The sequence below is a fragment of the Perca flavescens genome, chromosome 9 (genome assembly GCF_004354835.1).
Source record: "Perca flavescens isolate YP-PL-M2 chromosome 9, PFLA_1.0, whole genome shotgun sequence".
NCBI lineage: Eukaryota > Metazoa > Chordata > Actinopteri > Perciformes > Percidae > Perca > Perca flavescens.
This window is the reverse complement of record NC_041339.1, coordinates 1,038,065-1,179,968: the sequence shown is the minus strand read 5'-3', so window position 1 is coordinate 1,179,968 and position 141,904 is coordinate 1,038,065. Positions and strand designations below refer to the sequence as shown.

Genomic DNA, 141,904 nt, shown 5'->3' with positions numbered 1-141,904 from the left:
CTTAGTTAGCATAAAGACTGGAAATAGAGACGCAGCTATCCTGGCTCTGTTTAAAGAAATATTAAAAATCATATTTACTCAGTCATGAGTCATGAAAGCGGTATCAATCTCCTCATCTAACTTTCAGCAAGAGAGTGTAACTATGCGTATTTCCCAAAACTATTCTTTTAACATTATATTATCCTTCTCTTGACTGAAAACACTACCTTTTATTGAAGAAGGTCATTTGAGGACCAACAATGTTTAGTTCTGTGCTGCTGAAGCATCTGTTTGCCAGATGTGAAGCAGGTCAGGCAGTTTGATATTAAGCAACTTAGTGACCTGATCCTGAACTCAACCCACTCTGCGCCTGTCTCTGAACCAGGAGGCATGTGCCTTGCTGCTGGAGGAGAGTTTACACTACATCCAGGCCAAATTCCTTTGCAGCTCCACAGACCAAGCTGCCAAGGCCTTCCACAGTAACTTTGCACCCTTTGAGATCTATCCGTCCTCATCTCCATCCTCATCCTCCCACACCACTCCCTTCACGGTGCTCCGGCTGGGCCTGGTCATTGATGGGCGGACCTTGGCCTATGCCCTGGATAAGAGTTTGGAGGATAAGTTTCTGGCTGTGGCACGGAGCTGCCGCTCAGTGCTTTGCTGCCGCTCCACGCCGCTGCAGAAGAGCATGGTGGTCAAACTGGTGCGGAACAAGCTGAAAGTCATGACTCTCGCCATAGGTAGGAAAAAGTTCATCCACTTTAACATATTTGTATTAATTGATCCAGATACATTAGATGTGCTTTGATTGTGAGTGGAAAATGGTGTCCAATGTTCATGGCCCACCTCAAGTTCAAGGTTAAGCTACGTTTAGACCAAAAAAAGCGATCCGGCCATTTTTCGCAGGGTAGTGCGGCGGTGGGACTGTCACTTAACAAACGGCCCATTTGTGTGACATCTTGTTGTGTTATTTAACCCCCCCAATTTAGCACAAGAAGACTTTATATTTCACAATTACTGTTTTCCGCCGGATCGTTTATAGATCTCTACGTTTCTGACCGCACTTCGTTCTCAACTTTTCGCTGCAGTCCCACTGCGTTTTCTTTTTGTGTTCCTCCTGCGGCATCCCCCCACGGAAGCTTAAACGCACTACCCCTATTCAAAATGAATAGAAAGACCTGCATTTTTGCTCGGCTTGTCTGACAGCCGACATAGGCAGTGTGAATGAGGCCTTAGACCCGTGCGACTGATATGCATGTTTGGCTCTCCATGGTTTCACAATTGTCAAACTGTCCTGGAAATGAATTGTTCCATTTTAATGGAAATGATTTCTGGTCCTGTTCTGAAGAGAAACAGCCTGTTTGTCATGCTTGCATGGATTGTTGGGTATCAGACACATAGGAACAACTAGGAGCTAAAAAGTTCTACATTTAGCGTAAAGCATTCCTCAGCATTAAATAGATCAAACTATAAGCTGTAGTTTTGAATTTTTAGGCTATCACCAGGTTGAAAGTTGCAGTAGCGTCCAGACAGATCAAAACACGCCTGGCTCACAGCTTCTGACAGGTGGAAATATCAAACCAAAAAAATGCTGTTATAATACTAGTAGAATAATTGAATTAAATATATGTTGCTACACTGGCATACCCATGTTACGTGTGACATAGATAGAATAGGCAAAATCAGTAAATATATGCCTTATTTAGGGCTGGGCAATACATCGATATTATATCGACATCGGTATATGAGGCCAGATTTATCAAAACTGTCATTGTGTTAATATTTTATGAAAGCACCAATAGTCAACCCTACAATATCGCCGCAATATTGACATTGAGGTATTTGGCCAACAATATTGTGATATTTGATTTTTTTTCCTTATTGCCTAGCTCTAGCTGTAATTAGTAGTTTTCATGTTACAATGTTGACTAAATAATTAATATAATATAAATCAACTACAAAATTGCTTCCACAGGAAGTGTCTACACGATTTTATTTAGTATTTTTTGCGTGCATTTCCTGCCCTGACAGTAAAGGTGATAGCAAGCCGACAGAGGAGCCCTGCAGGCAGATACTCTCGAGTTCTGCTCCCAGATTATTTCCCATGTGTATGAGGAGTAACACGGGACCAGCATCGGAATATAATCCAAAATTCACAAATTGGAGTTTAACAAGGGTTATAGTGAAATGTTGCTCTTTATTACCTGTTGGCAGCCACAATTTGTTTTAGTTTAGTTTAGTGGGTGGTAATGATAGAGCTGCAATCGCTGCCCTTTGACATTCCCCAGCCAGAGTTCTCCTGCCGGTCCAGGACAACCTCCTGGTCACGAGGAACATTATGTACTCGCTGTTCTGGCCGTGTGTCCAAAACACAAATCTGAGCAGCTAATACTTTTACTGTCAGAAGCTTAAATATTGTGGCCATCTTAGCTAACTAAATATTCCTGATTCAATGAACTCCCACAGTGGTTTACTGTCAAATGACCATGCAGCAGTTATTACTAGTACACTGGCAAACTTAAACAGATTCCCCTAAGTACACTCTTAAAAAGGAAATTTGTAAAATAACAAAACTTTTGGCAGCTCATCACCCAGACTTTGTCCTGTAATAAAAAAAGAAAAGAAATTATTATTTATTATTAAAAAATGTGGCAGAAAGGTCGGAAAGAAGTGACAACGTGGACTTCTTTAATCTCCCAAAATCTCAACCTCCGTGGTGGAAAAAAATTGTCGGAGCACAAATTATACAATTTTAACTGTAAAAAATAAAGCAACAAAAGCACTGGAAAACGCATTGACAAAAACCTTTCAAAAAAATTGACAAAAATGTTGGAAAAAGGCAAACAAAGCGGAGAATTAAAGTGTGAAACAGCGACAAGAAATTCGGGGAAAAAAAATGTCAAAAGAAGTAACAGCGTAGACTTCTTCAATCTCCCCAAACCTCAACCTCAGTGGCCGACAAAAGTTGTCGGAGTACAAATTCAGCAAATCGAAATGTAAAAAAATAGAAATATAACTGTGAAACACATTCTACAGACAATTTCTGTTAAAATACACAGACGCACAACTGTTAATACACTCATGTTTCTTAGTGTATAGCTTTTGCTGTTCGATGCAGTGACATGTATTCTGACATCATGTCCAACGTTATCATGAATATCAATGTGTCAAACTCACTATAGCACAGATGTACTGTAGTGATAATCCTAGATGTTCTTGCTTTGGTGTCAATATGAGTTAGAGAGAATGTTTGTAAGAAGTGCACACTCATCACACACACCTTCTGCACCCTTGCTGTGACCACTGAGTCAAAACAACAATATTTTAGGGCACCTTAGTAATTATGCCCTTTTGGCTTAATGAATCTATATTAATGGAGGTATCATGAGCATGTCAGTGTGACTTACGATTGTCTTTTCCCTGTTTCCCTTTTTGTTTGTTCCTGCTGGACTCAGGAGGATCCAGTTTTTGCCAGCCAAGCGCTTTTCTGTCATTGCTATGTTAGCAGTAATGTGGAGGAAACACACAGCTCCCCGCCCACTTTTATTTTACATCTCTGTGGGGACAGCAGGTGACTGTGAAGCTCTAATAGCTTTCACTACTCTAATCTTATTATTACAACACCACGTTTTACACCGCTTAAATAATGGAGCCTCCACCTACTGTAGTCTATATGTAAATGATATTTTACTTCACGTATCATTTCAAAAAAAAAAAATATATATATATATATTTTTTTTTTTTTTTTTTTTAAAAGAAGGCAGTGGGGGATATTGTACTGTACCTGTATAAAAATGTGAGTCATAATTGACAATTTGAAATCCATCGTTGTTCACGTGCCAGTTACCACGTACCAACACGTTCTCACCCCCGTTGCGTCAAAAAGCAACACTTGGTCAGGTGCCTTTGTCGTTTGTTATTGACGTAAAAAGTCTCCTTTAGCGTCCTATTTAGACGTGCTTGGTCAGGACTCTTTGCGTCACTTTTTGACGCTCTGGGTCGGGACGTATGTTTCAGGACAAGAACGGGACACAAACCCCGATCTCTGGGGGGGAAGTCCTGTTTGTTTGACCCATCCACCCCCCCCAACCAACCTCCTTACGTAGATTTTAGGTCTTTCATACTACTACTTGTCTCTCTTAATACTACGTCATGTTACAGTTGGGAGTGAGAACGGGTACACTGCTGCAGTACCAGTGTGTTTGGATGCATTTTGTCACACTGGAACAGTATTTTTCCAGCTGCTCATCACCAGCAGCTTCCTCTCATATTGAACCAGAGCTGCCACTCCAGTCATGCTACCCTATCGTGTCAACAAAACCCTCTCTGCCCACAAACACTTCATCTCCCACTCCACCACCTGTGCTGACAAAAAAAAAAATACTGTCCGCAGCCCTCAAAGTTGAACCAAAACCACTGCTCGGCAGCCACCACAGCAGGCTTGGCTCTACCTAACCACAGGGACGGTTGAGCTGGTCAAGGGCACCGGGCAAAAAGCAGCGAATAACAAACATGCACACACTCAGCTAATATAAGAGTTGAAGAAACTGACAGCTCTGTGAAAGCGTGACGTTCCTGCCACATATACTGTATCAATACAGCTCTGTTTTGCCATTGCCACGTTCAATAAAGTTCCTTCTGCTTCTAGGCTGCTGGCAAACTGATGCCCTGCCCATCTCCTGATTACAGATTATGTACTTGTGTATCTTGAGGCTATGAAGTAATTCTCTCCCTCACTACATTATTCTCAGGTGACGGGGCCAATGATGTCAGCATGATCCAGGTAGCAGACGTGGGCGTGGGCATCTCGGGACAGGAGGGCATGCAGGTGAGGAGAAATCTGAGCGGGGCCTTACGGGAATGGGAGGGACGGTTGAACAGGGTGACACAGAAAAGGGGGGGAGGCGATGAGGCTTTGGGGGTCATTTGAGGGCGATTGTAAATTTTAAAAAACAAAAACAAATGCAGTGTGAAAGATCCTGAGTGATCGAGCAGAGTGAGAGGAGCTATGGGATAGAACATAAGGGAAGACGCTTGCATTCTGTAGCATAGTTAATGGCTTTTCATTACTCTTAAGTGTGTGTTTAAGCCCACAGCCATACACATCCTCTAAATAGGATTGCCTGTGTGTTGCTGAGTCAGGAAGATCGTCCTGTGTCCCGCAGTCAAGCAGTACACTTTATGGGTGCTTTAGTCTCGACTCCATCCACACCAGCTTCTCTCCCTGCCTTGAGATCAGGGCCAATGCCACAGCTGAGGCAGTCGACAACAGCATGGTTAAAAAAGAAAAAGAAAGCTCCGTTGACTTTGCCCCCTGCTCATTTCCCTTCAAGCGCCCTGTTCCAGAAAGGTGATGATGCATAGCAATGATGGAGATTCCCAATTAACTTCCGAGGGAGGCTTCAGAGGCGCGCCGCTGCGTACCACATCTGTTAAAGTCTCCGTATCCTGTCCTTACCTGGGCCGCTAGATTAATCATTGTTAATCAAATGTGCTCTTAATGAGACAGCGGTCGCTCCTTGGGATTCGATAGCGTGCTGAGGCACACATTTCTGCGCTCAGGCCAGCACACACTGCATTATGATTAACACACCATTTCTTCTATCAGGAGCGCACTCCCCATGTAGTCGTTACGGGACAGTAATTAGAGCGCAGCGGAAACTAAATTGCCGCACAACGAGGCATCTGCTGTTATTTTTCTTGTGATGGCTGATGTTGACAGTTAAGACGAGTCATAAAGGGTTAGCGGTGCTGTTTTAAAATGTAAGTTATAAACCTGGCTTGACTACAGGGAGGGTTTTGGTTTGGATGTTGATGGATGAGACTGACAGCCCAGGGCAACTGTTACGATGAATCCCAAAAGGTGGACAACTTGTTTAAGGGTTATTGCTTTGGGACATTTATACCCACTAAAGATTCATTAAAAAAAGACATTTCCACTAGTTATTTCCTAATAACTACACAAGTTACATGTGTTTGTGTTTCGCAGGCAGTGATGGCGAGTGACTTTGCTCTCCCGCGTTTCCGCTATCTCCAGAAGCTCCTGCTGGTCCATGGACACTGGTGCTACTCCCGCCTGGCTAACATGATTCTCTATTTCTTCTACAAGAATGCTGTAAGCCCCTTTTACTTCTGTATAGGCCTGTAACAATTGTTACATCATTCTAATCGCAATATTGTTTAAATAATCACAGTTTCTTTGTTGAACCACAATTAATTGCTAACATTACTTCGGTCTTAAGGGGTATGGCTGTTGATGGTTTTGTTAATTTAATCGTAAATTTATGAAAAGAAATACAGTGTTTTATGATAGTAAAGAGACATTTCAATTGTTAGTTGTAGGCACTTGACCCTATTCACGTTCATAGCAACAAAAATGGGGGCATACAGTTAGAAAAAATGTTTTGATGATAAATAGGCATGGTTAACTTCATAGGCCTGTACCTGTGTTATTACATTATCTGGGTCACATGACAGTGATATAACCGAAATATGTATCATGGAATTCATTAAAAAATGTATCTGTTTGAAAAATGAATACATTAATAAATGTGTGTGTGTGTATATATATATATATATGTATGTATGTGTGTGTGTATATATATATATATATATATATATATATATATATATATATATATATATATATATATATATATATAAAAAAATAGTTTTTGCGGATTTTCCGCCCTTAATTTGACAGGACAGCTAGGTGAGAAAGGGGAGGGGGGAGACATACAAGAAATCATCGCAGGTTGGACTCTCGCAGGTTGAATTTTACTGAAAGAGACAATTATATTGTTAACTGCAATTTTTTTTTGAGACAATTACTTGTTCAGTAAAATTTTGAATTGTTACAGCACTACTTCTGTATATACTCATCTCACAGCATCTGTGTAGATACAGATGTTAAAAGGCAGTTAAATGTGTGATTTAGGTCAGTTGATAAATAAAAAAGGAAATGATTTCCACAAAGTGGTGTTTTTCTTCTCCTTTTCTCTCTCTTCATGTGAATTCATTCCTGTAGTCTTTTGTTCCCACAGATGTTTGTAGCGCTCATCTTCTGGTATCAGTTCTACTGCGGTTTCTCAGGTTCAGCCATGATTGACCAGTGGTATCTCATCTTCTTCAACCTGATGTTCTCCGCCTTCCCACAACTCATCACTGGCACTCTGGACAAAGACGTGTCAGCAGAGACTCTCCAACAACTACCTCAGCTTTATGTGAACGGCCAAAACTCCGAGGTCTGGTCTAGTTACGTATTCTTCCCTTTTTGTTTGTCTGTCTTCTCTTGGAGGGAAAAGAAAAGATGTGTGTTTAAAGAAGCTAGTGGAGAAAGGGAAGAAGTATTTTTACAGCTCATCCAGTATCTTTCCTTTTATAGAAACTACATTTTGAGATCTATATTGACTGGCGTTGCACTACGTTCATCACATTACAGAAAATCTAATGTGTGTATAGTGTGTATAATCTTTTTTAGTTTACAATTTTGGAAATATTATGATACAATGTAACATTTCAGTTTTACGTGTAGTAGGGTGTTTACACTGAGATACTCTGTCCAAACCATATACAAAACAAACCTATACTATATGATAGACAAAATCTGAATCTAATTTGGCAAAAATGTTTGGATTTTCCTTTTTTCCCTAGAAGATTTTGAGAAAGTGTTGTTTGAGTGAAACTCAACTTATTCGGTTTCCTTCAGCGCTTTCAGCCACATCTCGTGGTCCTTCTCTGCAGATGGATTTTGCTCAGTTGTCTTGTTTATTAGATTTCGGGAATGTGTGAGTTTTTAATAAATGAGGTATGCTTGGATGAAAAGCATCTAAACAACAACAAAAAACTAATTGGACATAAAATGATCTGACATTTTTACTATGCTGGCAGTTGTTCCAGACCGGTCCAGGCTGAAATATCGCAACCATAGGCGTAGATTTTGGGGGCAATGCAGGGGATGTGTCCCCCCTAATATTTAGAAGAGGTAGATTTCTCCCCCTCAAAAAATATGGTTGGTTTTGGGAGATTAAGTCCATGTTGTCCTTTTTTTTTTTTTTTGGTAGTTTTTCTGCGGGAGGATCTCCACAGCCCCCGGTTATAATGTGCCTGTGTGAATTGACTGTTCAAATAATCGTTATAAAATAATTGTTTATTGCAGCCCTAAAAGTTTTTGGTGTCTATGTTGAATGGAATAGAGAAAACCTGTAACATATTTTAATACCACCTTTAATGTCCTTCACATTAATGAGTTTCACGGCAGTAAATCTCTGCTTTTGTCTCGCAGGAATATAAGCCATACATGTTCTGGATGAACATGATTGATGCCTTCTACCAAAGTCTGGTCTGCTTCTTCATCCCTTACTTTGTGAGTCTGGTTTTATTTCCCATCCGCTCGTCTTCACTCAGTAATTCCGTGCTGCTCTTACTTACTCATCACTTCCATTCTCTTCGCCCCGTCTCTTCCTCCCAGGCCTACGCTGACTCTGACGTGGATCTGTTTACATGGGGAACGCCCATCACCACCCTCGCTTTATTGACCATTCTGGTGCACTTGGGCATTGAGACCAAAACCTGGGTAAGGATCCTAATTTTAGACTCTTTGATGGCAATACTCAAGATTTCAAAGTGCCTCTTGTCTCTGTTGGGGCTGAACAATTTCGATTTGAAAGCGATTCATCGTTCAGCCCTACTCTCAATGCTGCTTTTTCTCACTCAAATCAGCATCTTGCTTTGTGAGGGAGCACTGGTGCGAAGGCTGACAGGCACATGGATATTTAACTCCAGCTGATTAGATTGAACCAGAAAGCTCTGCAGCATCAGAGCCTATATATCAGCTTGACAGCATGTATGCCTCCGTCCAGGCCCTCTGCAAACTATCTCCACCACATTGCAGCACGCCACCAGAGAGCTCCACAATACCTGTTTATTTTTATTCCCCCCACACACACATTCCCCCAGCGGCCTTGGTTTTATTCTCAGGTATCCCCCCCCCCCCTGTGGTTCTCGTAAAACAGCCCGGCAGTCTTGGTCATGAGCCATTTAACATTTATGACCCTGCATTGAATCATAGTCTTTTCCATTATGCTGAGGCTGTAAATTTAGCCTGACAAGTTTTGTACATGAAAAATGTCCTTTTTCACTAACTAACTTCCTGGTCATCATGCTGAGAAGTATTCACAGCGAGCAGCGTCGACCGAAGGTAAACATTTCCAAATGCTCAGCTGGCAGTTACTTGATTCTCTCGCTGCTAAAGAAACCTAATGCATGCATGATCGGTAAACGGCTGTGAAAGTCAATTAAAGGTATTTGAAATGACAGCAGGCAGGGCTCTTTCTCCCCCCCCCCATACAGTAGCTGTGGGGCTGTAATTAATTATGCACTTCAGTGTGTGCTTGTGTATGTGTCAGCAGGGACAGTACACCAGTGGACCATTTTATAGAATTCACCTTGTCAGGTGTCTAACAGTCAGTCAACTCAGGAGGGCCTCAGGGTGACACCAGGGCAGTAACTGCCGAAACTCATTAAAGCGCACAAGAGCACATAACTGCATATACAATATTAAGTGTGCAGGCTTCTCATGTTAATACATTTGGATTGCATTCATTGGTTTTATTTACCTGCTTAAAGGAAAAGTCTGGTTCCATATAACCTTTTCATTTGTTAGGTTTGGCCATAAGTCCAACATGGTAATGAACCTGGGTGGTCAGACACATTTAACTGAAAAACATCTTAATGGGTGTTATTAAACGATGTGTGTTATGTAACAGTTAATACATTATTGTCTAATTGTCGAATTTTTTTTTTACATACTTGCTGTTTTCGTTGTTTAACTCCAAATAGCTGCTTACATTAGCTTAGCTAAGATCTTGAGGTCATGACTGGTAATTGTTGATTTTGTTTAGATTTGCCAAATTGTAATTTATAGCTGATTATTGGTGGACTATATTGTATATTTTTATTTCAATTGTTAGTTGTAGGCACTTGACCCTATTCACGTTCATAGCAACAAAAATGGGGGGATACAGTTAGAAAAAATGTTTTATAAAGAGGCATGGTTTACTTCATAGGCCGACGATGTATCCTGGAATTAATTCAAAACTTGAATTTGTTCAAAAAAGTAATAAATATAAATTTTTTTTTTTATTTGACTGAAAGACACAATTATATTGTTAATTGCAATTATTTCTGAGATGATTAATTTGTGAAAACTTTAAAGCTGCACCAATCAACATTTTGATATAAACAATCAATGTAATGATGTGTGTGTTGTGAACAGGTTGCTTGTAGTGGAGAGCCCAAAGAGAATTAGCACTCCTCAGCTCTGTGGAGCATTTTAAAATAATTCAGCTCATTGTTTTGGTTTTCCCAGCCCACAACTTTGTTTTCTCACCACATCCTTTTTTCGTTTTCAGACGCACCAGGCTGCTGTTTCCAGCAAAAAAATGTTTTTGATAAATCCACTGCCGCTACCTGCTCAACCCTAAACTGCAGATAAACAAAGTTAGCAACTAGCTGGTGAATGTAGCAGAGCATTTAGCAGCTAAAGAGCCAGATATTTCCCTCAGGAGTCGGTGGAGACCAAAAACGGAGCTGAAAGAGTGAACTTACAAGTCAAGTGGCCATAGATTAAATGAACTTCAAGTAGCTAGATTTGTAAATAGGCAACTGTTTGCCATATAAAATTCATAAAGTGATATGTTGATTACAGCTTGCTCTGCTGCCCACAAGTAGCCAAAAAAGAAAAAATGGCCGCAGCTTTAAAATTATGTTTTATTAGTCTGTTGTGCTGTGAACATCAATGGCATTTTAAAGACTGGTTCAGATTTGACCAACAGTAGTTTTTGTAGTTGTGTGCAAACTGGCTTTTTTTGAGCAATAGGTGATTATTACTGACATTTGGCTGCACTCACTTTGAGTTTCATTTCTCAGTAAGTTGTTTCGATAGGATGGCTACATGGGAGTTTGTTTACAACCTGTGTGATAAACTGACTGTTCCTGTTCCTGCCCTGTTGGACTGATTCTAGCAACGGTTAAGTTCATTATCGTATCGTAACCTACAGTATGGCTGACACTAGGAAAATAAGACCCAGATTACTAAAAAGAAAATTCTTTGATAGTTCACCAGTGTTGGTGTTCAATCATTCTAACATTCATAGCATGGTATCTGAACACTTTACAGCCATGTTTAACAAAGCTAATGCATTACATGGTTTTAAAATATACAACTTATCAGCAATGATGTTGGAGGAATAGTCAACAAAAATCATAAAATATCATCCCCTTATTAATAATTATGAATCCTCATGGGATACAGTACATTGGCTAGACACTGGGTGGACTTACTTGCTGTCATCAGTTGTGTTGCCTTGTTGAAGTCACCATGGTCTGTTGTAATTATTTTAGAAAGCTAAATCAGGTATTTTTCACACAACAAAGGTAAAAGAATTCCCAATACTTTCCCTTGTCTCCTTCCTATGTAGACCTGGATGAACTGGCTGTCTATCGCCTTCAGTACAGCTTTATTCTTCACCGTGGCTCTGTGCTACAATGCCTCCTGTCCCACCTGCTACACCCCCTCTAACCCCTACTGGACCATGCAGAGACTGCTGCAGGACCCCCTCTTCTACCTGCTCTGTGTCATCACGCCTGTAGCAGCGCTGCTGCCCAGGTACACCGTGTTTCATCTGGGTTTGACTGAATACACGAAACAGGGGTCTGGGGGTCCACCGGGAAAATATTTTCTACTTGAATCCCATTTCCTGCATTTTAAATTTTAGGGAGTAGTATATACAGTACTAAACTGTATGAGAAAAATATGTCTTACTTTCTTTATTGTTTAAAATAGATCACAGAGACTTTAAAATAATATCAAATGGATTTAAAAAAGAGGGGGGGGACACAAACTGGATTTTGAAAAGTGGGGGGAACATTCTCCCCCTGTCCCCAGTGGAAGTTACGCAAAAACGACCGGTATCTACTGGACCAAATAGCAGTGTGGGTTTTGGTGCCTCATTTCGGTGCCACTTAAATGCCTGCACTTCTCTCTGATGCTCAACAGAAGCAGTGCTGTGTGGGATGCTAGTTAACACTTCACTTGACAGCAGGTAACGTTAGCTACCGTTAGCTAGTTAACACTACACCTGACAGCAGGTAACGTTAGCTACCGTTAGCTAGTTAACACTACACCTGACAGCAGGTAACGTTAGCTACCGTTAGCTAGTTAACACTACACTTGACAGCAGGTAAGGTTAGCTACCGTTAGCTAGTAGCTGGATTAAACCTGGTTACAATGCTGACCGCTAAACGGTGTAAAGTGTGACTGTCTCTTACTGTAGAGGATTCCAACAGCGGGATGCTGTCGGAAAAACAACACAGACGGTGCATTTACTTAAAACTAGTTAGCATCGTGTTGCATTCAAAGTTATTGGAAAATACCCTTTTCCCATTCAGTGGTTGTTCTTGTTGTTTTAACAGCAATTTACCGGTGAAGTAAGTTATTGTTACAAGTTATTGTTTCAGTCAATCATTAAATGTTGACTTCCTTAGCAATAAACAAGCCTTAATATTTTTTTTAAGTATTGGTTCAGGCACCGGCACCGTTTTAAAAGTATTGTTTGAGCACCGGTATTGGAAGAAACCCCAACAATACCCAACCCTATTTCTCAATTATTCATGGCCCGTGCGATGGCTTATACAGTATCTGTACCAGATGTCTTTCATGTTTATCCCAAGAGCCTGGCAGTCATCTTTGGAATAGTGTTGTCTGATATCTGACTCTGTTTTCCTTTTCCAGATATTTCTACAGGGCGTGTCAAGGCACGCTGTTTCCCAGCCCAGTCCAAGTTGGAAGACAGTTGGATAAACTCCCCACTGAAACTCGCCGGAACATTCTGAGCCTCAGCAGGGTGAAGGCGGGGTCAGCGCTCAGCCCCAAGCCTCCCTTCCTGTCCCTCAGCAAGCCTTCGCCTAAAGGTTGCAATAAAAAAGACCAGAGGAGCTTCCCCAGCTCCGAGACATCACAGGGGCCCGCTTTACAAACGGATGAACAGGGCCAGAGAAGCCCGCTGGGGCCTGCAGATAGTAATAAGGGCCCTTTAGATCTCTACACAATAGTTCCTACAGAAAAAGACACTCTTCCTTACACCAAAGACACTCCTAAGCTCCCCGGGGAGCCGCGGCCTCCTTCCACCAAAGACTCCGAGTGTCTCGGTAAGACTTTAGAGGCGTCAGATGTGAGTCTGTCCGGCTGGATCACCTCCACGCCTCTGCTCTCTCAGACAGGCAGCGTCCAGCTGAACCTGCCCCCCGCCCAGTGCGTCAAATACACCAGGAACTCGGACCAAAGACTAAAGTCGGACCACAGCGTTCATCCTGCACAGAGGACAGAGCAGGGGGCGGAACAGTCGCTGCACACCACTCTGTGATGTCTTACAGTCTTAGCTATCTTACTCACACAACAATTTGCACGATAGATTTTTTTAAAAAGTCTAATTTTTATTGTATTTTTCAAGGAGATTCTTTTATAAAAGATACAAATAGGTACTTTATATTCAGGATGTTTAAAGCTTAAGATATTTTTGAGGTTTTGAAGATGGAAGAACTGGAACATCTCCCATTTGATTTAGTTTTTTTTTATCCTGGAACTTTTTTTATATCAAAGATGCATCTCAGTAGTTGATCAGGTTTTAATGTAAGGAGGAGCAGAGGAGAGACATTCCACTGCTGGCGTGTTTGAGAGTTTATTTTCTTTCTCTGTTCATTCTTTTAGCTTTGCCTGCAAATGCATTAAGACCAGGATCAGATGCCATCCATGGCCTTGAATCAGTGTTGACATTCCTGAGAAGAGACATTTCATATGTTTTAAGTTCCCACAGAAACGTGTTTCAGTGCAGATTCTCAAAGAGTTTTATTGTTACATAAGTCAGCAGACAGCGGCGTTGGCTCACTGCTCCTTTCAGTCTTGTTGCTGGATTTGCAAATATTTGTTTGCTAAATTTTAAAGGCTGAAAAGTGTGTTAATAGCTGTTCTGTCATACTGTACATTCCACTGAATAATTATGAGAGCTGTTGACTTTAAATATGATAATGCAATATAAGAATTCACCTTTATACAGCAACAGTCGTGTGTGTGTGTGTGTGTGTGTGTGTGTGTGTGTGTGTGTGTGTGTGTGTGTGTGTGTGTGTGTGTGTGTGTGTGTGTGTGTGTGTGTGTGTGTGTGTGTGTGTGTGTGTGTGTGTGTGTGTGTGTGTGTGTGTGTGTGTGTGTGTGTGTGTGTGTGTGTGTGTGTACACGGATTAAACAAACGAGATATAACATGTTAGTCAGCTTTTCTACCAGGCTAGCTGTTTCCCTCTGTTTTATGCTAAGCTAAGGCAACCGTCTCCTAGCTGTAGCTTCATATTTAGCACATACATGAGAGTATGAGGTATTAATCTTCTCATCTAACCGTATTTCCCAAAATATCAAACTATTCCTTTAAGCGCTGTGCACTAGGTCGACAACACGCTACCGTCACGTTTACTTTGTGTCCTTTCTAACGTTTATTTCATGTGCTGAGTTCGTTTGTTCTGCTGGTGCTCGACTGGAAACAAAAAGCTCAACGGTGAAAGATGTGGCTTTAAGATTTAAATTTGCGCTTTGAAAGCGTTATTTTTTAGATTACGAGTATTGTTGGTGCTGGCGGCATGTTCCGTATGACAAGGTTGGGAAGTTTTATTCCTTTCACATGTTTGAAAGGAATCGTGATGTACTTCTTGTCATTGTGCACAAACGAACCAGTTAACGTATGGGAAATTGGAAACATGCTAGACTTTGTTTCATTGTTAAGCATTTAAAGCAGCAGCACTTTTAATATGTCACGATTGTGTATCTATTGTGTCAGTGCAGTACATTTTTTATAGTGTATAAGTGTATCATTTACCAAAGATCATTTATATTTCTGTATTCTCTAAGCAATAGTATGTGCCTTAACACTGGATAAGAAATTACAAATCTAAGAGTTTGCTTCCGATGCTGCAGCTGTGTCTTTGTTCAGTGAGGGTCGTCTTGTGTTGGTGTGGATGATATTTATGAGGCCACATGCTATGTGGTTTCTTTCCTCCGGTCTGTTTTTGCACACAGCCCCTTTTTCTGGCATGTTGTTTGCATTCTGACTGCGCAGTCTGTCCACTTTGTTTTATAGGTTTCTGTCTGTTCTGTGCTTTTGGCGTTGCATTCAATGTGCCAGAATGAAGCTTGAGCGTATTCACTGCTGAATTCCAGGAAACTTCACTCTCACCATACACAGCATTGAAACATATCTGAGCTCCATTTGTTGGTTTTATCAAATGATCTGCTTTTAAAGTTCAGTGTCATTCCAAGGTAGTAATCTAGATAGATATAGATATAGACCCAAGATCACACAAAGTTCTTGGTCTAGCCTCTCTAAATTGTAGCAATGAAAAGTTGCAGCCCACACTAACACACACTTGGAAAAAAAACTTTAAGTTTCAGGATACAAATTTTTCTTAACAGTTCTTTGTCCTTTGAGTAATTGGAGAATACTTGTACCGTGGCTACTTGTGAACAAAATAAAAATGACAATAATAAAGTATTTATCCTTTACTACCTGTTTTACGGTTTGGAAAGTTGTTCTTGCTTAATAAAACGTCCCAGTCCTTAATTTGTAAAAGTCTTTGCGTTTGACATGCGTTCTGTAAGCACTATAGCTCAGACATTTGGGGTCGGGAGTGAAAATGGATGAAATTGTTAAGAGCTTACCACACTACAAAGCTCAAAGCCTGTCTTGTGTTATTACTGTAAAACTGCAGATGCTGCGGTTAGCTGGATGAATGTGCCTGTCAGGCTGAGCTCAGGGGTTTATTCTGAGCTCCCGGGGGGGTTTAAGGTGTAAACTAGTCTAACAAGTTGCTCCATTCAAACTGGGTTACAATCAGTATTTAGTGTGTCCTAATTTAGATTTTGTGTTTTTCTGTTACATTATTGCATTGTATCTGCTTGTGCTTCTGTCACTACGTTTAAGCAGGTCACAGATAAACACGAAGGTGTCTTAAAACGTGCATTGACCGATGTCTTTGGCCAGCAGAAGAAGCTGAAAATAAATACTTGTCATACTATCACTGTATAAAGTTGTCACGGGGAACTCGTTGGAAAACATTTACCTAATTACACAATCCAACAGATGTGGAGCAAAATTTTTTATTTATTTCAACTCATGTTTGTGGCCACTTGATGAATGTTTGTCTCCCAACCAACTACTGAGCGAAATATCTGTCTTGTTAATTGCTAAATGCTCCACTATGTTCACCCTCTGATGGCTAACGTTGAGTCTTGTGTGTGGCTGGCCAGGCAGTGTACAGAGGCTCTATCACTGACGCCTGTGGCTGGAAACTGATAAAAGCAGGGGAAGGGAACCAAAACACAGGTTGTGAGGCGTAAAAGCCAAAACAATGAGCTGAATGGGCTGAACTCTCTCTGACTAAAAAAACTCGCCCCGTACTGGGTGGCCTTTTTCCTTCCTCTGCCAGAGGCCTGGGAGCCTGAGGGTTCTTAGCTGTTTGGACTGTGCTCTTCTGGACAGAGATCTCAGATGTTTTTATTTGATATAAAAGTTCTGAGTAGTAGGTTTGCTAGCTAAATCGGAATCACTCAGAGCTGTGGCTAATACATTATTATTGATTTTTGATTATTATTATTATTATTTGAGTGCCTGAGATTGGCCAATATGTTTTCCTGACAGCTAAACATGTCACTATTCTTTTACAATGCAAAAAAAAAAAAAATTAGTAGTTTAAAATAGTTTTGAGGCCAAAACATGAATGACCTCTTCTGTCTCAGTGATATGAAGTATATCTGCATAAATTTTGTTATCCGCTCACACATCTGTCCAAAGCTGTGACATAAGAGGCCTTCAGAAGACTGATGATCTTTGGCCTGGTGTTGCAGCGGTGGGTCTTTGCCTGGTGTGCATAACATCTGCGTTGTTATTAATGTTATTTTTAAGGCACACTGAGGGAAAAGGGACAGACGAGGCTCTGCTGATGCTGCTGCAACACAACGGCCAAATACTGACCGCTGCTGCAGATTCCTCCTCTGAACACCGAGATAATGATGACTCCTCTCCCCTCGCAGTGCTGCTCTCTCCATCTCTTTCAAAGCCCGAGTTTAAACCTTCCCCAATTGATCAGCTGTTTTTTTTCCTGCAAACTGTAAGTGTGGAACTTTTGTGCCATTGTGCACTCTCTGCACAGCAATATTGTGTGTGATTCATCTGCTCTCAGTGGCATTAGGTAAGCAGCACATGCAATAAAAAAAAGGATTTTGTCGCACTTGTCACGTATTGTGTTATGAGTATTCATGTGAAAGATTGATAATATAATTAAACAGGCTCCTCTCTGGTAATGAGGGATTCCTCATAGTATTCTTTCATTTTCTCTAATTACTTTTTTTGATTACCTGCCGTCTACAGGACAGACAGGAGACTGATTCGGCAGAAGCTAATGGAGTTTGATTTGCATTTTACATATACACACACACACACACACACAAACTCACATACAGTACAAGCATGAGAAAAAGACGGAGCATGTGAATGCAGGTAGAAGGCAGCCACACACACACTCTCTCTATATTCTGGTCATTAAAGTCGCCTTGACCTGCTTCATGACCCATTGTTTTAACAAGCTTAAATCAGGACATTTTCAATTTCCTAAGCTGCATCATAAATAACCTGGTCCAATGAAGCCGTTAGAGAGCTGGATTATGGGAATTGTTTATGTTTTTTTTGCATTTTGCTGAGAAGACTTGAAGACTTGTTCATTTACACCAGTGGAGCTATAATGCACCGCATCACTTTTGATCCCAAATAACAAACGAAGGCTTTTTGTAAGCCCGGGCCATCTTTCCTCCAGTTGGTGGAGGCATTGTGGCTCCATTCTGCACTAAATATTACGTAGGAGTGTCTAAAAGCCAAAGAAATACTGTGCTCTTTTTCAGTCTAACTTCCCACTGACGCAGGAATCCATCCAACAGAAACAACAGGGACACCCTGGATACGTAACACAAAGATAGACAACCACCTACGGGTATATAGTCTCCAGTTCTCCAGTTCCCCTGTAGGAGGAAGCAGGAGCACTAAAAACAAGACTAGTTATAATTATTGTTATCATATTTAGATTAGATTAGATTCAACTTTATTGTCATTGCCCATGACACAAGTACAGAGCAACGAAATGTAGTTAGTGTCTAACCAGAAAAGCTTAAGCAGTGATTAAATAACATTATGCTACAGTATATACAGAGTGCAAGGTATGAATGATATGTAAATATATAGATATGTGTCTATTACTATAGGTATGTACAGGATATGAACAGGTGGTTATACAGAATAAATGACTATACAGTATGTACAGTGGTGCAAATTGTGAGTGTTGGAGGCTGCAATATGTACAGCGATTATACAGTATGTACAGTAGTGCAAGAGGAATGATTTACAGTGCATACATTTATTAAGCATATTTATGTGATCATTTAAAGAGTAACTTGACACCTGGCTGAAAAGGAGTGTTTCACTGCCGTCTCTGGTTGAAAGTTTCAGGTCCCCTTCACCCATGAAGCATCTGGCACCTGTTACCCCACCCAGCAGTGATGTCACAGTGTCCTGGACTACACAGGCACCTTCAGTGTTTTGCTACGGTTTCCAGGAGCAACGACAATATTCCTTGGAACGGTGTAGTGTGCAACGAGCTCGGAGGTATGTTTCCTGTTTCCTCTCGTTTTGGTGGGTGTGTCAGAGATGTTACCCAATCAGCAGCGATGTGTATGTAAAGTTTTGTTTTTCTCACTATGACTATGTTCAGGAGATTGTGGCGTCCGGTGACCTTACCACACAGAAACTCGAGTGGTGAAGATAATGACCTCTTCTGAAGAGTCCATCATGTTTTTTTAGTCCTCCGTGTCCTCCTTGGCTACTAGCAACTGCGTTGGGGAGGGGCGGGGGCGCGTGCGCGATCACATAAGGCTTGTATCGCGCCGACAGTGTTGTTGTCATTACTTAGAGTTCCTCATGGGGAGACAGAAACTACACACTATAGCTTTCATTTACTCTTTAAAATTCTTATAAAATACAGTATAATATTAGCCACAATATAATACATAATGTAACGTGAATGGTGTAGGTGGAGGAGAGAGCTCTGAGATAGCCCATTAGTAAAAAGAGTCCACAGACAACTAAACGGAGATTCCACATTGACACTTTATTCATTGACCATAAAATCTTCACAGCGCTATATTTACTTATCATACATGAGCAGTAGAACATATAGCATAACCTGCAACAACTCATTAGTGAAGTCTCGTGCGTGCGTGCGTGCGTGCGTGCGTGCGTGCGTGTGTCAGTCCGAGCAGAGAAGACTGCAGAACAAAGGGAGGCACCACCTTGTGGCACTACTAAGCACTGCAGTTATACTTTTGTATGTATAATAATAAGAATAAGAGTGTGCAGGTATGCTAGTGGCTCTGTGAAGCTGTATTTAGGCACAGTGGAGGTTTGAGCTTAAAGGTCCCATGGCATGTAAAATTCACTTTGAGGTTTTTTAACATGAATATGCGTTCCCCCAGCCTGCCTATGATCCCCCAGTGGCTAGAAATGGTGGTAGGTGTAAACCGAGCCCTGGGTATCCTGCTGTGCCTTTGAGAAAATGAAAGCTCAGATGGACCAATCAGGAATCTTCTCCTTATGAGGTCATACGGGGAAAGGTTACCTCCCCTTTCTCTGCTTTGCCCACCCAGAGATTTGGAATTGGAGACTTTAGATACAGTATTAGAGGACCACTAAGGCCTATATAAAAGAGACTTCAGATACAGTATTAGGGGACCACTAAGGCCTATATAAAAGAGACTTCAGATACAGTATTAGGGGACCACTAAGGTCTATATAAAAGAGACTTCAGATACAGTATTAGGGGACCACTAAGGTCTATATAAAAGAGACTTCAGATACAGTATTAGGGGACCACTAACATGCTCACAATGACAATGCTAGCATGCTCATGTTCAGCAGATAAGAGTGTTTGCCAGGTTTGGCATTGTAAACAATTACAAAAAGTCTTCCCAGTGTGCTAAAGCGAGCTCTGTCTGATCAAGGCCTTAGGGTTCATCCTGTAGGTACCATGGTTATCTGTGTAAAATGGAACGTAATAGTTGTTGAGATATTTCCCTAAATACTTAAAGTGTCAACCTCATGGTGGCCGAGAGGAAAAATCACCAAAGTGAATATGATTCATCCCCTGAGAACAATGAATGTCTGAGTTTGAGATAGATATTTCTGGACCATTGACCGACTAATGGCTCGGGAGTGGGAAGTTTGGGGTCCCCTGCTGGAGCTGCTGCCCCCGCAACCCGAGCCCCGGATAAGCAGATGACGATGGATGGATGGACCATTGACCGTCATTGCTGTCACTAAAGCCTCGTGGTGCGGATGGCTTAAAAAACAAATTCAGTCTGAACAAAGAAAGAGCAGGAACTCAAAAAAAACAGCACAGCGGGGCATAAACCAAGACATGAGAAAATACCTTGTTTTTGCCTCATAAACATTTCAGTCGACTGTTTGCCCTGCGTGCTGTGCTGATGTCAACATTCACACTCTGCTGAAGTGAGCTGCTGAGCTGAGCGTGGATTATGAGCCAGAGGTGAGAGGTTTGATCAGAGACGTGGTCTTCCAGATCACAGAAGACGTCAGCTCTGTCTTGATTGCCTTAGTGACCCCTGTCTCTGTTAGCTGTATGGCACACTTCCAGGAATCACTTAACAGCCATGATAAAATAATCCTACACATTTAGCCCTGTCCTACTCGCAACCTTCAGTGTCCTCTCCTGAACTCTGTACCACCCTGCAGTCACATTCCTAAACTGCCAACAGTACAATTGAGGTTAATTGATATGTTCCAGGAAAAAGAGACGTGCCATGATGATGTCAATTTTAGGCACTCTTAATCCATATCAAATAGCTGGGAGGGAAATGATAGAAGCATAGATGATCACACAAAAAGTAGAAAGCAATGGCCGCCAGTGTTGGCTAATGTTCAGTGTTAGAGCTTTACCTGAATCAGTGGCTGCTGAAGCCCTCATCTCCTCCATCTGAACATAACACAACCTGAGCAGAAATGATGAAACAAATCCATGTGTGCTCTTGAGTGTAAAGCTCAGACTGTAGTGTAGATGAATGGAGTTGACTTTAAGTTTCTTTTAGTTTTTTTATTTTGTGTGGTCTTTAAAGTGTCTCTGTTTGGACTGAAAAAGGTGGTACATGATCTTGGTAAGCAATTTGACAACTTTGTAGTACAAATATTTGTAACGTGCCCGTTAAAATACCAGTCAATCCAGCGCAAATTAGTGCATAAAACGTCACCAAAATGAAGTATTTGAATCTCATAATTAAATACAAAATGAGGGGAAAAAAAACGTTTTTATTTCTGTCACATGCAGCTGTGAGTGCATCGGAATGGACGTCTCTTTAGTTGTTCGTCAAATTAAGAAAAAGAATAACAATAACTTATATATTTTACTTAAGGCAATACCACTCTGTCAAAATACTTACAAGCAAAGGTCAAAAGTGTGATGAGCGGTGCACGAGTCAAAAGGTTTAGGTACCACTACACTGTTCTAGACAAACTGTGTGGAGGTAGTTATTTTAACTCAACAAGGTGTCTGTTTGTTTTAATCTAATGTGAAATAAATAATCTAAAATATAAGAAGAAAGAAAGAAATCACCTTGTGAGAAAAGTGTCACTGACATTATATTAAAGTGTCCTTGCAGTGACTCCCAGTGTCCATGAGGATTACTGCAGCCATAGTGTCAAATGGATGCGCTCAAAGAGAGACAAAAGGGGGTTCATTGGTGTTGTACATGATGTCCTTCTATTCAACATGACATATTTATTTGGAATCTCTCTAATACAATCCTAGAGCTAATCTTAGCCCACATATATTCATAATAAATGAATGAAAAGTAGCTTGGCAGCTTTAAGGAACGTGCTCTTAAATTCCTATAAATGCACTCAGTTATTGTAAGAATATGATTATATTTCCTCTTTAGCTACCTTCTTTTTGAGATTATTTTTTGGGGCTTTTCTGCCTTTATTTGATAGGACCGGTAGGTGAGAAAGGGGAGACAGAGAGGGGGAAGACATGCAGGAAATCGTCACAGGTCGGATTCGAACCCTGGACCTCTGCCATATGTGCGCCTGCTCTACCCACTGACCAACCCGGCCACCTCTTTACCTTCTGAACTAGTTTCCATCTGTATTGCCACGTATAGCCCCTGTATATTCATGACCCAAAGGGCTGATAGGTAGGCTACAGAAACTAAGTGTAAAGCTCTGTGTCAGGCTCCAACGCTGACAGAATAACAAACATCTCGTCAGCACCATGAGAGCATGCACATGGATTAGATCATGCATCATTTACAAGGCCCTATATTGAAGAATGAGATGGCAAGGTTTTGCTTAGCTTACCTGCTATATATGGCAGGTTTTATTAACGGTTTATGAATAATATGATTTACAGCTTATGGGTGGTGCTATTGGCCTTGGTCGGCACTTTGACTTCTGCTACTACAGTATGTGTGCATCTTTGCAGAGGCGTTAATGCAGGTGTGCTACTCTGATTTTGCATTTCTGAATTAATAAACAGCTCTGCTCGTGATATGTATTCAGCGTGCAGAAGTCAGAGGCAGGACTAGCCGATGTAGTAATTTAGGATTTAATATTAGCCAATAGGTCTACGACAAAATGTCGAAAAAATACAAAACAACAATAGCAAACGTTTGTTTCTGTATGGATTACTGCTACACATGCGCAATGGCAACTACTGTTAGTACTACTAACTTAAGTATAGTTTTGAGGTGTATGTAGTTTGCTTGAGTAGCTAATTGTAGGCTACTTTACCGCATTTCATAAGGAAATATTGCCTTTTTTACTCCACTACATTTATTTGACAGCTATATATATATAGCTGTCCTTGCATATATATATATATATATATATCGGAGAGAGTAAAAGTTGCCATATTATATTGTAAGGGGAATATTCATTTCTGTGAGTCTTGGAGGTGGGAGGGTGCGCTGGGGGGCATGATGTTTGACAGGCTCGCGCTGCATGTCGGGATACATCGCGCTCTTGTTTACAAGATGGTAGGAGAGAATAGCTTGCTCTGATTTCCAAACAGAAAGTATTAACTAGGACTTGCTAACGTTGTCGTTGTTAAGCCGTGTACAGACGACGGGTCGCTGCGCTATTTCAAGCGGTTAGAATCGGAGCGACGCGACGTGACGTGACGTGACGTGACCGTGGCTCAAACAGCAGCTCTCCGACTGACACTGGAGGGTTTTTGCACTGTCACTGACAGAGCTGCAGACAGGACTATAAGGTTAGCCCATATCACAGGTCAGTACCCACAGCTGGCCGAGACGTGACACTGAATTTAACATTGTTTTATGTTGTGTTCACTTCCTTAGCTTGTTTATTCATTTGATAATAAGATAGGTCGAGGCAGAAAAAGCAGGACGCACTATAAAGTTGCTCTAACCAATAAAAGCCAATGCTGTGTCACAGCTAGCCATAGTCAGCTGTCAGGCTTGTGCAATATCACATTAGTGGTGAAATGTGGCAACTAACTAATACATGTCACTCAAACAGGCTTAACGTTAATGCACTGATAAATAAGACGTTATTTGTTGGCTTAGTCAGTGTTTCGAAAGGTACGGTGGCCGGAAGGTGTCATGGAGAGAGAGAAAAAATTGGAAAAACAACAAGAGCCTACAGTTAAAAATCAAAACGCATAGTCAATAAATCAGCTCGCTGACAAGCATAGAAGAGAGAAAGCTATGCAGCATGTGTTCTTATTCTATTGACCTGTAAACAGTTTTTTGCACAAGGTGTTCATCATATTATTCATATTTCAAAATAATAGCCACAGCCAACATGTTTCATGTCACTGATTAGTGGAACAAGTTGCTTAAATATGCCCATTCTTAATTTTGAGGCATTATTATTACACTATACCATGTGTAGGTTACAGCTTTTTAATGATAAATAAAAATAATGTGATTATTCAGTAGCCTAACATGCGAACATTTCACTGACTTCAGACTACAGAAACATTGTAGAGCAGAGTGAAGATGGCTGATAATGTTCAGACGTCCTGTGTGCAGAGGCAGCAGTTAACCTTTACACCTGCTGTATATTTTTCATGAAGGAGTGGCTTTGGGCGGCGAGGGACAGAGCTTAAAAGCCAAAAACAATATAAAATCAAGAGCGCACACACTATTTAATCAAGAGCATAACATTTTTCTGGCTCCATAATAAGCAGTTTTTTATTTATTTTTTTAGCTGTGGATACATATTCAACAGCACAACATGACCTCCACATCTTGGTCACAATTCTTTACACACTTTAATGTAGGGGTTCACATGTTGGCTCATGTTGTTGTGAATAAAGAAACAAAAATGTCAGCTGTATCATTATCAGATTTTTTTAAATTCTCAAAAAGTGATATCAGTATCTGCCTCAGAAATCTGGTGTCAGTCGAGGTAAACGAGAAACATGCCCATTTTCAGTTAAGATGAATAGGAACTAGAACATTTTTTTCTAAAAATGTCTTAGTCAACTGATAAAATAATCTTGGTCAACTCATTGTCTTCTTTTATTATAGGCTGTGTATTTACAGTAGGCTGAGTAAAGGTTGACATCATTGCTGAACTTTTCTTTCAGAGGACTGTCCATTGGCTCTGCAGACGTGTACCTGAATCCAGCCGAATGTAAGTCACTCTATTTGGATGCGCTCAACAAGTAGCTAATTTAGCTAATATACATGCAATTAGTTAGTCTAATATTTCTAGTCTAGTATTTCCATTCCAAGAGTTGAACCCTCTGATGTTCTTTACCTGTGATTCCATCTCTGTCATTATGTCGTAGCCTTTTAAAACAAGCACACGTGTAAATGTGCCTGTTCATTCCGCCAAATTTAGTTTTTTTTATTATTTGCATTTCAAGAATCTTTTATGCTTTTTTTCTAACCACAGATGACTTTGAACCATCAGTCTGACTGCCTGTTTAAATATGTCACGCAGGAACAGAGCGACTGCAAAGCATCTAATTGAGCGCTACTTTCGGCAGTTAACTGACGGCTGTGGAAATGGCGACTGCGCGAATGAGTTTTGCGCATCATGCCGTGACTTCCAACCTTTGGATAACAATTCAGCGGCTGCCAAAGCGCTCGAGCTGTTTAAGATTAATGCCAAACTCTGTAACCCTCACCCCTCCAAGAAAGACTCTGACAACCCTCATGTGGACAGTACGGACGTCTGTCCCACCAGGGAGAACTTCTCAGGTACTGGAAGACTGACTCAGAATCTCATGGACACTAGCGGTTTTCGAAACCGTTCCCTCATTCACTCACTAGTCTTGCATTGCGTGACCTTCCTCCACAGCGCTGCGGAGGAGGGTCTGGCTAGTCCACACAGTATTCCTGGATGGGAGAAAAACGTGCTCTGGTTTATTGGCATTTATTTAAACCAATCACAGTCATCTTGGGCGTCGCTAAGTGCCAGATGGAGCCACGGTGCCTCTGCTAAATAGTCTCAGGAAGGAACTTGTTTTGGTGGAACGTGCTCGTTCATAGGTTGTTTTAGTTGTGCAACAAAAAATTCTGATTGGACAGATAGTCTAGCTAGCTGTCTGGATTTAACCTGCAGAGATCTGAGGAGCAGTTAACCATAGTGCTCACAAATCCACCGGAGGTTAGAACGCCAACACAGAGACAGAGGAAGGGGACGGACATCTGGCCGAAATGAGCGACATACGGCTGAATTTCCGGCGGCACCTGAAAAATCCTGGAAATGAAACGTTGTGGATAAAGACTACTCACTCACTATTCCCTATATAACAGAGGTCTTTAATGTTTTTTAGGGCAAGGACCCATAACCTGAAAGAGGGACAAGCAGGGACCCCCTACTACATATATTGTATACAATAGAGATGCATAATAAACTGGGCCTACAGTAGCGTGTAGGGTGGCCTATACACATACCTTTTTATGGTGCCCTACAACATATAACATATTCTTTACATATTCATATGTCATATTTAAAATGTCAAACATACATGTGGAAGTCACAGTGAATCCTTAAGCTGAACTGTATGTTTGGATGGCTACCCTACCTATAGGCTAGTAAGTCTATCAGCAATGTTATTGTTTTTTATGAATAGGCCAATTTATCTTTGCTAATATGTCGGATTCATGTTAATGTATATTGTTTAGACATATTTACATTTTTTTGGGGAAAAAAACATTCACAAAAGTATTAAACAATAATTTGGCGGCCCCCCTGCAGTGACTCTGAGGTTGAAGATCTCTGCTATATAGTGTGTATTAAACGGTGAACTATATAGGGAGCGACCAACAAGATTTCGGACACTACACTGAACATTTCTAAACATCGTTGCGTCGGTATAGATCTGACGGATATTTGTGTGACGGAAGCGGGTGCGCCCAGCATGATGTAAACAAACATGAAACAAAAATACTTGTAATACGTCCCTGAAACAAACCGAGCACTCAGGAGAATATTAAAAGATTGGATTGAGGTTGCATGTTAAATTTCAAATGTTAAACCGTTCCATTTCCCCTTTTCAGTTTTTGAGGGTCCTGCTTCTTCTTCTCCTCTGGGAAAACACGGCCGCATTGCATTGTGGAGTAAAATGTAGGGTACATTGTATGTATGCTCAAATTAGCTGTGCATTGTGGGTATTTTATAGTGGACTATGAATGAGTGAATGAAATTAACCGCTGAGAATTCGAACAGCACTACACAATGGCAAACGCACTATGTAGTGCACTATTTCCGCGACAGGGAACGGTTTCGAACACAGCTACTGACTTTAAATCAGTTCACTTGTGTTAATTCAATTGTCTTTTTACTGTTTTGGTCCAGATGTTCATTACCTCACAGAAAACACAGTATCTATGATCCTGAGTTTCTGCGAGGAGAAAGGGGACTACTCGGCTCTCAATCGCATCATCGGCAGGATTTTCTCCAGTGCAGATGCCTTGGTGCAGAGTTTCAGAAAGGATGAACCCAACCCTACTGGAAACCGTGACACTCTTGAACCAACAGATGTGGACAAGCATGCGAAGCAGAGTGAGCAACCTGCGGAGAAGATGGGTGCTTCGTCTGCTGCTGCTTTACCAGACGAGGGTCTCAACGAAATGTTCGACCCTTGCGAGGTGACGGTGGATATCGGCGCCGTACGGAGAGTCTACGACAAATTTCTAAGCCTGGACCAGGTAGAGGCTGCTCTTGTAAACGCACTCGTTTACCTCACTCCAAACATGGAACTTGACCTGGAATACCTTGACGTGTACGAAACAAACCCAGATTATCTGAACATCTTCATCATCGTGCTGGAGAACCGGAACCTTCACAGCCCCGAGTACCTGGAAGTGGCGTTGCCACAGTTCTGCAAAGCCATGTGCAAGCTGCCGGTGAGCGCGCTCGCCAGGCTGTCAAAGCTCTGGTCCGCGTACGGTCTCCCGCACATTCGCCGTATGATGGAGACCTTCCAGCAGCTCATCACTTTCACAGTCGTCAGCAATGAATATGACAGCGAAAATCTGGTAAACGATGACCAGACCGTGGTGGCTGCGACGCAGTGTTTGAAAGTTGCGTTCTACGCAAATATCCTGGGCGGAGAATTGAACGTGGAGCACAACGAGGACGAAGAGGAAGACCCCGAGTCCGATGAGCTCACCCTGCATGAGCTGCTGGGCGAGGAGCGGCTCTATAAGAAGGGTCCTCGGGTCGATCCTCTGGAGAAAGAACTGGGCGTCAGACCCGTGGACAGCATCAAACCCCTCATCCCTTTCGAGGAATTTGTTAACGAGTCGCTGAACGAAGTGGTGGAGATGGACAAGGATTTCACCTTCTTCAAAGTAAACGCCGAAACCAAGTTTTCTTTCCAGAGCTGCCCGTTCATCCTCGACGTCATCACCAAGAACCAAGGGCTGTACTACGACAACAGGATCCGGATGTACAGCGAGCGGCGCCTCACGGCCCTCTACAGCATGGTGCAGGGCCAGCAGCCCAACCCCTATCTCAAGCTCAAAGTACGCCGAGATCACATCATCGACGACGCCCTCGTCAGAGTGAGTCACAGCACCGTATGTTACTGATGGGTTTCTGCAGGGTCTTAAAAAGTCTAAAATTTCCTGTTATGCTTTTTTTGATTTTTCCCATCTTTTAGTGTGTTATATAGTTTTTTGTGTATGTAATAGATATATAAAGTATTAAAAAACAAAGAATGAATTTGTCAATGAATTCAACCTCCGCCTTGTGTTGCAGCTGGAGATGATCTCCATGGAGAACCCGTCCGACCTGAAGAAGCAGCTGTTTGTTGAGTTCGAGGGGGAGCAAGGTGTAGATGAGGGAGGGGTTTCAAAGGAGTTCTTTCAGTTGGTCTTGGAGGAAATTTTCAATCCTGACATAGGTGAGACATGAAATCACAATGTATCAGTTTTTACATTTGCTTCCAAGGTATCCCTGTTTTATTTCAGATAATAAAGAGCTCAATATTTAAGGAAATACTTATTTCAGATTCAGATAGTTTGTCATTCAAGCATGTTAAGACATGAAGGAACAAAATCTGTTAGCCAGGTCCAGCAGCATACACAATAAATAACATTTGCAATCAGGGGGGTGTCTTCTGGGGCTCCAGCCCCAAATTTCTTCTCAAAAGCCCCGAATCTTTTAGGTTTTAATAATAACTAAAATTTTGTGTCATTTCCCCTCAGTCTCTCAGACTGGACCGGCAAATTAATGGAGCAAAAGTTCTATTACTGGGGAAATGTCGTCATTCATTCTGTGAACTCTATTAAAAATAGGTTTCAAGATTAGTAATGCTGTTTACGTCAAATTCGTACCCTATGTTATGTAAAAAAATAGATACACAAGAATTTTTGGGGGATTTGAATACGAATTTCAGGTGTGAAAATGAGTCATCTTAAACATTTGTTGTGTTCTGGTTTCAGAATGATGGAGACAGTAGGAGAATAATTAGATACAGGATAGGATGTAGGCTCCACAGGATGATTCTTTTCCTTGGCAACTATCAGGTTTTTCCCAAATGAACGATTTTTAGGCATTCTATTATCAAATGGCTTTTAAAAATGGTGCACATAGCTGCCGTAAATGGAGCATGCCCCCGGCCCCGCCTAGATTTGGGCTGAGCCCCGAAGGTTTACAACGTCTGGCTCCGCCCCTGTTTGCAATGCCTTAGCTAAAATAGACTCTTAAAATAATAAATAAAAACCTAAAACCTATTAGGGCTGCAACTAACTGTTATTTTCATTGACGATTATATTATTAGTTTGGTCTATAAAATGTTAGAAAATGGTGAAAAATGTCGATCAGTGTTTCCCAGCGCCTAGGAGACAATGAGATATTCAGTTTACTGTCATATAGAAGTGAAGAAACTAGAAAAGCTGGAATTGGAGAATTTTAACTTTTCTTTCTTAAAATGTACTCAAACCGATTAATCGATTGCCGGGTGGGTGGGATCCTTCATGATACATGACGCTCAGCATCTGCACCTGCTAAAGCTATTTGCTTTATTGCCAAGAGTTAGATGAGAAGATTAATACCACTCTCATATCTGGCACATCCTCATCACACAAAGTAACAATGGGCATGCACGAATTATGGAGAGGGCCAGGGACAACAGATGAAAATTGGCCTGTTGACCTAAATCCGACTCATTTACAGTTACTTTGCTGTTGATTAATGAGCACTGTCCCTGTCAAATAAAGGAAATGAAATGATGTCATTGTTTCCCAAATGCTCCGTTTTCCATGTCCACATGGATACAAAGTAACCACATTTTTTGAAAAATATGCACCTGTACAGTAACAAAAACTATTCCTGTATGTATTTAATTTTTACTTTATGTGTGTTTCTCTCTCTTTCTCTGTTTGACTTTATGAACAGGAATGTTCAGCTACGACGACGACACCAAACTGTTTTGGTTTAATTCGTCCTCACTGGAGAATGAAGCGCAGTACACCCTGGTTGGACTCGTCTTGGGGCTCGCCATTTACAACAACTGCATCCTGGACGTACATTTCCCTATGGTTGTCTACAGGAAACTCATGGGCAAGAAAGGGACCTACTTGGACCTGTCAGACTCCCATCCAGTACAGTAACTTTCTCCAACATTAATATGCACTGAAAAACAATACATCAGTTCTGTATTTCTAAATATCTTTTCGAGACATCTCCTATTGCTGAAGATGTGTATGATATTGTAATTTTACTGGTAGAATTAAAAAATAAATGATGCTGCAGTTTTTAGAGTTGCTGAAAAGAAACCACAAGCATAACGCAATTTCTTTTTTTCTAACTAAACTGTAGGAAAACAGTTTAGGGAAATATACTTATTTGCTTTCTTGTCGAGAGTTAGATGAGAAGTTAATCTCTCATGTCGCTCTCATGTCTTTCAGTAAATTTGAAGCTAAAGCCCGAAAACTGCTTAGCATGAAGACTGGAAGCAGGCCAAAACGGCAAGCTTGGCTCTTGTCATCCCGTGATGTTGTCAGGCAACTGATGGAGACTCTAGGAAGACAAGCCCAACAACAATTTGTTTTTACTCTTTGGTTTTTGTGTGCATTACGGGGCATTTACACCAAAAAAATGATCCGCCGATTTGCCGCAGGCAGATTGTCAATAATACGGCCCGTTTGTGTGACGTCCTCTTGTGTTCTCAAACCCCCCAACAAAGCACAAGTAGACTTTATATTTCAGCGAGACATAACCAGCGCTTTATTGTTGCAGGAAAGATTTTTTTACCCTCATAGTGTTTTAAAACGTTCTTGTGGCAGCGATAGAGGCAGTGGTGTTTCCTGTTTCCTGTACGGGATTCTCACACCGCCTCAAACCATAGCTCGCTCAAAACACACCGCTAAGTCTGATCTCCGGTTACATGAGTGGTCACCGCAGAGTGACTTGGGGTTTCTCCATGTTGAGTCGGTCTCAACTTTTCGCCACAGGCTTACTGCGTTTTTTTTGAGTGTCCCCTCTGCGGCAACCCCCCTGCCCCAGCATAACTGCACTACCCCCATTCAAAATGAATGAAAAGACCTGCGTTTTTGCCAGACCGTCTGACGCAGGCAGTCTGAACGCGGACCTAAATAGACGAGATATAACATGTTGTTAAGCTTTAGTAGAGCTGTGCAATTAATTGAATTTCGATTTTGGCTGCCAACGATCACCAAAATAGTATAATCGAGAAAAAACGATTATTTTGCCATGTTCTGTTTTGCAAGAACACTTTTATTTTGTCTTGTGTTCTGAATAACACGCCCATGCTCACATCCGCACACGCACATCCGCCCCTCCCGAGGCCATAAACTCTCTCAGCCTATACAGTCAGGGAGGCAAGTTGTGTGCATATCCTCCGCTGGAATTTAAAAAACTCAGCGCGAATAAAGATGGCAGAAGGAGAGCCACAGCAGCGTTTTGGTGAGCAAAAAAAGCAAAACCAACTCTGTTGTCTGGGAGCAGCTAACGTTAGCTAACCCTGCGGCTGCGGTCCCTCTGCCACTGCCCCCCCGCTGTAGTAAACGTTGTGTTCCCCCGACACGCTGTATTCACTTACTGTTTAAAACGTGTTCCAGCTTAGTGGCGGCGCATAGGCATACTGCTCAAAAACAACATGAAAAAACATAGTAACGTTCCCTCAGCATTTAGTTTAGTTGTTAAACTGTATGTAAAATGAGCAGGGACGTTAAATCAGCTGTTTCACGTAACGTTACTCTAAGGTACCGCCTATGTGGAGGATGTTTCCTTGGTAAATAAGCGACATTATTTTTGTCACAATGTTTCGTAATGACAGTAGTAGTGGTCATAGTGAGTGAAAATGTGATGTAGGATGCACATTGTGTTATGTATCTGGAATTGTTCATTAGCTGTGTAAATTATGTGTGATATCTGTAAAGCTGAACCGACTCACAAAACAGAATTTATTCTGATCCAAAGACTCTTTCTGTGAGATAAAGGACACTAACAGATTATACCCTGGACACTATTCATTATATCCAAAGGTTAGTGAGTAATCGTGTTAAATAATCGTGATTTCAATATTGACCAAAATAATCGTGATTATTATTTTTTCCATAATCAAGCAGCCCTAAGCTTTAGTGCAAATAGGTGGATTTTGTTGCTTTTAGGCAGAGCCAGGCTAGCTGTTTCCTCCTGGTCCCAGTCTGTATGCTAAGCTAAGCTAAGATAACTATCATCTGGCTGTAGCTTCATATTTAACGAACAGACATGAGAGTGGCATCAGTCTTCTCAACTAACTCCCGACAGGAAAGTATGGAATCATATTTCCCAAAATCTCAAAACAATGTCTCTAACAGCAGATGTTTCTTCTTTCTTCTTCTTGCAGGCTCTCTACCAGAGTCTGAAGGAGTTGCTTCAATATAGCGGCAATGTAGAGGAAGACATGATGCTCACCTACCAGATATCACACACAGACCTTTTTGGAAACCCGATCTTATATGACTTGAAGGAGCAGGGAGACCAGATCCCTGTTACCAAGGAGAATAGACAGGTGAAATGTCTGCATATTTAAACCACAACAGTGCGCCGTCTAAACCATGCTTATGTTCATTTACATTAACTGTAACTATTATTTATTTATATAGCACCTTTCATTCAAGCATGCAGCCCAAAGTGCTTCACACAACAAAATCACAAAATGAAAACTAAAAGATTTCAAACAAAATCAAGACTAAAAATTACAACGATGGGACAATAAAATGTTTATTATAAAATAATGCAATAACATTACTCCAAATTAAAAGGCAGATTAAAAAGATACGTCTTTAGTTTCCTAATGGTAGTGGAATGACGTAGGTTTGAAGTTAATTAGTATAGGGCTGCAGCTAACGATGATTTTCATTGACTACGTTTACATGCACACAAATTATTTATTTTAAGACGTAGGATATTCTGGTGTTATTTGGGTTTTAGAGGCATTCTTTGGACATGTATACAGCGCATTCGGAATATGCATCTCAATCTGGGTTTTTACCACAGTTTGAGACAGTTTACGGCCCTTGGCTGTTTACGGCGTACGGTCAGCTCTGTGCGTTGCTATGGTTGCTGTACACAAACCAACCAGCTGACAGTTTGCAGGGCTGCAGACCCAATTAGGAGAAACACCGCTACTTTTAAACATTGTCAAAAAAAAATAACGTGGATGGTTCCCTACAACGCTCTTCACAAGTAAAGTGAATGATCAGTTCACTACTTTAATTGAATTTGGGTGTTTTATTCAATTTTTTGAATAAAAAAAAAAAATGTTACAACAGAATATTGTCAAAAAAATGTCAGATAAAGCTTAAAAAATATCGAAAAAAGCACATAAAAAAAACAGTTGATAAAAAAACGGCGGTAAAAAGTTTCAAAAATGTCGGGGAAAAAGTGACAAAACATCAGGAACAGCGATGACCAAAAGAAGTTTTAATTTAAAATTTTGACCCAGAAAAACAAAAAGTTGCACGGTGGACGGCGAGACAACACGAGGGTTAAAAGACACATAACACACTGTCAGTCACATTCATTTTTACTGCAGTTATGAAAGGAAGTAAATAATGAGCAATTGCTTTGTTGTACTTTGACATGTTTTTTTCTTTTTACATCTCTATTTGACAGGAGTTTGTGGACATGTATGCTGACTACATACTGAACAAGAGCGTGGAGAGACAGTTCAAAGCCTTCAAAAAAGGTTTCCTAATAGTTACAAATGAGTCCCCACTGAAATATTTGTTCAGACCCGAAGAAGTAGAGATGCTTATCTGTGGAAGCAGGGTGAGGAAACAATGCTTCATTTAGATTTTTGATCCTTTATTGTAGCCAGTGTTCTATGACTTACAGAGCAATCTTTTGGGATTTCACAGAAACTTGACTTTGAGGCACTTGAAAAGACAACAGAATATGATGGTGGTTATAGCAAAGACAGTCAAATCATCAAGTAAGTCCCATTTACCTTTTGTCGACATACACAGCACACCAGTTAAAGGTTCACCACTTTTTTTGTCACATTTGCTCAAACTGTCACTGTATTCTGACTAGAGGTGTGACTCTTCACTGATCTCCCGATTCGATTATGATTATCATGTCAGCGATTCGATATCTCGATGCATCACGATGCATCAAATCAATTTTTCTATTAAAGCCATGTAGGATATTTAATTCATAGCTTTTCAAGCTTCAAAAGGCATAAAGAAAACAACCAATCAGAGCAGAGTCTCTAACGCCATGTCAATGACTGCACGTGAACTGTGATCAATCTGTCAAACTAGGCAGCGCTGATCAAATATGACTCAAGATTTTTTCACTGCATTGTCTATTTCTCTACTCAGATGTTTTCAGAAACACATTTTAGTGTGTTGCTTAGCTGTAAAATAAATAAAAAAAGTTGGCTCGACTGTTTCCAACACGGTGGCCAGATTTGAGCAGCGCTGCATAGTTCGGCTGATCTGAGTTTGCAAATGCCATTAGAAGCACTAGGGGGAGGCAGAGGAACGTGCATTGTTTTCACAGATACTCTGTCTCACGTATTGCCAGGATATAGTGATAGTTTCAGCAAATATGACAAATATTTGCAAATATATCTATATATAACTTAACTATGTAACTTTATAAAAATGACCCACTCCAGCTTTAAATCATAATTTAAAGAAACATGTTTTAAGCAGCAGGTCACATAAAAGAAAAAAAATGGACATTGATTTTTATCATTACTGTTTAATGTTTTTTATTTCTTGCACACAGAGATTTCTGGGAAACAATTCACTCATTTGGAGAGGAGCAGAAGAGGTTGTTTCTTCAGTTTACCACCGGCACCGATAGAGCACCAGTTGGCGGGCTCGGCAAATTAAAAATGATCATCGCCAAGAATGGCTCGGACACAGACAGGTATCGCACAGCCAGCTTTTTTTTTTGGGAGGTTTTATTTACTATTATTTTTACAACTACAGCCCCATTTCGTTTATTTAGAGGACAGATTTACATTTTTATTTTTGTATTTTATCCTCCAACATACCTAAAAATATACTAGTAACTGACAGTTACCCTGCAATTCCACCAGGCGTGGATGCGCCGCGTTCTGGCTGCACCGTGGTTTTGTTCCGTCGTCCGCCATGCGTCATACCACACCGGGAGCGTTTCCGAAGCGTAGCATCTTGCATGCCCAACTCACAGATTTTGTTGTTTTGGTAATTTTTCCTGGATATTTGTGCTTCTACCATAAAAGTAAGTAGTCTACATAGTTAAATGTTATTTTTTTTCATTTAGTCCAGTTATGAACAACATGGGTCAAAGCTTTGTAGCCTTGTTTTAGTTAGTTAATAGTGTAGTGATTTGATATACGATCAGGAGTCTGCACAGGGTGACTGGATGCTCTAGCCCCTCCACTAATGCCCCGCCTGTTGCACGCCCTGCGGTTCAGTTACGTCTTTGTTATTTAATCTATGCCTGTCAAATGAAATCTGAACAAACCGAAAACTGTCAAAGCAACACGATAAACTCGTCTCATTTTACATTCGACCTTACTTTTCATCCTCTCTTTCAGGTTACCAACCTCTCACACCTGCTTTAATGCACTGCTGCTCCCAGAATACTCCTCCAAGGAAAAACTGAAAGAGAGACTTCTCAAGGCCATCACATATGCCAAAGGTTTTGGGATGCTGTGACAGATCCACAAAGAGTTTTCGGACTGCATTTTAACAAAAAAAGGGGAAAGAGGGAAATGACATAAAACAAAATGCTGCAATAACCCTGTGCCTAACCAACCTCTACCCGTCATACTCCACTGTTGGCCTTTCACTCTGAGGCCTAACTTCCTCCGATAGTTTGTTTCATATACTGTACAGTACAGTAGGTTTCCCAAAGAGTTTAAAACGGCACTTAAATAATGTATTTCTTTTTGAGTTTCTGGGCAAACATGAACAATATTTGATTTGTTAAACTGTGAAAGTGCACTTATACACAGGGTTTTAGTGAATGCCAGCACAAGCAGTATATTTATTTTGACTTTTCTCATGTTTTTCAGTTCTTCGTGGTTTAGCAGTATTCAGTTCTAAGGCTCTCTTCCCACAAGTGGGATTGGACTGAGCATAATGGTGCTCCTTGGTAACGATTGGCATTGTAGTATATTAAGCTGCAGCATTTTATATTACTGCTAACCCAAATAGCCTCACTGACAAGCTCATACAGTATTTAAACTATTTCCTGTCAGTGTGAGAGCAAACTCGCCACTAACCTAAAGGTCATTTTGAAGTATTTCTGTGTTGTGCCTCTTGTACTACATATAAAATGAATACTGTGTGTTGTGAAACAGTGAACCTGACCAGATAGTGTGGTTTCGATGGCTTGCAGGGTTTCAGGATGACTGGTCGGTTCAGACTTTCACATCCTGAAAAAAAGTGTTTCTCTTCCCTTGGTTTGTTTGCTATTAGGTGTTTCTGATTGCACATTTGAATGTGCAGTTGCCAAACGTGCAATGCCTATATAAGGAAAAGAGTCACATGAAATGTTTTATTTGGCCAAATATCTCAGGTACATAAAGAATGTGCAGATAATGTGAAACTCTTATGTAAAGCAACTATTATGCAAAGAAATTAAAGGTGAAAAAAAAATCTATAAACGTTGTCATTAATATGCATTGAAGGAATTTACACTGACAACATATGGTAACATAAGTATTTTCAACCTGGACCCTATTTTCTCATTAATTGGTATCTAACTGACTAATGTGAACCAAAATCTTTGAAATTGGTCCAGTATTGAGCAGGCACCTAGTAACCTGCAGCCGCAAGCCGGGCTACAATGTAATCATATAGGGCAAAATGTGCATTAAAAGTGCTATTTTTGCCACTGACTGACTGGCAACAAAGGTATTCCTTTTTGTTAAAGAGTAAGATCATTTTTGCACCAGAAATCCCTCCGAAATTTCCATTGCTAAACTTACCAGACTCCATTGAAATAATCAATACTTTTACATGTACAGTCAGCATATTTTTACATGTAAATTAGTTAATTAAGCCGAAACCAGAGTGGTGATTGTTGGAACAGTGGAAAGATGAACCAAGACAGCTTTTGATAGTTTTATTTTGTTTCTGTCGACTTTTAATGAAGTGTGTTTTACGATGATAAAAGCACTCTATATTTAAACGCAGTCTGGTGGGTTTGGTGATGGTGATTTCGGGGCTGTTTCATGTTAAACTAAAAGGATCTTACTCTTTAACAAAAAGGTCTATCTCTGTAGGGATCCTTTCTATAAACTTGTGGCACATTAAGAATAATAATCTGAGTATGTCCGTGGCAAAACAAGCACTTTTAGTGGACGTAAATGGAACTTACATTGTAGCTTGTTTCACAGCAGCCCACTGCAGCGTTCTCGCTTAAATTTCAAAGATTGTTGGTCACACCAGTCACTTGGACACAAAAACATGTTAAAATAGTGTCCAGGTTGAAGGGAAAAAAAAAAGTTTTTTAAAGCTGGATCACATATTGTGAAAGAGATCGATCATAGGGACAAACCCAAAGACAATTATCACTCGACTTCTCTCTACCTACAAAAGGACAATCTAGACACAGTATATGTTATATTAACATTGAATGTTTATTTACATATAACATCGTCATTTACAACTGATAGTGTATGCTGATAACTTTTAAACAGAAGAGCATTTGGGTTTGTTTTGTACATTCACATACAGTATCAAATGGTTGTTGCAGTTTTGTTATTGAGTAGGAATTGTAATTTGTACTTAACACATAGATCAATATGTTTTCTGGGGAAAATGTTAATACTGATCAGGAAAAAAAAATCCTTTGGCTATGAAAAGCCTTTGTTTGCATACACAAGTGCTTCTGATCAAGATACTCGAGGTGTTTCGTGACACCATGACATTGTCAATTGTAGCATGCACACAAAAATAGTTGCTGCATACACTGTACACAATTTGACACATTGTGATGATAAACAGATGTATAAATTAATATAAACATGGTCCTTTAAAAAGTGTCACTCTACTATTCTAAATGAAAAATCCCTTCATTTCCTGTAAAGTCCTCAGATATCTCTCACATTACTGGACTTTTTTATCTTTGTCGGCCGCCACTTCTGACAGGTCCTGTGGTTGTATGGATTTCACTTTGTTCTCCATCTCAGTGACCCTCTGCTTCATCCTCGTCTGGTTGGAGGTGAACTCCGCCATCAGTTGGGCGAACTTGGTCTTCATGACTTCCAGGTTTACTTGCAGTTTTTCGATCTTCTCCTCCAGGTCTTTGGGGTCGGCGCCAGCGTTGGCCACTGCCTCATCTATCATGTTGTCTTTCATCAACATGGCTTTCCCCTTCTCCTCCAGAGCTTTTTTGGCATCTGGATACTCCGTGAGAGCCTCCATCAAGTCGTCTTTGGACAAGGCAAAGAGATCAGAGTATCCTACGCTTCTGATGTTGGCTGTTCTTCTGTTGCCTGCTTTACTGCCCTTGATTCCCAAGATACTGATTTCCCCAAAGTATGCGCCATCGCTGAGCACTACAAACTGAGTGACTCCATCATCTGCCACCACAGCTAGCTTCCCCTCCTTGATGATGTACATCTCCCTGCCAATATCTCCCTTCTTACAGATGTAATCTCCAGGACTGAACACTTGTGGCTGCAGCTTGAGCACCAATTCAATCAGAAGACCAGCTTCGCAATCCTGGAAGATACGTACTTTTTTCAGCGTATCCAAATGGACATTGATGGCAATCTCAGCCTTGAGCTTGTCTGGGAGGTTCTTTAAAACTTCCTTCTCATCACAGGTCTTCTTCTCAGTCCACAGGTAGTCAAACCACTTGATGACCCTGGCCTCCAGGTCTTTGGTGACCTTTCGGAACTGCATGTACTGCTTTATGGAGTCGATCTTTGCCTGGAACTCAGCACGAGAGGCATTCATGTTGGAGATCATGGCACCAACGTTACCGACGATACTAGCAAAGATCAACACACCAGTAAGGAAGTCAGCGATTACAAAGAGGAATTCAACATCCCTGACTGGTGGAGGGGTCTCTCCGATGGTGGTGAGGGTCAGTGTGGACCAATACAGGGAGTAGATGTACTTTCTGGCCATGCGGCCGTATTCCGGGTGGCTGATGTTGGGATATACCCATGTGTCAGATCCAAAACCAATGGTTTTTGAAATGGCAAAGAACAAACAAGCATTCCAGTGGATAATGACAAGGATATAAAGTACAAGGTTGCTGATACGAAACAAGTTTGGGAAGCTAGTTCTGGTTTCAGTCCGCTCGAAGAACTCAAAAAGCCTCGATATTTTGCAAAGGCGGTTGAATCTGAACTCAGGGTTGTTGAATCCGAATTTCAGAAACAGCAGATCAGTGGGTATCATTGATATCATGTCGTATTTGAACTGAGATGTTGTTCTATATTTATCTCTCAGTTTCTTGGAATCTTTTACCAGCAGGCCTTGTTCCAGGTAACCTGAGGGACAAACACAAAATTAGGAGCCAAATCCAAAACTACAATGGACACAAATTTGTGTAGACAAAAATCCCACCTGTTCTTGATCTGACAAAAGTATCTGTGTAGTAGATGAAGTCTGAGGTGTAGTCCAAGAATATCCAGAGTTTTGTATATGTGTCTTGCAGTTCGTTAAAACAGGCTCTAGAAGACAAGGCGGATTCATTTTAAATTGTGTATATGGCCCACTAAGTGAAGACTGCATTTTGAAGCATGTCAAATGTTAAATACCTTGTTACAATCATTAACAGGTTATAAAATACTGGGCCTGCGATGACGGTCAGCCATCTGTAGTACTGGTCTGCGGCTGGATCCATAATCCAGATTTCTTTCCTAAAAACAACTCAACATGACTTTAAGTTGTCGCAATATCTTATTAATTTTACGTACAGTTAGTATCAAACAGACAGATGTTTGTTTTATTTCATCACATTTCCATGTCTCAATAGACATGCTGTATCTAATGGTTTACTTACGGTGGCGCCTCTTTCTTTTTATCGTCTTTCTTATCATCTTTCTTGTCTTTTTTCTCATCCTTCTTCTCTTCTTTTTTCTCATCCTTCTTCTCTTCTTCCTTCTTGTCCCCATCTTTCTTCTCGTCTTTTTTCTCCTCGTCTTTTTTCTCATCTTTTTTAATCTCCTCCTTTTTGTCCTCTTTTTTGCTATGGATCACAAGTTACATTTTTTTATGGTGGTGAAGAAGGACAGAGGTGGTCTATGAGGGGCTATCGGAGGGCTGGCTACCAGACTACATGAAGGGTCGACAGGGTCTAGTAGAAGTTTCACAGTTTTGGATTCAAGACTTTGTTGGAAGATCTGGTGCAGGTCATACATTTGTCCAGCAGATGGCATCATAATACAGGTATAGTTTCCATGTCTTCTTTTCAGTTTACCACTTCAAACTACTGTTGGCTAAATATCAGAATTCGCCTGTACATTTCATGTCCCATTATTCCGCCGAAGGTTAAATCGGAACAACCCACATCATAACTTGCAACAAAAAACAAGCAAAGGGCCAGAGGGTTTATCTAGCTATCCGATGCAGGAGGAGACACCAAAAAGGAATGGGGAATTGGAAGACATGTTGTTTCAAGAACTTCTGCGCTGTAAGCTACTGCACAATATACCACATTAGCTACATGATACAAAAGATGCTACTAATGTCCAGCATAATCTATTTTTCAAAAAAAATCTACGTTCTATTCTATATTCACTCTATTTTCTGACACAAATATGCACACACTTACTCGTCTGTGTTGTTGCAGTTGTTCATGTTGTAAGTAGCTAGCGGCCACTTACTGGCAAGACTTTGGAAAGAAATAAGAGGAGATTTTTTGGCACAGGTAACCCTGACAGTGTCAAACATTAAAGCTCTTTGTCTTTGCAAACACAGTTAAATACAAAATACCAAGTTCTTATCCTGTGTCCCTGTTTTGATTATTCATTTATTTCTTGTTAAATGCATCTTGAACACCAATTAAATGTGAAATATCATGGTAGGATTTATGTTTGCATATCCTCCTCCTCCTCCTGATCTAACCGTGCTGGTGAGGGAGGTTTGTGTGGCGGGCCACAGTCCTCTGCAGCTCTGTGTATCACCACAGCTCTGTATTTCGCTTTTAAGGAATACAGTTAACCAGAAATATGTCACGTAACTCAAGCTAAATATGCTCTAACTTCCGTTTCACTATGACTTAAGCATGGTTTCTGGTTCCATTCAGTGGAGTTTGACGCATCAAAGATTTGAGGAATGATTGTTACTCATAGATTAGTCTATATCGACGACGTTTTATTTACAGGATAGTTCCAGTGCCGCCGGAGGTTCCGCCGGATGTCCCACATCTTCCGCATTTCTTTGTGTTGGCATTTTTTAGTACAATTTTCACCACACATTCGACAGCCATTTTAATTCCAGAGCTTCCCTCCCTACATGCACGTTCCACCAAAACAAGTTCCTTCCCGGAGGCATTTTGCGGAGGCACTGTATTTGCGTCCGACGCTTAGCGCCGCCCAAGACGATTGTGATTGGTTTAAAGAAATGCCAATAAACCAGAGCAGGTTTTTCTCCCATCCAGGAATGTTGTGTGGACTAGCCAGACCCTCTTCCGCAGCACTGTGGAGGAAGGTCTGGCAACGTGAGACTACTCATAGATTACTTGTCCTCTGTGGTGGGTATTGTTTGAAATTTTTCAAACAAAAGGAACCATTGTCACTGTGAGGCCTGGAAATGAAACTTTAAGCCACTGACCAGTACTTACTTTCTCTTCCGGGTTGTGTCGTTGTGGCCCACGGACTGGGCAGTGCTCTCTCGACTGGAGATGTCTTTGAGCTCAGGGCCTCTGAAGCGCTCCAGGAAAGAGTCATGCATCTCTGTTTCGGGGTGCACTCTGTGAGACACCCAGTTCCACAGCATGAAGAAGAAGTAAGAGAGCCTAGAAGGTTAGCAGGAGGGACAAACAGAACAACGTGACACCCATCTAGCCTAGGAATGTAACAGAATCTATAAATACCAGTGGTGGAGGAAGTATTCAGATCCTATAGCTTACTTAAGTAAAAGTTGTACAATAATACAAACATACTTCATTAATAATATAAATTTACATTACATTACAAGATTAGTAATACTGATGCATTGATATGTAAGCATCATTTTACTGGTCTAGGGGTTTATTCTACTTTATATACATTTAGGTAGTTTAGTCCAGTGGTTCTCAATCTAAGGGTCAGGCCGCCTTAAATGGTCACAAGATACAAGCCTTTCGTGAGAGGAATAGGGGAGAGGACATAAGAAAAAACAAATTTCTGTATTTGTATTCATTTTTTGGACTTTGGACTGAATCTAGCTTTTTGGGCCTCAGACAGTTATTTAAAAGAAACATGCTTTTTATCTTTTGGTAAGGGGTTAAAAGCCCAAACCACTGGTCTATTCTTTTTAACAATGTGTTGTATTTTTATAAGCTCATCATGTGTCTGTTTGTGTTATGTTTGTATGTAAATCTTAATCTGAAATTAAACCAGTAACTAGTTGTCATATTAATCTAGTGGAGTAAGTACAATATTTATCTCTGAAATATAGGGGAGTAGAATAAAATGGAAACTTACTTAAGTACAGTACTTAAGTAAATTATCTTAGTTACTTTCCACCACTGGTATACCAACTAAGAACTTGAAAATACAACAGAAGTTTACCTAGCCATTGCCCCAGCACCTGTAACGGAGTCTCTGTGGGACTCTGAAGGCTGCGCTCTCTCTGAGTTGTCTTCACAAAGAGACTGAGCCCTACCAGACAGCAGGTGGAGAAAACAAATTACAGTGATATGCTGACGATCATGTGATTTCCAATTGACACATTTTTGTCAAAGGTACAGAAAATGTGTCTTCAGCTGTCAGAACGGTTAAAGCAACACAAAAGGTGCCAATGTGGTAGAAAAGTAGTCATAAGTTCCCCAAAATCCTGATTTGAAAGTAGCACACAGTGAATTTTTAACCATTATTTTGAATCCTAAGATGTCATGGTGATATCAGACCTGCTGTCCCTATTTTCAATGACAGCGAGCTCATCACCAGGCTTGTTGGTGGGCAACCACTGCCTGGTTGAAAGTGAGATTTCACTGCCGATTTTTGCCATGTCGTCGTGTCTGGCTCTGCTGGCCTAGAGCACACAGATACAGAAAAGGAAACACTATCAGACTGCAACTTTATGACATAAACATCACTTTTTACAAGCCAGAAATCATACAGCAAAAAAACAAACAATTATTTCCCTCATGAGAGCTGGTGGTTGTGGATGTGTTTACTGAACACCACTTTTCACTGTTTGTCTGAGAGTAGCCTCTAAAAATACACCCTCATTATGTCCTTAACACTAAACAGGATCAGTGCTCTCGCTCTGTGAACGATCAGCTGCTTTTTAAAATAACTAAGCTATGGCTTACAGGTAGACTGCAGTTGCTATGTCCAGTTGGAATACAGCAGGTTAAGTCTATTAGAGCACCACGTACAGAACAGGTCCCACTGTACATGCTGAGGACAGTGACTCTTTTCAGTTCTAGGTATTTTCAGTTCTAGGTATAGTCTGGAGAAACAGCCAAGCCAGCCATATTCTCCCGTTAAGAGTCCAGGAACTGCGTTACAAAAAAAAAGTCTTATTTTTGTAATTTGATGTATCGCAGATGGATTTTAGGCTTTTGAGACAATTAAAATTTTGCACTCATTTTTTTTTTTATTTCTCAGTATCAATGCAGTATGGCACATATCATGACAATAAAATATATTGTATCATCTGGATCTCATTATGAATTCATATCCGATACATCCTATTCATCATCATAATCCCATACTTCAAAGTTATCAGAGAGTACAGCTTGAAGCAAAGGAATATAAAAACAAAACCAAATAAGATAAACACAGCAAATAGTAAATTAATAAGACAGGCAAAACAGATCCCTACCCTTATGGCTTATTTTATTACATAAGTAGCATCATAGCTGGAGCCCATTCTTTTAAATTAATTTAGGCTTTTGACGCCTCAATAAGTGTGTTATGTGTTCCATTTTATATATCTCTCTCACTTTTTGTAACCATAAACTCTAGTCAGGGGTGTTGGGCTTAACCAGTTCAAGGTAATACATTTCATAACTCCTGTAAATAAGATTCAAAGTAAATATAGTTGGTTTCTTTCTTCTACCCCTTCTGGTATCATTCCTAGCGGGGAGATTCTTGGATCTTGTGGGATATCACCATGTATTACCTCCCTTACAGCTTGGAATATTTCCTTACAGTAGTTTTCTAATTTTTGAGACCAGAAGAGTTGTGTATAATTATCCAGTTGTGCTCCACAATTCCTCCAGCAGTTGCGAGGAAACTTGAGAAAATTTCTTAATTACAATTCTAAAAATGTGATGTCCTTTTTGCCTCAAATAATAGTTTTTTTGTCGGCTGTATAATGACTCCCTGATCTCTGGGGAACACCAGTGGTTGTAACACGTGCACACATGTAGATTAGTGCTAATACCAGGGAGTTAACCAACCCCCACTAAATTAAATCACTGTGGCAGAATCACCAAGAAGCCGAGTGCTTGAAGGTGAGGAAAGGTAAAGCCAACACTGTGTCTGTGCATGAAATGTGAGTCGTTGCATCATCATCATCTCCGAGCCACGCAGCACTTTTCTTGATCCCGAGAATACATATTTAGAATGAAGTGTTTGGGGAGCCATGTGTTTCTATGTTTTGCCTTTGCTTTCAAACATGACAACCACAATTTGATTAAGTCACAGACTAGAGGATGATGGTGCAATGCAAAGCACTTGGTGCATTTTGTTGAAAATATCTTCCATTTGAATTTTCTAATCATACTAATATTCATTCAAAAAGCCCTGACGATGACATACTTGCATTCAAGTGAAAATGTACAATATAGCAGTGTTTTTCACAGATATTTGAACATAAAAAGTTCATAAACTACACTATGTTGGGAAAAGGTATTGTGTCCTCATGTCCACTATCTATCTTAACAGAACTGAATTTAGCTGAGCCAGACTCATATCTGATATTTCAATATGATGACTGCTGGTACTTGCAAGCCAAATCTCAGTCTCTGGATTATCTGATGCTGACATTTTCTTGAACAAATGTTTTAATTGTATTAATAATGCTTTGATTCAGTGACCTCCTGTGTAATTATGTAAGGTGTGTCCTCTGAATGTGTACAATAAAAAGGCTCTTAAAAACCAATGTCATTGTTGCCGGAGATTAGCTGCTCTGCTGAACCCATGTATCAAGACTAAGAGGCTTGAGTCTTGTGCTAAGGAGGTGTATTCATCAAGACATCCTCTTCCCTCATATATGCCTGCTGTATGCCTGCAATAACTCATTATTTTCATTAAATCCAGTTTTAATGTAAACTCACTTGTTGATTTTTAACAATTTAGAAAGGTCTTTCTCCTACAAATGTACACATGTTGAATGAGCTTTCAGGCCTGTCCTGTTTAACTAATACACTTATTATTGGATAGCTACATGACTAATAATAATGATTATTGAATTGTACTATCTTGTTATGCTTGACAATATCCGCCTTCATGTATCAATATGTTCTCTGTGAATAGGCTACTCAACAAGAGTTTCTGTAGTCTATAGATTGTGTTTGCTGTAACTCCGCATTTTGGGACTTTTTGAACAAGTCGCTTCGAAATAATAGCGCGTGTAAAAAAGAAAAAGAAATATTGAAGCCTTGACAGCTTTAGTGGGAATTGAATCGAGCATCTTGGAATACCTGATGCTGCGACAGACTTCAGAGCGGCTTAGAATCCGAAATGAAAAGACAGAAACTGATGCAGATTTCTTTTATAAAATCTGCATCAAAATGAATCAGAAACTCTTGCTAAGTCTCAGATGGCAGAGTAAATGCATTCAGAACTCACCCCGTTAGAAGCCGTCTCACGCTGACTTTTGTATTCTGACAAAACAAGCAATTCCCCTCTGATCGCTTCTGTATAATCCCATCTTGAAAAACACTAATGTCATACAGTTCTCCAGCGGAATATTTCCGATCCGAACACAGCGTCACAAAGAACAGCGATGTCGGCTGTCCATGGCTGGCAGCGGCGGCTCTGCTGGCCGGAGACCGAGTTGGCTCAACTCACCGGTCCCAGATCAGAGGGGGGGCGACCTGTCCATCACTGGCCACAACTCCCAGCCCGAACTCCAACTAGTCTGCATCGTCAGCAGGGGCGATTCCAGGATTGTGGGGGGGGGGGGGACATTTGATCAGAATACAGCATAGAAAGTCTGCTTAGAAATAAAGGAAATATTGAATAGGATAGAACAACACAATGTAATTCTGCTAAATAAAACATCACATAAAATGTCACATTCATTATTAATTTCACTTGTTTTCATTTTAATACAACAATACACATTTTCTATAGGCTCAGTCTGCCACAACTCTAGTGCTGGTTCCATGGTATCAGAATTTTGGATAGTCATCATGGAAACATGAATTGGTCATGTGACAAGGCCTGGGAAATTGGCAGAACAGGCAGTGCAGTGACAGTACTCTGATCCAATGAAAATTGTCAGATTGACAGCACTTTAGCCCAATTGGGGTGAGGGGGGGAATATATCAGGGGCTTACAGACATAATGAATGCAGACATTTTAAACCGCTTAAGTTACATAGTACTATGTATACTATGCTACCTTTTGTAACAAATAGGCCTAATAATGGCAACAAATTAGCATGTCTAACTCAGACAGCTCTATGTGTGTTTAAACAGTGGTGGAAGAAGTATTCAGATCATTTACTTAAGTAAAAGTACTAATACCGCATTGTTAAAATACTCTATTACAAGTAAAAGTCTTGTATTATAAATATTAGGCTACTTAAGTAAAAGTATGTAAGTATCATCAGGAAAATGTACTCAATGCAGAAAAAAAAGTTGTACTTTTAGGCCGTTATATTGTTGAATAGTTTAATATATAATAAAACATTGTATTCTATAAACTACATGTGTTTTGTGTGCAGTAATCTTAATGTGTAAAGTAACTAGTAACTAAAGCTGTAACAGATGAATGTAGTGGAGTAAAAAGTACAATATTTCTCTCTGGAATGTAGCAGAGTAGAAGTAGAAAGTGGCATGTAAAGAAAAGACTCAAGTAAAGTACAAATACACCTGAGTAAATGTACTTCGTTACATATTACCACTGAGTTTAAAGCTACAGTCAGTGTATCAACCAGTGGTAGAGTGTAACTACATCTGCTTGCTGTACTTAAATGCAATTTTGAAGAACTTGTACTTTACTTGAGTATTTTTACTTTATACATCTACTTTTAGTAGTTAATCTTCTAAGTACTAGAACACACTTAGCAGATTATATTCAAATTATTATATAAAAAACTATTTATAAAATACATTTAGCTCTATGTTCCCCCCAAACTCATACGGCTTAGTTTTTTTTTTTTTTTATGTATCTTGCTCTGTCAAGCGGCAAAAGTGCTTTTGATTGGTCCATGCTGGGTTAACGCTGTGTTATCCAGTCAGGGGGAAAGGATTGTTTTCCCCCACGGCGACTCCGCCACAAGCCACGCCCCCAGCTATGACGACTAGCATCTTTTTGAACCCTCCTTGTATGAGGATCCTGGGTTTCCACCCCCAGTCTGACACCCCCACTGGTACCCCAAGATTATAGTGCTTTTCTGTGTAAACATAAGATTTGTGAGGAAAAGGTCAAGTAGAATAATGTATCCACACATTAAATGTCTTTTTAATAAACTATGTGAGCCGACATATTAATTGGAAGTCAATCACTTGATGAGCAATAGTGTGTGTGTGTGTGTGTGTGTGTGTGTGTGTGTGTGTGTGTGAGAGCGTGAGTGTGTGTGTGTGTGTGTGTGTGTGTGTGTGTGTGAGTGTGAGTGTGTGTGTGTGTGTGTGTGTGTGTGTGTGTGTGTGTGTGTGTGTGTGTGTGTGTGTGTGTGAGTGTGTGTGTGTGTGTGTGTGATTAGAGCCGACTGAGAGGAGCATCCTACATCACAATGTTTCTTCTGGCTGTCACCACACGCCGCCCCCCTCTACCTCACCCAAAGGCATAAGGTTTAAAGAGAAATCCTTTGGCAATATACAGAGCTGTACCACTAATCCCAGCTTAAACTTGAGTACCTATTTCAGCCACCTAATGCCCCCTCATGGATGTGGTCACTTAAAGTTTTGTCACTTTTGTTGAACATTTTCCCTTTTTTGTCAATCTGACACTCATTTCAAGAAAAGCCAGCCTCCAGCTGCTCCACGTTATTTATTCAATTCAATTCAATTCAATTCAATTTTATTTATAGTATCAAATCATAACATACGTTATCTTGAGACACTTTACAGATAGAGTAGGTCTAGACCACACTCTATAATTTACAAAGCCCCAACAATTCCAACAATTACAGTAATTCCCTCAAGAGCAAGCAGTGCAACAGTGGCGAGGAAAAACTCCCTCTTGGGAAGAAACCTCGTACAGACCCAGGCTCTTGGTAGGAGGTGTCTGACGGGCCGGTTGGGGGTGTGATGAACAGTGGCAATAGTAGTCACATTAATAATGGAACAGTGACTGGATGTAGCAGGAAGCAGCAGGGTTCAGCAGGAAGCTGCAGGGTTCAGCAGGAAGCTGCAGGGTTCAGCAGGAAGCTGCAGGGTTCAGCAGGAAGCAGCAGGGTTCAGCAGGAAGCTGCAGGGTTCAGCAGGAAGCTGCAGGGTTCAGCAGGAAGCTGCAGGGTTCAGCAGGAAGCAGCAGGGTTCAGCAGGAAGCAGCATGACATTGCAGGGCACCGCTGAGCTCAGCAGGGAGTGCAGCAGGACCACGGCGACAGCTGGAACCAGGATCTTGGTGCCAACGTTCTCCAAGGAAATACGCTGGGGGAAAAAACATAAGGACTCCGGGGAGTAAACTCCCCAGAAGCTAGGATTAGTAACAAGCATTTCTGGGACTGGATACACACAAATAGTAATAGTAATAGTAATATAAAGGGAGAGGAGAGAGCAGCTCAGTGTGTCAAAGGAAGGAAGTCCCCCGGCAGTCTAGAACAATAACAGCGTAACTATAACAGCGTAACTAAGAGAGACAGGTCATAAGGAGAGGGTTAGGCTTTTTCGGGCTTAGAACTCTCCCCCTGCCGGATCGGGCTTGGCTGGCCTGCCTCCCTCTACTTTGTTATGTATTATTAATCTAACAATTATGAAGAGAAGCAGGTGGGCCAGTTAGGTGAACACTGCAACTCCTCACTCCCTAACTATAAGCTTTATCAAATAGAAGAGTTTTAAGTTCATTCTTGAAAGCGATTACAGTTTCTGCCCCCCGAACCCAGATCGGGAGCTGGTTCCATAGGAGAGGAGCATGTGGTCACCATTTTGGCAGTTGATCTCTGATTGCCTATATAACTCACAATTATCTATAGAAACCATTCTTGTAGTTCAGATACGAACAATACTGCTGCAGAGCCTGATAATGTCTTTATTTTTTGTGCGGCTGTGGTCATCTCAAACTGAAGGGAATTAGCACTGTAATAGACTTTGGATTGTCCGCACTGAGAGTGGGTTTAGGGCAATCCACTAATAGAAACCATGTACTGGATACACAGTAAAGGTGCTTATATACAAAGACTCTATGGACACTCACAGCCAGAAATAGCTTCTCCAATATAATGTTTGATTTAGATATAAACGTACATTTGCTTTAAATACAACATGTCAAAGCTTTTTGTAGGATCTAATGCCCTTTTAAGTACTGGGTGTTGGATCATTACTCAGACCAACTGTCACAGACGATACATTTACTGTAACATGTGGTCCGTTAAGCCATGAAGATGAGTTAAATAACCACTTATATTGAATATGCAGTGTTTCAATTGGATGCTGCTATGGTAAAATCAAAATCAAGAAGTGGTAGAACCAATCACTCTCGCCTTCTCCAAACCTTATTAGGTTTAGTCTCCAGGTGCATAGAGATCAATTGAAAGCCTCTTTACATCTCTGGCAGAAGGCATGGCATGGTAATTACTGCATCCTAAACCCTGGCTTTCCCAGAGTGCAACATGACACAGTGCAACCACTGTCTTCTGGCTTCCCTGTGCATTTCTAAGTCAATCAGACCGTGCAGCCCCTTCATTTGTATTAAAGCCCTCAGCCATTCAACAATAAGCTGAATCCAAACTGATGTGATGAGACTCTAATCAGGTCTGATTGCCAGCTGGAAGCACAGACTCCTCTTTAGCTCCGAATGGACAGGAAGAGGAGAAAAGAGAAAAAGAAAAGAGCTCATGGGATTACATTTCATTGGAATTGTTCCTCGTACGATTTCATGTGACAAATACGTTTGTTTGTTTGATTGATTGATTGATTGAGTGAGTGATTGATCTGTGTAAAGTCCCAGCAGATGCCCAACATTCAGTATATTGTTAAACGTTTTAACTAGAGATGTTCAGATCTGATACCACGCAATTTAGCCCTAAAGAAAATCTACTTTAAAGTAGTTAATTTATGTTCTTCTTCAGTTATGATTGACTATCAAACTGGATAACAAAAGAAACTTTTAGGGTGTTCATTCTTTGTGTTTGTTCATGTTTCAATGATAACAATCAAATTACATCCATACAGGGATAGTAGTAGCAGCTGTTAAAACAATATAAAATATATGTATTTTTTAACACGTTGGTATTGGGCAATACGCAAGTTCAGGTATTGGAATCGGGAAGGAAAAAATGGTATCGGAACATCTATAGTTTTAACAGCACTGTGACTTTTACCCGGATTCTCCGCGATCAGTCGACTTGATCTGTTCTAGGTGTTTAGATATATGTATGGACATGTTTGTTTGGTCTGTAGAATATGCAGAGCACTATGAGACTACAGGCAAAGCTTAACAGGAGAGCGGCTGAGCTGGGTTTGTGTGGGGATTCATTTTTGAACGCACTCCAGATTTAGCCTAATAATCAGACTGAAGTCTTCAGATTCAATCCAGAAGTAACACAATGACAGAATGTATGACTTTTTTGATCATGGGTTTTATCTGTAATAAAACATCTAAAAGCAAAAATCCTATCAGATTGAGGACCCTGGGACTAATTCATATCAAATGGGGGCCCTTGTGTCAGTTTAGGGGTCCTTGACGTTTGGGAAACCACTGATTTATCTCACTGTTCAATTATTTTAAATGCTGAAAAAAATCCAGATGTGGGCAGCGATTCAGAGGTCTGAAACCAGACTACAACTAAATAACAGAATACAACCATGCTAGCAGCTTTTGGAGACTCTACTAAGGCATTTAACTAAATGCTAACAGTGAGACTGCTAACATGCTTATGTTTAGCAGGTATAGTGTTTACCATGTTCTCAGTCTTAGTTAGCGTGTTAGCATGCCACTTGGAGCAGTGGAAACAAGCTATAAACACAGCATCAACATATTAGCACCTTTTAAGTTGATATGGCTAATGTGTTTGCAAATAGTTGCCCATTTGCAAATTCCGAGCAGACATGAAGCAACAATCATTTGGATTCATGTGTCACGTGGCAAAGGTTAGTCCAACATTAACTGTCCTTTTAGCTCTGTTTTGTTCTCACAAGAAGGATGTAAATATGTGGTACATAGTAGAATTAATAAAGCAAAATATCCAGAAGATGAAATTATATTTTTAATGAAATAATGTACAATACATACATACATGCCTGTTATGGAAAATTAGAGCACAAGCTACATAATAAGAAGGCCCTCAGATGTGTCTTGGCAGCAAATATCAGTCTAAGTGGCCGTGGCATTGCTCTGAGTCCTCTTGTGCTGATGAGTTGTACCCTGTTCATCAGCATGATTATGTGTACTATGTCATTGTTTTATTCCAAACATAGAGGATGATTTATCCTCCGCCAAACCCTCAACCGGGTTGCTATAACAACCTCAAGGGCAAATTCGTGGGCCTTTGCCAGAGACGTCAAACACAACATACCAGGAAAATCTACAGTCACTGCATGTGTGAGGCTTTCCACTGATTTGTTTTATTCATAATCCTCTTTTAGTGCAATAATTTTCATTGTGCTGTAATCACCCACACTGTTGCTGTTTGTTTTTGTTCGCAATCAGTCAACAGAACAAGTGTGTGTGTGTGTGTGTGTGTGTGTGTGTGTGTGTGCGCTTACCTTTACAGTCACACATCACATGATTTTATAAGTGTGTGATTGGCCGGGACAAATTAATGATAATTGAAATATCGACATGTTGCATCAGAGACGTATAGAAAAAGCTGAACGGTTGGTTGTACATGGTAACTCATCAGAATCATATTTATGACCAAAGTAAGTTTTCACTTGCAAGTAATATGCCTTTGTGTATTTTGTGCATACATTGACATATTAAAAATGGATTAACAATAAGGCAAAGTAGGCCTACTGCTTCAGTCAAGAACATTAATACAGAATAGATATGATGAAATGTATGTAAAATATATATATATATATATATATATATATATATATAAATATGTACATTTAAACTGATTTAGAAAGGTACAGTTTAGTGCAGTTTGTGCAATAATATTATATATTATTTATAATATTTGCAATAGAAAGGGGTAATAGCCCAGAATGTGCTATATATATATATATATATATATATATATATATATATATATATATATATATATATATATATTTTAGAGTGAACTCAATTATGTGGACTTCCCAAAATGTCTTATTTATATATTATTATGTATTATTTATATATCATTTTTATATATTATTATTATATATTTTTAATATAAATTATTATTATATATTATTTCCTTGGTGGGCTGGGGTTTATTGAAGGTCTGGGGCTTGATAATGTAGGATGCAGAAATAACAACTTCATAGTAACTACAGTAAAATCTTAAAAGTAAAAACTAGGACCATAATCTAAATAGTGCTTGTTAATATTATGTACATGGTGAGTTCAATTCTAGTAAATACTGTATTTTGTCATACGGTAAGGTGCCTCATTACATAGTTGAGTATTGGAATAACTACACACGCAGTAATGTACAGGTATGTAGGCTACAGGTGTGTAACATATAGTACAGGAATAGAAGATAGAGTGTCCACATGTGAACATAAATTGCAATACAATACAAAATCTTGACACAAAAATGAATAAAATTCAGCTATTGAGGAGACTGATTATGTAATGTCACAACTTATATTTAATCAGACTTGATGGCTCTTATTAATATATTCCAGTGTCAACTGCACAACTGTTTTCTGGCCAAACTGATTTTGTAAACATGTACGAAAAGTCTTTGCCCTGTTCGATGCATTTTATCACATTTCTGCCCTCTGCAGGAAGCTTAAGAAGTTGCACTCACCAGCTCAGCAGTGTTTGATGATGGTTAATATACCTAACATTCTCACAGTGACATTTTGACTTGTAGCAGGATGAACACAGGTGTAACTAAAGATAATGGCTACGTGTCATTAAGGTGTGGCAGTGAGCTAGTATACACAGTGTTTTGTTTTACTATGTGTTAATGTTTTTACTGACACCTGTCTGACAGGTCAAAAATAATCCAAAACTCTTTCATAAATAACCGAGAACATGAAACAAAGGCGTGTTTGGAGTACACCTCCAAACACGTTGATACACCTCCTCCTAATGTTTGCTGAGTATTCTAAATATTCCATACATCCCAAATGCTTATTCTGTTATTCAAAGTAATAAATCAGCTTTAAAAATGAACACCTGTCTTGCTGCTTGTGGCATTCTACTGGATGGCTTCACTGAAAATCTCTGGGTTACAGCACTCTAGCAAGATACAACTGCCAGTCAGGAATGCTGTTCTTTAGCCGCTTTAAGACACCCTAAAGAACAAGCTTATCATGTTCTATAGGCTCGCTGGGCTCATGTTATCTTTTATCAGCAATCATCTGGCTTTATGGATGTCAACCATTAACCATTACCCTGGTTTCATTTCCCAACAGCTACCACGTTTTGTATTATTTATAATATTACACAATATTTACTTTTCTGTCTTTTTAGTTTTATTGAAAATTCCTTGATTCTGTCTGTTGGCCTACAGTTGTCTACTGTGTTTATGAATTCCTTTCATTCTTACTATTTTGGACCCAAAGAAGATTAGCAAAGCAAAAGAAAAGCTAATTGGGATCCAATAAAATTATCAATGACTACTGAACAAACAAATGAGTTTTAGTGATAGAGTCGGTGGAAGATCACATCATTGCCATGTTCTTTAGAAGACTGTCAGACAGTACTTCATGACGGCATGAAGGCAGCTGTACAGTCTGAAGGCTGACGAGTTCCAGATAAGGTGTGAGGTAAAACAGGGATGTGTCCTTGCCCCTACCCTATTTGGAATATTCTTTGCCCTACTACGCCGTGCCTTCCCTGATGACTCAGGTATCCTTCTACACACCCACAGCTCAGGAAAACTGGCCATTTTTCAATCTGGCCAGACTGCGGGCGAAGACCAAAGTACGCCATGTTCTGGTACATGAGCTGCTTTATGCTGATGATGCTGCCTTTGTCGCCCACTCAGAGGCAGATCTACAACTGCTCTGCTCATCCTTTGCCTCTGCATGTCTAGAGTTTGGCTTGAATATTAGTCTTAAAAAGACAGTTGTCCTTGCCCAACCTGCAACCCTGAACCCTGCTGTATCCATTGACAACACATTTCTATCTGTGGTGGACAAATTCACCTACCTGGGGTCCACAGTCTCAAACACCAATAACCTTGACGCAGAGCTTGACATGCGCATTGGGAAGGCATCATCAATGTTTGGCAAATTGAGCAAGCGTGTTTGGCACAACAAGAACCTCTCCTTGCTCCTCAAAGTCTGTGTGTACCATACATGTATACTTAGCACCTTACTATACACAAGTGAGACATGGACAAAATACCGCAGGCACGAACATCACCTCAACGCCTTCCATTTTTGCTGCCTTCGTTCCATACTGGGTGTATGCTGGAAGGACCACGTGCCAAACTCTGTCATACTTGAGAGAACTGGCTCCAGTGACCTGTACACCATCCTTCGTGAACTCCACCTCCGATGGGCTGGGCATGTTTATCAAATGAATGACTCTCGCCTCCCTAAAATCTTATTATATGGCGAGCTGACCAATGCCCCTGCCTACGCTTTAAAGACGTCATCAAGAGAGATCTTAAGGTCTTCTCCATCAACCAGGACAACTGGGAGGCACTTGCAAGTGACAGATCCAACTGGCGCCCAGCAACTAACAACGGCCGCAGGGACTCTCACTCTCTGAATAATGAAAAAAATAAAGCCCAATAGTGCTATACTTCTACTTAAGTGCTAGACCAAGATAAGATAAGATAAGATAAGATAGACTTTATTAATCCCACACTGGGGAAATTCCTGTGCTACAGCAGCTCAAAAGAAATTGATTGAAAAAATGTACACACATCAGAATAACACAAATACATATTAAGTAGACATAGGAGAGAAAATATACATAAAGTATAAGAAATAGAAAAAATAGATAGTTATAATAAGAATAGTAATAAAACAAACATTTTTACCCAATAAACACCCTTATATAAACAGACAGTATATAAACACAGATATACAGATGAGTAAGGTACGGATGAATACATACATACATATTGCACAGTTGGAGTAGCTAATTCACTAATATGAAGCAGGCAAAAGCCCGATAACAAGACAAAACGTCCTTCGTTGTGATGGAGTCCCTCCGCTGCAGCAGGCAGCAGTAGGCCTATACACCGCTGGGGGGCAACCTGGGACACATGGAGAGGAAGAGAAGAAGAAGAGAGGGCCGACGTCCTGTTGAGTAGTTAGTTAGCTCCGAGTCCTCCCGGCTATGATTGACAGAGTCAGCGGAGCTTTAGACGGGCATGTCCGCACACTCGCTCGGTTGTTATCCTAGAAAGAACTGCAGCATGGCGAGTCAAGAAAGAGCCCAGAGTTTTCGCCACTCACACACAAGAACAAGAACATCATGTGTCGGAATATTGAGGATGTTATTTATTGCTTTTATTCACACGACGCGGGCCAATAAACAAGGTTTGTAACTTAGCTGGCTACGTCCGCATAAGCTAGCGCTAACTTCCGTAGACATTTCTACGAGGTGCGGGTCGAGGTTACCTCTACGGGCCAACTTTAACACAGCTAGCCCGCTTACCTTGCAAATAATATTGCTAATAAAAAATGATACAAAGAAGCATAGCGTTAGTTTAGAATGAAAGTGCTACCTTTCGTTTGCTATGTGTGACCTTTTACGTTACCGTTACAGTTAACGTTAGCTTCGTTTGTAGCTTGTTGTCATGTTGTCATCCCTTCCATATATGGCTAAGTTAGGCTAACACTCTAATGTTACCTAACACACATGCAAAATAATACAAAGCACAGACGGAAAGCGCAGCTTGTTAGCACCGTCGCTAGTACTAATGTTAGCACATCATGTATGTTAATGCATTGAAATTAACAGACAACATTAATGTAGTAACATCGCCGCCAGCCTACCTAACAGTAACGTTACTTCCTCATACTACACTCAATAAAGGAAATGCTTGAATCAGTCAGGTGACGGGCATTTGTATACGTGGCTGAGCGTTTTGATTTGGACCCTGGGTTGGTTCCAGCTTGGCACTGAGCGGTCCACGGGCCGAATGACAGCCGCGTGTTATTTATCGAGCGGACTGAAGTGTCCAGCTGTCAGATCTACTGACCATGTCAGGTCACACGGCGATAAGTCGACTAATCGTTACTGGACAGCTGCAATCCACGTCCAAAAGCTGTGCCAACTTTGAAACGTGTCTGGTGCGGTGCCTATAAATTGTAACATTGGTTCCATGCACTTGCAACATAATTTGAGAATGTATGTAACAAGAAATGCACTTGGGTGATAAAGGAGATTATTTGGCAAATATTGTGTCACTTATTATGACGTGCTTCTGCCAACCTCAACACTGCAAGCTTAGGAAATGGAGTCAGTGTTAACAAGATCACTGCTAGTTGTGCTTCACTATTTGAACTATCTATACATGTACAGATAATTCAAATAGTGAAGCACAACTAGCAGATTTACACAAGCTCATGCCAGGAGAGATGACATGTGATTTAAATGAGAGACATGATAAAAACATCCTGCTTCCTTTCAGTTTGGCAATCGCCAAGAATCCATTGTTCCATGATCAGTTTAGTTTAGTTTATTTGTTTCACAGAACATAAAATACAAATTACATTGAAGAAATACAAAAATGCATGTGAGGATGTGGTAGAAACCTTCAATAAGCCAGATGGATCAAGCATCAAAGAGTATTTTTGTTTAGGGTATTTTGAATGTAGTCCTATTTATTGTTTTGTAGAGACCATATTCTGAATAACGAGCCGTAATGATTCACAGTTATCGAAAACACTAAGTTTCACTTTCTGTAGTCTTGCACTCGGGGCTCTAGTCAAGTGTAACTTTCACCATGGCTTTCCCTTATTTAGTCTTGTATGTTCCACTGAGGTACAGTAGGAAAAGTTATTTCTTCCCACTCTATACTTACCAAAAAGAGGTGACTTGAACTTGGGAAACTTCACTCCAACTCTGACTAGCTGCTCAGCCGTGGCAGAATGGCTATGTTAGCTGTTTGTGATGTGAATCTAAAAAGGAAATTAAACTGAGTTGTTGCATCAAGTGATTAGATCACTTGGATCTACTGACGCGTTTTTAATCTTAAACACTCGTTATAACTAGCAGGAGTTATTGGAGTGCAACAGTTTAATTGCCCAACATTATAACAGGTTTCTTTCACTTGAGAAACAAATATTTGCCCTGTTTTTCTGAATAACCGAGAAAATTATCTCCGAAAGTTTCTCTGAATTAACGAGACCCCTCAAAATCCTAAAAGAAGCTGTGTGTGTTGCATGGAGTACGGTTCCTGCTGCGACAGTGAGAGAGCGGATTGTTTTTCATAAAAATGTATCTTAGAATTTCTGAGATAATTATCTCATTAATTCAGAAAGACGGGGCAAATACTTTTTTTTTTTTTTTTTCTCAAGTGAATGCATTACGCTTCCGTAGCATACTAACAGTGTGCTGTGAACATGATCCGCAAACGGTTGTCTTGTTGTCAAGTTGTGTATTTCGGTGGTGTCAGATGAAAAGCTTTACAATAGAGGGGAAGCGTTTTAAATGCTGAGTATGGGTGTCAAATTTTAACCTCTCCAAGCTTGTAGATTTCTACTCGGAGGTAGTCATATGACAGCCAATGCAAGAAACATCCGGGCCTGAAAATCCTGTTGATAATAGTGTGATTACTAATTACTTACTACCTTTTTAACACACAACTCTGTGTAACACACAATATGAGGGTGTGCTGACTTTAGGTTCATCCTTTTGTTGGAGACTAATCAATATGAGCCTCATACACAGAAGTGCCCGATGGACTGACACTTTATAATATCCTTAAAACAGATGAGTTCTTAGTAGTAGATGAACTGTTTCTTCTTGGTATGGCCTAGCCACCAAACTTTCACACCAAGTGGAGCAGCATGTAGGCAAAGATCTCAAGCCTGATCTTTTTCTTGTCTCTTGTCTGTTCTGAAAGTACAAGAGATTGAAGTTCAAGTAGGGAGTTATCTTTAACAATAATATAATGCTGTGGTTCAGGAAGATATAATGATGGCTAAACTGATGAGTTTTGCTGTGGTGATTTGGGAGGAGTTATTAGCAGAAAGCTATTTTTGATACATGTATGCTATAGTTTCCCCTTCCTGTGTCTTCCAGTATTTATAAGTGTTAAATGCTCAAAACTCTGCTGTAATTAGAAACAGATTGTTCTCCTTTTTAATGATGGGTGATGGCGATAATACTTATACAGTCTTCTTGTCATTCTTTTTTTCTACAGCATTCATTCAGTCAGACACAATTCTAGAAGTTTTACATTTTGGCGAGGGAAGCCTTTTACAGGTAAGTGCTATATTACTTTTTTGCCTTGTTGTTGCCATTCAAATTGAACTATTAACTCACCACAGTTACAGAAACATTTACACCATTACAGAACAGAAAAAAGTTGACATAAGCCTAGGGCTTGATGATTTTGGCTAAAATCATAATCACGATTAATCAAAGAAGTTACCTTGATTACGATTATTGAACGATTATTTAAAAAAAAAAATCTTTTCTTATACTGTAAATATGTTCACGGTTATTTTTTCTAATGAAAGAGTGCATATAATCCTATCTTTGTGATTCTAAAATAAGGAAACACACACAGATAGCAATTAATGCTTATTTATTAAATATTTCAAACAACTGAACTTAAATCTACAACTGTAGATTTTACAACGAAATAAAAAAAGTAATTTAAGTTTTAATGTAAACGGGGCGGCCGTAATATGTTTTAAGGGGAAAGTACATTAACACACAGTGGGTGGCCGCGGAAATATTAATAGGATTAAAAGACCGAAATAATCGACTTGGTAAAATTACGTCGGTTATAGGCTCTGAATTTCGGTTTCGATTATTTTTCGATTAATCATCCAGCCCTACATAAGCCTAATGTAACATCCAGTTAAATCCCATTTAGATAATTGTTTATGTCTCTGTTCGTTTGTAGGCAGAGTCCGACATTGATTTTAGTTTATATCATCAACAAAGGTAAGTTTTTATATTTTTCACTTCATAAATGTCCTCCCCAACTCCAAACAAATATGTGTGTAGCAGTTCCACTGCTGTAGACCTCTGTTCACAGATAACCACAAACACACAGGGAGGAATATTTGCCACAGCTCTTTATTTGATGATTGCATCAGCAATGAATTGTCCCACAATCCGTCTGGAGCTCCCTCGCTCCCACTTGGCCCGAGGCTCTCGGTCGTGAGGGCAAAACTTGCGCTGTCCAGCTCACCGCACAGTGTCCACGTCTCCTCTCTCACAGTCGGCCATCAAGAGCTTGCTCCGGCTCACTACTGCTTTAAAGGGATAACATGATTAGACAACTCGCTGTAGCAATCAGTCCCTCCCTACCTGCTCACCTGAGCCACCACCTCCTCCCCACACTCCCTCCACACCACCACAATGTGTTTCTAGCTAAATGGCATTAAATGAGTGTGGGTGTAGGCAGGTGCTGTTGTTCTACGTACTGTACCTGGGTTGCATTCTTTTGTGAAGTGTTGCCACAAGCCAAATGAGTGGAGCTTATACTGTATAGTATTTAGAGCCTTCTTGTACTGATTTGACATGGAAAAACAACAGCAACAGCACACTGAATTATGCTTCCAGCTTTAACGTGACCAACATTCACAAGTAGAAAACAACAAAGTTGCTGCTGAAATGGTGCTGTAACAATTTTCAGCCAATGTGAAAAAGTTTCATTTGAACACAAAGTTGTTGTATTTTGTCAAGGCTAACAAACCTAGGTAGGAATTTAATTACTATCTGCCGGGCTACAGTATCCGTTACCAACCATAACAAAAACATGACATGACAACAAGAACTTAAAAACACTAACAAGTATGTTTGATGCCATGAAGTCAATTAGAGAGAGGCAGATTCCTGAGATCCCACCCATACATCAGCTCTCTGAAACGTGTTGTTAGTGACACGAGTCGTCAGGGAAACGGCTCAGTCTGTGTCATCTGTTGCTCAAACCAAACCACAGCGTGCCTCTCTGCTGCCACAGCTACTTGGAAGAGTAGAGATCTGGCAGCGCACACCGCAGACCCAGCTAATATCAGTTTGACAGTTGTACCCCCACTGTCGAGGCTGAGAGGAGCAGACAGGCAGATGGTTGTGTTTTTTTTTTTTCCAATACTACAACCAACGGAGCCTCACCTCTGGTCCTGACAAGTGTCAATGGTTAGGTCACATTGCCTCCCAGTCAGGATCGCCTTGAGACAGACATAGCTAAGTGTGACAGATGAGTGCTCTTAACACTGTGAGATCTTTTGTGACTGTCTAAGAACTGTAAAATGAGTCCACAATGAGTGTGTGGCGGGCTTGGGAAGGGCTACGTGGCTATGTGTCGAACAGGTAGAACTGCTCGAAATGAAGTACACACTGTTTTTAAGGCAGAGAACATGTGCAAGTCAGTCAGTGGACTTTTTAACATCATGTTTTTGTATCGTGGCCTCTGCATAGAAAACACTACTCTGTCCTTACTTTTACACTTGTGTTTTGTCGGAGTGCAGCATATAACAAGCCTTTACTGTTTGTACACAATGTTCTAAATCATAAAAATGTTATCTCCCACGGGCATAGTATGACCACTCCCTTGAGTTTGGGCGGGAGGGAGGGGGGGTATTTTGCTGTTTTGTGTTGTGTGAGGTTTTTCAAATGTTGAAGTTCCCCTTTTTTCCTCATTGTGTGTCTGTGTAGTGTTTGTGTAGTGCCTTTGTATGTTAATTATTATCACTTCTCTATTACTCAGTGTGCTCCTCTTTTTGTGAAGAATGATATCAACATATGGTAGTCAATTCCACAAGAATTCAATAGCGTTTCATAGTCACTATGTTTGTTTTTAATGCACATGTCTTAAGGTTAGCCTGACACTGGGCATATGCAGATCTGAGGCCAAGAGGCACAGCCCTCCTCATGAGGCCCCCACCCCCCTCCCCGCTACTCCAATTACACCCTGACATTCAACGCATTAGCTCTGAAGTGCTGAGCGAAAGGCCGCGCAGAATTCACAGCCAGTTTCCAATCTGAAACCCTAACTCGGCAAGAACTTTGTCAGTAGATGTAATATTAATGGGAGAAGTGAAGACAGGCTGTAGATGACAGATAATCCAGGAGGAGCTACTGCTACTGAAGAATGCCGCTACAGCCATTGTCTGCTCCCGTACGCATAGGCTTGGTAGTAAATAGGTGAAATTGATTTAAATATCTGACTCTAGGATCAGGTTAGAGTAATTACACAAGTGATTTGTTAGTGGATGATGTTAGGTACCACCACATCAATTCTGGTGCGAAAGACCAGTATAAAAAAGATTCCAGCTACAGTGTCTCCTCGCGTGTAATATTTTTGTGGCAATGTTAACTTTCCCACGACTGTTTTTTTTGGTGAAAAAAAAAGAGCATGTGACATTCAGGTGTTTGCTTTTCAACCATTAAATGACATCAACTTGGTTTATGTGCCACATTCCCATTGCTTTTGAACTTCTCTTTTCATGAGATTTACATAAAGGCTCTCATTACACAGTTCTGTTGCATGTCGCCTTTGTCCTTTAGGGGACGGCCCTATCCATTGTTAAGATACACCTGTTGTTAAACAGGTTTGGGGAGTCATGACTATGTCATAACGACCAGGCAGGTGTAACCAATGCTCAAAAGTAGTTGCCTTTGTGTGAGAGAAACTCCACATTCTGAATATTACAAGAAGAAATAGTTTTTTTTTTTTTTCTTTGTCCGGTTGATTTATTTATTTTTTTCATGGAGATTTTACACATGGAAATAGGGCGCTCTATATGGGAGTGGTCGCCTGGGACCAGACTGTGGTGTCTGTGCTTGTGTGTTTAGCCTCTCGTTTGATTGAAATGCCAGTAAACATGGAGAGTATTTTTCCTAGCTTGCTGTTGCTGCTGTCACATCTGCATGTCTCTCACAGCACATCCCCGCACCGTGGGAACTGCCGCCCTATACGATTCGAACCTCCAATGTTGGACTTTCACGAACAGTGAGTGTTTGATGTATTCTTGTAATAATTTAATATTTTGTTTTCATGTGATGTGTGCTTTTTTAATGATATTTCACATAGTTTGAGACACTTGCATTAGTCTTTTTTTTGGGCGTTTTAGGCCTTTATTTCCATTGGACAGATGAAGACATGAAAGGGGAGAGAGAGGGGGAATGACATGCAGCTGCGTCGAGGAGTAAACCTCAATATATGTTCGCCTGCTCTACCAACTGAGCTAACCTGGCCACTGCCATTAGTGATTTTAAGTTGCCTTTTTTTCTTTTTCACTCCTAAATCTTATTTAGTGGAAATATTGAATCAAAAGCATCATCTGATATAATATTAACAACATTTTTAAAACCCAGTGGATAGTTACAGACTGGTGCTCAGTCAGTATGACCTTTTACTCTCTATATTATGTAAAGTAAACCTCTTGAGGTGAGTAACCTCAGCCTGTCAACAATAAATGAGCATTCAAAAAGAAAGCATTCAACCTAAGCGTCAGCACCTAGCTTCACCTCTGCAGGACTTGCAGGATCACATGCCACCCTGACAGTGGGTGTACACGCCCATGTGTTATGACCCAGCTTCAAGTGTAGCCTACCTTACCAGGGTGCAAATGGTTAATTAACTGTCACAGGAGTGGGGTACCCCTACAACAAGTCACAGTGAGTGACCCAGATGGCTCAACCTATCCTCTCCTGTTCTACTTCCTCAATAAACAATCCACTTATCAGCTGTGAATGTTTTAAGGGCATGAAAATGAAACCTTGAGAAATTCTCACCCCGTCTCTAATACACTGGGAAGGCAAGCAGGATTGGATTAGAGGTCTTAATAAATCAGCCCATAGATAGAGGCTCAACTTGTTAGATGCCATTCATTTAAGTTGTTAAGAAGATGGGCATGTTTACATCTGCCTTACTTGTGTTGGAAAAACCATACATGCCTCTTTATCCACTTTGTTTATCCCTTGTGTTGTCCTAAGGTCAAATTTGACCCGTTTTTCTATATCAACAATATGGGTTTCTTACAACCAAATTGCCCCAAAACAACATGCATGCATGATGTACGTTGTATGGAACCCATATAACAATCTTCGCAGGTACAATTAATGATTACTTTCATTGAATTTTGGGTGTTTTATTCAATTTTATAGCATTTGAAAAAAAAAAAAATTAAATGGTTTCAAAACGGTGTCAAGACTAAAGTTTGACATAAAACCGTCTTTGATCCACTCAACATCCGCTGATCTTAACTATTAGTCAAAACAATGCATAATTTCGGCTTTTTTTAACTAAAAAATTGGGTATAATGTCATTTAAATTAGGTTTAATGACCATGAATTTAAAAAAGCGTTGAGAAAAGTGACAAAAATATGTGTGTGAAGTGTCAAAAACCTTGGAAAAAGTGCCAAAAAAAGTTCATTTTCAATTTTGACCCAGAAGGACAACACATTCATGGTGGATGGGAAGACAACACCCATACAAGTGGTTTTTCAGGTTTTCATCAACTGACCTAGAAGTAATCCATCACAGTTAACATTCAGTGGCTTTTATTCTTAAGCCAAAGTTACTTTGTCTTTGCATGGTTTTGCATTTGTGAGCAGGGAGAATCATTAAAAAGTCCCTACGAGTTGATTTCCCTCCCATATTGAAATGAAAGAAACCACGTGCTGCTTGGAAGGTAGGAATCAAAGAGTTTATGATGTGCTTTGGGTGTGGATTGGCAGTAATGTAAAGTGCAGCATATACAATGAATAGGTTATAACATGCAGAGCTACTTATGTGTCCTTATGGTCCTTTTAAAATAAATTAATTTTGGGAAGGTAACCCAGAGGAATGTCAAGTGCATCATTAATCACCAGGTGATGTCTGTCATCTTAATTTGTATGACATTCCAAACCGGTTTCCTGTCTCTCTTCTTGTCTTTAACACATCTTTGACTTTATTTTCAAGAACATGTTTTTTTTATTGTTAAATTATTCAACAAACTTGTTGACCCTTTAAGTTGTGTTGTCATTCATCGTCTGTTTAAATCTAAATCTGTTTCCACCTTTGTGTCAATGCTTATGTCATGTCATTGTGACTTTATTAGTGTCCTATGTGCTTCTACATTTAGTTTTTAATTTCTTTCTATATGTTGTTGTTTGCCGGCGCTTACAAAGGCTTTTTTTTCTTCATTTGCAGGCCCGTTGGAATGCCAAAAATGGAGAAAGTATATTTACATAATCCTAGCTCAGAAGAAATTAGTTTGATATCAATATCGGCAACAACAGCACATTTTCACGCATCCTTTTTCCAGAATAGGGTAAGTACTTTGTTAGCATTGATCCATTTCTGTCATGAGTCTAGTTGTCACAACACATCTAATGCTTAATAACTTAATAATAGAGTGCAGATTATCTTGTTAGTTTAAATCACATGGGTTTGTTGAACTTACCATGTTACTTGATCATGCAACCTTTTTAAACATTAATAAATCAGTGTGAAAACTAATCAGGAAACACAATGTATCCTTCTGTCTCTCAGGTGGCATTTGCTTTCTTTTTTATTTGCTTTAAACTCAAGTAGACTTGGGGATCTTCTTCAAGCATCAACAGCAATAACTATTCTCTATTCTGTAAATTCTGTACATTACTCTGCAATTTACTGCTTTTTTGCACTTCTGGTTAGATGCTAAACTGCATTTTGTTGTCTTAGTACCTGTACTGTGCAATGACAATAAAGGTAAATCTAATCTGAAAAGTAATCGAGTGGGAAGTCCCGATGCAAATTGCGTGTCATTAGAAATGTGACCACACCAAAGGGAAAAATGGCACTGTATAAAGAGACAAGTAGACAAGACTAGGACAAGTAAACAGCAATATAATCAAGTTATAGTCTACTCAATCTTTAAACATGTGACACACTCTTTATTGGCATTTGGTAGAAAACACTGAAATAGTAATTTAAACCCACAGGAAGCAGTGTCCAAAGAGGATGGGTCCAAAATAAATGATGAAGGGAAGGGCCTGTTGACTTTATGTGGCTCACCCCTTTTTTCCCCGTTCCCATGTCCTTTTTTTTTTTCTCTTAACCTCAAGTTGCTATTGCCAGCTATAGTAAATACAAAAACATCCTGATCAGTTCAGATCAGGTTTCTTAACTGCATGTAACCCTAACCCTTTTCAGGAAAGACCTGTTCTGTCGCTTTAAGCACAGTAGTTGCTGCACACATCATGTACTTGTTTAAGTGGGGCAGGGACACTGTGTAGTTTTACCCTTAAAACATTGATTACAAAAGTTAGGTCGTCAAGAGGAGGATGGTTGTTGTTGCTCTTGTTGTTATTATGTGTGCCCAAGGTGTTTAAGCAGTAATAGTCTTGTCTCTAGGGCATAAATGCGCATAAAAAAAGAAATAAGAAAAATAAATTTAACTTTGGGACATAAGAGTCAAGTTTACAAAGACATTCAGTAGGAAAGAATTCAGTGCGGTTTTGGGGATAACAACCTGACGCCGCTAGTCCTCTGTCATGGGATATGTTTGTATAAAGGCTTTCTATAATAGGGTAGATAAAATGACAACTTCTGCCAGATCCAGAGATTTCAGAGTTTGATTGTAGTGATGACATTAGGCATGATTAGGTAAAATGTAAGATCTTTGGATCTATACTTTTTATGTAGTAATTAACATCATTTTACATAGGTGAGCTGGCCTCTAGATTCCATCAGGTTTCTCTGAATTATTGGCAAATTTAAGAGCAGGCTTACAGGTTGTTTGCAGTTCAGAGAGTTGTTATACTTTGATATCCAATTTGGTTCTGCAAGGACTTAAACTCTAGAATATATGTCACAGCTTTCTTTTGGACCCGTCCATCTTGTTTTTCTTTAATAATTTCCAAATACATGTCATGCTATTAACTGCATGGAATCAATGCATACCTAGTCTTTATTTCTGCTGTGTTAGTGTTATTTTGCTATGGTTTTATGTGTTGGATTGTCTGTTTATACACTAGGATTCTTCTATGCACTCAAGCCTATATATAGTTAGAGACAACAATCCCCAGAGATCTCTGCCTGACTGGTCACAATGGCACATGTGTTATGCATCAGAGCTTGCCAAGTGACTGTCTGTGTATATTTAGAAATGTGTTCCAATTTCATGCTATGTACTGATACTTTAAAGTATACACTGCATAGTTTATGTGGTTACACTTTACTTGAAGGTATCTACATAAGAGTGGCATGAACGTGTCCTAGACATTATAAACATGTCATAAACCTTTATGACATAACGCTTCTGTCATTAAGTGTTGCATTTGGTTTTTGTCATGACAAGTTATGGTTAGAGTTAGGGTTCATGTGTCATGACAGTGTCATGTCACTCTTATTTAGATACCTTCAAGTAAAGTGTAACCAAATAAACTATATGCAGTTTACAACAAATTAATGTAATTTACTTTCAGTTAAGCTGTGACTTTTGAGTACAACTGCCACTGTAGAATTTGGAAATTTAAAGCAAAAATGTTTATCCAAAGACCCCCCCCTTCTCTCCCCTAGATTTTCCCAGAGCAGTTTCTCTTTTTTGGTTTATTGTTTTCAAGCTATGTGTAGCTTCTCCATTTCCTGTGTGCATTACATTGTGTGTGCATTGTGCGGACACTAATCTAAGCAAAAGAAAAGTATTCCGCCTCCCCTGCATATTTCAGATAAGAAACTGATTATTTAGTCCGTCATTTTAGTTTTAAAGTTAATATTTTCCTAAAAAGACACTTCAATAAAACATCAATCAAAAGTTGCACTTTGAAATAAAGATGTAAATACAAGATTATCGATCATATCTATCATGGAAACTAAACATGGTTTGAAGAATACAGCAGAGGTTTATATAGTATTTTACCCAAAAACATGCAGAGGGAGAGGAAGTAGTTTGTTTTAAGTGTATATTAATGCAGGATGTGCAGGATATATATGTACACTTTTGAAACCAAGCCCATGCCTTTTGGGGAAATTGAAATGAATTATTGCATCGATGCATTGCGATTCGGACCTGGGCATTTCTGCATCGATGCAGTGACCGACCATAATCGATTATTGCCTGCTGATGTTACTTGTTGATTTTCCGGTAGCTGCTTTTTTTGTTTTTGTCTGTTGTCTGCTGCGTTTAGAGTCCGCTATATTCAGGAAGTGTCTTTTTTTAAGAGCAGATACAATAAAAAGGGGAGTTCATATATATCTGACTGCTTGAATTTGTTCATGAAAACCATGTGTAGCAATATATATTAATATTGAAGAGGTGATGCATCGTGATATCGATTTGAATTGTTGACAGGATAATCCTAATTGAATTGAATTGTGAGGCCGGTGAAGATTCACACCCCTTATGCCTTTGGGATGCGTTTATAAAAATGGCACAGCTTATATATTGTTTCCTGCTTGAAGGAGTTTCCTGACTGAAAAAAACCTGCCTTAATAAATAAGAATGCACAGGTTAGAGTGTATGTTTCCTATTATGCTTCTATCTTTTTGCTTCTGCACTTCCACCAAGCCTTTATCTGGTGGGCAGTGAATTGTACTCCTTCCACTATCTGCATTTTTTTTGACTCTGTGAACGTTCTGCAGCAGCGGAGATGGCACAAGAAGTTATGTTTTGTTACATTTTGTGTACAACCTCTTACTACATGACATTTTAGTGTATATGAATTAACTATATATCTATATAGATATAGATATATATCTATATAGATATATATATCTATCTATCTATCTATCTATATAGATATATATATAGAGAGAGAGATTTTAGCTGTTTATGTAGATATAAATAGACAGGAAAGTATTCAGGGGAATCAACTTAGGTAAAAAAAAAAAACATCACATTTGCAACCACAGTCGCCACCAAAATGCTAAAGTTGGAGTGCAGCTGTAATGTTTTGGTAGCAGCGGATCTGTAAGGTCAGGAGTGGTGGAAGCCAGTGTTGAGATCTTTCAGGTTATTAGCCCTGCGGTTTGGGGTCAGTACATGTAAAGAACTCTGAGAAGCTGCATTCTGTGTTTGTTGTACTGCACATCATGTATGTTGTATCTTTCAACAGATAATTCCACCAGGAGGGAACACGTCGTTCGATGTCGTGTTTCTCGCCCGAGTAGTTGGGAACGTAGAAAACACTTTATTTATTAATACATCACATCATGGAGTGTTTACATACCAGGTATAAAGCAAAATGAACAACACTTAATTTTCACAAGTTGAATAGTTAGTGCTAGGAGAAATGGGACTAATTTAGCTTTTCTATCTCTGTCCTGAAGGTTTTCGGGGTTGGCATCCCAAACCCCTACAGACTGCGGCCCTTCATCGGGGCTCGAGTCCCTGTAAACAGCAGCTTCTCACCTCTAATAAACATCCACAACCCGTACAGTGAACCACTACAGGTAATGTCGAGTAATTAGAGTCTCTTATTGTTAAACTGGCACATTGTTTTTTGGGATGGAACAGCTGTTTAATTGGTGGATTGAGTTCCTTTTCCATGTCTTACTCCAGGTTGTTGAGATGTACTCCAGTGGCGGGGATCTTCATCTAGAGCTTCCCACGGGTCAACAAACAGGGACTCTTAAATTATGGGTTAGTTCCACGTCTCATTTTTTTTTGTTCCAGTGTTTGTGTCGAGTCTTACTTTGTTTTGAAGATGAACTATAACTAACGGAGGTCAAAGTTTTGTCACTTTCACCCATGCTGACTAGGGCTGGGCTTAAAGAAAAAAATGGATCTTCATTTGAATGGTCCAATATTGATTAAAGGAACACGCCGACTTATTGGGAATTTAGCTTATTCACCGTAACCCCCAGAGTAAGAAAAGTCGATACATACCCTTCTCATCTCCGTGCGTGCTGTAACGCTGTCTGACGGCTCCAGCATTAGCTTAGCCCAGCACAGATCCTGCAGATAACTGGTTCCAACTAGCCTACTGCTCCCAATTGTGACAAAAGTGATAAAATAACACCAACATGTTCCTATTTACATGTTGTGATTTGTAGAGTCACAGCGTGTACAAAAAACAACGTAACATGAGACACAGCCATCTTCTAACAGTAAACAAACCAGGAACTATATTCTCAGACAGGCTTGCTGCGAGCATATCACTCTGCCCAAGTACTATATTCTTCCGCCTGAGAATATAGTTCCCTGTTTATTTACAGTTAGAAGATGGCTGTGTCTCATGTTACGTTGTTTTTTGTACACGCTGTGACTCTATAAATCACAACATGTAAATAGGAACATGTTGGTGTTATTTTGTCACTTATTCGGAGCAGTAGGATTACTGGAACCATTCACCTGCATGTTCTGTGCTGGCCTGATGATGCTGGAGCCGTCAGACAGCATTACAGCACGCACGGAGATGAGAAGGATATGTATCGACTTGTCCAACTCTGGTGGTTACGGTGAATAAGTTAAATTCCCAATAAGTCGGCGTGTTCCTTTTTAATAAAATCCTGAGCTCAATCTCTTAGGAGACTCCGTTCTAAAGCCAGACTAAAGATTTTGGTTTCATGTGAATCTAGACGATCTAAGGAATTCACGTCATGCTAAATAACGCTCCAAAGTTAGGCAAAATGTTGGGGAGGCTAAACCTCAAATTAAATTGTAACTCTAATAGAAAGGGACCTTGTGAATCGGAATCAAATGAATTCAGGAAATTGGTGGCGATACCCAGCCCTAATGCTGACCCTCTCCCTCCAGGAAATTCCTCCATTCGAGACAAAGGGGGTGATGAGAGCCAGCTTCTCGTCGAGAGATGCCGACAACCACACGGCTTTCATCAGAATTAAAACCAATGCCCCCAATGAAGACCAGTTCATCATTCTCCCTGTAGAGGTGGAAGTCACATCAGGTGTGCTTACCAAAACTTTGTCACATTTTATTATCTACAATACATTTATTGTAATACTCAGTTTTGTCCGTTGGGTAAACATTTTTCTCTTTGTACTTATTTTTTTTGCAGCCCCTGGTATATATGCCTCCACAGAGATGCTTGACTTTGGTACACTGCGGTCACAAGGTATGGAGATTTACAACAGAAGGTACCTCTTGCACATCTTTTCCGGGCTTCTTGCTCACTCCTCCGTTCTCTTTTCCAACCACTTTGTCTTACAGATCGTCCAAAACTGCTGAATGTACACCTTTTAAATTCAGGAACAAAAGATGTTCCAATTACAGTAGGTATCCTTGGTAGCCTTTTAGAAATCTTCAAACTGTTATTCTAACCCTCATGTAACCCCAACCTTTATTTACGCTTTACAGAGTGTGCGCACAACACCGTCAAATGAAGCAGTCACAGTAGATTTCAAAGCAGTCACACTGAAAGCTGGAGAGAGCAGATATACCAAAGTTGCAAGTATAAGTTTTGACGGTAAGCAGTGTTTTTTTATTTGGTGAGTTTTTACACTTCTGTTGAAACGTGGAGGTTATAATGTTACATTTTTGTTGACAGAGGTGTTGATTAAACTGTATGATCATTTTGGAGGCTGTAGTACTGACAGGTGTTTCTATTATTTTGTTCACTTATCATTTATTTGTAATTGAGGGTAGGCTAAATAACAAGCACTTATGATTTATTTCAGGACTTCTGTATTTGACTGCATTTATTGTAGCTTGCAGGAAACTGAGCATACATTTCATTATATAATGTTGGTTTTTTTTTGTTGAGGGAATTTCATTGCAAACAGCTACGCTTGTGACATACAATCAATGGAAATCCAGTTGGGAAAGTTAAAAATTGAAAGCCATATCCAACCTGAGCTATCTCATATGCCTGCTCCAGCACCACGCCCTCCAACTGTGGATATGATGCAGGCAGTTAGCCACACAGATCGTAAACCTTAAAAGTGCTTTTCTTCATTTTCAAATAGTGCAGTTAGATGCACCATTTTGACTTAACACAGGCTCTTAACAGGAGGAAACTCTGAACAGGCAGTTCTAAAGTGTGAAGCCTGCATGATGTCAGTTCCTCTTCTAAGTCTTTACTGGCTGACAGAGACACAGATGTGAACAGTGGTTTGCTTCTACTTCCTTTTTAAGAAGGAATCCATTAGGTTTGTTCATATTCTTGGGTAAAAATAAAAACTAAAAGGATCAGAAGTCCATATTTTTTCCTTTGTGCGTGTCCTGTAATACATATTGACTGTTTAGTAGTAATGATTTGGACATTCTTTAGCTTTATGAGTTTTACATCATGTCCTTACTCAAGCAATTTCTTACATGTTTTGGTTTAGAGTATTGCACAACTTCCTCTTGTGAGGCCTTGTAGGCTTCTGCAGTGCAGTTATCCGCTGTTTCGATCTTGTTTTTGGGTTGCAGCCTCAAAAGCGAGAAGACCATATCAGTTCTCTGGAAAGATAACTGTTAAAGCGAAAGAAAAGAGTTACTCCAAGCTTGAAATCCCTTACCAGGCGGAAGTTTTAGATGGGTGAGTTGTTTTGTGGCTCTACATTGAGAGAGTGGGTGTGGCTTTATGTGTTATAAGGGATACAAATGTTCCTATAAGAGTTTTAGTTCTAAAAGGTTTCTCTCTTCTGGCAGCTACCTGGGCTTTGACCACACAGCGACATTGTTCCACATCAGGGACAGCCCCGTCGACCCAGTGGACAGACCTATATTCCTCACAAATGCCTTCAGCTTTGCCATCCGGTTACACAATGTTTCCCTGCCAGAAGAGGCCAAAACCATGTTTAATGTGAGAGTTACCAGAAAGGGTTAACAGGGCGACAATCTAATTGTGAAGTGTAATATATGTATAATGGGCAATATGACCTCTCGTTTTCTCTCTCTGTTTTAGGTGCAGAACTTCAGTGCACCCATCCTTATCCCCCCACACGGGTCACGCTACGTCTTCTCCCTCCTCTTCCGGCCGGTCCGACCCTCCATTCACATAGACAGCAATATCCTGCTGATCACAAATGCATCCAAGTTCCACCTGCCTGTCCGGGCCTACACAGGCTTCTTGGAGGTACACAAAAAACAAACAATTTATTTAGAGAAAAAGAATCCTCTTCATATGCAGCTAAAAGGGAGTTTTTCCTCGCCACTGTCGCAATAGCCACTGCTAATGCTTGCTCTTGAGGGAATTACTGTAATTGTTGGGGCTTTGTAAATTATAGAGTGTGGTCTAGACCTACTCTATCTGTAAAGTGTCTCGAGATAACTCTGTTATGATTTGATACTATAAATAAAATTGAATTGAATTCACTTACCATCAAAGTGGTACTGAACAGAGCTCATTAATTTATCAGTGTTGTCGTGTTCATTACATTGACAGTCTGTATTCTTCATATGATACTGCCCTACAATGGTAGAGCGCATTAACTCTGCAGTGAAATTGGAAAAAAAAGGCACAGGGCTTCCGAGGGGGGTAGGAATGGGGTGTCCAAGGGCGCATGATGCCAGAACCACCAAAAATAGCTTAACCCCGCCAAATTGCGTGGATTCCACTAGAGTCAAAAGCTGAGGTGGAAGCTACTGAGATCTGCTAAGCTAGTTACCTTTAGCAACAGTTTAGCTGCAGGGATTTAGCTCTCCATTGTGACCGGATTTTAATTGCTGCCTCTTTTGGTTATGTAGAATAACAAACTGAATTACTATCAGTTTGTCAGTATTGATATTTGTTATTGACCAGTATGAAAAAAATCAATAGGTAAATTTTGTTTTAGCTTTAGATAAGGTTGGCCAGAATGCAGTAACTACACAACCAGAGTTTATCCACTGCAGTTTGACTTGGTTTTTAGCTTTATGTCTGTAGTTACTGCACATTTAAAAAGCATTAGAAGTTAGACATTTTTAAACATTACACGATGCTTCTCTATATAGTAAAACAGAAGTTCGATTTGTATGCAAAGTATGTATTTACTTCATTTTGTCTTTGTAACGCAGAATGATTCTTGGTGATTTGCGTCTGTGTAATGTTTGTTTTTGTGTGAACAGCCACTGGTCCTGCCTCCCAGTCTGAAGGAGAACATCCTGGACTTTGGTGTTCGCAGTGCAACAGACACCAGCAGCATCACATTTGTAGTGGTCAACAGTAATCCCATAGAGGTGAGATCACGCAGCATACTGCATGTATTGCTACACTACACATAAAACAGTGGCAGATTAGATAGTTTGTCCTGTAAGAGAAAATAAAAGAACTTACTTAAACCTGAACTTACTTGCTGTGTGATTATCTCAGTTCATTGTCCAGTACACAGTTACAGTAGGTCCATTGTATATTGTACAGGGCCTTTTTAAATATGCTGCCTTGTGCTTTCAAATATTTCCAGCACAACAGTTAAACTTGCCGCAACATGAGCCTTTAGGCTAACATACTAATTTCCACAGTGGCAGGTGATATAATGCATTTGAGCAATTAAAAAGTACAGTCACGCATTGTTCAGCAAAAGGATCGCAGTGTACAGTTTGGTCCTTTCTGTCCTTTTTAAACTGCTTTGTGCCCACCAGCTGGAGATCAAATCCTGGCTGGTCACAGGAGACAGCCTTTCCATGGAGCTGCTGAAGACGGAGAAAGGAAACGCAACAGTGGCCCTGAGTCGCTTGCGAGAGCTGCACAACACCTCAGCCTCCCATCACAAAACCGTAAGACCCCTGCAGTGTCAGTCCCGAGCTGCTTTTTGGTTTTGTGTTCTGATCATCATGACACTAACTTTGGTATATATCCCAAACTCCATCAAAAAAAAGGATGGGAGTTGGTAGAGAGTAGTGTCACCAATCTAATGCAATCCAGAAAAAAAGGCTTGTGCCGTGGCAAACCCAAAAAAAAACCTGCTGGGTCTAGTTTGGGTGAGACAAAAAGCAATTAAATTCTCAAACACAATATCAGTTGTCTCTTATTCTCAAGGATTATTTATGGCTTGCAAACAAGAGCCACCATGTACGCCTGGGGGGGGCACATGAGACTGAAGAAAAATTGGTCACATTGCAACTTATACTTATGCTCTGCAGTGTTGCCTCACTGCTCTCTGTCTGAGGTTATTTATCTTATTAGTCACATTGTGTCACAATGCCAAGTTGAAAGTTATTTTTTACTAGCTTCTTTGCTAGCTTGCAACTACCTTGCTAAGGTTATGCTTGTGCAAACATTTGCTAGCATGAATTAATGGTATTATTTTTAGTTTCTTACTTGTGTAGTGCTGCTGCAGAAGACATGCACAAACTCACACACTGACAGTGCTGACTTGAGCTGGTTCAGGTAAACGCACAATTAAATTGGGGATCAGAAAAAGCCTCATGAAGCACAAGAAATGAAGAACACCAGATAGAAAGATGGCCGCAAAGAGAAGGAAAAAAAAAGTAGAACAAGGAGAGGAAGCATCAGTAGACCTTTCTAGACTCATTTTTATAAAAAAGGTACTTTACAGCTAACCGCTTCCTCATGTTAAGAATCTGTAACGTGCACACCGTGGGAAAAAACCCTAACACTTTTTTTTGTCTCTATAAAGGTGATATTAGCATCTGGCTATTATGCAGCATTCAGAGTGACACTTGTGGCCAAGGCACTGGAGGGCATGTATGATGGAGCCATACACATCACCACAGATTATGAGGTAAGTAGTCAGTGAAATCTGCTGTTTATGGCCGTTCTTTTTAAAGAAATGCACAAGCAGCATTCAGTTGAATTGTGACTTTTCTTTTCCTCCCAGATATTAACCATCCCGGTGAAAGCTCTCATAGCTGTGGGTACATTAAACAGCTCTCCTAAGCACATAATTTTACCACCTTCATTTCCAGTAAGTAACACTAACATCTATTCATGGGTAAGATTTCACATCTGTACCGGCAACAAGCAGAAGATGAGATGAAGTATCATCTGCCAAGCCTACATTCCTGTACAAAGCCTGAGGTGTTATGGCTCCTGACGTGTGTGTGTGTGTGTGTGTGTGTGTGTGTGTGTGTGTGTGTGTGTGTGTGTGTGTGTGTGTGTGTGTGTGTGTGTGTGTGTGTGTGTGTGTGTGTGTGTGTGTGTGTGTGTGTGTGTGTGTGTGTGTGTGTGTGTGTGTGTGTGTGTGTGTGTGTGTGTGTGTGTGTGTGTGTGTTTTCCTTTAGGGGAAAGTTGTTCATCAAAGCTTCAGTATACAGAGCTCTTTTACTCAGAAAGTGAGGTTACAGCAGATCCGCTCCCTGACTGAAGATATACGTTTCTATTATAAACGGCTCCGCAACAACAAAGACGAGCTGGAGCCAAGACGTAAATCTAAGGTAGCCCCCTTTGTCTCGCTGAGCAACATTAGTGAGCCATAAGTGTCCTTCTAAACATAAACTTATTTTTCTTTCCTCCATCTTTTTCAGGTGGCAAATATTTATTTTGATGCCAGCTTGCAGTGTGGTGATCACTGTTATGTGGGGCTGCCATTTGTGCTTAAATGTTTTTTTTTTTTTTTTTTTTTTTTTTTTTTTTTTAAAGTTTGTGTAATGTTCAAATCTCACAAAACAAGAGTCAAAATTAAAACAAAAAACCTTGTCCTTCCACAGCTGAGTCCAAGCCTCATGGGCTGGCGTTACAGGAGGATATCTGGGACGCTGATGTCGACCTCCATCAGAAACTCCTCAGGCGATGGAAAGAGCTGAAAGAGCGCTCAGGACACAAGTAAGTATATTAGGATTCAGTGATCCTTGGGCTATGGTTATCACATTTTACTGTTGAATTAGTTGCTTCACACCAACGAGCTATTTACAGCATGTCACAAGATGTTTTTTCTTTTTCTTACTAAAGGATTGAAGCTGTCTTTGAAGTCAACACGGACCTCCAGAAAAACGTGCAAGCTAAAATAACGGCACACTTGACCTGGCCCTCACTGGTCAACTCCTCCCAACGCATTATGTTCCCTCTGACCAACACAAACAGCTCGTCTGTGAGTAGAAAACAACCCACCTCTTGTTAGTAGTAGGGGCATTGAAATGAATCATCGCATCGCCTCTGTCGATGCAGTGGCAGACCTTAATTGATTATTGCCTACTGATGTTGGTTGTTAATTTTTCGGTTTCTGCTTTTTTTGTTTTTGTCTGTTGTCTGCGGTGTTCAGACTCCGCCAGATTCAGAACGTTTCTTTTTTAAGAGCAGATACAATAGAAAGGGGAGTTCATATTTATCTGACTGCTTGAATGTGTTGATGAAAACCATGTGTGGCAATATATAATAATATTGAGGAGGTGACGCATCTTGATACATCGTGATTTTTGAATCAAATCATCACAAGCAGGAATGTCTTAAGGTGTTGTTAATGTCCTGTGTTGGAACTTGAGGTGGGACATCTTTTTGTATCTCCGCAGGAAGAGGAGGTGATTCTGCAGAATCCTGCCGATGTCCTCGTCTATGTCCAGGTTCTCCCGTTGGCGCTGTTGCCCAACCCATCTGTGTTTTCTGGAAAGCTGGCTGACAGGTGGGAAATCTCCACAAGCTCAGCACGTATCTGATTCTTTATCCCCCTCATCTTATTCTGACAGTGATCTTCTCTGATTTTATTTTCCAGGCTGCCATTAGGGAATTTGTCCAACATCAACATTGACACAAATACCTTAGAGTTCCAGGTTCACAGAAATCAAGTGAGTGCTCCAAGAGTGACAATGGACTTCCCCACTGTTCAGGCATTCAGAGGACCAGCTGTTTGGCATATAATTGCATTGCTAATCACAGTCCTCTTGTCCATGACGTAGGCAGCATGTGGAAGCTGTTTGTGTCTAACAGGCCCTCTGTTTGTTTGGCAGACATCTCTAATGAAGAGCAGTACAGGGTTCGTAGAGGGATCAACTAGACCCTTTGTGTACAACCTCCTCCTGCTACCCGGAGAAGTCAAGTCGTTCAGCGTGAGGTTCACTCCCACCAGCAACCACAGTGTCTCCTCCCTCCTCATAGTCAGGTAATGTCACTTTTATAATGGAACTGTTCTGTGTTTTTTTTCTTGTGTAGCATTAAGGGACTACAACTTGCATTTCGTTGTGCAACCCTGTGATGTAGAATGGCAATAAATTAACCTTGAACCATTAGTAAATATGCATTTCTCTCCTGAAATTGGGAATCTGTTTAGGAACAATCTGACCGTGATCGACACAATCATACTTCATGGCCGAGGTACAATGGAGAGTCTGAAAGTTGCAGGGAAGCCTCCGGGACAAGGCAGCTCGCTGAGGTTCAAGATGACTGAGGCCCTGCTGAAAGACTGCACAGAGAGTGAGTTTGTGTTGCTGTGGTCCAGATCAGTGTCACCATGGCCCCCATTTACACTTTCCATTTCTGATGCCTTGTTTCCAGATAAAATCCAGATGTGATTTAATACACTTTAATTTACATAAAGCCGCATTATATATATGTCATACGTGTTGAAATTGCTGGAGCCACTTTTCCCCCTGTCGCATCAGGAAGTACAACTGCTACTTTCAGTGTAACTTTATCATGTAAGTGGCTACTACCACAGTGAGTGTAACCACTGACCTAGTAACACTGACTAGGTGTATTACTTTTGGAGTCTATCCAAATCAGTATATTTAATAAGGTGTATAATGTCTATAACAAGCACAATCAGAATGTCATACATTATATAAACAGAATTCCATTTTCCAGAACTTAGAACACCTTATTGTACAAACACTGTTTCTTCATATTACAAGACATCATTATTGTTAAAATACGTCCTTAACGTATTACAGTCCTAATCTTTTGGTCAAAGCCACACACAAAAAAAACAGACCAACAAGAAGAGCATTCAAGTTCATGCATACTTTTCATGCATTGATACACTTTGAAATTGTCCTAAACAATTTCTGAACACTTTGCTTGTGCACTCGACACATTAACCACAGAGTGATGAAATAAAAACATTCAGTTGACCCCAATAAAAAATACCATAAAATTGTGTATTCTGTCTGAAAGATAAGTTATAAAAATGACTTAAGCGCTCCAAATAATGATGTACTTTTCTGTCTCTGTTGCAATATATTCAATGTCCATACATTATTATCCCTTCATTTATTTCAGAGACAAAAGTCAAGGAGCCAAACTTCACTCTCAGAAGAACCTTCAGAGTGGAGAACACGGGCCTGCTCCCAATCACCATCAAATCGGCAGAAATCAACGGACAAGTCTGTGAAGGATATGGATTCAAAGTTCTCAATTGTCAAGAATTTTCACTTAAGCCAAATGCTTCAAAAGACCTCATCATACTGTGAGTGAACAAACATGTTATCTCTCTTTGTCAGTTATATATTTCACTGTGTCTGATTTGACCCTGCAGTTTGAGGAGCGGCACACAAATATGGGAACTTCAGTGTGTGTCCCAGAAGCTCTATTAATACTTGTTCTCAGCCTTTCTGGCTGAGTAAGCCCTCAGTAAGAGGATGAATTGACTCTCTGTCTCTCTGCAGCTTGTGCTTGCTCCCCTCAGGCCTTTTTTTCTTCTTCTTAAAGTTCGAGTCCACTCTCAAAATGGACACCCATTCACTCATTAGTTGAACACTTGTTATCCCTTTTACAAATTAAAAACAATACTCAAATGTTAGCTGGAAAAGAACGTCTCTGGTTCCAGTTCTAGTGCTATTTTTTTTACCTAGACAAAGGTGCCTGTGAGAGATATCATCATTCTGACAACAAAGCTGTCATTCTAAAAATAAAAGTCACTGTAGGACACCACCACAAGTTTGACGTTCAATTCTGCTTTGCTGTGATACTAATCAGTGTTTCCTCTAGAATTTCTTTCAGTGTTGGCGGGGGGATTGGACATCAGTGTACGGGCTTATCTGCTAATATTAGCTGCCGTCCGTTCCCTTGAAACCCTCCAGTAAATAGATGGTACCATAGGGTGATTTAACGTCACCGCTCATTTTACACACAGTTTAACAACAAAACTAAACGCTGAGTGAACATTACTAGCTACGTTTTTCATGTTGGTTTTTAGCGGTATGCACCCCCACTAACCTGGAAAATGGTTTTAAAACAGTAACGTTAATACAGTGTGAATGCAAATGGTAAAAAACAGTTTTGGGGGAGAGTAGTTAGTAGAAATGTTTAGAAGTGGACTGTTCCTATAACTACGTTCCTGTAACTACTTGGTCGGAAAGAAGCTATTGAGTGAAGTAGTACTCGCCCTGTTGTTTATTTGGTTGCCATGACTTTGCGAGTGATGATGTCCTGTCACTGTTCCAGTTGCTCTGCTCACCCTAGGGGGAGAGAGAGCGGATTACAGTTGGCTTGAGTTCAGTAGAGCAGACGGCTCTACGACTTTATCACTTTTCATAAACAGCCGAAGGAACGGTGGTGCATGATGTACATAGCGGAAACCCTGTTGTGCGTCTGCCCTATTTCTGATACAGTGGTGCTGGAAATTTTACCGTGGCACCTCGCCACTATGCTATCAACATAGAGGAAACACTGTTAACTTTAAACTCCAAACAATTAAATAAAAAAAAACAAAAAAGTTTCTTAAATTGTAATTTAAATGTATTTTCTCTTAATATTTAACTTGAGTGTCATGTTTTTAAAGCCCTGCACACCCATGGATGGTACACTTAATGGTAGAACATACAGGTGTTTCCTCTTATTTGTCATAACAGGAAAAGCAAAGCACAGGGCGAAACTAAGAACAATTATGGATTTGATGGTTTTGTTCTATTTATAGCCCATAGACAGCATACCATGCCAGTCAGTCACCGGCATGTGTCATGGTCCTGAAACTGGCACACCTGAATGGAATGTAGCTAGAGCTGGGCAATATATCGATATTATATCGATATCGTGATATGAGACTAGATATTGTCTTAGATTTTGGATATCGTAATATTGTGATATGGCATAAGTGTTGTCTTTTCCTGGTTTTAAAGGCTGCATTACAGTAAAGTGATGTCATTTTCTGAACTTACCAGACTGTTGTAACTGTTCTATTATTTGCCTTTACCCACTTAGTCATTATATCCACATTACTGATGATTATTTATCCAAAATCTCATTGTGTAAATATTTTGTGAATATAGTCAACACTACAATATCGTTACGGTATCGATATCAAGGTATAACGAACCCAGCATCCCTCTCTCATTCCTTCAACCATCTTCTTGTGCATTTCCAAACCCTAATGTTTAAAAGTAGTATTTATCCTTCTTTTCTTTACAGCAGCCTTGCAAACTGTTGGCTGGTTTGTTTGTGTACATCAACCATAGCAACACACAGAGATGACCCTAAGCCATAAACCGGCAAGAGGCCGTAAACTGCCTCAAACTGCATTAAAAACCTAGCCTAACATGGTCATACTCAGATTCTAGTCAGAACTTCCCGACCTCGAATTTTGTGGGCGGGGCTAAGTTTGGCTTGCATCCAGGCTATTAAAAACCCTGATTGAGATGCAGATTCTGAATTTGCTGTATACATTTCCAAAGAAATCCCTCTAAAACCCGAATAATACCGGCATATCCCACGTCTTTATCAGGAAATGCTAAATTCGTAAAAAGGCCTTATTCCGAATTCCAAACAGAGTATGCTGTTAAGATGGCCTGTATAAAATTTGTAATATTGTCATATTCTGAGTAGTAGTGGAATATTAGTGTGCATGTAAACTTGGTGGTGCATCTAAATGGCTTGTAGCTTCCTGAATCACAAAGATACCTCCCAGGTCTTCTAACTAGCCACCGCTTCTGTCTTCTGTCCTTGAGGAGTCCTACTTTGTAACTAGAGCTGAGCGATATGGAGAAAATCAAATATCACTATTTTTTACCTAATACATTGATGTCGATATTGAGACGATATTGTAGGGTTGACTATTGGTGTTTCACAAAAGCTTTACACAATGAGAGTTTAGATTTTTTTGACTTCATCACTTGACTATAATGCAACCTTAAAAACCAGGAAAAGACAACACTTGTCATTTCACTGTGTTACGATATGATATGATATATCCAAAATGTAAGACTATATCTAGCCTAATATATCAATATCAATATAATATCAATATATTGCCCAGCTTTAATTGTAATAAACATCTATAGGCAGATTAGCAATGTTTTTACACTGTTGAGAACAGCCTTTTGAACCTCAACATTTCCTCCCCTTTCCCTACAGGTTTACACCTGACTTCACGTCATCCCGAGTGATCCGGGAGCTCAAATTGGTGACATGCGGTGGCTCCGAGTTTGTGTTTGTCCTGAACGCCTCCTTGCCCTACCACATGTTAGCTACATGTGCAGAGACCCTGCCCAGACCGAGCTGGGAGCTGGAGCTCTACATCATAGTGTCGCTCATCATGAGGTGAGTTCCACTCTGTACTGCAGTGTAGCACCAGCACCACAAGCAATAAAACACCTCGCTGCTGTATTTCATTTTGTATTTCAACCCATCTAACAGTCCATATTTACGTCTCTTTAGTTCCATGTTTCTGTTGGTGATTGCCACAGCCTACCTGGAGGCTCAGAGCATATGGGACCCTTTCAAGAGACGCGTGTCTGTGGAATCCAACTCCTCCATGGAGACGGGGAGACCTTTTAATCTCAGGGAAATTGTGCAAATTCACAGTGATTCAAAGTAAGTGTAAAACAGGAAAGGCCGAGTTACATCTCGGACAATGGTTGATCATACCTCATGATATCATCAATGTACAAAAATATATAATGTTAATCTAATGAAAAGGAAGATCCATCTATTGACTGTTAAAATGGTTCCAAGACAATCTTTAAATACTGTTCCATCATTCTGATTGATTAGGTGTGTTTAAGAGGCTCTGACACACAGAGAGGACAGTGATAGCTGTGGGGCTGTGGCTAACCTCTGCCAACAGTTTTTTGACAATGTCTGCTACTGCCACCACTTACTTACCTTATCGTTGGTCATTTGGGTACATTTGCATGTTTAACCTGAGGCAGTTGGTGAGTGAGGGCTGTCTGATTGGCTGTTCAGCCGGGGGACTAAGAGATTTCACCCATTTAGTGTAGTTTCTCATTGTTTCTTTCAATTATTATTGCAGGAGCAAAAGACCACTTTATAGTGCTAGTTTATCAGACATATTCTCACTTTGTATTCCAGCCTAAAATGAAACAATTTTAAAGATTTTACAGTGGTATAAAAAAATCCTATTTGTTTTCTTGTCTTAAGATGCTGAAACTAATGATTATTTTCATTATTTTCTCGATTAATTGATGAATCATTTGGTCTGTAAAACACTTTAGAAAACCATGATAAAACACCCTGACAAGTTTGGAGAAAAATAGTTAGCAGATTGATTTTCTATCAATTTACCAAATCAGATTAATCAGCTAATCGTTGCAGCTCTTCTCTTCTTTAGAGGCTACAAGGGGAGGTGCAGTATGTAAAGTGTACTTTTAACAGAAAATTGTCAACATTTTCAGGTTGAACGATTACGGCGACTCTCCCCAGAACTTCCGAGGAGGATACGTGTCCAGCAACGGAGCAGCTCGGGTCGGAGGCCGACAGGGCAACAGCCGCTCCCTGTCCGACTCAGACAGCCAAGAGAAGAGGTCCCGGATCAGCTTCAGCCGCCCATCTATGCAAGCTACTTCCTCGCAGCTGACCAAAGGGAGTACAACCTCAGGCCAAGAAGGTCCTCCAGCTGCCTGCCAGCTAGTCAACCGAAAAGCTCGTAGTACCAAACAACTCGACCTCCAGGGTCAAAGTTTAGCTGGGCCATCGCTGCCTCACAGAGGCCTCTGTCCTGACGATGCAGAATATGCCAACCTGATAGGAGCCATGGACAACGACCTGGACCGTCCAGATTCACTCAGTGGTGAGACTCTACAGGAACAGAGCACTCAGTCAATACAAAACAAAGGTACCCACACTTGTTTTTATCACAAGAGAGCAGAAGGCCTCTGTCATCAGGTACAGGTCTTTGAGGTGTGTGTTTACTATTGTTTGCAGTGTTGGAATCCAAAGGGAAGCTGCGCGGTAAAACAAAAGCCCAGAGGAAGAAGGAAGAGAAGGATAAAAAATCGTCAGTAAAGACTCAGGGAGACGAGCTAAAAGATAACCTGGCCGACAACGACGACAGCTCCTCCACTACCACAGAGACCTCCAATCCAGATGTGGAGGCAAACATCAAAGAGGTACACTTGTCTTGTAGTCCGAGCTCACATTCTGGGTACATTTTATTTCTGTCAACTCTCTTCCTGCATTGCATCTAACACAGCTGGAGACTTGAGATATGGACTCAAGTCAGTCCAGTCCCATAGCAGATGAGTCAAAGTTCTCATTTCACAGACTTTACATGGTGACCAATAAACATTGAAAAATGTATGTATAACATAACCAGGATGCGCACGTCTCCATAGCATACCACCTATTTTCCTCCCCTGTAGCTGTGCAGATGATTTCTACACTCAACTCATTTATGTGCTAGTTCCTGCTTTTAGCAATCAAACAAGCTCCTTTTTTGTCTTTGTCAAATATTTGTTGCATTTGTCTGTTTATTAATAGAAATAACCTATTTTTTATGCTGTCCGCCCTGTTTTAAACAAGATGTCAAAGGAGGCGGCGTCCTACTGCATTTTTTCTAAAATGATCTAATAAAAATGTGCTTCTACAGCTTAATGATAAATGATCAGCGTGGATGTCATGGTGGTGCAGTGGTTAACACTGCCGGCTTTTTGATTTTCAAGTCATTCTCAAAGACTTGACTTGGACTGGGTCGAAAAGACTGATAGTACGTGTCCATTATCAGCGTCATTTCCCCGCTTCCCATTCATTTCTATGGGAGCAGCTGTGCAATGCATTCTGGTAGCGTTGCGGGGACTTTGGAGAAGCGGGGCATCGAGTCACCCGCTCCTCATTTGCATGAAGTTGAATCCAACCAACTTTATGCAAATGAGGAGCAGCCGGCTCCGCTTGCCGCCTCTCAAAAGCTGACGGAAATCTTTTAAACTGACCGTTGTTGATCTGAAATGAAGGCACATTCAGCAACCGCATGGCCTGTTTCTCGCTTCAAAATTTTCAGAAACACGTTTCGGTGAACTATTTTCCTGAAATACAAGATTGTATTCCGAACGAGCCACCATTATGGTCGGTTTTGAATTTCGGGAGCAGCTAGACCCACTTGACGCGTTTGTCCAATCAGCTGCAGCCTTCGTGGTTGTAGGAGGGCGGCGACTGTTTTCTTTGCTTGTCAGAGGTTATTAAAGAGAAACTGGTGGCAAGCCCACTAGTGTGCAATGCTGCGAAGCAACTTGCATATGGACATGTACCTTCAGAGGTGTAACATGCAATGCTTTTCCCCCCCAAAAAAACGATTTATAGACTAATACAAAAGTAATCCTGTGCGTAGTAGTGTCTGTATCTGCAGGGACCCTGGCTGCTGCTTTTATTTTTATTTTGGTCAGTGCGGGACGTTTGTGGGCGTCAACAAAGAGCCTTTGGGCCCCACAAGGGTGTGAAACCCCCAGCCAATAACCGCGAGCATGTTGTGCGGCCCGTTCCCTGTAAACTGCCACTTTCTGTCTAATACCGATCCACAAGTTTAACTGACACAGACACAGAGAAACAAACAGGATGAAGCTCTGCTTTCACTCGTAATCCCACACCTTTTAGCAGAGGTGTGGGTGTGTTTATTTGTGCCTTATAACATAACTGCCGTGCAACAATTCAAAATTAATTTACTCTCTAGCTCGCTCAACTCTCTGGCTGTTGAGCCCGGATGGAGGCACCAACTTTGAACACTGTAAAGCAATACTACATATTCTACCTTTTTAAAAAACGCTCTGACATCTACTACTATGGAAATGACATAATAATATGCATAGTCTTATCATATATTTTCCCATCATTTCTTCCAGGAACCAGTGAAAAAGAAAGGAAGGACGGTAACCACAGAAAAAGTGAAAGAAGAGGCTTCAAATTTCCTTATCAAACCCAAACCCAAGAAACAAGGAACCACAAAGAAAGAGAGCCCAGCAGAAAAATCCAGGTCTGTTTATGTAATCACAGGCGATGACATCATCTTTTTTGTTTATTGCTTAAAAAAAAAAAACTTTTTTTCATGACAAATGTTTTCATTGTTCCCAGTTCTCTGGAGCTGCCATATGTAACACCGCTGGAGAACAAACAACGAAAGAGCTTCACATCCAAAGCTCTGCACCCCCTCGCCAACATCCCAAAGACACGACCACTGCAGAAACAGAGATGTAAGTTTCTTCACTTAAATGTGGGGCTGCTCGATTATGGAAAAAATCATAATCCCAATTATTTGATCAGTATTGAAATCCCCTTCAGAACGCAAGACAAAATAAAAGTTTACTTACAAAATGTAATGTACAAAATACTTGTTTTTCTAGATTACATTGTTTGTTTTTTTATATTAAAATTCTATTAATTGCACAGCCGTACTTAAATGTTGTCTCTTTGCCATTTGCTTTATACCAGATGTGTTTGTGACATGTTTGTTTTGCAGTTGATGGGAAGCTGGAAGAAGGGCGCCCCTCTCTGTTGGCCAAATTGTTGTCCAGCGTCCCAGTGCCAGAGCTAGGCCACAGCAGCAGCTCTGAGGGGGAGAAGGAGTGTGCTGCCCCAGAGTGGGATGTACCACTTTCCAAAAACAGCGTCCGTAAGTCAAGATCTGAAACTGTCATGTCCAGTGTCGGTCCTGCTTCAAACATTCACCCATCAGCCTTCTAAAGATCCCATTGGCTTCTTCTCCCCACATACAGAAGCAGATAGTCTCCAGCAGATCTCCCTCCAGACGATAAACGCAGACCCTTTCCTGAAGAGATCCATCACAGCAGGGACCAGCTCCCCTCCACCCACCTCCCCCAGCTTACTGTCCCGGGGCTCCTACAGCAGTGTGCTCAACAGTAACAGGTATCCACATGGTCAAATGTGAAGCGAATAAAACGACACAATTTTAGCTCATGTCGTTTAAAAATTCTGGAAGAACTTATGTCCAGTTACCAAAAAGCTGTCACTGATGCCAGGTCCTCCTGTTTCTCCAGCATCATTACCTTCAATTGTCACAACCCCAAAGTCCTTTTAAAAGACTATCAATTATCTACCCACCCGCCTCCCAGCCAACAAACAGAAGCCTCTCCTTTTATTTGTCATTTCTTTTCAACTTTTTCACCAATTAAATGAATGATAACCAGCTACAGATCAGTTTTGTCTCTGATGACCATTCTGTACACCATTACTTATTAATTTTTGCCTGTTAGATTTCCGAAGGAGGTTTTCGGTCCTGCTATTTTTACCTTTGAACAGCTCTCTTTCCACTGGCTGCCTGCCTTAAACATACAGTAGTGTAGCCAAGCTTCCCAAGAAGTCCAGAAAAAAAATTAGCATTTATATCAAAGATTTTAGAAATACTGGGTTAGTTGTTGTAGTGGATTATACCTAGCTCTACGTCCTGTTAAAAAGCAGTGAGGAAGGCAACCTACCCCTGCCTAATGTCTTGTCTATCAGAAATCAAGTGCTGGATGTCTCCAGCTAAGTGAAAATAAATAAAAAGCACTGTGTAACCTAATCCTTTAAAAAATGCTTTATAAATAGAGTTAACTATGTACTATGTAATCCAGATTCTTGGTGAATGTTTGACACTTTTGCAGTGAGGGAAACCAAAAGAAGGCCCCAGGAAATAAACTGTCTGCAGCCACTCCACTCCCGGGCAAAAATGGGAACCCCACCTTTGCTGCCGTAGCTGCTGGTTATGATAAAAGCCCAGGTACGTATGTAACCATGAATAAACGCCTGTGCTATGGTGGTTTGTTTACAAGAGAGACAACTGATGTTTCCTGTTGTCTTCAGGCGGCTCTGGCCCAGGTAAAACTGACAGCCAAGGAAAGACTTTGCCGCACATGACATCAGTGGAAAGTGACAGCTCTGACAGGTAGTGTGAGAAAATGACAAAATGTACATCCAGACATGACAGCAAGATGTAATCCCAGTTTAATATTCTGCATATATTTGTTTTCCTCCCATAGCTCTGGATTATGGAGTCCCATTGACACAGTCAGTAGTCCCAACTTCCATTCTGCCAACTCATTCTCTGCTTTTGGACCCAACAATTCCTTCAACCTGACAGGAGGTAACCTGTGTGGCTCCGTCAACCAGCAAATCAGAAAGTAGAGTAACTGGTGTAATGGTTCATGGTTGGCTGGCTGCATTCAAACTGGTGTGTGTGTGTGTGTGTGTGTGTGTGTGTGTGTGTGTGTGTGTGTGTGTGTGTGTGTGTGTGTGTGTGTGTGTGTGTGTGTGTGTGTGTGTGTGTGTGTGTGTGTGTGTGTGTGTGTGTGTGTGTGTGTGTGTGTGTGTGTGTGTGTGTGTGTGTGTGTGTGTGTGTGTGTGTGTGTGTGTGTGTGTAGTTTTCAGTGGAATGAATCTCCCAAAGTCATCGGAGCCTCAGCAAAGCTGGCCTGAGTTCACCCCTGCCCCGTCCATCTGGGACATCCCGAGCAGTGACTCTCTGCATTCCTGGCCCCGCAGCTCCAGCTCCCCGACCGCCCCAACTGCAGTAAGATCCCCTATGCCTACCGTACACCAGAAGAAAGTCTGACACCATCTCACATCTAAAGACAATCACCTCACATCTAACGTTAATATGTAATTTGGACTGGGAAAACTTGCAGGGTCACACATCACAAAACTAGATTGGTTTTGAAAAATGTAACCAAGCTAGCTAGCTATTGCTATCGATAGCTGGTAACTTAAGGGAAAGTTTGCTGATTTTCTGTTCTGCAGAACCAGTACCCGGAGGTAGGGATAGACCGATTATAGGCCCGTTACGAAATTAAAAGAAATGAGACAGCCTTCGTTGCGCTGGTGTGATGCAATCTGTCTACGAATGCAGCCTCCGAAGGCTGCAGCCCCTGAATTTGGACGTAGCTACGTCTAGGCATTTGCTGCTTCCTGTTTGGTGCTGGAGGGAGCTCACTCATTGGTTGTTGACAATGGTCACGTGATTTGATTCACTACCAAGACTTAAAGCTTAGGATAATATCAAACACATTTGATTTAGTCGGAATGTCAAGATAGGAAAGCTGACTGGGACTGAGTTTTAAGACCACCTTACATCAAACGATGGTGACGATGGGAGCCCCCCCGACTCTAGCAAGACTCTCAGGTTTTCATTGCGATGTTGGATATTATATTATTATATATTATATTAGTCTGTGACAGTGGAATCGCTTGAAAAGTCCTTTGGTGTAAGATTGGCATTAGTACTAGTAGCTCGCAGATGCTCGTGATACTATTGTGTAGCTTCTCTTGTCTTTTTTGCAGTCCCTCCTGGGAAACACCCGCAGCCCCTGGTCTGCCACCACGCCCTTCGGCAGCTCCATTTGGTCCACAAGCGCAGACTCAGCCTTACACCCTTTTCCTCCAACGACCAACTCAACAACGCTGACTGATCTGGTCAGCAGTCCCACCCCTTCGCCGCCAGCTTCCACCGAGATGAGTCGGACCTACAACCCATGGAGCATGTGGCGCCCCACCCTGAGCAGGCGTAGCTCTGAGCCCTGGCCTAGCTCCTCGGACAATGGCAATTAAACCTGAACATGGCAGCACTTAACAGAAACACGTCAACAGATTTGATGTACTCTGTACGCTCAGTCTAATTATTTTATAATCAGAGAACCCCAACAGAAAGCAATGTTACCTGAAGTGTAATGGGTTTGGTAGCCCAGTGCTGTAGGTTACCAACCCGGCCATTTAGTTCTCCGCAGCTTTTTATTCACGGGGGGCTCAAGTGCTTACTTTTTATTTGGATTTGTTTTAACAGGTGCCCCTAAATTAAAAATGTTGATATGGTATGCTAATGCCAGTGCAGACATGTTTGCGGTTATAGAAAGACTGGTAATGCTGCATTCCTTCTTAAAGTTTGGTACATGGCACAGAGTTGCGGATGTTCAGTATTAATGTTGGAACAGACATCTTATTTTAAGCCATGTGTTCTTTTTGGTTTCTTATTAAAGTTGGTTTGACAAGTCAAATTTGCATACATTTGCATTAAAATCATTGCACTAGGCTTTTATTTGGCAGCAGGAATCTTTCATTATATGAAATGCGTTTCTTCAGAACAGAGTTGGAGGTTTGTATTGTACATCGCCTCTATTTGTCACCAAATTGAAATAAAGGATTTCAGCAGAACATCTTTTTCATGTTATTTTATCCATTTAATCCTACAAGATCTGATTTATTTTTAGCCACATGGAAGCGTTAGAAACACGTGAACACAACATTACCATAATAACATTACCAATCGCTTTTTGACACATCCACATTAGCTCTACCAACTCCTGAGGGAAATATCTGTCTCTTTTGCTTGAGAGCGGTGAGAGTGAAGCGAAACTCAATCACAACGAGCTCCTGGCAATACATGGTCTGATTTCCATTTTGGAGGGAGGGGAGGGGGGTTCCTCAGATCTTCAGCTAAGGGTTTACTTGCTGGTTGCTTGCTTGAAATTTTCCTTAAGTGCTTCAAGGAAGTAGTGGCAGAGTTTGCTAGCCGTGCCGGTTCCAGCCTCTCCAGCTTTTGGAAGTGAAAAACTTCTCCAAGCGTAGGTAAGTAAGTACCTACCTAGTAGGTAAGTAGCAGTAAGCACTGCATGCACCTTATGTGATCATCGTGTTTTATGATCTGTATTTTAACATGAAGTCTGATAGAAGATTTTATGAAATGTGTATTGTATTTCACTTTTTGATTTGTTTTAATTTAGGCATTTTAAATCCTCCACATTTTACTGGCAATGCTTCTCTAATGCAGTTCACAAAGCCGAAGCCAAATAATCTGTGCTTTTATTTTACAGCTGACAATTTAACAGACTCTCTGATCTCCAAATACAGAAGCAGAATATTTTCAGCAATGAATGCCAAAATCATGTTGCAAAAAAAGACCCCAGGACATAAATAGTCTGCAGCCACCCACAGACCTGGAATTCCAAAATTTAGGGGGAAGGCTTCTTAGCCAAGTGCCATAGCAAGGCCATCATATAAAACAATGATTTAAAGTGATGATGATTTCCACGGAAATAATGAATTTCACTTCTGGATAACGTTGGGTTTGTTACCATTAATGTTACACACGTTTGGCTGTAATACTTAGGCACATTCAACTTCTTAGGTGAATTGGTCTGCTAAGTAATTGTAGCAATAAACGAGAGATTCTTAACATGTCAAGTTTCTTATCTTAGCGATTCACTCATTTGTCAAACTTTCTTACCTGCTCAGTCAAGCTTCTTTTCTCAGAAATTCACTCAGTCACCGCTTTGCAGCATTGTACGTGAGTCTGTCAGATTAAGTCTACTGGGTGGCCGGTGCTACTGGATTTGTGTCAAACTATGGTTTTTTTAAATAGCTTGGTTTTCAGGGGTTCATACCAGGCTCCAAATCAAACACGTGCACAGCGTTTTGCTTGGTGTTGCCCAATAAGAATTCAGAATCTGAACAAAAGGCACTTGTGTCTAAAAGGAGAAATCCGCTGGGGCATTGCAGCCAAGGCATCAAGGCCACTGTGGCCATAGGGCATAGACATTTTTTAAGGGGTACAAGGTCAAACTGAGGGGGCACATTGGCCATGGCCCTCATAGCCCCCATGAGATTCCTGCCCTGGCCCCTCCCCTCCCGGACTAAAATGGGACCCCACGTTTGCTTCTGTAGCTGTTGATTATGTAGAAGGGGTAACTATGGGGTAACACTTGATGAAGGCGGTCTTGTAATTGTTGTTGTTTTAGGTAAAACTAAGAACAGAAGAGAGAAAATAAGGTTTGTATTGCAAGTCACATCTAAGCTTTTCAGCTTTTTTTATTCAATATACTCAAAAATAATTTGATTCAATTTCGATTCAATTCAGTTTTATTTATTTTAGGGGACCACTAAGGTCTATATAAAAGAGACTTCAGATACAGTATTAGGGGACCACTAAGGTCTATATAAAAGAGACTTCAGATACAGTATTAGGGGACCACTAAGGTCTATATAAAAGAGACTTCAGATACAGTATTAGGGGACCACTAAGGTCTATATAAAAGAGACTTCAGATACAGTATTAGGGGACCACTAAGGTCTATATAAAAGAGACTTCAGATACAGTATTAGGGGACCACTAAGGTCTATATAAAAGAGACTTCAGATACAGTATTAGGGGACCACTAAGGTCTATATAAAAGAGACTTCAGATACAGTATTAGAGGACCACTAAGGTCTATATAAAAGAGACTTCAGATACAGTATTAGGGGACCACTAAGGTCTATATAAAAGAGACTTCAGATACAGTATTAGGGGACCACTAAGGTCTATATAAAAGCATCCAAAAGCAGCATGTCATGGGACCTTTAAGATTATTTTTTAATATATAGTGACAGTGAATAGACTGGAAAAGGGGGAGAGATGGAAGACAACAGGCAGGAAAGGGCAGCAGGTCAGATTTGAACCCACGCTGCTACAAAGGACTCCGCCAACATGGGACAAACACTCTTACTGGGTGAGCTAGAGGCCACTCCATCAACAATTACTTTTTAGGTTGTCTAAGAGACGCCATGAGTAACTGACCAAGCTTGGCAACATCACACTTAGTCAGAACAAATACACTGTGGCTCTTCTTCAGCTCATTTGTGCGATCCAGTGCCATCATGCCACGAGACATGGAACCCTGCAGCTCCACGCGGACAGGACACTCTATCCTCTCTGTTACCACACTGCCGTCAATACAGGCGGACATTGCATAGGCATCATAAGAGACGAAGCCAGGTCCAAAGTACACGTCTCTCTTGCTCCTCATAGCGTCTTTGGAGTAAGCCCAGCATTTAGATGTTATCATCTTCATAAAGACTGCAGCCGCTGCATCCTGATTGATCAACTCTTCAAAGAACTCCTGTACAAACGAAATCCAGGAAACCAGTTTGAAGTGGAAAAGCCGTGCAGGGTTATGTACAGTAGTTCTTTATTAAACATCTTACCCATGTCAGGGCATTTCTGCACGCGTATTCCCATGATGCCAGGTATGTAGGGCAGAGGAATTCTTCAAGAACAATATAGGCAGACTCTGGATCCAATGCAAAGTTAAACTCTGCACATAGTGTCACGTTTCCTTTTCCTACAAAGACAAAATCCAGTTAAACAAGCCTACATGTACAAAAATCAAACCCTGTAGTCATGTGGTGGTATTACCTTCCATGTTGCCCCCCATAATGTACAGATCTTTGAGCTTTTGGGGAAAACATGGATCCAGTCGGACAGCCAATGCCAGATTAGTGAGCGGGCCAAGGGCCACCAAGGAGACCTGTGGGAAGCACATTTTAATGGTACAACACCAGCGAGTAGCCACACACACACACTCGTTTTCTCACGTGAACTCCGGCTGCAGGATAGAAACGTCATCAAAACGCCCACACACTGTGAATTCTCTGTACAATGATCTATTCACACATGATCTCAATCAGATATCTAACACACTTTGTACTCAGGAGCTGGCAGGGTAAAGTTCGTTAAATGTCCATTCCAACTGATACAGACATTTGCGTTCTCACATGCAGCTCCTCTGGGTAATGTCTAGATAAGTCCGGTGCAGGCATGTGTGAAAAGGGCTCCAGACAGACCAAAGAGAGGTTTCTCACCTGCTTCTGGTTTTCGGTCACCAGCCTGATCATTGCATTGACTGCATGCTCTCTCTGGATCTTCAGCTCCCACTGTGGGTCTTTGTCTTTAATCACATCCCCAAGTCCATCTGTTCCAAAGTGGTCACTGACTGGTTTAGTGGCTCCAACTAGAGGACCACCAGAACCTCGAAACACTGGAATCTGCAGAAAGAAAGGTGTGCAGTTTTCAGTGGGGTTTGTTGGCAGACATGCAGATCTAACATAAGCCTCTTGCATGTTACATTAAAAACTATGTTAGGATACCAGTTTTTTCCTTCCTGATACCTGATCTTGCATCTCGGCCGATACCGGGTACCTATCCGATACCAACGTGTCAAAAAATACGTATATTTTATATTGTTTTAACAGCTGCTACTACTATCCCTGTATGGATATAATTTGATTGCTATCATTGAAACATGAACAAACACAAAGAATAACACCCGAAAACTTTCTTTTGTTATCCAGTTTGACACTCAGTCATAACGGAAGAAGAACATAAATGAACTACTAAAGTAGATTTTTTTTAGGGCTAAATTACGTGGTATCAGATCGGTGCATAAACTCGAGTGCTTGCCGATACCAATACCAGCATTTTAGGCGGTATCGGAGGCTTTTCTAATCCTGGTATCGGTATCGGAACATCTCTATTAAAAACATAAATTAAGCTTGTCAAAAAAACAAAGTATGTCTGTAGTGAAGCAGAATCTTGTAATACATAATTTAATTTTGTCTACGTTTATGTGATAGTTGTAAGGTGTACATATCTGATATAAGGCAGAGTAGGGCGGGACATTCCTTCGCCATCCTAGGAAACACAAGTTTGTGTACTGGGCATCTTCTAAGTGTGAATGTGATCACAAAATATATATTTAACAGTTTTTTTAAAAATTGTTATGCTTAACTGCCCCACTACACCTTCTAAGGGTTTTATTCCGCTTTATAAATATATTTTACCTTCTTACTCATCTCAGGCTAATGAGCACACAGAATACTGACAAAGCAAAGGGAGGAGTTGAGCTGTTCATTAACCATCTCCTATCTACAGCCTAACCCCCCAGTGCAACCGGACTCTGTGCAATAACTGCTGTGTTTATTGTTTTCTAGCCATTTATTGAGAACATGGAATAAATGTGTATGGGTGAGAATGTGCTGGTGTATGTGTATGCAAGAGATGAGTAAGAGTTTTGGAAGGACATGACCAACCTATTTAATCATTTATCTTGGAGAACGTGTTCAACGTACAAAGTCAAAACTACTGAATGGGAAAAGGTTGAGTTTATAGATGCAGGTATACAATTGTTTGTTCTGGTTGTTTAAAGAAAGCTTCAGTGAACTTACCCCCTCGCGCTCACAGACGGAGAGCACCCTCAAAACATTCTGACACACATTCTCAACTGCTGCGTTCCCAAACACACAGGTGATGCCCATGACCTGGATGTGGGGTGCTGCCAAGGCCATCATTATAGCCTGAGCATCATCTATGCCGCAGTCTGTGTCGATGATCACCTGCTTCTTTGCCATGTTCACCTGGAACATTTCAATTTACAAAAGCAGTCAGAAATAATCCCTCAGGCAGTTTGGTTACGGGGAAGAAGCACATGGGAGAAAGTTAGCCTTTTTTTTTAACCATAAATCTGGTTCGGTTTAGACATCAAAACTACTTGGTTAGGTTTAGGAAAATATCATGGTTTGGGTTCAAATCCACCCTTTCTGGCATTAGGCCCTAAAGGCTTACTCCTCCCTTGTGCTCCAGCCGGTTAACAAAGAAAAAAGTATTCACACCATGTTGTTACCATTAACTTATTACAACTTGATAATAACATAATATTACATTACATGTTGCGCCTTATACTGCCTTATTAAGCTTTATATACAACAAAATCTATTCTATATGGTTTGGTAAACTCAATCCACCTTTTCCAACATTTATCAAATATGCCTGTCTTAGTCTCAAAGCAAATGTTAATTTTTTTATTACAAAAATGTCATTCATGTCTGCTAATGTGGGTGGTCCTTTTATTTCAATGTCTTTTTTGTTTATAAAGCAGGTTGAGGTGCTTTATAAATACTGGAAAAGTATTAAAACATGCAATCCACATAGAAATACACAGCCTGTATTCAGAAACTGGGCCTTTTTAACGAGCCGTCAGGACTTCTGTACAGTTGTGATGTCACAACTACACTATATATATATATATATATAGGTAGAAAGTGGCGTTAAAGTGCTGATACAGTCATTCCCCGGCTGCAATGACGGTGCTGAGGCGCAGAAAGCGCAGATGCAGAACACTCTGTAACACTGACCAATCAGAGCAGACTGGGCTTTTTCGGTAAGGGGGCTTAAAGAGACAGGTGTTTCAGACAGAGGGAGACAATACATGTATATTCAGATGGACAGTATGAGAGAAATATTTTAGAATGTTCCAGTAGAAACCCCAAATGAAAAAAATTAGTATAATATTTCACCTTTACTGGTGACTAGCATTATTCTAAACAGCCTACATTTTAGGAAAGCCAAGAAGCTGTTGTGGCATCCTATTTAGGTCTATATTAATTTTTTGAAATGTTCCCATGCTATCTCTGATTGTCTTGCAGTAGGCCTAGTGGTAAATCCCAGAGCATTCCCAAAAACACATGGTAGTGATTTGCAGCTTCTCCAGCATCCTGTCTGCCTCAGCCTGGACTGTTAGGAAGCATCTGACCAATACTTTCCACTTGAACTCTCTCCATGACAGTGAGTTGGTTAATGACCATTGCTTGATCGTATAAGTTTTCCCACTTCTCTATTGATAATACAAAGTTTTCCCACTTTGATTACTTTAGCTTTTAAACGATTTAAGCCAGCTATCCAGTGAAAATGAATAGACAGACTTACCTTCTTTGAAATAAAGTTTAAAGAGCTAGCGCAGTCGCTCCTGTGATTGGTTTAAAATGTAGGATCATTCCAAGGTTTACTAACACGGGATGTAAGCACTCAGAAAGTGATATGCATATGATATTTGAAGTACATTTTATATAAAACAATACAATACTGTCTTCAATACGCCAAATTACGTTTGTATCTGACCTCATCGTTTACTTGAGTAAAAGTATTTGTATTATCTAGCTTTGATAATTTTTTTGGACACCGCGGTTGCTATTCAGAATGGTACAGTCCTTTAAACCTGCACGGGAAGAGGATACGGGTAAGGATGACGATGTGTGCTAATTATTATCGCTATTTTTTTTAAATGTAGCAAGCTAATGGACACCTACGTTTAGCGATATGTGGTTAACTCGACGCTTTGCTAATTCCCAAGTCCGCTCGGTACTAAGCCTATGCACGTAGTATGGTGGAAGAATCAACGTACCAACTGGGTGTGTTTACATCTGTTAACTACAATAGAGCACTGCTAGCTGCTAGACTACAGCGGCGTCACACGTCCAACAACCCCGCAGCTATCTCCATACGGGTAATAAGAGACACTGCAGGCTGTTTTCATAATAGGTGACTTATTATAGGTTAAAGGTAATATCATGGCTAGCCCATATGCACAACCCCTCCCCCCTCCTTCCCCCAGCCTGGACTGAGGTCTAACTTAATACTGAACAATGGCTGTAACCATATTACTTCAAATCTCTAACATTGACTGTTGATTTGTGTCCGTCCTACTGTCTACTTTATTCCCTTATAATGCCCATATTTAATGCTGTCTTTTTTTAAACTTTATCCTTGCACTGCTATAGTTTTTATATACTATATACTATTTCTACATTATTCTCTTATATTGTCCATATTTAATGCTGGTCTCTAGACTTTATCCTTGCACTATTGGACTTATTTGCACTACCACCATGACACCCCCTCTCATAGAGCACCTTACCATGCAGACTAACTCACAGGGTCAGTCACTGCAAGCCTCTCATGCTTATACATCCCTTAGTACATTCATTTGGATTTTTTATTTAGTATCTTTTCTTTTATTGTCCATATTATTCATGTGGATTTGTTATTTTATCATCCTGTAAATGATGTATGGGTATGTTGTGTGTGATGTCTTTAAGCTACTAGGACCTTGAATTTCCCCTTGGGGATCAATATAGTATCTATCTATCTATCTACCTAGCTACCTATCTATCTATCTATCTATCTATCTATCTATCTACCTAGCTACCTATCTATCTATCTATCTATCTATCTATCCCTCTCTCTCTCTATCTATTGCATGATGCTGTCTAAAGTGGCTGTGAGTTAAGCAATGACATTCAGTTCTGTTTTGAATTTGGTCCTTAGGTTTGGATTATATTGCCTTTGCTTTCTCTTTGAAATTTTGTATGTGGTTGGTGTCTTATTTATGAGTTTATTTTTCAGATATTTCATTTAATTTGCACATAATCCCCTCCCCCCAGTCCTTTTTATTTTAGTTACTTTTTAAAATGTATTTATCTATATATTTTATTGTCTTCTCAAGGTTGAATATTATATTCTTCTGTGTGTATTTGATTGAATAAATCCTCTACGAGACATTGTAAGCTTATGTTTCCTGACTGCACAGTGTTGGTTCTCCATCGCATTAGCTCCATCTTCCTTTTATATCTCTATAGTGTTTCTAAAAATACTTGTCCTTTCATCATCAGAAAAGACATCCCAGTCAGCCTCAGCTAATTCTGCCAGCGGTCATAGAAGTGGCTGTCCGATGCCTAATACGTCAGAAGGTCAAGGAGCAAACCTATCTGGGCCAGCAGATCCGTCGGGGCTGCAAAGGCCCTCTGATGAGGAGGAGGAACGCGGTCTGATCAGCTCTCTTGCCCGGGACGCTGCGAGAGTCAGGCGGGCTTCGAGTGCAGAACTCCACCTGCCGTGGACCTGCCCGGTCACACACTCCCGTGAGAAGTTCTACACCGTCTGCTCCGATTATGCTCTTCTCAACCAGGCTGCCTCTGTGTACTGTCCCCCAAATGCAGCCAGGGACATTGTCCCGAAAAAGCAGGATGAGGGGCTGTCCCCTGTTAAGCCCAAACACGCCGCTGACTTCAGCGCTGGCCAGTCTGGAGGGGCCCATGTGGGATCAGATGGGGACTGTGACATGGTGGAAGGGTCCTCTGGCCACACTAAACCTATCTTGGCCTGGGAGATTGATACCACAGACTTCAACGCTGTGCTCACAAGAAAAATAAGAACAAGTAAGAAACATATTAAGCCTGTCGTAAAAATTATGTACACAATTGGTCTGGCTTACCATCACCCAAAGCTGCGTCTCCTGTTTTAAATACCATGAAACATTTTGTTGAACAATTTAAATAAAGCTGGGCGATATGTAGAAAATCAAATATTGCAGTATTTTTGACCAAATACTTAGAAGTCGATATTGTAGTGTTGATTATTGGTGCTTTCACAAAAAATTAACACAATGAGAGTTTCTATAAAAAATCATCAGTATATCTGGCTATAATGACAAGGCAAGGCAAGGCAAGGCAAGGCAGCTTTATTTGTATAGCACATTTCAGCAACAAGGCAATTCAAAGTGCTTTACATGAAACATGGAACATTAAAAACAGTTAGAAAACAATTAAAAACAATTTCAAAGCATTAAAACAATTAACAACAATTTAAGATCATTAAAAGACAAGAATAAAATGTACAGTGCAGTATAAGAATTTTAAAGAAAGAGCAGTTAAAAATAGGTTATTTAAAGAAAGGCAACATTAAAAAGATAGGTCTTCAGCCTGGATTTAAAAGAACTGAGAGTTGCAGCGGACCTGCAGTTTTCTGGGAGTTTGTTCCAGATATGTGGAGCATAAAAACTGAACGCTGCTTCCCCCTGTTTAGTTCTGACTCTGGGGACAACAAGTAGACCTGTCCCAGACCACCTGAGAGGTCTGGGTGGGTCATAGTGTAGTAGCAGATCAGTAATGTATTTTGGCCCTAAACCGTTTAGTGATTTATAAACCAGTAAAAGTATTTTAAAATCAATTCTTTGAGGCACTGGAAGCCAGTGTAGAGACTTCAGTACTGGAGTGATGTGATCCACTTTCCTGGTTTTAGTGAGGACTCGAGCAGCAACGTTCTGAATCAGCTGCAGCTGTCTGATTGATTTTTTAGGGAGACCTGTAAAGACACCGTTACAGTAGTCAAGTCTACTGAAGATAAAAGCATGGACACGTTTTTCCAGATCCTGCTGAGACATAAGTCCTTTAACCCTTGATATATTTTGAAGGTGATAATAGGCTGATTTTTTTATTATGTTAATGTGGCTTTTAAAATTCAGGTCCTGTAGGGACTTGGGTTGGGAACCGGAGGGTTGCTGGTTCAAGTCCCAGTATGGACCAAAGTACAGAGTGTGGATTGGTAACTGGAGAGATTCCCGTTCACCTCCTGGGCACTACCAGGTTCTCTTGAGCAAGGCACCGTACCCCCCCAACCGCTCAGGGCACTGGTCCAGCACTGGCAGCCCACTCACTCTGACATCTGCATGAATAGGTCCTGAGCATGGTGTGTGTGTGTGTATTTCAGGCCTTTGTGTGTAGTGATTCTAACAAAACAGAGTGTAAATTGTAATTTCCCCACTGGGGATCAATAAACAGTATTAATTATTATTATTATTAATGCAACCTTTAAAACCCGGAAAAGACAACACTCGATATATTATGGATATATTGCCCAGTCCTACATTTAAACCATGGTTTAGTCTCCATTGACTGATGCTGTGTTTCAGGCAATGTGAAGAAGAGCAGCACCAAGAAGATGAAGTCATCAGACAGACCCAGCCGGAATCTGCAGGACGTCCCTCCTCACGCCTCGTTGGACGAGATCAAAGAGAGAAAAGTGCTCGACCTCAGAAGATGGTAAAGTTCTACTTAGTGCCCCAACTGAAGTGAGCTTCACATCAGGCTGTAGGAGTGCTGTTAGTTCCAAAACATTTACATTTATAGTTTATTACAATTGGTAACACACATTTCTCTAAACTGAGTTCACTGTCTCTAAACTGTTATCCTAACCGAGACTATTTAGCAGAGCCACCCAAGACCATTGTCATTGGTGTTTTAAAGAACTACAAACAACCAAGAGCGGGTTTTTTTCCCTATCCTGGAATGTATGTGTGGTGTAGCCAGACCTATCAATGCAAGACTACCAGAATACTGACATTTATCCTCCAACTGGAACACTTTATCACTGATCTAGAAAAAAACCAACAACAGGTACCACTACATTATGTATCACTATTGTTTTTTATTTATTTTGCATAAACCAAGAGTCCACTACAGTAAAAAGAAGGGCACTTCAGTGTATTTCTAGGAGTAATTCCAAGTGCACAAAATCAAATAAAGTAATTCCAGTAATGAAATAGAAACCTGTACATATCCACTGTACACACATGTTTAGGATAGTTACAGACATAGAAATACCTGCAGTGGTAGTCAACCCTGTCTTCTGCATCGTCTGCATCACACCTTATGTATCCTCTCTTGCAACGCACCTAGGAAAAGGATCTTTTGTCCAGACATCCAGCATTCTGTGTCCAAGATGGACATCTGGTCATGTGGCTGCTGATCAGAACGTATCCCCCTCCCCTGAGGAAAAGAATTCCTCTGTGAGGTTGAGGAATAGAAAGTAAGGTGGAAGGAAAAGTGACACCATCCTGCGATGGATCCAGGTGCCTCGAAGAAAGTCTTGAAACAACACATAATCCCCTTACAATTATTACATTATTACTATATAGATGTAGATGTAACAGAATGTAGCAAGTTTCAGTCTAATTTTCAGTTATTTTGGGTTCTGTTTTGAACATAAATTGAACCGTTTTTACAATAGCATGTAAACATTTGCAAAATAGAGTGTGAATCCACAGAGATTTGGTGGTGGTTCGAGTGAGAAAACGTTTTAAGTTTTAAAAAGATGTGGTCATTGAATGCATTTTGTGTGAAATAGGCCTGCACGATATGAGGCAAATATGCGATAACATTGTTAATATCACAATAACAATATTACTTGCGATAAATAAACAGATATTAAAGTGTACTCATTTCTGCTGCGTTCAGTATTCTGCTAAAATACAACTAATTTCTTGTTTAATTTAAAACTAATGACAGGACATAATTTCCAACATTCTTTTATGGAACAAATTGAACATTGAATTGAATATAAAAGGCAGCACAAAAACAGTGACAGTTGCATATTAAAGTGTAGTTTTCTACTGATATTTCCTTTCAACTAACACAAAAAAATCTTGATATGTCGCAGCCAGTTGATAAAAAAACATTTATTGTGCAGGCCCAGTGTCAAAGCAATGCAGGCGGGAAAGATTGTGGCCGATCCTTCTCATCCCGGAAACAAGCTGTAGGAACCCCTCCCCTCTGATAGAAGGACCAAAACCTCACGCCACAAAAACAGCAGTCAGCCCCGGACCTGATCCTGATGAAAAATGATCCACAGTCTAGTCCCAAATGACCTCTGTTGTGCTGACTGTGTGAAGAGTTTTGAAGAAATGAGCCTAGTATTGACTATATCGAGAAATTACTATTGCAATATGATATATTCTGTGGATTTATTTTTTGTATATCTTGGGGATAATTTCTTTTGCTTCAGGTACTGTATCAGTCGGCCACAGTACAAGACTTCATGTGGAATCTCTTCCCTGGTGTCCTGCTGGAACTTCTTGTACAGCACTCTGGGTGCAGGGAGGTGAGCAGCACGTAACGACGTCTTATCAGACTTCTTAAAAAAACAAAATACAGCTCCTTGCACGCTAAGTGTATATTTATTTGCATTGCTAGTCTACCACCCATCTCTCAGGAGGAGGCTCTGCATATTCTGGGTTTTCAGCCGCCTTTTGAAGAAATCAAGTTTGGCCCTTTCACTGGCAATGCTACACTCATGCGGTACACAAAGCTGCTTCTAAAGTCTTTTTAAACAATCACTACATTTTAGGAAATGATTGCAGCACGATAATCAATGCATTTTTCTTTTCAGGTGGTTCAGACAAATCAATGACAATTTCCGGGTGCGAGGTTGCTCCTACATTCTGTACAAACCACATGGAAAAAACAAGACCGCAGGAGAGACGGGTGAGTCCCGCAGCTGTCCAACATGTCTACTCATAAAGGGATAACCACTCAATACCCTTCATTCTTTTTTAGCTGAAGGAGCGTTGATGAAACTGACGCAAGGGCTGAACGACGAGTCTATGGCCTACATCTACCACTGCCAGAACCACTACTTCTGCCCAGTGGGCTTTGAAGCTACGCCACTCAAAGCAGCAAAAGCTTACAGGTACGTCACATCGCTGCACTTTAGCTTGATTATTTTCATTTATGATTCATCTGCTGATTTTCTTTTATTACTTAGTCTATGAAATGTCCAAAGTCAGTCCAAGGTGACGTTTGCAAAAGTGGTTTTGTGTGTCTAAAAGTTTAAAATCTAAAGATATTCAGTTTGCAATGATATAAAACAGAAAAAAGTGGAAAATCATCACATGATAGAAGAATATAAGAGAAGCTGAAACGAGAGAATGTTAACCATTTTTTCACAATTTTTTCTCAGTTGATCAGTTATCAAAAAAGTTGCTGATTTTTCTGTTGAAACTGATGAGTGGTGTTGTTTTTTTGTGCAAAGGGGCCCTCTCCCCACAAACGAAATGGAGCACTGGATCCTTATTGGCGAGCCCAGCAGGAAACACCCAGCTATTCACTGTAAAAAGTAAGCTCTCTGTCTGTCTTCAGACTCCTTATCCTGTACTGTATTATTATGTATGTTTCAGCTGTTCAACATGAAGCCTCTTTTCAGATGGCAGGACATTGTGACGGACCTCAACACACAAAATCCAGAATACCTGGACATTCGTCACACAGAGAGGGGGATCCAGCGCCGCAAAACCAAAAAGGTTCCCCCCCTTCTCACACCTGTTCTTTAAAATGTTGCTGATTATGTTAAAGGATAACTACTGTTTTTTTCAACCTGGACCCTATGTTCCTGTGTGTTTGTGTCTAAGTGACTGATGGGAACAACAATCTTTGACATTGGTCCAGTATTAAGAAGATCGCTGAAGAAGTCAGCAGCAGCAAAACAGGCTTTAATGTTGTCAGACACTTAGAATATTAATCTGAGCCTGTCAAAACGAGCACTTTTGTGAAGGTAAATACAAGCTGGACAATTGCCCTATTAACTTACATTACAGCTTGTTTCACCGCTGTCGACTGCAGCGATCTTGCTTAATACTGGACCAATGTCAAAGATTATTGAGTCAGAGCCTAACTGAGAGAACGTTGGGTGGCTCACAGGTGGGTGGCAACCTGCACTGCATCATGGCCTTCCAGAGGGTGAACTGGCAGAAGCTCGGCCCCTGGGCTCTGAACCTGGAGAACCTACGCCACGACTTCCACCACCACGGCACGGAGCGGGCGCACGGAAGCGTCGCTGAGGAAGCCGAGGAGAGAGCGGCATCCAAGAGCCTGGCCTACCTGGGACGCTCACACAGTATGGGCAGTCAGAAAGACAGCAGCTGGAAACGCCTGTCCAACACTACAGAGTACAGACAGAGGAGCTCCCCTGACAGCGACCTCGAAGAAGACATCACAGACTGAAAAGGTTTATTGGTGGGGAGTTTGGGGGGGGAGGCGGGGGGTTAAATAACAGACAGTACAAGTACAGAAGTTCCCCTTTAAAAGGATAGTTCTGGTGTTATTTTTTATTTCCACTGCAAAGACTAAAACCGACAATGTGTTAGTCTGTCTCTTAATACTCCCTGACTTCCGTACCCTGTCTCTGGCACTCAGCCCAGAGCCCATTTGGTACTATTGAAGACGTAAATCCTTTAAATATATATAATAAAATAAATATAGTTTCATTGTTAAACCTGCAATAATTGTTGTTGGTTTTTTTTGCCAGCAGGGGGCAGCGGAAACATGTGAACACAACATCGACCATATCACCTTTTGAGTTTTTGGCAAACAGTTATTTACATATCCAGCAGATACAGAGCAACATTAGCATTAGAGCTGGTTCATTTGATTAGTACGTCCAATATTAAACAGGCAAATATCTGTCTCTTCAGGTGCTAAATGCTCAACAAGTTTGCCAGCTCGCCACTGTGTCTGTAGTTTGGTGCTGAGCAGGTAGCGTACAGTGGGATTTTTTGAGATTTTACTCTGAGAGCAGATGCCTGTTTCACCTGAAAACTACGCTGTGAAAGCGGTGAGAGTGAACCAAAACAGTGAAGTTACATCCGGACAGTTAAACACTCACTAGAAAACTCCTTACTAAAGCTGAGGGGAGCAGCTGATTTGGGCGATAATTGTCTGTACATTCATCACTAGTAGCAACCCCTTTCACGTTGTCATTTAATACAGTGTGATTATAAAACATTGCTTATCAGAGTAAATGGTGCATTTGTTGGGGACCACTTTCAGAGGTGGAAATAAACTACAGTGCCCATGTTGATTGTAATGAAGGAACCCAGTGCCACAGTGTGGCTCATTGATGTGTTTTTTGGAACAATGGAGCTTTACGGCACAGAGGAGTAAGATATATCAGGCTCTGAATACACACGCGCTTGTTAATAGGATCAATTCATTGTTGGCTTTGGTCTTTGTTGGAAATAAGAAAAAAATTTAATATCGACAGACTTGTACTTAATTAATGTTTTTTAAGACAATCAGATGTAGATATTTTTTGTTGTTTTTAGTGCTTTTAACCAAATAGTCTGTTAAAGTCAGCCTTGGTGAGGGTAGCCTACTGTACCTCTTTGTCTTCATGATTTTTGACACATTTTCTGCAAATGATACAGCAACAACTTCTTTAAATCAAAACCAACAACAGCTACACACGTGAGCCCCATTAAATGACCATTGAGCAGTGTGTCAGACAATAGAGGCCTGGATATTACTGTTTCTATGTTTCCATACAGCATATTAAGGCAGAAAACTACAACACAGAATGTCGCTGTCTGAGCTGCTAATGCATCCCGTTGCAAACGAGGTCAAAATATGTTATGTGAAAGAAAGGGAAAAAAGTCAGAAAAATCCTGATGACATATGGCTACACACAAAAATGCAGAACATCAAGCTACAGCCTCAGAAATGAACTTGATTTGCAACATAAGTTTTATTGAGCATTGTGAACTTCATGGCCACTGCATTGTTAGGCGTTAGTTATTTTGAGTAACCCTGTGTTACACTAGAAGAGGGAGATTAGGTGTTCACATAACAGGATTCTACTAGTAATCACATGCAGATTTCTCTGATTTTATGTTTTTATTACATCATGTTAACTCACTGCAGTGATACTGTAAGAGTGCACAATATATTTAACTAGTGCCGTCTGGGAAACTGCTGTAAATTCTGTTCAAAGATGACACACTTCCATAATTCATTGTACAGGTCAGTGGGCTTGTTTTGCGCTTGACGTCCATTCTGTGGTTATTTCAGTGGAAACGCTATCCAGTTCAAGTGTTTTGAAAGCAGCTGACATTTTGTTGTGCTTTGTGAAACACCCAGTAACAGCCAGTCCTGTTGCGTAGATGATCCCAGTTTTAAAAACTGTACTGAAGTGATAGTGGAATCCCTCAAAATGATCCAAAATGTGAAACCACAGAAAGTGAAGACTGCATGGTTTATTTTTATGTTCATGTACAGCCAGTTTGGTTGGAGCTGTGCGGTGCCATTTGTCTTTGACCCAACACAGATGTCATTGAGTGATTTGATGTAGTGGTTTATTTATTATTTATTTCCCAATAAATTAAAACATTTTTATAAACTCTTGGAACAAACCGACATCTTTCTTCTCAACAATCCCCGTTACATTTTCAGTCCAGTCACACTGCAGAGGCTGCAGATGTGCGACTTCCTTTTAACTCTTGTCGTAACTCTGCTATGTGAGCGGGACCAATACGACAGCAACCCCCTAATGAACAGACAACAGACACTGATCAGAGAGTACAGAAAAACAGGATTAAAACTTAAAAAGGAAGAGAAAACAGTCCACCGTACCAATCAAAGCAGCACCTTGCTTCATCCATGTGCGACTTAGTTTGGGTATTAATGCTGATGTGTTCCCAGATGTTAGCCACCTTTGGGAGGAGAAACATCCAACACTCAGCAGTAGTGGAAAAAGTACTCAGATCCTTTACTACAGTAAACGTAGCATTACTATGTTGTGAAAATACTCCATTACAAGTAAAAGTACAAAAGTATTATCAGCAAAATGTACTTAACAATATAAAAAAGTTAAAGTACCGATTATGCAAAATGGCTCCTTTCAGAGTGTTATATATTGTTTTATTATTAGGGATGTAACGATACATTTAACTCCCAATTCGATACTATTTTAAGTTCACAATACAATTTATTTTATTTTACAACACTCACAGAACAACTGAACAGCTGCAGACAAATAAATATTCCTTTGTTCATATAAACTGCAAAACAACAGATGTGTCCTCACTAAACGTGCAACCGAAATTGTATTTCATCTTAATAAAAACAAAAATTTTAAAAAATCCCACATCCAAATGACTAAATAAATAGAAAGAAGTCAAACAAGTGATATTAAACTTAGACTACGCCCTAGTTCGTTTAAAACTTGCATGGCGATTGATTTTTTTTTTATCTCAACCGGTTATATTCTTTACACATTCATATAGATTTTTAACCAATTCACAAAGCATAGTTACATCCCTATTTATTATTATGAATGCAAGATTTGTATGACTTAATATGCTGTGGGCAATTTAATCTATAAATGCATCATATAATCTGATCATATGTTATGCTCTAAATCTGCAAAGTGATTTTAAAGTAACTATAGCTGTTAGATAATTGTGGTGGAGTAAGAACAATCAGATTTTTTGGCCGTCCTTTTCATGGTGACTTAAAATAAGTGATCAAAGGATGTTTGGTATTCTGTTGAAGGAGACTTTAACATGTCACATATGTGCTGTGACCAAACTATTAAAACTCCTTGACTACAGACTCACCCATGCTTAGTGTCCCAGTCCTCTCCACTGTTGGGGTACACCACCCAGCTCATGTCTGGGCCCAGCAGGGATCTGCCAGAGTCCAGCAGTGGCTCCACCAGTGCTGCTGAGCAGCAGTTGACTCCTACAGCAACCAGCTGCGTGGATCTGTTAGCCATCTGCACGGCGTCTGTGAACGGGCTGCCGTCCGATATACACTTCCCATCCTGACAGCGTTTGTGGACAAAATGGGAGTTGTTTTGACACACTGCACAACAGGTACCAATGAATGGACACTAGTTATACTGTTTATCAGCAATGATTACCTTACAAGAGAAGGAGAGCCAGGCTTTAGAGTTTGGGAACTCCTTGAGCAGCTCAACCAGAGCCTCTGCCTCTTTGATACTTGGGATCGTCTCAAAAGCAATGAGGTCCGCTCCCGCTGCTGTTACACAGTCGACCTGTGGCCGATGCCAAATTTTAAGTTCCTTGGAAGAGAAAAAAAAGACACCTGAGACCACTGATTATGACTAATTCTAAATCAATCAATCCATTTTTATTTAGTTAGTTTTAATTATTGGTGGAGTGCTAAACCCAAAATCCAATAGGAATGTTCCTAAAAGTAAAGAAAAGGTAGCACATCTAAAGTTTCCAAGTTGAGGAGGGCAAAATATTGTCATTTGACTTGTTTAATTAGAATCACGTCACAATAGATCAACGCTGACGCGTTTCGGCACAAAGCCAAACGCACTGAAGAAGGCTTTGTGCCGAAACGTGTAAGCGTTGATTTCTTCACAATTGTTTTTATTGGTCACATAAAATGGTACGAGGTACAATTCCAGTGAAGTGTTATCCCATCAGCTCCTTCAATTTGCACATGATTTATCATAGAATTAATAAGAAATTGTTCTATTAAAGGGTAATTTATACAGAGATACGCCATAACCAAGTCTGAACAAGTTAACAAATTATTCAGTAATAAGTAAGTCAAAATGTAGGTCAACATTCCAATTTTTATTTTCTATGTGTCACTTTCACACAGCATGCATATTGACTTCTTATGTAACTTGTATAAGCAGCTGAGAGCCACTCACTTCAATACTCATCTCCTCTGCATAAGCCCCGGTGTACTCGGCGCCGTTGAGCAGAAAGGCCCCGTACGGTCCAACAGAGCCTGCCACCAGGGGACATCTCTGCCCTTAAGAGATCCAAAAACAAAACACAATGACATAGCATCACAGCTCACAGAGACGCAGTGTTTCCCATCTTAAAATATATCAAAGACGTACAGTTTAATACCTGTCGGGCCAGTGTCGGAGACAAATCTTTGGACAGTCTCTTTGGCCAGGTGAACCCCAGACATCAGCAGCTCTCTGGCGCGTTCAGGGCTCACGTCCAGGTGACTGGTGAATCCTGGAATACTTGCCTGGTATGTCGCTGATGTGATAACATCAGCTCCACTGATGAGAAACCTGTTGATATTTATTACGCCATCAACTATTGTCACAGTTTAACAACTCCTTTCTACAATTGCTTATCATTTCTGTGCATCAAGGCTCAATATTTTGTAGGGCTGCTGAAACTAATGATTATTATAATTTTTTATTAATATGCTAATTATTTTCTCGATTAATGGTTTGGTATATAGAGAATCAGTGAAAAATACCTATATACACAATATCATAGAGCACAAAGTGATACCATTATTAAATGTCTTGTTTTCTCCCCCAAATATTCAATTTTTCTATAATGTAAGACCAAAAAAGCAGCAAACAAGGGACTGTTTTGGTTGCAGCTCTAATTTAGCAAGGACCTACCTGTAATGAGCATCTCTTATGGCCTGGGGATTAGTATGGAGAAGCCTGGCACTCCACAAAGGATCTCCCTAGGTGTTCCAAAATATACACATGAAATATGAATGGTATATTAATATTACATTTGCAATTTATTTATAAATTGATCGACATAAAAGCATACTTGCTACAGATCATATACCAGAAGCTAAGAGCGATGAATAAGGGGTCAACAACCCTCAGACAGAGGCAATTCACACAGGGCCAATGGCATCATCTTGTGCATTTATTATTGACTTTACTGCTAAAGTCTTTCTCCAGTGTAAAGTAACTAATAGTAGTACTACTAAATTACTCTAGTGTACTCAGAGTCTGAGTTTTTCGATGTATGCCTCTTAATACTTTTACTCCAGTATCTTTATTTGTCAGCTGTAGGTACAAGTTACTCTGCAGACAAATATTTGTAAAAACCTATCATGAGCATATAAAACATCTTGTTAAACACAAATTAAACCACCAAACAGTCTATCAAATAATAATAACTAGAAAATGCATTTCCTGCAGAAAATGCGTGTGAATGCCGAATAGCTACAAGTTGATATTTGAATGTTTTTTTGTATGCAGAAGTTAGAGGCGACCAAAGAAAGTTGAAGCATAAATAATTGGATAACAATACTGTGAATTCTGCTGAATCAGCATTCAAAACAATATAACAGTGACAGAGCCCATAATTAGCTGCATGGTAAGTACTTTACTTTTATATTACTACTACTAACATTTTTGTTGATCATTTGTAATAATTTATAAGTTTGCCTTTTTTTAATCAGTTCCATCTGTATGCCAACCACTATCATTGGTTGTAACCATTGAAACACAGCTCCTGGACCTGCAGGCTGGCTAACTCTACAAGGTCAAAATGATTCCGTTTTCATTCTGTGCACCTCCAATGTCTTACTTATTTTCCTATTTATACAGTCGCTTATTATACGACCGTGCAAGAATAACCACGGTCAATACGTCTAAGGCAGTTTCACTGTGTGTGTGTGTGTGTGTGTGTGTGTGTGTGTGTGTGTGTGTGTGTGTGTGTGTGTGTGTGTGTGTGTGTGTGTGTGTGTGTGTGTGTGTGTGTGTGTGTGTGTGTGTGTGTCTTTTTAATAAAATACCAAATAAACAAGAGTTGGACTTCACTCATTCCTAAAGTTACACTTTTGATAATGTTCAGTGTAGCCTGCGGGCTGGGAAATGTGAATTTGAATTAGAACCAGTGCTGACTGATAGAGACCTAATATTAATAATAATGCAGTGAAGCAGCAGACTGTATTTTTGATTCATCTGTGACGTTTCACCTTTAAATTGGCTCCTTGCGCTTCTAGTTCAGTCGCTAGTCCGCCGTCCAATATTAATGGTCCATTATCGTTCATGTAAATTCTTAGACGAGCAGAAGAAGCCATGGAAAAACACTTTAATTAAGAGGCACTAAGTCTTTGCTTTTTAAAATCAAACGTCTACATGACTATGCGTAAAATACTCGGAGAAAATGTACAGACTGTTGTTGTTCCGGGTAAAAATAAAGGTTCAAAGGTTACGTTTTGAGCCGCTCGAAATTTAAATAATTGAGGTGATTCCAACCTCTACCATACCACCAGATCACCACAAGATGGCGCATGAAAGCATGAGCAATTAGGTAGAGCTGGAAGATTGTGTTGGGTTGTCTATAAACGTAGTCCAGCCATATGTCAATGAGCCCAGCATAGTCCTTTTCCCTACTCACCTAACGTACCCTATTCATATTCACTTGTGTAAATTCAGCTAATTGCGTGGTGTCTCTGACGGGTTTGACCACTATATTGTATGTTGTATACTTCATGTTACTTTTGAATGATGTATTTTTGTTAATATTCACTGCTTCATGCTTCACTGGTAAAGGTTAAAGTAGTTAAACTTCTATTTTTTATTTCAAGAACAACTGCCATGTAGGTTGTTAGGTGGATGTACCATAAATGCACCTTGACTTGTCACTAGCATAGGTCACTAGCATTGACATATGGTCACTAGCAGTTCACACATGACCCGCCATACTCTGCTTCTGATTGGCTTACCCTGTACGAAGGCAACAAACATGAGCCAATCAGAGACAAAGTAGGGTGGATCATGCCTTTGCCATCCTAGGAAATACAGTACAGTTCAGCCTCTCAGTTTAATGGTTTATATATATATGTCAATGAGTTCAGCGAGCTATAGTTGCCATAGAAACGGAGCATAGCCTGTAAAGGCTCACATTTTGTGGCTGATACAAATATTGGGACATTTATTAATCAGTTTGTCAAAAATGGTAAGTTAACATTTCCCCGTTCAAAAACAATGATGCTAATGCACTATTTGTTGGTTAGAAATCCAATTCATTTAACTATAACGCTTAAACGGACCAAACAGAAAACTGTTTGCTAACGTAGCTAGCTAAGCATAGCAAACATAGACTAGCAGTTAGCGTTAGCATAACAGCTAACCTACCGTTAGCCAACAACTTTAGGTATTGTATTAATGCTGGCATTTTGGAGTAACGTTTAGCCAAATTAATGAATGTAACGTTAAAACTTAAAGCCAGTTTTACAACAGCAATTGGTGGTAACAGTTAACTTACGTTAACTAGCAAATGTCCACTAGATGAGCATTGACTAACTTTAGCTAGCTAGCTAGTTAAAGCTGTAGCTAACGTTAACTTTTGTACTTTCCAAGTTAACGTTACAGTGCCAATAGTTCCTACGTTCGCATACAAACGTTCGTTTACCAATGAAATGAGATTGATATCAGAATGATATCAGAGAGTGATTATTTATGTTGTTTGCCTACTCAATCAGAGTCAAGGGTCAGGAGGCTGGAGCTTTCTCAAGTTAACAATGGACAGAAGACGAGGAAACACTTTGGATATGTTGTCCTTCACAGTGAAACACATATACACTAGGTTCAGGATAAAGTCTTTCATTCACCTTGACTTTAGACTGCGGAAGGAAACTGGACCGTCTGCACAGAAAGTGCTGGAAGTCAAACATGTTGCTATGAGCTGCCACTGCAGTCAACCTTAAACTAAGTTTGAACCAAACTGACAAAATAATTTGAGGCAATCATTATTTTGTTTATAAGTGTCCACTGCCTTTTACCCTTTTCGGTTGACAAGATGAATAGAATCAGATCTGTCATCGCTTAAGTGTTGATATGATATCATTCTAAGTCAATTTTAATTCTTAGTAAACTGGAACTAATTGTTATTTAATGCACTTCTTTGCTGTAGTCACATTTGAAAATTCAGCACTGCATTACTTTGCAACAACAGCATAACTTTGACACTGTATTCCATTACCTATCTCAAGCATGTTGCACGTCTCTGCACGTCTATTATTATAATCCAAACCCTCATAGAATGTGGGGTGACGCAATCAAAAATCTGAAACACTAAAGCATGCATTGGAACATAGTTAACAGTGATATAAAAACCTCTGATATGGCCCCTTTACAGTCTTAAAGGACAGGTACAGTATGTCTACTGCAACAAATGTGGAGCTGCTGGCACGGACAGAGATGCTACTTTAACTTTAATAATTTAAACCTAGCTCAGTTGTTTTCTTTTCACATTAAAGATTAAAAGAAGTTGGGTCTATATCTGGGACTAAGACCTACACAAATATCTTTGACCAAAATAAAAAAAGTTACAATATCATAGCCTCATGGTTTGGCGCAACATGATGTGACCTTTGAAAGCTCAGTATGTGTTATGTGGTGCCTCCTTATTACTAATTTGTTCTGTTTTTTGACATTATCAGGAGGAACGCTATGCCTTTCTTACTGAGTGGTATGACCCTACTGCAGCTCTCCTGCGGCGCTACCAACTGTTCTACTACCCCAAAGATAGCTCAGTGGAAATGGTAAGCATTTACTGCTACAGTCACTATTCTTTAAATTTGCTGTTACATTGTTTCAGCTTCCAGGCTAGCTACTTGTTAATTGAAGGTTACTGTAATTACAATTTATCAAGCTTTTTAGTCTCAAAATTTGAATATTTAAGGAGATGCTTATTCTGTTATTGTTGATAGAATTTTGATGCAAGAACAGATGTTTTTTTCCCTGTTGACATCTGGAAAAATAGTTTGCAGCACAGGTTATATCCTCTCTGGTATATTTTTCATAGTAATTACAAATGTCTTACGTCTACAACTATTTCATTTTACTAAACTACCAACATATTTGTCTTTATTTGCAGTTTGATGTAAAAAACCAGCGGATATTTTTGAGAAGGACCAAATATGAGGACCTCCATCAAGAGGACCTGTTCGTTGGGAATCGAGTGAATGTCTTCTCACGACAACTTAATCTGATTGAATACGGAGATCAGTACACAGCAAACAAACTTGGCAGCAAAAAAGAAAGGTATGATTGTTTAATAATTCTTTTGTAATAAGGTTGTGTGATAGGTCTGCTTGATCCTCTCTAGTTACATGCCTCACAACTTTACATTACCATATTCCCTGTAACTGTGATTTATAATCTTTATTTTAGCATTATTTTGTGCAGGACAGCTCACAGACATTATGAACTCCCACACATTGTACTTAATCCTCAGTATAGTAAATATTGTGGTAAAGTTAATGTGTTGCAATGTATTCTATTTAGATTTTGCTGCATTTTCTGTACCATGTTGTGGAAACTGCTGTTATCTATGTTACTTACCTACATTTATTGTCGTCATTTAAAGGAAGTTCCTTTTAGATTCTTAAGTATTGTTATTGGGTAGCACACCTGGTTGAGCGTGTACCCCATGTGCAAAGGCTGAGTCCTTACCGCAGCGGCCAGGATTCGTTTCTGACCCGCGGCCCTTTGCTGCATGTCGTCCCCCTCTCTCTCCCTATCCTGTCTTCATTTTTCCTATCCAATAAAAGGACAAAAAGCCCAAAAGAAATGTAAAAAAAAATATATAATCTTAAATAATATATTGTTCGTAATTGGGTGCTTGTCCAGTTGCATCTGCTGTTAAACAGCTGTCCATCAGATTTTCAAAGCAAATTAATTGTATATTCTTGAACTTAGAAGAGACAAACAATAATATGAATAATAAATCACGTTTTATTTGTGATATATTTATTTTAGAAAAATCGGCTTTGTTTTCCTTCAAAAACATTTCCACCACAAACTCAAGAACTATGCCAACATAAATAAAACAATGATTTAAATCAGTAGGAGTATGCAAGTAAGTATGCAAGACTGACAAAGCACATCAACCTACAGTTTTTCCAACCTACAGTTTTTCTACCCAATACATTAAGCCTTTAGTGTGTAACTTTTTGATATTAATGAACGTCCATTACATTTAAGCCATTACCAAACAAGTTGATACAAAGCTAATTAAGACTATCAGCTCCACACAACTCTCTCTGTATTTCTCAGTATGGCTGTGTTTAGAAATTGGTGTTGTCCGGCGACTTTCACGCTCAGAAATTTGAGTGGTGAAGATAATGACCTCTTCTATCATGTTTTTTTAATCCTCCAAGTCCTGCTTGATTACAAGCAACTGCGTGCAGGAACGGTGGGGGCGTTGTGCGATTTCGGAAGGTTCGTATTATGTGGACGCGCCGACAGTGTTGTTTACTTAGAATTCCTCATGTGGGCGACAGAAACTACGTACTATAGCTTTAAGGCATGATACCCAGCCCTACACATTATAAAGCGTTATTGTAAGTAGTTATTGTAAGTATTGTATTGAAAGTGATTCTGTTATGGTGTCCTATCTTGATGAGTTGCCTCCTATTGTCGTCTCCATTATATATTTTTCTCTCTCCATTTTTCCAGAACTCTTGCTGTGATAAAGCCAGATGTAATCACCAAGATCGGAGATGTCCTTGAGTTGATATACTCCTCCAACCTGATCGTGACCAAAGCCAAAATGGTAACACTTACATGGTAAGGTCAAAGCCTGCAAACTGCAAGTCATACTGTGGAAATGTATCAGACAAGGAGAGAGGCACAGGCTTATTTCTGCCAGTATTCACACATAAACAGATGGATGGCCCTGCTTTCTCACACATTAGGAACATATGGCGTTTCAAGGAGCAGGCAAGGTCGCCATTTCATTACAGTTTGATCAGGTGCTTATTCATTCTGGATGCAGGACTTTTACTTGTAATAGTGTTTGTACATTGTGGTATTTTAAAGGATCTGACATGTATTTAAAAAATATTTGAAAGTAAAGGATCAATTGAATTCTGGGCTGCAGGCAGGGTTTTATAAATACTGAGATCACAAAATTGAGTAGTTCATTCAAGGACGTTCCTCAGCACAGCTAACTAAATTCTAAGTAAAAACTGGAGGAGTAATTAGGATGTTACACACCCGTAAAACAGTGTTACCATTTTTATTACCCAGTATGAAGGTCAACTGCTGTTTCAAAGTCTTCTCCACACTGCCACTAATAAAACCCCGATGGAAATATAATGGCTCTCAAAATGTGTACATAATTAACTTCTGAAAGGAAACTCTCCCAAGGTTAAAAACAATTAAAAAGGTCAACTGGAATTTCAAGGACAGGACATCAGTGTGTTTGTGGTTAAATGTTGTTTTATTTCAATACTGTCACCTCCGAATTTCTGCATTTTACCAAACAATCAAGAAGCTACTTTTTAAAAATAAATTCTAATTAATTCTTTATTGTACAGAAGTTCATATACAAAGGTACAAACATATAGAATAGGAGTTCAAGCCATATCATTTCATATTATAATAATTTAATAACTTAAAGGTCATAATGGCTTTCAGTAAAATGGTGCTATATTGCTGAAATTCATTAAGTGCAGGAAAAGTGGACTTGGTTCCTGACCCAAGAAGCTAAAATCGTGCACACCAAAAAGGACAAATCCCGCACAGTTGCCAGATATATTATTGACCTCTGTACATGTCTTTGTCAGTAGTTTGGTACTTAGTGTTCACATAGAATATCTAATTTCGCCACTCATTAACTCCATGGTTTATGGTTTTCTTACATTACAGGAAGCAAGCAGCAGACTTTTACGTGGAACATCAGTCAAAGCCTTTCTTCAAGTGAGTCCCTGTAAATTATTTGCCAGTTTTAAGCAGGTGTGAACCAAAAGGGCACATTTATGGTGGCTAGCCACTATCATTAACAGAACCTGTGGCCATGATCCTAATGACATTGTAGGGACATTTGAACATATTGAACACAGCTGACCTTCTGCTGGTAGGAATTCCATGTATATGAATGGGTTATTCCGCCATTGCTCCATTTTGCAGTAACCTGGTGCAGTTTGTGTCCTCGGGCCCTGTGGTTGCCATGGAGCTGATGGGTGATGAGGCCATGTCTACCTGGAGGAGGCTCCTGGGACCTGCAGACTCTGCTGTGGCGCGGAAGGAGGCACCGCAGAGTATCCGTGCCCAGTTTGGAACAGATGGCATAAAAAACGTTGGTCATGGCTCCGACTCATTTGCTGCAGCAGCAAGAGTAAGGATGTGAAGCTAGCCTGTTAGCTTTATTCATATTCATATGTGGCATTTTACCCTGTGCTCCACATTTCCAGAAATGACTATGCACTCTAAAGTGTTTTTTTTATTCTGCTTGTTTTATTAGGAGCTTGAATTTTTTTTTCCATCCACAATTGGCCACGGCCCCTCTAATACAGCCATCTTAACAGACTGCACATGCTGCATCATCAAACCTCATGCCATATCAGAAGGTAGGGCACATATACATATCTGTTTGCAGCCAACAGATGTGTTTATTATTAATGATGTGTCTATCTTGGTCCTTGTATGTCTGTTGATACATTCTTAAACTATGCAGTTAAAAGTCCACCAACTTGTCTACAATTTCTCTCCCCTTCCACTTATGGCTGTTAATGTGTTTGTGTCACACAAAGGCGCTACATGGTTACTGCATTTGGCTTTGGATTTTTCCAAATCCCTACCCTGATCCCTGTTCATGGAGCATGCCACTGGAGCTCTGACCTGTGAAATGTGAAATTCTCTGGACAGAGCTGAAGTATGCACATAGAAAGTTGTTGACTGAGGGGAGAGGACTAGTTGTTCTGGACATATAAGCCCACACACAGCCCATTAGAATAAACAAGCTCACCAATTAATTTAATCTTTGCTTTTGATTTGATCGCAAGTCCTTATCCTTTAATGGATATTTGTTTGGTATCTGATTTAGACCAGGTTTTTATCTAGTTTCCATGGATGTACTTGGGCTCTTTGTGCTGTGTTCTTTTTCTATTTTTAGGGATGGCAATGCGGGCCAGCCGTAACAGTCAGTGACTGACTTTGGTGATCCTCTAACTCTTCTCTAGCGCCACCATATGTTCAAACATTTTTATTTGTCCAATACTTATATAGTTTATGAACAAATGCCTTCAAAAGTAATGGCATTCAACTAATGACAACAAAGATGGTGATCATGGTAAACAAAAAAATTACAATGTGAAATAGTATTATGACTTGATCTGCTCGCGTGCTTTCACTTTCACTTTCTTCTCCTAAAAAAATCTCTCCTTCCTGCTCAGCAAATCCTCCATCATAATAGCAATGCGCCAAGGTCCAAACGTGCCTGATTGGTTTATTGCATGTTACGCCCAAAACACACCTATGATTAATGAAGTCACTAAGTACAACCCTTTTGAACCAGGTGCCCGGACCCTTTTTGGATTAAGTGGATTCCTACATGCCTGCGCAGTTGCTTCACGCCGTGCGCTTAGATCGTTAAAATAGGGCCCTGAGTCTTGTTCAAAAACACTCAACAAGACGAAAACATCACGGAATCCTCAAAACAAAAAATCTGCTGAGATAACCATGGGAACATTGCGAGCTGAGATGACATTTTGTGTGGGAGATACACATACTTGCTTGCAATGTTTATTCAAAGAACATTGGAAAGGAAGTAACATAAATTAAAAGATGCTACCATGAATAGCATTCATGGGTTTAATGTTGTTTTATAACCAGTGTATAGATCTTTTTCATGAAAGGAGCCATTAAAATAACATTAATTGTGCCTGTATGATATGTAAGTGTGCCAGGATCCTGGTACTGTGCATGCTGCTAGTTTGCATGACATACTGCCACACCTAAATGGAATGACGTCATTATAAATGTTATTACTGCAGCTACACCTGTGCTATTCCTGCTATGACAAGTTGAAATATCTGCCGTGAGAGAGGACCTGTTAAAGGAACACGCCGACTTATTGGGAATTTAGCTTATTCACCGTAACCCCCAGAGTTAGACAATTCGATACATACCCTTCTCATCTCCGTGCGTGCTGTAACGCTGTCTGACGGTTCCAGCATTAGCTTAGCCCAGCACAGATCCTGCAGGTAACTGGTTCCAACTAGCCTACTGCTCCCAATTGTGACAAAAGTGACAAAATAATGCCAACATGTTCCTATTTACATGTTGTGATTTGTAGAGTCACAGCTTGTACAAAAAACAACGTAACATGAGACACAGCCATCTTCTAGTTAACAGTAAACAAACCAGGAACTATATTCTCAGACAGGCTTGCTGCGAGCATATCACTCCGCCCAAGTACTATATTCTTCCGCCTGAGAATATAGTTCCCGGTTTGTTTACAGTTAGAAGATGGCTGTGTCTCATGTTACGTTGTTTTTTGTACACGCTGTGACTCTATAAATCACAACAAGTAAATAGGAACATGTTGGTGTTATTTTGTCACTTATTTGGAGCAGTAGGATTACTGGAACCATTCACCTGCATGTCCTGTGCTGGCCTGATGCCGCTGGAGCCGTCAGACAGCATTACAGCACGCACGGAGATGAGAAGGGTATGTATCGACTTGTCTAACTCTGGGGGTTACGGTGAATAAGCTAAATTCCCAATAAGTCGGCGTGTTCCTTTAAAAACACCTACCTAAGCATGGGCATGCTATGTTTAACTGCAGGGCATAATCCAGGAGCTGTTGAATTCCCAATCTGCTGTGAAATGTAATTCCTCCAAAACATACATAGAGTATACATTTGTACATATATACATATATATATATAGTAGTGTTGTGATTTAGGCTGTGTCAGTTTATCAAGTATGACAAAATCTCTCTCATGTCTCTTCTACTTTTGTTTCTCTTAGTTTTGCTAACGTTCATTAAAAACAAGAGCTGTAACTGGCTTGCTTGTTAGTTCAAAGCAAACAGCCACAACCGTTCAGCACTTTATTGTTGACTTTATTTATTTATTACACATGCTCTCTCCTTGACATTGTCAATGTCATTTAAACATTTCTACTACAGGCCTGTATCTAAGTAGGAGTTCATGTAATCTTTCAAAGGCAGTCCACAATTTTCTCTGTGCTCATAGCGGTCTGGCTGCATCATAGGTATTTGCTTAGTACAGACATCATTTCAAGCAGGGTTTGCTCTCTATAGTATAACTGATGACTATGACACCTTCTTTACCACACCTACTGGACTGCCATGTGTATCCTGATATTCAAGTAGTAAAGAGATGGTAGCTTATTTCCTTCCCAACAATATCAATTGCGGAGTAAATTTGAGGTGAGAAGCTTCAATACCTCGGTAGAACAGTTGGCCACAAGTTGCAGGCGTTTTGTGCGGCAGCAGGTATCGCCATCGCTCTTAACAATCTGTTGACTCATCTGGCGTCCGTCGGCCAAACTCGGTTCATTTTTAGTCCATTTTACACAATAGTCTTGTAGAAAATCTAAAGCTATTGTAGCAAAAAAGCCAAAACCTAGTTCATAAGAATAATTCTGGCTTTGTATTTTGGCCTGCTTACAAAGGTTTGGAGTTGCATTGTTCAAAAGGTCCTAAACTGCTCAAATTATAGTACCGTCACTGTTCCAATGTGACAACACAATGTTTACCTTCAGACGTGAGGTCATACTTGTGGTCTGAGCCAAAAAATAGTAACCCAGTCTGAGGGGTTTGGCCAGCTGAACCCAAACTGGGTCTGTTCAAAAACAAATAATATCAAAAAACTTGCTTTGATTTCCCTTGAAGATCCATTAGAAGGCCAAAATACGCTACAGCTATGTGTGCAGGGCACAGCCAATCACAGTGGTGTAAGGGAAGTTGTGCCTGAAAATGCACTCAGACATGACTGGAATAGAGAAGCCTCTGTTGCCAGGCACCCAGAAAAGGATCTCCTAGCAACAGCACCAGCTGCTTTTGTAAGCTGTGCAGATTGTGTGTCTTTCCTAGGCAGGCTGCTGGCTGCTGCCAGGGGAGAGCACAGAAGACTCGGGAGGTGGTTGCTTTACCTAATACACAAATGAGTGGACTGTGACCGAACGATTACCCAAATTAGAGAGAAATTCATCAGCGCTCGCTGTAGCACCTGATCCAAACTGAAAGTCATGATTACACACAACAGTATTTACAATTAATGGAAAATGTAGACACCTGGTATCCTGCCTGGCGAATACTCTGGCTGCTTTTTTATCAGGATGTCAGACTGAGATAATGAGACTGGCGCCCTCTTTCACTTACGTGTGTCTGCAGCAGTCTGACCTTCACTCTCACTGTTGCACCTTTGTCATTGTGGTCGTACCATTTTTACAATAATGCACTGCAGTGACAGGAGGTACAGCTCTGTATCTCGCTCTCTAAAGCGTTGAATATCTGGTCTCCTCTACTTATTGACAGGACATCAGTAAGACAATCTCCCTGTACTAGGTCCAAAGGAGACAGTACAATCTAAGGTCACTACACCATAAGATACAATTTTTATGTTTGAAGTGGAGCAGTATAATGGCTTCACAGCACATTCAGTGATATTAACCCTAGTCATTTAATAAAATGAACAACAATGTTGCAGGATCTAAACTGTTTTACTTGAATTAACCGTAAAGGCTGCGGAAGAAATTATTTGCTAAGGATCACATTGAAGAGTTTATTGTAGCAATAAACACCTTGCTACGCAGTCTGTGTTAAGCTCATGAAAGCCTGTAGATAAGAACAGCTTTGATGTGTTCGCAGGTCTGACTGGAAAGATCCTGAACTCCATATCTGCAGCTGGATTTGAAATCTCAGCCCTTCAGATGGTAAAACTTTAGCAATTCTCCTGTCCTTCCGTGTGCTATGGTCTTGTAGATTCACATTTCTGTGGTAAAAATGAAGCTGTCCTTTCACTACCCTAATAGGAATTATATGAGATACATACAGGCTTTTCCATACCATTATAAGGCTTGGGTGCAGCACCCAAGCTGTTTTGGGCACCACTTAGTCGAATTAATGTAAAGCATCAAAGCTAACTAAATTACTTTTCTCACATCTAATGATTGTAGTTGGTCCCCAGTGGACTTCTTTAGCAAGTTTTGTCTTTAAAGCTACATTGTGTAAGAATTTCTCCCATCTAGCGGTGAAATTGTATATGACAACCAACTGAAAATTACTTTCTAGCCCCTCCCATTCTGAGCGCGTTTTAACTCTTACGGTGGCCGTATTATTTCAAGAAGTACTACTTTGTCCGCGAGTGTTCCTTCCAGTGTAGTAATAGTTTTACCTTTTCGTTATTTTCGTGATTCTCCATCTTCAACAGTCTTTCAAATCTGCCGGCAGATCGAGTAATCTCCCCCTGGCATTCGTCACGGTGCCAGTGCGAAAGGCGGAGGTATGTCCCTCTTTGGCTAATGTATTTTAAAGATGGAGGCACAACATGGCAGAATACATTCGAGCGACTCGCTCATATGTATTGTAAATGATTCTGAATGGCAGATTCTACGCTAACAAGAATACTTTGATGAGTTGGTGAAAGTAATTACACATGAATGAGCACATATTTGTGAAAGAACAAAGGGTTTTTTGCTAAGAATCAACTAAAAACATTACACAATGGAGCTTTAAGCTTTTCAAGTGTTATTTATTTATTATCTGCTCTAGCATAAGTCTTCCACAAACCTAGGGAAACACTGATATATATTATAGTGTTATTTGCACTATGCTCATATGCCCATGTAGCCTAGCTTTACTCATGTAACCATTATGTGCACTGTATTCACTTTCTCTGTCCAGCCGTGCCTCATAATTCAACTGCTGCAAACAGTGACCTCTCTCTCAATCCATTTATTTTTGCCACATCAGAAGTGATGCACATTCTGGGCCGGCCCGTAGGACAAAAATAAATCAATCTTGGTTTTATCTCTGTAGCCACACGTAGAATGTGTTCTGCATTAATGGGAATAAAGTAAGTAGGATATTAACAATTAAAGCAGTGTCTTTGTTCGAATGATGTAATTTCACAGCCTTGATGTTCTTAATACATACAGTATTTATTTTTATGGAAATTACAAAAGGTCTTTTGTGATAATGGAGCCATGGTCACAATTCAAAGTAGGATACACTAAGTGAAGTATTCCCATTTGATTAAGGGGAATTTCTTCATTGTGGCTGCACTCTTTTCCTCCATTTCATGGAGTGCATTATCCATATTCCATTTTGAAAACATAAATAATATTTCCTCTTCACAGTTCAATGTGGACCGGGCCAATGCAGAAGAATTCTATGAAGTGTACAAAGGTGTTGTCGCAGAGTATCCTGTGAGTATAAACACTACATTGTTGTGCCATCATAGCAAGTGCCTGCATCACATTTCTGTCAATTGTTACTTTTGATCATAAAAACACAAACATTACCCAATCTTTTGTAAAGATCTTGAAGAGTAGCAAAATATCACATATTGTGTTTATAACCAAATGTTTGAAGTTGAGTCCGTGCGTATTATAAGTATAATTGTTTTTAAATGTATTTCTCCCTGCAGAGTATGGTGACTGAGCTGTGTTCTGGACCCTGCATGGTCCTAGAGATCCATGGCACCGACGTACCGCAGTCATTCAGGGAACTCTGTGGGCCTGTCGATCCTGTGAGTCAAACTATATTAAATATTATTTCCTATTTCCTCATTATATTCTATACTAGAAGCCTGTCCGACAAGTAACGCATCAAACTTTCGGTTAAATGTGGTGAAAATGAATATATCCTCTGCAAAGGGTTATCCATCCATCATCCTCCTTTTCTTTTTTCTTGAATCAGACCAAATAAACTCATGATGAATTGGAGAATGTAGTTTTAGCCCTTGCTCAGTGTACATTGTAAAGATTGTGTGGCCTTTTTGAATATAGATACAGTAAAAGAGTTGGCCTGTGTGTGTGTGTGCGTGCGTGAACACGTGCAGTCATGTGTGTGTTTGTGTGTACTGTGGAACCAGTGCTGCAGGGCTGAGCTAGAGCGTGATGTGAAATCTAATGATAAGACGTCGCTCTGCCACCATAAAAATGAGTGACTACACACCTTCACAATTCCCCAACTAGTTCAGCGTCCATGATTCAGCGTGCAATCTTGTTTAAAATAATTCCATCTCTTTTTTCTGATTATTTTTTCTGATTTTGTTTTATTCGTTTTATATGCTTTCTGTCCATAACCATCAGTACTTCAGGCCACTGTCAAAATGTTACTGACATTGCAGCCACAGAGCAGGAAAGGGGATGGTAATTGGCTAATGATTTCCATGACACAGACACCACAGCTCATTGATGCCAAAATAATTAGGCCTTTGCCACCGCCCTCTGTTATTTTATTAGTTCCCCTCTTCAGATGTGCCGCCGATTGGGTTTATTACTCGTAATGCCCTGTGTGCACAATGTTTATGTGATTGTATCATCTTTCAAGTTATCTTATCTATCTTAGTTAAAATACATTTTCTTTGTAGAAAAACGATATTTGCTAGATGGCTTGGGTCATCATTTCAAAAGTGGCATCAGTAAGCATGAGGGGAAATCAATACAGTATTTACCGTTAAATTTCCCACTACATTTTATATAGTTTTGGCTGCTGCCAGAGGTTCTCTCCTTTTACTTGCTGTGGTTTTTTTCCTCCCTTAAAGCCTTTGTAACCTCCTTGATTGATTCAGACTCAACTGACTAACTGGGAGTTGAAGCAGTTTCATAACTCAACCTCACACTCACCTCAGCATTATCTGACAAATAACCTAAACACAATAACCTCTCTAACTCCTATTCTTCAGTGGTGTTCAGTCATCTGATACACGAGATAAATCTCAGAGACAAACTGTTGTAGGCTAGATCAGAGGCTAGCTGATGAGGGCACTGACAGGTCGTGTGTGTGTGTCTATGTAACATTGTTCTGCTACGTACCAAAGTGCAGTACTCTTCCCAGTCAAAATCCAATGTGTGAAGACTTTCTAGACGTCATTATCAGGCTGGACAGGTTGGACTGGACAAACACTGTAAACTGTGTGAAGAGGTCAGAATGTTAAGTACCGTATTGGTCTGAATATAAGACGTTTTTTTTTCCTAGAAAAAAGTCTGAAAAAGTGGGGTCATCTTATAATCGGGCTAATCTAGACTTTCAGCTGTTCAAGTTGAAGAACCTAAGGGACGTCACCTGTTTCAACAGCCAGTAGAGAAGTCAGCTATAAGCTATAGAAATAAAATGATCCATAATCCATTTTATTTTAATATTACAAACAGCTAGTCAAAAAAGCAAAGTTTTAGACACCATAACGTTATATGGCGGAGAGAGATAGAGTGACTGAAGAGAGAGAGAGAGCCCAGCGGCGTTAGAATAAAGCCGTGACTAATGGGAAATAAATGTGTTTTCGCCGATTTATTTCTAGAAATGTAACTGTAGCAAGCACCTCACTATCACTGACGTTATCCACATTCATACATAGACAAAACAAATGAAATATCCAGCTACAAAAAGCCTGGAAGTAGAACGGAAGTACAACGAGGCAATGTCATTGAGATGTTGGCTGAACAGCCAGAAAAAATCTTACTGTGGTCTGTGGTCCAAGAGATTGACAGGAGAGTGTGTGATTACGTATGATGGGATGCCCATTACCAGAGCAGTCATTCAGCTGAAGGCCTTGGAAATATTTACCATTAATTTAAATGTGACACTTTCATCTAAAAAGATATTGAAAATATTATTTTATTTAAAAGATGTCCAAAAATGAGTCTTGAAAGAGGTGTGGTTGTCTTATATTCAGACCAATACGGTAATAGATAAGGGTCAGTTGTTTGTGGTAAGAACTGGCTTTTGATTATTCCAGTTGACTTAAGACTAATACATAAACAACACATGACCAGCCGAATGGCTTGATTAAGTGACCTCAAACACACTTTATCATAGAGTTGATGGTAGATAAATTAAATTGTGATATTTCCTAACAGAAAAGAACCAAAACATTACACTTCTAACTAGGCGTCATATATCTTGCCATAAAGGATCCTCGTGTTCACACCTCCACAACCTTAGCTGCCTTGCATTGCACCGACTCAGTCACGAGATTGTGCTGTGTCTTGTGATGTGTCCTCATATCAGAGGGGAGAGACACAACGGTCCTCTGTTAGCCAGTCCTCTTGACCCAGGCTGTACTCTTTAAAACCTTTTCCATAGTGTTCCATTACTTTCCCTTTAAATCAGTAACTTAATAAAGAATTGGGGGGGCCCCGACTACATACTTGATTTAAAGGGACAACGCACATTAATCAACATGAGCTCAAAGTCAAACATGTAACTGTGCCAGATTTAGCCATGGAGGCTAATTTTTACATGCAGTCCCTAGCAAGTTGATGGCTTAAAACATTAGATAAGCTACAACAATACCACACAAACAAAACAAGAACACATAAGCATGGACAAGTAAAATGACACAACCACTATTCCAGATCACAACAGCTGGCATGTTGATGGCATGAGAAAAACATAACACAAGTAGCATATACAGTAGACACAGGTAAAAGTGCATAGACACACATTAAGACACATCAACAACACAGAAGCACATAAGCACACACAGAGACACTACTACATCGACAAAGACAAATACATTATTCCGGATTACGGCATATTTGATTAGTCAAAAACTAATGTTTTATGGATTCGGAGAATGATTTGAAAGATGCGATGTTCCCTAGTTCTGTGGGTATGATATTCCATATGTCTGGGCTGCTCGAAAGGAAAAAGCTGACTGTCCAAAACTGTTTTTTCTACATGGTTTTTTACAATGTCCTCTTAGCAGCGCACGGTGGTGACAACAAGCAGTGTTGCCTCACTTTGTCTTACAGTAGATGATGAGTGTAGGAGATGATCAAATAGGCCTGAACTTCCTGTTACACGAGGCTAAGATACTGTCCGTGCGTCATGTTGGTTAAAAATATACTCAGCTCTTCCTAGTGGCCACTATGCTAAATGCAGTGCACTGTAGTGCACTCAAAATATCCATGATGCTTGATTTTCCCTTTTTTCCCTTTTTTGTTGTTGATTACACCTAATGGTGAGCATTGTAACTAAATATTGGCATTGCTCCTTTCAAGCTCTGTAACATCAGTGGAGTTTACAGAGAAATTATGACTACTCCTGAAGAAGGTATGACTTTAATTTGTGCCTGATTGGGAGCCTTTTATATTCCCATTTTATATACAGATAAGCAAGTCCATTATTTGGGGTCGAGGATGCTAGATGTCTGTGTCATCAATGATAACATACACAAAGTTTAATTTAATTAATTTTTTTTTATTTGTGATGGCAAGACGTGTGTTACTCTCATTAATTTGATTTCATAGTACATTTATTTCTAACAGGCTAAAACTCCCACACAGTATTATGTCAAATTGTATTTTTTTAGGTAAGGCGTTTGTCCAAGGTGGAGATGGCACCTTTATTCTGCTGCTTGATTGTTAAAATGGCATAATAATAATCCTTGTGATGTCATCTTTTGTGATGTGCAGAGATAAAACACATCTTGATCAAATTGGAAAATCAACCAAAAGCCTTTTTTCACCAAGCTATATGTGGTTAAAAAGAGTTATTTTAAAAGTTTGTGTGTTTTGTAAGTGGTTAGAGCAAGGTTAGCAGAATCCTTTTGATAACATAGTGACTGAAATGGAGTGAGCCTTTAAGAAGAAAAAGTGCCCAAACCCCACTGGCAGCCATATGCATTGTGACCGGGTCAGCGGTGCAAGACGTGAGACTTTTTGGATTTCTGGACGGTGTGTGACCACCAGGTCACTCTGCCCTTGCTATTACTGTCCACAAAAGCCAGCAGTCATTATGTGAACATTGATCTAGCCCACTATGGACTCATTAAAATCAAATTAAACTCTGACAGTAGGTCACCCATGGGCAACTAATGCAATTACAGACAGCAATGCTTTGCAAAAAATTCTTTTATCACTAAGTAAATCTCCCCCTAATTTCCCCTTTACCATAACTGGCTTTAGTCTCATGTGGCATCATGGGACACATACACAACAGGCTGCTGCATTTTGCAGATAGTTAATGTATGCAGGCTGCTGTGTTTATCTTCCTGAGACAGAAACTCTCGACACAGACACGTATCTTACTGACAATGATTATTTCACAGCTGAGCAGCCATATTAGGAGTCCTGCTGTTGTTTCTTCTGGTTCACCTTCTAGAAAGAAGGCAATCAATCAATTAGATTGTGTCAGTCAGAAGATTGATTGATTGATTGATTGATTGATTGATTGATTGAATGTCTGTACCAAAGCTTGTGGAAATCCAACTAGTAGTTGTTGAGATATGTCAGTTTCTGGTTGAGCGACCAACAGACCAGCATTGCCATCCCTAGAGCAATGCCACTAGCATGGCTAAAAATACTATAACCCCAAAAGTACACGGCCTGTTACTTTGACCTAATGACATCAAGCCGCCATTTGTCCAAAAATCATTACCTAGAAACTGTTGTGTTTGTCGGTCATCTTGAAATTAGGCACCTAATATGTGCAAAAGCTGTCTGAGTACCAGCAGTTTTCAGTTTTCATAAAACCAGTACCATGAATTATTTTATAGTTATAGATCTTGAACCTTTTGTATGTTTTACAAAATGTATTTTATATTTTATTTTGTGGTACTTTTGTCTAACTCTTTTTTTGTGATGTTTCTTTTCTGCCTTTTTGGAAAAATACATAAATCATCTTTAGCAAATGTGTAAAAATGCAACACTCTTTGGAAAAGAGCTCAAATAGAAGTCAGGTAGCCCCTAGTTCCCCGGTGATCTACAGTTCCCGTGATCCTTGAACCTTGCAGTGTTTTTTTCTTCTTCTTTCGTAGTCAATTCAACGTTGTTAAGTACTACCAAACATTTAAACCAGGAGACAGGTTTCCTCAAGGTTTTTTATTAGGTTGCTTTATGACTTTGAAACTTGTTCCTCCCTTTTGCGTGCGCTCTTGTAAACCACAATAAATGTTGCCCTCCTGTAAGACGCAGTCTGACAAAACAAATCTCAGATGATGTTACAGTATGTGAATGTATTTATAACTTGTTATATTGTTGATTCTCTGATTATAAAATAAAAGAGGTTCCGTTACAGGGTTGGCTTTGATCAGTTTTAAGTATATTTGCTTCAATGTTGAGCCTACCGCTCTAACAAGATCAAACATACCTGTGTGAAAGCATAAAATATCACATGATTTGCTTCTACCAATGTATCAACTATTACATAAGCACCATACTTTATGCATAGTGTGCATTCCTTTAGAGTTAATAGTCGTCTTGGTGAATTAATTATTCACATAATTGTCCTTCTCGTGATGGTGGATCCTGTGAGAGGGTTGTATTTCCTGCAGGCACCAGGAGGAGCATAATGCAAAGAGAGCCCGGCTATGATCCTAGGAGTGTCTGATGTCGAAATAGACCGACACTTAAGATAAAGCTACTGCCTGGAGAGAAAAAAAAGTGCATATCATTTGAAAATGAGAACTTTGTGTCTCTGTAATGTATTTGTTGTGTACAGTAGTGACGCAATACTTACAGGTAAGGACACTGTGTTTGATTTGTTTTTAGAGCTACTATGGAAATGTATGGAAACTGTTATCTGGACTAATGTCATTTAATCATGGAAATCATGTCGTAAGCCCAGTAGAACTGAAGGAGAAGTATTAATACCTGTTGTAGAATTATAGCAAGAGACAGAGATTATGCTACGGTTAACATTTCTTAAATTCTGAAATGTAAATAGGAAGTCATGATACATCTATCCCACTAGTTATTATGTAAAAAAAGTTTGCAGAGTGTCTGTGTTTTGTCACTTCCTCTACAAGATCACATGTCCAGTTGCTGAGTAATCACTCTGTCTTAGTACCATCATGCAACAGTACAGGATGTTCAGTTTCAAACTCCACTGTATCATCCACCCATGACTTTCGTTTTTAGACATTTCATGTCATTGCTTTTAGTTTATCATGTTTATCATACTGAGTTCAAGGCTAATAAGATCATTTTTCTGTGTTTTTATGAGCGAAGAAATCATAATCAAGATGTTTTCATTCAACAGGAAATTTCACGGCATCTTCGTCCAACCACATTACGTGCTCTTTATGGCAAAGACAAAGTGAAAAATGCAGTCCACTGTACAGACATGCCTGAAGACGGTGTCCTGGAGGTGGGTGGTATGTCACTGATTGTACCGGCCATGGACTGTAGGATACACCCACATTATTTCATCTGTGTAGTTCTCCTCTGATCCTACACGTAGGTTTCCTCATTGTCTTTCAGTCTATGCATAAATAACTACCTTTCATTTAGCCAAGAACAAAACCACCGACTCTGTGAAGCTGTGTCTGTAGACGGGTCTTATGACTCTGCTCTGTGGGCTGTGGCAACCTTAGCGTGCACTGGTTTTGAGGAGAACAAGAATGGCAGAGGAATTTGAAACAAAACCATTGTTTTGTAGCGAGTGGGTCTGACCCATCGAGCGTCATTGTTCACTCCTGATCTGTTGCCTGGACAAATGCCTCCTTGTTAAACATTAGCCTGTGACTGACTGAGCTGCCATTTCCCAAGACTGGGACAAAGTGGGCTAGTGCAGAGGAAAATTTACTCTGAACTTTTACATCACTATTCTGATATCAGAGTGGAAGGACTGGCTGATTGTTACGCTAAGTTTTAATACTGTCATTAATATGTCATTTCTTTTACAGGTGCAATATTTCTTCAAGATTTTGGACTGGTGAATGGAACAAGAAAACATGTAACTACATATTCAAAGACTTCACAGTTGTCTCATGTTTCTGTTTATTGTTTCAGCCTTATTCAGATTAAATAAAGTGACAAGAGCAGACTCCTGACAAGTGTTTTGATCTTCAACATTGAATTAAGTATTTTCACACCAACTAAACATCTTATTACACGGGATACTGCATTGCCTCTGATATTCTCTAACTTTCTGACCAGCGACTTTGGTATTGGATTCATACATTACACTTTGAAAAAAATGTACAACTGCATAAATATAAAATTCTTCCACCATGAAAATGGCTAAAACATTCAATAGTAAGTTGCATCACGTCATGTGATGTCTCCAGCAAAACAGATTTCAAAGCACTGAGTTGCCACTGTTTCCGTGATGACAGTCTTCTAGGCTGGACCCACAAAGCTCTACACTATGAATTAAGAATGAACAGATGTAAGCGTATTAGACAGAAATGTCATCAAACCATATCCTACAGCTAAGGTGAACAAATAAAAGGTGTACAAATCACTTGGGTAAAAGAAACACACACAAAAACAGATTCTATGGAGCGCAGTCATTTACTCATTCATGGGCCTTAAAGGTTCAGAGTACCGTGCTAGTATTCAGTTAGTCAGAGAAGCACATTAACACACTCCACACTCACATAAAGTTAACACCTGCACACAGAGACGGGCGCACGCGCACACACCTTGGACCACTAAAGCTGACATAAGACAGGAGAGATTACAACAGGACTAGACTACAGCACTGGACACTCCAAAAATATATCGAAACCACATCAGGATTTAACACTTTGGGGACAGGAACACAGCTCGCTACACGTCAGTAGTGGAATTGCGGTTTTACAGTAATAGATGAACACATCCCATGGCTCAAGGAATATTTTCATGTACAGTAGAATAAATATTTGCTATTGCTACTCATGTATTTTACATTCTAATCCTCGACAAATGCACAGAAAAGCTAGTGTAAAGCACACAGATTAAGTGTAGGTCCTGTATATTATGAATGTTCAAAGACTAGTGGTGTTTATCTGAACTCTTTATTCTCTCTATTTTATTTGTTTTTCAAAATGAGAGTGCTCGTCATGGCTGAGGTCACGAGTTGATTGTGAACTTAACGTCAAAGCGTCCTTGATAGCGGTCTTTCTCGCTGTAGTCGATGTTTGCGCCGTACACTTTGCACTCGATGCGGAGCTCCTGACCCAGAGTGAGGTTGGTAAACTGAATGGCCACCAGAGGCTGCAGGTACTGGGGGTGCAGCAGTTTGCCGTAGTATGGGTAGTACTGCAGAGGGAAGCCTTCGCCCAAGCCATAGTACTTGATCTCTCCAATCTTGCTTTCATCCTCTTCTCTCTGCAAACACAGCAGTTGGATATGAATTAAAATCTAATCTTTTTACAGCATAAATACATAAGAGTACATATGTAGTAATACATCATGGCCAGATGCTGTCATATCAAACGTACCTTATTTTTGCAGTAAATAGGGATCAAGTTGGGCTGTACTTTGGCCTGCAGAGCCTCTGGGAGGGACTGATTGTTAGAAGGAGCCTAAAGAAAAGAGAGCGACTGGTTGATGAACAACATTCTCAGCTGGTGGTTATGTTATGTTGGATTGTGGCTGGCAGCAAAACCAGACGGTTTACATTGTGCAACTTGGTGGGATTTGAGTTTGTTTTTTTTAGAACACGTTGCCTCCTTGAATGCAACAAGGTTACATAAATCAAAAATAGTAGTTAGCTTTTAGCAATGGTAAACTGTAATTAGCAATTCAGTTACAATTTGGGATATTAATGATTGTATAGTGTGTAAAAACGCCAGTCTCTCATTATGTCCTTTATAGAGTACTCCACTTGCGTTGTGTCTATGCCACCTACATTACCCACAATGCAACTCTGACTGAAGACAGTTTGTTCATGTGTTATGCTGCTAATATAGCCTCGAGCAAAGATAAGGAGCGGGCTACAGTGGCCTAACTCCACACCTCCAGATTTTGTCATTTTCAAACTTGTAGTTTTCAGTCCCAGCTGATGCTGACTCAAGTGACATCACTTGAGGACATTTATTCACACAGCTCCCTCTGGAGACACTAAAGTCTCTATACTATTTTTTTCACATATGCAGAAGAACTCCCCAATGCCTGTAAACAGGCATATGTAATATCGCTGGAAATGGAGCAAGTCTTTGCTGCATTCAAGTGTCACCAAAACTGAAAAAGCCATCACATCCAATTTGTAGTAAGTCTGCAGCTGAATGCATGGAAAGTATGTCAACCTATGTAAAGCTAGCGTGTCACTAATGAAAAAGAAATATGACATTTTCGAAACAGGCAAACTTGTACTTTATGCATAGTATCTACATGTATGTTTTTGAGCAGTGCCTGATTTATTGCTACTGAATAAGGCTGATTTACGTCCCTAGTAGTTTATTTTTATAAAGTAGTGAAGTTCAAAAATGTTATAACGCATCTAACAACGAAGGGTCTTTGCTGACTAAGCTAACAGTTTGCTTTACACAAGTTGTTGGTGGGTGACATTTCATGCTAGTTAACTAGTTTATTTAGCCATTAAATTAAACCTCATTCTTTGGGATGCTACCCCTAAATAGTTTTTTCTTACACATTTACAGGTTTTATGACTATTTTGTTTGTTTCTTTCAAAATTTTCATTCATTTAATTCCAAACCCTGTGGCCTCTATTGGTGTGAATGCCCCTACGAAAATGAAAGCTATAATGTTGCAAGTGTGCAGTAAACCTACCTTTGGTCTGAAGTTGACAATCCTGTTAAGCTTGACAATAATGCACGGCTTTCCGTCCTTAAAACCAAAATGGGGGTCGCTCTCCCCTGAGCAGCTACCAAGCAAAGACCTGTGGAAACGGCAAGCTTTCCTCTGTCCAAGGTCACTGTCCAGAGAGCCACGGTCCTTGTATGGAAGAGGAGTGTCTGCAAACGGTACAAAACAAAACACATTAGACCTGTAAATACAAGTGAATACATTATACACACTCTTTTTTTCCCAAGTACATTCGTATGGGTATTTCCATAGAATTAAGAGAAAATAAAATTATTTAAAAGTGTTGTTAGATGTTTATTATTAGAAAATTGTTAAAAGATCTAAATACATAAATAGCAGTGACAAATCTTGATTGTTACATGCTAATCAGGGATCAGTATTAATATAAATGTTATACTTGCCTCCACAGTCTTCGAATTTCATCTGATCAACCTGACTATCTGCATCATACTTCTTAAGGAAAGTCGTCATGGCAGTGGTGTATTTTTTGAACGTACTCTCATCAGACTTGGTGTAAGAAATTTCAGACTTTTCTGAGGGTGGGGTGTGTGATAGACCTGAAAAACAAATTGTTTTTGATAAGAAGATAACAAAAATAAAAGGGGCAATATTGATTCTTGACAGAAGCTACACTGCGTATTATGTGAGCTATTCTTTGTAGAACCCAGAGAGAGTCTCTGGTCTATTATCTTAGGACAACACACAATGTAGGGTCTTGGGGATTTCCTCCGATGTTCCCTGTCAGCTCTTTATAGCAGTAGTTTTCCACAGACCTTGTGCACAAGGCCTCAGAAAGGCGTGGCATTTAGAGAAGGAAATGTGACATTAATGAGCCTTTTTACAGCCTTGTGCTGGATCGGTTTACTTGTTGCAGTAGTTCTAGGCAAGATTCAAATTATTTAAGAAACAGACATAGATAAGTAACATTTAGTCATCTGTATTTCAGCGGAGGCTTGTGAAAGTTCACCGATCCCCTGCCCCCACCCATACACTCTCACGTGTGTCTCTCTCACAATGGAAACTTTTAGCCCCAGAGTGAGAGGCGGGCTTGAGCGCTGAGGAAAAAAAAAAAAAAAACTACTCCCTAACTGCTTCCTTTATCGTGCCACTACTGGAAACTCACTTCAGCTCAAAGCGCTCCACACTTGCTTCTCTTCCAGGCTGCTCTTTGATTGTCAACAGTCGTAGACGGCTGACAGACAAATCGGCAGGCACACTAACCCGTGTTCATTAACAATGACGGCTAAAAATACTGCCAAGGCTACAGCCTGTGCGGTGCAAACAAGTACTGGCACAACAAGACAAGGCTGGGTATTAAAATCTGCACCGTCTCCAAGCTTTCAGGAAATTTCAAAACGCTGGTAATGTGACTGCACTAGTGTTTGATGTTCTCACAAGATTACAGATTAGAATTGTATTGCAGAAAAACAGGCTTAGAGGCCTCTAAGCTGAGACAAAACTAAATCTTTTTTTTTCTAACAAAGAATGAACTACAAACTTGGCCTGTCACACACGTGTGTGTGTAAACACGTTGGCGGTGACACAATCATAGCACACATGAATCGTTTCAGTCACAATGGGTGTAAGCTACAACAGTTCCCCTGTAGCCTGAGGGGGGAAACATTGACTGGCTGAGAGGAGTGAAGGACAAAATGGCTGAACCTATCTAAGGTCAGAAAGACCTCTGATTGAGTAGCCGCTTAAAGGCGCACCCCCGACAGTCATTTTTAACTACATGAACCACAGACAGCCACAGCATCCCAGAGGCTTAGCCAAAACCATTTCTGATCAGTGTGATGGAGCCTAAAAGCAAAACTACTCTTGCTTTAGCCAGAACGAAAACAACCATTACTGCAGCAGATCACTCAAAATGGCAAAAAAATACAGAATATGTTATTTACCTGGGGGAGCGACTCTGTCCTGGTAGGTTGGTTTGTAGTTACTTAACGTGAGCAGCAACGCCTGAATGGTCCCAATGAAAATCCCAGCCAAGCATCCATAGAATATCAAGTAGAACAGGAGGATCTTAACTGTAGGGGAAAAGATACACGTCATTTATAATAATGTAAAAGGTTTAGAACTGCAACAAAAAGTAGATTAACCGATTAATCGGTGACCATTTCGATCATTAATATTTTCAGTAATTTATGCAGAAACATTTTCAAACAATCTCTGACTTGAGCTTGTTTAATGTAAGGATTTGCAGTTTTGCTCTGTTTAATATCATTGTGAACTGAATATATTTAGGCTTTGGACTGTTGCTCAGACAAAACAAGACATTTAAAGACCTTGGATCAGGGAAAAGTTGATACGGTGTTGGACCAAAATCACATTAATCACAATCGAGAAAAAGCTGACTTAAAATGATTCACTTTTTTCAATGTTACAGTAGAGAAACACATTTTGATTCAATGGCCAATAAACATAAAATAAGTAAAGGTTATCTTGATTAAACACCGTAGAGTAATAAGTGAATGTGCCAGTTAAATTTACAACATAATACAAACATAAACAACTGTTAGCATTCAAGGGCTGTCAGGAGGTAAGAAAAACAATCTGCCACCACCTTTGTCTTCTCATTAAGGAAGCCATTTCAGAACAACAATGACTCCATGTGGGGGTTTTTTTCAACCTAACTTAAAATTTACTCCAATTATGCAGCAGCAGGAGGGCTGCAGCCTCAGTTCAACAGGATGAGTCACTAGTCATTCCTATCGCGCAGACCCTTCCCCCATTGTTTCGCCACTCAACAACAGGTTTGTCTTATAAACACAGTCCTCATATAACTGAACAAAAAGGCTGCACTTTTTCTTTCTCTGGCTTTATTCATTCCCTTGTTAAAGACACAAACTTGTTATTAGCATTTCTTGTTTTCCTAGTTTTAGTCAGGTAAAGTAGGAAAGAGATAAGTCAACAGTTAAATGTGTACTCTGACTGTTAAGCCGTTGTATCTTACAGTCTGATCCTACTCCTCTTTTTGCAGTAATAAGTTAATCTGATCTCCAATGCACATTGTTTCAGATTTTGGGTTACTGAAAACCAACAGACAGCCATCAATGTTCCCATTCCTCGTGTATTTGCCGTTGTTGTGGCACCTTCACAAAATGTCTTCCCACTTCAAGTTGCATGTACAAATTAGCCACTGTGAAACCAGTCTGGTGGGATGATAAGTTAACATCCAGCATAAACTAGGCCTACTCCGCAGCCTTATCTCCTGCTACAGACTGTTAACTGACAAGTCTGCAGGAGACTCCCCTGGCTTACTGGGCTAACCCTCCCCATGCCTGTGAGTTTTGGCATAAAGCACACTAAGAACACACAAGTAGTGTTTGCAGCACATGTGACCAAGATCATAAAAATGTTGAACGTACAATGGAGACTGACAGCATTGCATTCCTAAATGGCTGCTGGTTGTCACAGCACCTGCTACCAGCATAAATGCATGGTGAGGTGTTGTCTTCTGAGCACGTCTGCAACCAAAGCACGCTTGCTTGCTGTGAGACGCACCTGTTGAGAAGGAAAACTATTGACAATTGACTATTGACTGACAATCGTGCTGGCGAGTTGTGCAAGATTTTGTACAGTCATTTCTTGTGAAATGGCCATATAAGAAATAAAAATGATGGAATCAGCACTTGTTGTTTGGGTGAGCAGTATTTGCAAAATAAATTCATTTTTTTTCTCATGGATACATGTGCGACAGAGGCAAACAGGCGTGTCAGATAGTGTGAAGTTACAGCCATTGTTTCATTGTGTTAGCCCATTGTGGCCCTGTGACTATTTCTATATATAACATTTCCTAGCTGGTTAAAAGCAGCTATGTTGGCATCAAAGGGGCATGGTTATAGTTATAGCTAATAAACTTTATTGAAAAGACAGGACATCAATTCTTTGTGAGTGTAAGTAAGTAAGTACAGTTTATTTGTATAGCACCTTTCACAGATAAAAATCACAAAGTGCTTCACAATAAAATGCAATACAACACAAGAAGTCACAATACAAGCAAATTGAAATACAAATAAAAAACATAACAAACAACCATAAAAACCACTCGACTAAGTCAAAGCGTGCTTGAAGCAGAGTGCACGTTGGTGACAGAAGTTCACAACACCATTTTGTAGGCAGAAATGCCGGATGTGAACACTGTTAGTTACCCAGACATGTGTAGCTGAGAAAGTGGCCTACTGGTGGTGACAGGCAGAGTTTGAATGGAGAGCACCTCCCCCACCAGACTGCTGCAGAAACCGTCACCACATTCATATCATGCTGATGTCTCTCCACTTTTCTGACGTTTTGATTGCAGCCTAATCAACGCTTTAGTGCATTTTCTGACACATTCAGCAGACTTAAATATCACGAAAACACTGGTAGCGGAGAAGTGAGCCACGGTCACCTGTATGACACTGAAGCTCATCATTTCCTATATTTCACATATTAACAAACAACAGAAATGCATTCCAACACCGAAGTTCACTGAAACATCGTCGAGCATTAGTAATGCACCTTTTCTAAATGACTCGCGCTGCTCTCAGCAACTCAAGGGCACAGTCCAGACATACCTGTTGCTTTTAGAGCAACCTCACTCGCTTTTAGTTAGTGCGACATCCCTCTCCCTCCATCACGACAGAGACCAACAGCCTGTAATAGATGCACACCGACAGTATAACCACACGAGTGGTATTATTACTAGCTACACTAGTGATAACAAGTTATAGCTCCTGTAAGTTCGCTAAAAACTCGCCATTGACTTTTGTTACTACAGACCAGTTGTGACGACATAGTGTACTGCAGCATTACCTTGATTTTTGGTATTTGATCTTTCATTAAGCTGTGATGAATGAGCGCTTTAAACGGGCAAAGACATGCCGACCGATGTCTCATTTCTTTCAGTAGATGGAGAGGGGGCGGCCCTTGAGACATGTGAGTCGTGATCGGTTCAGCACAGTGTTACCAAGCCGAACACGGCTGTGTTTCACACGGGGGGAAATGTAATTTATAATTTGTTAAACGGTTTAGCGAGCTTATTGGGTACTGTATAATGGCGTGTATTTATCCTATCTAATCAACAACCACTCCTGACCGTATTAGGCGAGCCTTCACCCGTCTTAGTAGTATTGAAAACGGGTAAAAGGATTAGAGCTGGATCCATTAATCTTGGGTTTGAGTGAAAGGGGGGGGGGACAGAATAGCCGGGCCTGCACAGGAGCCAGAGATTAGCTATTCGGCTTATTATTGATATGAATAAAATGTCCTGTTCTCTTCTACTCTCATAAGGAGGCTAAAATTCAAGAGGTGGACCAATGAGGCACACTACAACCCAACCCAACTTTTAACATTTGGATTAGTGGAAAGTCCTGGCCCACCACACACACTGTCCTTCAACATGACCTTTTCATAAAGGACGTTTATTAATAAATGGCCCGGTAACGTTATGGCCGACGCCTTTGGTAATCATTTCCCTTTCACAATGTTTTAACCATAAAACCAATTGTCAACTTTAAATCTTAGCAAACTCATATGAGTTAACGTTAACGTTAAACAGTCAAAGTACGCATGTAAGGGGACACATAATTCATTTATAGCGAGTTAATTGTTTTTTTAAAAACGTAATTAGGTTATTTTTTAAATTATATTCGACCTGTAGCGTGTCTAAAAGGCTAAGTCATTGAGATACGCCCGTTTCGTGTTTCACAAATGACTGTATATCCAGATTTGACAGACCAACTTCTAACATTACACACACACACGGGCTCCATTGAAAACCGAAGTCACGACACAGCATGTCAAAGCTAGTCAGATCTAACAGGTGCTGCTGGTTGTAATGTGCAGTCAGAAAATAGGAGGGAAAAAACCCAACAGTTCCACTCTGTCGGCCAGACGTGATAACTTAACCTCCATCACTGTTTAGTTGACATTGTACCGCCGTCTCTAAACGGTAGCTAGCTTCTAAGTTCAGTAAAATAAAGAAAATAAATACTTACACCAACTGCTCCCTGTTCGTCCTAGAAACTCCCTTTTCTCTGAATTCCACACAAAAGACTTCCATCCACCGTCGCTGTCTTTGTTTCCCGACATATTAATAACTCCCCGGTGATATCCCCGTTTTTCGGTGGGCTTGATTTAACGGTTTGGTTCAGGTAACGTTACTTGTAGCTCCGACTGTTAACTGTCCCCCTCAGGAAACGCGAAAGGACAGCTTCGTACCAGACTCCTCCAATAATACCACGCACAATCTATCTCTCATGGAAACCAGCTCCGCCTGCAAACTCCCGTAATAAGTTACCCCCAGAAGAGGGAGGGCTGAGTCCAGCAAATCACAATCTTGCTATGCTTTTTGCGTAAGAGGTAAACGGAGGGAGGCTTGCTATCAGGCTAGCACAGTAATGACTGTACAGAGAGCAGTTGCCCCAAACGTTTTAAATGATGCCAGTGTCATGGTAATCACTGCGGTCCCTTAAGTCGCTTTCAAACGGAAACAAACTCTCATGGCAAAAGTTAAAGCTAAACAGGAAGGGAGGTTAGGAGGTCCCTCTCTTGACATCTACAACACCCACGGTCTGCGCAAAGCCATAAGCATTGTCCCGTGCACTCTCCTCCTTACTTACTGCCATCAGCTAGAAGGTACCGTAGTAGAACTGCCCGCACCTCCTCGATGGGCCAGAGCTTCTTCCCTCAAGCAGTCACACTGTCGAACAACAAAACATGATTCACATTTTTCACATAATTATTCTACCTCCACCCCCCGGGGAACCTAACAATCAGTGCTCTGTTTCAAGTCTACTATGCCCTGTCTTTTGTTGTCTGGTGTTGTCTGTCTTAAATGCTCTACTTTAAGTAGTAATTGCACTTTATGTATAGCCTACTCTATAATGTGTGTGCACTAAATGTAGCCCGTCTCAAATGTCGTTTTTATATATTTTAATTGTATCAGCGTGTAACACCATTTGATCCATGGTGAAACGTTCTTCTCACTATATACAGTGTATATGGTTGAAATGACAATAAAACCCACTTGACTTGACTTGGAAGTCAAACACAGTGGAGTAAAATTCGACATGCTTATAGAATCCTCAAAGAGTATTTTTTGTTTTAAAACCATCAGGAAAGTCTTGATTTGTTGTGATTAGTAGCCTAACCCATATTTAGTTGAATCCGACATTTGGTTAAGTGTATTCTGTTCCTCTAGCTCAGTGTCACTTGGTCATGAGTCACAAAGTGATGAGACAGTGTGCTGAGAAGTCAGAGGGGGAGGGGTGGGGGGTGCTTACCACCGCTGACCGTGTGAATACTTCACCTTGTATAAGATTAAAACATTCACAGAGGATTGAATTGAACTGCATAATACTAATTTACATCATAGCTATTCAATTCCTATTAACTGCTTGCATGAAAGGTGCTATATAAATAAATAGTTAAGTAACTTTATCCATGCTAGGAGAGTGAAGGGAGGGTTTCTGGAGAGTTGCTTCAAATGTAGCGCAGGCCAAGAACAAAATATGCTGTTACACTAGCAGTGTTTCTTATTAAACTGTGATATCATCAGTGGAATCAATGCCCAGTGAGCGTTAACAAGTCTCATGTCATCACATAGTTCAAAGTCATGAACTCACCATTGTAAGTTATGGAGTTGAAAAACACATCATATAAATGAGTTATTGACTCTCTCAACTCAAATTCACAACTGCTCTGCAAGTGTATTGTGTAAATCTACGCATAGATGCATTTAACTATTTTTGCCAGTTGTTAAAACACAGCACTCACTGAATATATATCTTGTACAAGGTTTTACATCCGCCACTGTATATAAATATAACAGGTACATCCAAGTCATCTGGCTCACAGGAAGTGCTTTAATGCTTTTGCAGCAATAGACAGCAACAGTAGTTTGCTTGATAAAATATATCAAAGTACCAGCTGTCACCATGAGCACCCATGGCTGCTGTGAGACAAAACCAGAAATCAACCAGATTTCCTTCTATTACATAAAAAGAGCACCTCTGGTCTAAATTCCTCTTTGATTTGCAAATGGGACGCATTTCAAAATGGAGTCGACCACAACTTTTTTCCTTCGTCTGAGCATCCTGAGTAAAAGTGCCAGTGTTGTGCCAGGGTTTAATCTTAGGTGCGGCAACCAAGCCGTTTTTGGCAGCACAAGTTTTTTTTTAAGCTTTTTGAGTTTTATTTTTTTTATTTATCATCTGCTCTAGCTTTTCCAGTGTTTTAGTTACAGATATGGTGATAATAACGGTCCAAAATGATGTCAAAGTGCTTTTTTTTTAAAATCGAAAAACATTAAAAAATTTTGAGGAAGGACCTCTAAACCCCTCCACCAAATATGTGCACCCAGCGGTGTAGTCTAATGTATTGTAGTGGGTATACTGTACTGTATATGTATATGTTTGGGGGGGCTGTCAAAGACTTCATTTCCGGAATTTTGATACACTTTTATGCACCAATTCACGGCTAAAATACCTTTATTTAGCCTATGCAAAGGCAAGAAAACACAGATGACAATTTAAAATATGTCAAAAATATAATGAAAGTATGTTGTTGTGAGTCATTGGACATTTTTAAGTGGGTATAAGGAGCTTTCTTAGTGTGTATACTGCGTATACCTGCGTATCATGTAGACTACACCACTGTAGCCTTCCACAAACCGAGGGTAAACAGTGTTATGTACTGAGCTGTTTTCACACCATTATAAGTGAACAATGTAACACACTCCTTTGTAAGACGATTGATTCAGCAGTGATAACAGCCCCCTGTTTACACAGATCAAGGGTTTGCCAAGGTTAACGGGAGGTGAAGCATTCTGAGATAGGTTGTGGATGGAATCTGGTATGCAGCGTGTGAACTACACTAGAACTCATCAACAATAGTGTGTCTATGCAGCGGGCCGGAGGGGTGATGGTCTCCTGACTCTGGCTCTTTGACAGTGCAGTGGATACACACAGAGGCAGAGCAAAACACCTCGGTTCAAAGCACTCT

The 141,904-nt window shown here is 40.2% G+C and overlaps 9 protein-coding genes across 16 annotated transcripts in view; 5 read left to right on the top strand and 4 right to left on the bottom strand.

Annotated features, from left to right (window-relative positions):
• atp10a (ATPase phospholipid transporting 10A) overlaps window positions 1–14,150 on the top strand; it is a 39,923-nt gene extending 25,773 nt beyond the window's left edge. The window contains exons 14-21 of the mRNA XM_028587863.1: window positions 365–719; window positions 4,731–4,807; window positions 5,969–6,094; window positions 7,023–7,223; window positions 8,264–8,344; window positions 8,450–8,554; window positions 11,460–11,647; window positions 12,773–14,150. Coding sequence (XP_028443664.1) covers window positions 365–719; window positions 4,731–4,807; window positions 5,969–6,094; window positions 7,023–7,223; window positions 8,264–8,344; window positions 8,450–8,554; window positions 11,460–11,647; window positions 12,773–13,403 — 1,764 coding nt within the window. The 3' untranslated portion in view covers window positions 13,404–14,150. The remainder of the gene's footprint in view (window positions 1–364; window positions 720–4,730; window positions 4,808–5,968; window positions 6,095–7,022; window positions 7,224–8,263; window positions 8,345–8,449; window positions 8,555–11,459; window positions 11,648–12,772) is intronic.
• Window positions 14,151–23,122: 8,972 nt separating this feature from the next.
• Window positions 23,123–36,732, top strand: ube3a (ubiquitin protein ligase E3A). Of its 4 annotated transcripts, none has more exons than XM_028587930.1 (11): window positions 23,123–23,403; window positions 24,748–24,794; window positions 25,107–25,366; window positions 26,970–28,180; window positions 28,377–28,521; window positions 30,018–30,223; window positions 32,473–32,637; window positions 33,744–33,899; window positions 33,989–34,062; window positions 34,866–35,009; window positions 35,665–36,732. In XM_028587930.1, coding segments are annotated over exons 2-11 (2,484 nt in total). In that variant the 5' UTR covers window positions 23,123–23,403; window positions 24,748–24,792; the 3' UTR covers window positions 35,786–36,732. The 4 variants fall into 4 exon arrangements, with proteins under 4 accessions (XP_028443731.1, XP_028443729.1, XP_028443730.1 ...); XM_028587928.1 differs by having other exon boundaries at window positions 25,059–25,366; XM_028587929.1 differs by having other exon boundaries at window positions 23,123–23,420.
• Window positions 36,733–37,740: 1,008 nt separating this feature from the next.
• cnga3a (cyclic nucleotide gated channel subunit alpha 3a) lies at window positions 37,741–46,224 on the bottom strand. Of its 2 annotated transcripts, XM_028587877.1 has the most exons (8): window positions 46,045–46,224; window positions 43,149–43,273; window positions 42,811–42,900; window positions 41,880–42,053; window positions 40,098–40,283; window positions 39,853–39,954; window positions 39,659–39,765; window positions 37,741–39,582 (listed from the first exon to the last, which is right to left on the bottom strand). In XM_028587877.1, the coding sequence occupies exons 2-8, from the start codon at window positions 43,247–43,249 to the stop codon at window positions 38,186–38,188; spliced, it is 2,157 nt and encodes a 718-aa protein (XP_028443678.1). In that variant the 5' UTR covers window positions 43,250–43,273; window positions 46,045–46,224; the 3' UTR covers window positions 37,741–38,185. The 2 variants fall into 2 exon arrangements, with proteins under 2 accessions (XP_028443678.1, XP_028443677.1); XM_028587876.1 differs by lacking the exon at window positions 40,098–40,283.
• Window positions 46,225–55,873: 9,649 nt separating this feature from the next.
• On the top strand, window positions 55,874–89,868 carry tmem131 (transmembrane protein 131). The gene is made up of 41 exons (XM_028586923.1): window positions 55,874–56,189; window positions 59,024–59,085; window positions 59,735–59,775; window positions 62,723–62,791; window positions 64,979–65,099; window positions 68,866–68,982; window positions 69,080–69,202; window positions 69,312–69,392; window positions 70,509–70,659; window positions 70,771–70,827; window positions 70,923–70,984; window positions 71,070–71,178; window positions 72,126–72,234; window positions 72,348–72,501; window positions 72,604–72,774; window positions 73,746–73,856; window positions 74,259–74,393; window positions 75,257–75,361; window positions 75,458–75,544; window positions 75,861–76,013; window positions 76,104–76,179; window positions 76,287–76,401; window positions 76,528–76,666; window positions 77,085–77,194; window positions 77,285–77,357; window positions 77,520–77,671; window positions 77,840–77,982; window positions 78,787–78,973; window positions 81,856–82,041; window positions 82,159–82,314; window positions 83,136–83,575; window positions 83,665–83,849; window positions 85,572–85,702; window positions 85,801–85,919; window positions 86,186–86,338; window positions 86,442–86,592; window positions 87,330–87,445; window positions 87,529–87,610; window positions 87,705–87,808; window positions 88,086–88,234; window positions 89,002–89,868. Exons 1-41 carry the CDS (start codon window positions 56,021–56,023, stop codon window positions 89,266–89,268), a joined length of 5,421 nt encoding a protein of 1,806 aa, XP_028442724.1. The 5' UTR covers window positions 55,874–56,020; the 3' UTR covers window positions 89,269–89,868.
• Window positions 89,869–92,031: 2,163 nt separating this feature from the next.
• On the bottom strand, window positions 92,032–96,813 carry si:ch211-201h21.5 (inosine-uridine preferring nucleoside hydrolase). Of its 2 annotated transcripts, XM_028587218.1 has the most exons (7): window positions 96,708–96,813; window positions 96,233–96,272; window positions 94,696–94,884; window positions 93,334–93,516; window positions 92,888–92,999; window positions 92,677–92,813; window positions 92,032–92,591 (listed from the first exon to the last, which is right to left on the bottom strand). In XM_028587218.1, exons 3-7 carry the CDS (start codon window positions 94,876–94,878, stop codon window positions 92,229–92,231), a joined length of 978 nt encoding a protein of 325 aa, XP_028443019.1. In that variant the 5' UTR covers window positions 94,879–94,884; window positions 96,233–96,272; window positions 96,708–96,813; the 3' UTR covers window positions 92,032–92,228. The 2 variants fall into 2 exon arrangements, with proteins under 2 accessions (XP_028443019.1, XP_028443018.1); XM_028587217.1 differs by lacking the exon at window positions 96,233–96,272.
• On the top strand, window positions 96,329–105,671 carry LOC114561288 (basic immunoglobulin-like variable motif-containing protein). Of its 3 annotated transcripts, none has more exons than XM_028587212.1 (10): window positions 96,329–96,542; window positions 97,975–98,520; window positions 100,053–100,182; window positions 101,924–102,019; window positions 102,112–102,216; window positions 102,308–102,402; window positions 102,475–102,607; window positions 102,950–103,033; window positions 103,121–103,217; window positions 103,615–105,671. In XM_028587212.1, exons 1-10 carry the CDS (start codon window positions 96,503–96,505, stop codon window positions 103,915–103,917), a joined length of 1,629 nt encoding a protein of 542 aa, XP_028443013.1. In that variant the 5' UTR covers window positions 96,329–96,502; the 3' UTR covers window positions 103,918–105,671. The 3 variants fall into 3 exon arrangements, with proteins under 3 accessions (XP_028443013.1, XP_028443014.1, XP_028443015.1); XM_028587213.1 differs by lacking the exon at window positions 96,329–96,542 and adding an exon at window positions 96,549–96,714; XM_028587214.1 differs by lacking the exon at window positions 96,329–96,542 and adding an exon at window positions 96,549–96,809.
• Window positions 105,672–105,926: 255 nt separating this feature from the next.
• Window positions 105,927–110,718, bottom strand: zgc:172121 (homocysteine S-methyltransferase). The gene is made up of 8 exons (XM_028587216.1): window positions 110,425–110,718; window positions 109,103–109,170; window positions 108,585–108,757; window positions 108,380–108,483; window positions 107,612–107,773; window positions 107,307–107,512; window positions 106,321–106,400; window positions 105,927–106,234 (listed from the first exon to the last, which is right to left on the bottom strand). The coding sequence occupies exons 1-8, from the start codon at window positions 110,527–110,529 to the stop codon at window positions 106,146–106,148; spliced, it is 987 nt and encodes a 328-aa protein (XP_028443017.1). The 5' UTR covers window positions 110,530–110,718; the 3' UTR covers window positions 105,927–106,145.
• Window positions 110,719–111,223: 505 nt separating this feature from the next.
• On the top strand, window positions 111,224–130,208 carry nme7 (NME/NM23 family member 7). The gene is made up of 12 exons (XM_028588453.1): window positions 111,224–111,410; window positions 112,897–112,998; window positions 113,334–113,500; window positions 114,917–115,027; window positions 116,111–116,161; window positions 116,372–116,579; window positions 116,706–116,811; window positions 121,083–121,147; window positions 122,573–122,641; window positions 122,863–122,964; window positions 129,423–129,530; window positions 130,069–130,208. The coding sequence occupies exons 1-12, from the start codon at window positions 111,408–111,410 to the stop codon at window positions 130,099–130,101; spliced, it is 1,125 nt and encodes a 374-aa protein (XP_028444254.1). The 5' UTR covers window positions 111,224–111,407; the 3' UTR covers window positions 130,102–130,208.
• Window positions 130,139–139,333, bottom strand: atp1b1a (ATPase Na+/K+ transporting subunit beta 1a). Its single transcript, XM_028588454.1, has 6 exons — window positions 138,898–139,333; window positions 134,818–134,946; window positions 133,318–133,473; window positions 132,881–133,065; window positions 131,590–131,673; window positions 130,139–131,476 (listed from the first exon to the last, which is right to left on the bottom strand). The coding sequence occupies exons 1-6, from the start codon at window positions 138,989–138,991 to the stop codon at window positions 131,219–131,221; spliced, it is 906 nt and encodes a 301-aa protein (XP_028444255.1). The 5' UTR covers window positions 138,992–139,333; the 3' UTR covers window positions 130,139–131,218.
• Between the last annotated feature and the right edge of the window lie 2,571 nt (window positions 139,334–141,904).

Excerpts from the sequence above, each read along its gene's own strand:
- ube3a (XM_028587928.1), top strand. The coding sequence starts at position 25,096 with ATGTCACGCAGGAACAGAGCGACTGCAAAGCATCTAATTGAGCGCTAC. Across the intron at positions 28,181-28,376 it reads TCGACGACGCCCTCGTCAGA|CTGGAGATGATCTCCATGGA; the intron begins GTGAGTCACAGC and ends CTTGTGTTGCAG. Across the intron at positions 32,638-33,743 it reads TTACCAAGGAGAATAGACAG|GAGTTTGTGGACATGTATGC; the intron begins GTGAAATGTCTG and ends TCTATTTGACAG.
- cnga3a (XM_028587877.1), bottom strand. The coding sequence starts at position 43,249 with ATGGCAAAAATCGGCAGTGAAATCTCACTTTCAACCAGGCAGTGGTTG. Across the intron at positions 42,901-43,148 it reads ATTGAAAATAGGGACAGCAG|GGCTCAGTCTCTTTGTGAAG; the intron begins GTCTGATATCAC and ends GCTGTCTGGTAG. Across the intron at positions 39,766-39,852 it reads CTGTTAATGATTGTAACAAG|AGCCTGTTTTAACGAACTGC; the intron begins GTATTTAACATT and ends CTTGTCTTCTAG.
- tmem131 (XM_028586923.1), top strand. The coding sequence starts at position 56,021 with ATGTCCGCACACTCGCTCGGTTGTTATCCTAGAAAGAACTGCAGCATG. Across the intron at positions 69,203-69,311 it reads CGTACAGTGAACCACTACAG|GTTGTTGAGATGTACTCCAG; the intron begins GTAATGTCGAGT and ends GTCTTACTCCAG. Across the intron at positions 88,235-89,001 it reads CCCCGACCGCCCCAACTGCA|TCCCTCCTGGGAAACACCCG; the intron begins GTAAGATCCCCT and ends TCTTTTTTGCAG.
- si:ch211-201h21.5 (XM_028587218.1), bottom strand. The coding sequence starts at position 94,878 with ATGGCAAAGAAGCAGGTGATCATCGACACAGACTGCGGCATAGATGAT. Across the intron at positions 93,517-94,695 it reads CCGTCTGTGAGCGCGAGGGG|ATTCCAGTGTTTCGAGGTTC; the intron begins GTAAGTTCACTG and ends TTCTTTCTGCAG. Across the intron at positions 92,814-92,887 it reads TATGGGGGGCAACATGGAAG|GAAAAGGAAACGTGACACTA; the intron begins GTAATACCACCA and ends TTGTCTTTGTAG.
- LOC114561288 (XM_028587212.1), top strand. The coding sequence starts at position 96,503 with ATGGTACAGTCCTTTAAACCTGCACGGGAAGAGGATACGG. Across the intron at positions 102,020-102,111 it reads AGCACTCTGGGTGCAGGGAG|TCTACCACCCATCTCTCAGG; the intron begins GTGAGCAGCACG and ends TTGCATTGCTAG. Across the intron at positions 102,403-102,474 it reads CAAGACCGCAGGAGAGACGG|CTGAAGGAGCGTTGATGAAA; the intron begins GTGAGTCCCGCA and ends ATTCTTTTTTAG.
- zgc:172121 (XM_028587216.1), bottom strand. The coding sequence starts at position 110,529 with ATGGCTTCTTCTGCTCGTCTAAGAATTTACATGAACGATAATGGACCA. Across the intron at positions 109,171-110,424 it reads CGCAAGGAGCCAATTTAAAG|GGAGATCCTTTGTGGAGTGC; the intron begins GTGAAACGTCAC and ends TGGAACACCTAG. Across the intron at positions 106,235-106,320 it reads GCAAGGTGCTGCTTTGATTG|GGGGTTGCTGTCGTATTGGT; the intron begins GTACGGTGGACT and ends TCTGTTCATTAG.
- nme7 (XM_028588453.1), top strand. Across the intron at positions 116,162-116,371 it reads CAGTCAAAGCCTTTCTTCAA|TAACCTGGTGCAGTTTGTGT; the intron begins GTGAGTCCCTGT and ends TCCATTTTGCAG. Across the intron at positions 129,531-130,068 it reads CTGAAGACGGTGTCCTGGAG|GTGCAATATTTCTTCAAGAT; the intron begins GTGGGTGGTATG and ends TTTCTTTTACAG.
- atp1b1a (XM_028588454.1), bottom strand. The coding sequence starts at position 138,991 with ATGTCGGGAAACAAAGACAGCGACGGTGGATGGAAGTCTTTTGTGTGG. Across the intron at positions 131,674-132,880 it reads TTGTCAACTTCAGACCAAAG|GCTCCTTCTAACAATCAGTC; the intron begins GTAGGTTTACTG and ends TCTTTTCTTTAG. Across the intron at positions 131,477-131,589 it reads CTATTTACTGCAAAAATAAG|AGAGAAGAGGATGAAAGCAA; the intron begins GTACGTTTGATA and ends CTGTGTTTGCAG.